General features: G+C 43.5%; 6 protein-coding genes and 1 non-coding gene across 9 annotated transcripts; 1 reads left to right on the top strand and 6 right to left on the bottom strand.

Annotated features, from left to right (window-relative positions):
* Window positions 1-11,304: 11,304 nt before the first annotated feature.
* On the bottom strand, window positions 11,305-25,419 carry LOC142185488 (vomeronasal type-2 receptor 26-like). The gene is made up of 7 exons (XM_075260919.1): window positions 25,292-25,419; window positions 24,571-24,859; window positions 16,508-17,311; window positions 14,264-14,485; window positions 13,664-13,801; window positions 12,611-12,737; window positions 11,305-12,206 (listed from the first exon to the last, which is right to left on the bottom strand). Exons 1-7 carry the CDS (start codon window positions 25,417-25,419, stop codon window positions 11,305-11,307), a joined length of 2,610 nt encoding a protein of 869 aa, XP_075117020.1.
* An 8,524-nt stretch (window positions 25,420-33,943) lies between these two features.
* On the bottom strand, window positions 33,944-55,424 carry LOC142185487 (vomeronasal type-2 receptor 26-like). Its single transcript, XM_075260918.1, has 6 exons — window positions 54,772-55,424; window positions 43,627-43,918; window positions 39,122-39,919; window positions 36,484-36,693; window positions 34,952-35,078; window positions 33,944-34,863 (listed from the first exon to the last, which is right to left on the bottom strand). The coding sequence occupies exons 1-6, from the start codon at window positions 55,422-55,424 to the stop codon at window positions 33,944-33,946; spliced, it is 3,000 nt and encodes a 999-aa protein (XP_075117019.1).
* Window positions 55,425-56,761: 1,337 nt separating this feature from the next.
* On the bottom strand, window positions 56,762-60,318 carry LOC142185296 (3-galactosyl-N-acetylglucosaminide 4-alpha-L-fucosyltransferase FUT3-like). Its single transcript, XM_075260634.1, has 2 exons — window positions 60,185-60,318; window positions 56,762-57,863 (listed from the first exon to the last, which is right to left on the bottom strand). The coding sequence occupies exons 1-2, from the start codon at window positions 60,316-60,318 to the stop codon at window positions 56,762-56,764; spliced, it is 1,236 nt and encodes a 411-aa protein (XP_075116735.1).
* A 4,247-nt stretch (window positions 60,319-64,565) lies between these two features.
* RSPH6A (radial spoke head 6 homolog A) lies at window positions 64,566-71,074 on the top strand. The gene is made up of 7 exons (XM_075260644.1): window positions 64,566-64,779; window positions 65,832-66,066; window positions 66,695-67,153; window positions 67,239-67,526; window positions 67,616-67,760; window positions 68,947-69,064; window positions 70,840-71,074. Exons 1-7 carry the CDS (start codon window positions 64,679-64,681, stop codon window positions 71,072-71,074), a joined length of 1,581 nt encoding a protein of 526 aa, XP_075116745.1. The 5' UTR covers window positions 64,566-64,678.
* Window positions 71,075-78,894: 7,820 nt separating this feature from the next.
* DMPK (DM1 protein kinase) lies at window positions 78,895-102,566 on the bottom strand. Of its 3 annotated transcripts, none has more exons than XM_075258897.1 (15): window positions 102,031-102,566; window positions 96,942-97,033; window positions 86,301-86,384; window positions 86,090-86,185; window positions 85,526-85,674; window positions 85,343-85,436; window positions 85,057-85,257; window positions 84,196-84,459; window positions 83,833-83,909; window positions 83,646-83,748; window positions 83,387-83,511; window positions 82,136-82,245; window positions 81,652-81,722; window positions 80,986-81,060; window positions 78,895-79,026 (listed from the first exon to the last, which is right to left on the bottom strand). In XM_075258897.1, exons 1-15 carry the CDS (start codon window positions 102,161-102,163, stop codon window positions 78,940-78,942), a joined length of 1,761 nt encoding a protein of 586 aa, XP_075114998.1. In that variant the 5' UTR covers window positions 102,164-102,566; the 3' UTR covers window positions 78,895-78,939. The 3 variants fall into 3 exon arrangements, with proteins under 3 accessions (XP_075114998.1, XP_075115000.1, XP_075115001.1); XM_075258899.1 differs by having other exon boundaries at window positions 78,961-79,026; window positions 80,986-81,056; XM_075258900.1 differs by lacking the exons at window positions 78,895-79,026; window positions 81,652-81,722 and having other exon boundaries at window positions 80,985-81,060.
* A 7,962-nt stretch (window positions 102,567-110,528) lies between these two features.
* CCDC61 (coiled-coil domain containing 61) lies at window positions 110,529-121,734 on the bottom strand. The gene is made up of 13 exons (XM_075260512.1): window positions 121,587-121,734; window positions 120,084-120,166; window positions 118,928-119,088; window positions 118,696-118,848; window positions 118,245-118,455; window positions 116,508-116,590; window positions 116,220-116,419; window positions 114,530-114,608; window positions 112,652-112,710; window positions 112,237-112,312; window positions 112,052-112,121; window positions 111,867-111,939; window positions 110,529-111,080 (listed from the first exon to the last, which is right to left on the bottom strand). Exons 1-13 carry the CDS (start codon window positions 121,732-121,734, stop codon window positions 110,986-110,988), a joined length of 1,491 nt encoding a protein of 496 aa, XP_075116613.1. The 3' UTR covers window positions 110,529-110,985.
* A 19,722-nt stretch (window positions 121,735-141,456) lies between these two features.
* On the bottom strand, window positions 141,457-141,566 carry TRNAL-CAA (transfer RNA leucine (anticodon CAA)). The gene is made up of 2 exons: window positions 141,529-141,566; window positions 141,457-141,502 (listed from the first exon to the last, which is right to left on the bottom strand). It is a non-coding gene; the product is annotated as a tRNA-Leu (tRNA).
* Between the last annotated feature and the right edge of the window lie 2,613 nt (window positions 141,567-144,179).

Here is a 144,179-nt window from a genome sequence, read left to right as displayed (position 1 = left end):
GGAAAAAGGCTTTACATTCACTGCCGGAATCTACCATGATGGTGCCGGTACCTTGACGAGGAGTTGACAAGGGGGAAGGCTGACAGCGCTGCAGATACAGATCGCATTGATATTCGTTACACTACCATATCTAAATCATTCCTCCAAAGGGCACTGGCATCAGCCCTTAGTCCGGTGATATCACAACTAGCCAAAATAAAGTCAGAGATTCAAAATGTAGGCCTCAGAGTCTCAGGACTAGAGTCAGCCATACACAGCCCTCCAAGCACATTCTTCGGTGATAGTTAGCCACCTCTCACCCATGCATGGGTATGCATACAAGCGGTGGCCTCACTATGCTGCTGTGAACCAGGAATACACAAGATGTCGGTCTACCTGAGCTTGATGAACAGCCCATACAATAGCAGATGTATTGACAGACACATCTTCTCCATGACTAGTTGTGACATTTCCAACACCAACAGGGGTAAGTCTCTTCTTACTGCTAATAACCCAGTTAACCAGATCATACACAGGAGAAGCATGTATAGGCAATAGGTGAGTGGACATTAGTCCACCAGCTGATATGTTAAATCCAGATAATCCCTACGATAGAGACCTGAGGCGCATCAGGAGGTATTAGGATAAACAGATTATTGTAATTAAAACTGCATTTCCCGGAGCCCTGATGGTGGCCTCTGGTACTCAGTGAGAATGAAATTGTAGGGGGTGAGATGTGTTGAGGTTTTTAAGGGGATGGTCGTCAGTGGACTGATTTACTTCTTGGTCATTTGTTCCCGAAATAGGTTAATATATGAATATCAATAGCCCCTTCCCTTGCAAGTACTAGCTCCATGGTCTGCATGGGACTAGTTGGGTGGTTCACTGGCCATTTATTAACTAACTGTGGTCCTAATATCTGAACTTACATATGATCAGCTGGTAAACTAAAAATTACTAATAACCCAGATAACAGAACCCATTGAACTATATAGGGGACCATCATTGTCTTGGAAAGAAAATACCGTAGCTATGTGCACCGCTATTTGTGTTGCCAAATGTGGTAGAATTGCCAACAAGGGATTTGAACAATGGTGACAGATTTATTATGCCTTGTACGCCAGCTATGAGCTGGTCTACATTTCTCATCTTAGCGGTGAATGTTCCGACTGCTCTGTGCACCGCACCAGTCCATCAATGCCTATCCCATATTTGTTCCTACCATTTATTACAGATGTTCGTCAACAAGCATATCTCTACAAGGTCAGTGCCATACTGTTCTGTATGGCTATCTTCCACCACCTAGTAATTACTACTGTACGCTGCGCTGTGTTCTTTCTGTTCTCTCTACCCCTGTACCATGGCAGTAGAAGGACTTCAGTGACCAACCTGTGGGTATCCGTATATTCCAAATGTATTTGCCACCAGACACGAAAGACCTGAGGATGCAAACAGCACCATAGCAAGCAAATCTCCTTGACTTGTACATTTATAATTGGGAGTTTGGAAGCCCCATCCACTTAATATTCTTATATACAGTCCTATGAAAAAGTTTGGGCACCCCTATTAATCTTAATCATTTTTAGTTCTAAATATTTTGGTGTTTGCAACAGCCATTTCAGTTTGATATATCTAATAACTGATGGACACAGTAATATTTCAGGATTGAAATGAGGTTTATTGTACTAACAGAAAATGCGCAATATGCATTAAACCAAAATTTGACCGGTGCAAAAATATGGGCACCTCAACAGAAAAGTGACATTAATATTTAGTAGATCCTCCTTTTGCAAAGATAACAGCCTCTAGTCGCGTCCTGTAGCTTTTAATCAGTTCCTGGATCCTGGATGAAGGGATTTTGGACCATTTCTTTCTACAAAACAATTCAAGTTCAGTTAAGTTTGATGGTCGCCGAATATGGACAGCCCGCTCTCAAATGATCTGAAAACAAAGATTGTTCAACATAGTTGTTCAGGGGAAGGATACAAAACGTTGTCTCAGAGATTTAACCTGTCAGTTTCCACTGTGAGGAACATAGTAAGGAAATGGAAGACCACAGGGACAGTTCTTGTTAAGCCCAGAAGTGGCAGGCCAAGAAAAATATCAGAAAGGCAGAGAAGAAGAATGGTGAGAACAGTCAAGGACAATCCACAGACCCAGTGGCGTAACTAGGAATGGCGGGGCCCCGTGGCGAACTTTTGACATGGGGCCCCCCCTGACACCAAAGATCTCGACTGAGTCCCTCCTACGCATTCCTGCACACAGTATTATGTCCCATAGTGTCCCCTGCACACAGTATTATGTCCCATAGTGGCCCCTGCACACAGTATTATGTCCCTTAGTGGCCCCTACAGGACTAAATACTGTCACCGCTGACCGCTATACCAGGACAAATTGTGGATAAAAAAAAATCTGGCCCTGTGCATTACAATTTAGTAACTCCATGTGCCTCATATTAATAGCAGTTAACCCCATCATCTCCCTCACATTAACCCCTGTCTGCCTCACCATAAGAGTTACTGATATGTGAGAGACATGGAGGTAATAATAAAGTATCTTCATTACTATTACCCCCATATGTCTCACATATCAGTAACTCTTATGGTGAGGCAAACAGGGGTTAATGTGAGGGAGATGATGGGGTTAACTGCTATTAATATGAGGCACATGGAGTCACTAAAACACAAGTAATCCCCCCATATGCCTGATAGTAATAAGTATAGTAACCCCAGTACGTACCTGTGTAGCTTCAGTTTCATTTTCCTGGAGCAGCTTCTTCCTCTTCTCTTCTGTGCTGGACGGCAGGGATAAGCCCCGCCTCCTCCTCTCATTGGTGGGCAGAGGACAGCAGAGAAAGGGAGGGGGGAGAGAGGGGGGGAATGTCCTGCAGCACTGACAGGAGCCAGACCTGAAGCTCCTGTGTCTCAGCCGTTGCTGCAGCTTCGGGGCCCCCTGTTGGTGGAAAGTATTCCACCAACAGGGGGCCCCGATCATTATACTCGGGGGTCCGAAAAGACCTCCGAGCATAATGATAGCAGCGGTAGCAGCTGTCACCGGGCCCCTAATGTCCCGGGCCCTGTGGCAGCTGCTACCGCTGCTATGGTGGTAGTTACGCCACTGCACAGACCATCTCCAAAGAGCTGCAGCATCATCTTGCTGCAGATGGTGTCACTGTGCATCGGTAACTATACAGCGCACTTTGCACAAATAGAAGCTGTATGGGAGAGTGATGAGAAAGAAGCCATTTCTGCACGCACGCCACAAACAGAGTCGCCTGAGGTATGCAAAAGCACATTTGGAGAAGCCAACTTCATTTTGGAAACAAAGATTGAGTTGTTTGGTTATAAAAAAAGGCGTTATGTATGGCGTCCAAAAAGAAATAGCATTCCAAGAAAAACACTTGCTACCCACTGTAAAATTTGGTGGAGGTTCCATCATGCTTCGGGGCTGTGTGGCCAATGCCAGCACCGGGAATCTTGGTAAAGTTGAGGGTCGCATGGATTCCACTCAGTATCAGCAGATTCTTGAGAATAATGTTCAAGAATCAGTGACGAAGTTGAAGTTACGCCGGGGATGGATATTTCAGCAAGACAATGATCCAAAACTCCGCTCCAAATCAACTCAGGCATTCATGCAGAGGAACAATTACAATGTTCTGGAATGGCCATCCCAGTCCCCAGACCTGAATATCATTGAACATCTGTGGGATGATTTGAAGCGGGCTGTCCATGCTCGGCGACCATCTAACTTAACTGAACTTGAATTGTTTGTCCAAAATACCTTTATCCAGGATCCAGGAACTGAAGCTACAGGAAGCGACTAGAGGCTGTTATCTTTGCAAAAGGAGGATCTACTAAATATTAATGTCACTTTTCTGTTGAGGTGCCCATACTTTTGCACCGGTCAAATTTTGGTTTAATGCATATTGCACATTTTCTGTTAGTACAATAAACCTCATTTCAATCCTGAAATATTACTGTGTCCATCAGTTATTAGATATATCAAACTGAAATGGCTGTTGCAAATACCAAAATATTTAGAACTAAAAATGATTAAGATTAATAGGGGTGCCCAAACTTTTTCATAGGACTGTACGTTTTCAGTGTCATGGCTTCACTCAAGAAGGATTCAAAGAGGTGAAATCCCAAAGTGATGTTTGGTAGAAGATCTTCATTCCTATTAATTTCTTCAATGGCAAATAATACAGTGAGAGCAGTCTGATATTTTTCGTGATAGACTATATATGTATAGGGACAATGGGATAGATCAGCATGAAGAAATATGTTATATCTACAGTATATGTACGTTATATATACAGTATAAGTGTATTAGGATCAATGGCAGAATCTGGGTCAACCCAAATGCATGTTCTGAAGACTCGGATCTACCCAAGGTTAAAAAATCCCCATGACTACTCCATGGAAAACCAACAAGACACCTTGACATCTACACCTAGGCCAGTGACAATGACAAGAGGACATCTTCTACACCTAGGCTGGTGACAGTGATAAGGGGATATCGTCTATACCTAGGCCAATGACAATGACAAGAGGACGTCCTCTTCACCTAAAGGAAAGAATAAATATTTCACACATAAAATAAATGGGGACTCTTTACTATAAAAGCAGTGAGACTATGGATGTGGAGATGGTGGATTCATGTTCATGATCGATGTTCATTGCTTGCTCATGTAGATATTTCCACATGGGTATATTAATCCATACAGGACACTACATTCTGACTCTTACATATAAAAAACACCTTTAATCCCAATCTTTTGGCCAGACGACAGGTGACAGATACCATCGCCTCTAATTATACAGGTTAGCATATGCTCCATTTATCTTAGTACAAAGGAACATCTGCTTAGACATGTTACCAGACTATATACGGTATCTGCTTGAATCAATTTATCAGAGGTTTTTCTTTTTTCTATACACAAATCTGAGGTTTTTTAACCTGCAAAATACTCCCAAAATTTTGGATCACCTTGTAACAAACATGATGACTTTCATATCACAGAAGATACGGTAGAATTTCAAAGTCCAAATAAAGAATAAGTGTAAGTGTACAGCTATCAGAATAAAAGCTATACTGTCACCGGGCAACAAAGACTGTGTTTCTAGAAGACATCAATAAATCTCAGATCCATCTAGCTGTTTCTACTTACAATATTACATTATTTTCCATTGGCATCTCTCTGATTTTGATGTCAGGCAATAGCCCATTAACAGATATAATGGCGCCGATGATCACGTCCCCGGGATGGTATAGCCCATGTTCTGCCATTATCTTGCCAAATAAAGAATAAAATACATGATAATATGTATACAAAGTACATAATGAATCCAGATCTTGATGTCAAACATCAGAATACAGAGAAAGACTCTTCTATTGTTTTCTTAGGATATTAGCTGAGAATATATCTATAGGATAGATATCTACAGTGTTGGCCAAAAGTATTGTCACCCCTGCAATTCTGTCAGATAATACTCATTTTCTTCCAGAAAATGATTGCAATCACAAATTCTTTGGTATTAATATCTTCATTTAATTTGTCTTCAATGGAAAACCACAAAAAGAATTGTCAAAAAGCCAAATTGGATATAATTCCACACCAAACATAAAAAGGGGGTGGACAAAAGTATTGGCACTGTTTGAAAAATCATGTGATGCTTCTCTAATTTGTGTAATTAACAGCACCTGTTACTTACATGAGGCACCTAACAGGTGGTGGCAATAACTAAATCACACTTGCAGCCAGTTGAAATGGATTAAAGTTGACTCAACCTCTGTCCTATGTCCTTGTGTGACCACATTGAGCATGGAGAAAAGAAAGAAGACCAAAGAACTGCCTGAGGACTTGAGAAGCAAAATTGTGAGATAGCATGAGCAATCTCAAGGCTGCAAGTCCATCTCCAAAGACCTGAATGTTCCTGTGTCTACCGTGCGCAGTGTCATCAAGAAGTGTAAAGCCCATGGCACTGTGGCTAACCTCCCTAGATGTGGACGGAAAAGAAAAAATGATGAAAGATTTCAACGCAAGATTGTGCGGATGGTGGAAAAAGAACCTTAACTAACATCCAAACAAGTTCAAGCTGCCCTGCAGTCCGAGGGTACAACAGTGTCACCCCGTACTATCCGTCGGCGTCTGAATGAAAAGGGACTGTATGGTAGGAGACCCAGGAAGACCCCACTTCTTACCCAGAGACATAAAAAAGTCAGGCTGGAGTTTGCCAAAACTTACCTGAGAAAGCCAAAAACGTTTTGGAAGAATGTTCTCTGGTCAGATGAGACAAAAGTAGGAAAAGGCATCAACATAGAGTTTACAGGGGAAAAAAAAGAGGCCTTCAAAGAAAAGAACATGGTCCCTACAGTCAAACATGGCGGAGGTTCCCTGATGTTTTGGGGTTGCTTTGCTGCCTCTGGCACTGGACTGCTTGACCGTGTGCATGGCATTATGAAGTCTGAAGACGACCAACACATTGTGCAACATAATGTAGGGCCCAGTGTGAGAAAGCTGGGTCTCCCTCAGAGGTCAGGGGTCTTCCAGCAGGATAATGACCCAAAACACACTTCAGGTCAGCACTAGAAAATGGTTTGAGAGAAAGCACTGGAGACTTGTAAAGTGGCAGCAAGTCCAGACCTGAATCCCATAGAACACCTGTGGGGGAGAGATCTCTTGGTGGCAGTTTGGAGAAGGCCCCCTTCACATCTCAGGGGGGACCTGGAGCAGTTTGCCAAAGAAGAAGGGTCTAAAATTCCAGCAGAGCCTTGTAAGAAACTCATTGCTGGTTACCGGAAGCGGTTGTGCGCAGTTATTTTGTCTAAAGGTTGTGCTACCAAGTATTAGGCTGAGGGCGCCAATATTTTTATCCGGCCCATTTTTGGAGTTTTGTGTAAAATGATCAATGATTTGACTATTTTTTTCATTCTCTTTTGTGTTTTTTCATTGCAAGCAAAATAAATGAAGATATTACCAAAGAGTTTGTGCTTGCAATCATTTTCTGGAAGAAACTGAGTATTATCTGACAGAATTGCAGGGGTGCCAATACTTTTGGCCAACACTGTAATCTGTATACACACTTTGTCAAAACATGTAGGTAGAGCACTGCAACTGCCAGCTGCCCATGTACCCAGATGGCCTCTGATGTAAACTAAGCCAAAAAATAGGAGGTGTAAAGTTATACTAGTCAGTCTAAGAATATAACAAATTCATCAAAGAGCATCAGACACTTAAATAAGTCTGGCACAGTTTAAGACTGTCTAGTCTAAGTTTGCACTGCCTATCTTTTAGAGAGTACTGATAAATCTGCTCCATTATGTGTAACAATACAGACAGGCAGAGTTGCACTAAAATCTGTTGATATAGTGATTACTAAACAGGACCAGCCATAACAATCCTATTATCATTACTTACAATAGAGCAGTATTATCCCTTGGCATCTCTCTGAATGTCGGCTTTTGATCATCATGCACCAACCCATTCACTGATATAATGGCGCCGATGATCATGTCTCCGGGATGGTATAGCCCATGTTCTGCCATGTTATATTCTGCACTGGATGTTTGCAGAATGAATAATAAAATGAGTATAAATAGTACAAGTAAAGGTAAATGGGAATCACATACAGAATGCATTATACATCCAACTCCTGATATCAAATATCAGAATTAAAACAAAGACTCTTCTGCGCTTTCTCTTCTGGATATTGGTTGTGGATATGTATACGAGAGGCCCCATAAGCTGCATACACAGAGATGTGATGACTGGTGTCATTGGTGTCTGTATTACATGCAGGGCAGGGACCAGACATTTATAAGCCCAGATCTTTTCTTCTGTAACTTGCTCCAGTTATTGTAAGGACAGGTTGATATTATCTCTTCTATATTCAGTTACAGTAAATTTTATGTTAGTCACAATGTGAGCACCAACATCCCTCCCATCTGAGCGCCCGAGAATTGTCTGGATTGTGATAAATACGATGATTATATTGTTTGTCTCCCACAACATCTGCACTCTCTAGGTGGACCGGCTGTATATATCATTTAGACAAAGTGACATTGTTGGGCTGATGGTACACTTCCATAGCCTTGTATTGTCAGAGGGACATTCCTCGTAGCCCAGCAATGCTGTTAAGCTGTAAGGCTGACCCTTCTCACAGTGCAAGAATATCAGTACCAATATCTCTGGCACCAGTACTCTACACTATGTTTTATAGATAGGTTCCTAGGAATCCTGACAGTGTCATACACAATGTTTAATAAATAGGTTCCTAGGAGCCCTGACAGTATTCTACACTATGTTTTATAGATAGGATCCTAGGAGCCCTGACAGTATTCTACACTATGTTTTATAGATAGGATCCTAGGAGCCCTGACAGTGTTCTACACTATGTTTTATAGATAGGTTCCTAGGAATCCTGACAGTGTCATACACTATGTTTTATAAATAGGTTCCTAGGAGTCCTGACAGTATTCTACACTATATTTTATAGATAGGTTCCTAGGAATCCTGACAGTGTTATACACTATGTTTTATAGATAGGCACCTAGGAATCCTGACAGTGTCATACACTATGTTTTATAGATAGGTTCCTAGGAATCCTGACAGTATTCTACACTATGTTTTATAGATAGGATCCTAGGAGCCCTGACAGTATTCTACACTATGTTTTATAAATAGGTTCCTAGGAGTCCTGACAGTATTCTACACTATATTTTATAGATAGGTTCCTAGGAATCCTGACAGTGTCATACACTATGTTTTATAGATAGGTTCCTAGTAGCCCTGACAGTGTTCTACACTATGTTTTATAGATAGGTTCCTAGGAATCCTGACAGTGTTATACACTATGTTTTATAGATAGGTTCCTAGGAGCCCTGACAGTGTTCTACACTATGTATTATAGATAGGTTCCTAGGAGCCCTGACAGTATTCTACACTATGTTTTATAGATAGGTTCCTAGGAGCCCTGACAGTATTCTACACTATGTTTTATAGATAGGTTCCTAGGAGCCCTGACAGTGTTCTACACTATGTTTTATAGATAGGTTCCTAGGAGCCCTGACAGTGTTCTACACTATGTTTTATAGATAGGTTCCTAGGAGCCCTGACAGTATTCTACACTATGTTTTATAGATAGGTTCCTAGGAGCCCTGACAGTATTCTACACTATGTTTTATAGATAGGTTCCTTGGAGCCATAACAGTGTTCTACACTATGTTTTATAGATAGGTTCCTAGGAATCCTGACAGTGTTATACACTATGTTTTATAGATAGGTTCCTAGGAGCCCTGACAGTATTCTACACTATGTTTTATAGATAGGTTCCTAGGAGCCCTGACAGTATTCTACACTATGTTTTATAGATAACAAATCAAATCAAATCTTGGACCCGAGCCACCAAAGTGAAACAAATTGAAACCTGAGAAGTTCTCCCTGGGATCTGGGTTTCAAACCACTACATATCACATACTGATGGCCTATACTTTGAGGGCCACACAATCCCTTTCATTGTGCAGTAGATAACAATAAACAATGTAATTCCCTGTATCTGATTCTAGTTTACTTCACAAGAGACACATCAAGTAATTGAGTTACTTTACACAGATTCAACTATTTATCACCTACCACTCACCCTCCAGAGTTCTGTTCATTCCCTTTCCCTGGATTATGGCTCCCAAACCCATTCACAAAGTTTAAGTCTGTACCATAACATTATACTTCTGCATGTGAATCATCTGTACTCTCACCTGTTTGTTCCAAACCTCAATTTATTCTGAGCATCTTTATTCCTTATAGGGGAGAAGGAACCCTCTATTTGAGTCTTGTATTGGCAGCTCTGTGTTAGCTAGGGGTGCAAATTTCTGCAAGGAAGGCAAGTGTAATGCTGGGATGTATAATCAGAGGTATAACCAGTACAATATTGGGCTGTGTAGCTAGAGGAATTACCAGTAGGATGTTGGGCTGTATGCTAGAGGTATTACCAGAAGGATGTTCAGCTGTATAGCTAGATGTATAACCAGTAGGATGTTGGGCTGTATAGCTAGGTGTATAACCAGTAGGTCTCTTACCTTTAGATGTGATCTCCACCGCGCCATTCCTTAGAAATACTGTATTTTACCGGTATGTAAATTAATTCTCTGTCAGCGATGGGGGTGTCCCCACTGCTGCTCGAGAACACGATCCTGTGACGCCTCTATCTTCGGCTGGATCCTCCCCTTCTCTGTCGTCTTCCTCTTGCGTCACCTCCGACGCATGTGCAGTTGGCTCTGCCAGTGAGACACCAGCAGAGCCGAGTGCGAATGCCGGCCGGCGGCCATTTTTGGGAGGCCGCTCCTGCATTGAACTTCAAGAGCAAGAGCGGCCTCCCAAAAATGGCCGCCGGCCTGATCGCTGCCAGAGAACTAATTTACATACCGGTAAAAACCGGTATTTCTAAGGAACGGCGCGGCAGAGATCACATCTAAAGGTAAGAGACGAATAGCCTTTCTAAAGGCTATTCCAACATCTTATCCACAAAAAAGAGGTTTTAATGGTAGAATTGCAGCTAGTGTGATGAAATCCGGTAACAGGTCCTCGATAAGGACCCAGCATTCGTTTTGTTTTTTTCATCCCCACATTATAAGACCCATTATTACTTTTTTTATCTACATTTATGAGGACTTGTGTTTTGCAGGACAAATTGTATACTTCAATGGCAGAATTTGAGGTTCAAATTTTTTATTGGTATTGTAGGAGGGAATAAAATGGGAAATCTTTCTGATATTTATATTAGATATTAGATCACAATTATATTAGAAACTAAAGCAGGTTTAAAATTCATATCTTATTATTGTAAATATACTGCATTTGGTGTCATATACACCTTTTATCTGTGAACGGATACAGCCATTTTGGGGTTTTATTCAAATAATACTAGAAATGGACCCAGGAAGGAGACGTCATTCCTATATATGTTCCATTACTTATAAATCCTCACTAAACTTAGGCTAGAGTCACATCTGCGTTCGTGGAGCCCCCCGGATGGAAACCTTTAGGAAGCCCACAGACTCCATGGACTATAATGGAGTCTGTGTGGTTTCCACATGAAACATGCGTAGAAAAAAGTGCTGCTTGGAGTGCTTTTCTTTCCGCATTTTTCATGCTCAGAAGGGAATGGAATCCCCAAACACAGATGTGAACCAAGCCTTAGGCTGGAAACATTGCATAACAATGGCGTTTTTCTAAAACATGCTGTGTGTGAATTGACTCTAAACAAAGATTTTTGTCTTTATTTATCCTACTCATTTTAGACAGATAAATGATCTTTAACTAGCACATTATGTAAATCGCATTGGAGACTTTCTCCCTCCCATCTTCTTCTTTCCTGCTGTATGTAAGATTATGAAACATTTGGGAAGGAAAATACAGCCCAGTACCCCAGCAGCTGATACCAGGATGGCAAATACTTCTACGGCTACTGTGTACTTCCCTTTGGTGCTCAGGTACCCTGGTATGAAGGGAATCCAGGCACTGAAGAAGACCAACATGCTGAATGTAATGAACTTTGCTTCATTGTATCTGTCAGGTAGATTCCGAGCAGGAAAAGCTATGACCAAACATCCCATTGCAAGACAACCAATGTATGACAGCATTACATAGAAGCCAACGTGCTCATCACATTCAATGACTATCAGTCCAGGCTGTGAGTGGATGTCCAAAATTGGGGTAGGAGGACATGTTCCCAACCACACGACGCAGAAGAGAACCTGAACAGAAGAGCTGAAACTTACAATGAAGCATGGAACCTTCTTCCCCATGAATCTTCTCAACCGGCTTGCAGGTTTGGTAGCTCGAAAGGCCAGAACAACAAGTATAGTTTTTGCCAGCATGGAGGACACTGAGCCTGTGAAAAACACTCCAAAAATTGTTTGACGTAGTAAACATGTTATCTGCCCTGGATGGCCAATGAAGAGTAGACAGCTGCCGAATGTAAACGTGAGGGACAAAAGAAGGAGGAAACTTAGGTATCTGTTGGTGGCCTTAATGACTGGAGAGTTCCAGTAATGGACGAAGATGGCAAGGGTTACCAGAGAAGCTATCAGAAGCACTATGGCACTGCAGGCAAGGGTTGTACCCAATGTTTCTTCATAGGACAGATAGGTGACTTGTTTTTGAATACATTCATCTTTCTTCTCATTTGGCCATAGGTCATCTGGGCATTGCCAGCAGCTGATCATGTCTGCAGGAAAGAATTGAGGACACTGTTAAGCTGGCCATGGCCTTTAAATAGTTGTCAACAATTCCTAACAAACTCGCCATGCACATGCTTGATTACGGCAAGTGTGAATATGTTTTTAATGGTAAGTGAGGAATAGGTCACCCTTTTACACTTCCGGTAACTTATCTCCCTTAAGAGCAAAGGACTAGGCATGTTGAGTTTCAATATGCCCAATCCTTATTTCTTATAACACTTCATTATACAATTATTCATTATAATTCATTATAATATTTGCAGAGCAAACCTTGGCTAGGCATTTTCTACACAACAATTCTGTGGAAGCTACATAGCAGGTTTGGCCAACCTAGACCTATCGTATATGGGTGCCATATACTGTATATTATGAGGGTGCCATCTCTTCTTACCAGTGTCATTGGTAAATTCTCCTCTGGGACAGGTGACACAGTCATAGCAGCAGGGTGGCTTTCCTTTCAGTATCACCTTCCTGGATCCTGGTGGACAGCTGTCACTGCAGACTGAACGTGGAGGCTTCTAGAAGAGGAACAGAAATGTGTGGGCATGGACCAAAGTCCATTCTTGAATATCCTTTAACAGAACCCAAATTGTTAAGTGATAATTGAGCCAAGAGGCAGTCGCGTAAATACTGCAGACCCTGGATTATAGTGATCAGAGACCCAGGCAAGGCGAGGAACATAAAAAAAACCTGTTACTTACCTCTCCTGTGCTCCGGCAGTCTTTGATAACAAGAATAATAATAATCTTTATTTATGTAGCGCCAACATATTCCGTAGTACTTTACAAATCAGAGGACAATATGAGACATTACGATGTGACCTATTTGGTGACATTCCAGACATCACGTGTGCCAGGCTGACATCATTATGTGTAGCAACGCCGATCTGGCTCACGTGATGTCTGTACCAACATTGAAGTGGGCTGAAAGCAGCAGCAAGTGTGCCTGTGCCCGGAAAAGATAAGTAATGGTGGTTTTTATGTTTATCACCTACCCTGGATCTCTGAAAAGACCCCAGAGTATAATAATTGTTCATGGGTGGTCTACTATGGGGCATAATACCGTGTAGGGGCCACTATGGGACATAATACTGTGTGAAAATTCGACTATGGGGCATAATACTGTGTGCAGGGGCCACTATGGGACATAATACTGTGTGCAGCGGCCACTATGGGACATAATACTGTGTGCAGGGGCCACTATGGGACATAATACTGTGTGCAGGGGCCACTATGGGGCATAATACCGTGTAGGGGCCTCTATGGGGCATAATACTGTGTTCAGGGGCCACTATGGGGCATAATACTGTGTACAGGGGCAATTATGACCGACTTTTTTTGGTCCCCCTTTTTTTACCTCCCCCCATACAGCATATCATCTCCTATTTATGGCCCCAACACAGTTTCTTCCCCACACAGAGTAGCAGCTGATAATATTTACTCACCTGTCCACGCTCCTGTCCACGCCGCCCTCCACTGCCACCAAGGACGTGCTTCAGCGGATGCTGACGAGCGCTGGGACACTGTACATCACGTCCTGGCATTCTCCAGCATTGTGACATGAGATAGCAGTAGAGCGCAACCTGGACAGGTGAGTAAAAATTGTTGGCTGATACCTATTGCCATAACACAATAAATAGCAGCCAATTTTTAAAAAATGCCGCCCCCCAGATGATTCCATGAGGCGCCGCCTGAAGCCATTACCTCATAGAATATGCGCTTCTAGAATTGCATATTAACTTCATCTCTTTTTTTTACCGTTTTTCTGCTTTTCTATTTCTTTGGCTCATGTAAAATGGATGCCACATAGATGTTATTTGTTGTTCTACACAGACCCAGAGACTTTCATTGGCGTGATACATCCATGTGAAAAAAAAGAATATCTAACAAAATTGTATAATGTATGTGAATTGCAGGTGTGTGAATAAGGTCTTAGATATCAGGCAGTCATTGGCCATTTTGGTCATTTTACAGCGGTGGGCTACTAAAGTAAAGACAGGCCTCACTGTTGCCATGAAGCAGGAATACACAAGATGTTGGCCTACCTGCGCTTGATGAACGGCCCATACAATAGCAGATGTATTGACAGACACATCTTCTCCACGACTAGATGTGACATTTCCAACACTAACAGGGGTAAGTCTCTTCTTACTGCTAATAACCCAGTTAACCAGATCATACACAGGAGCAGCATCTCCATGTCCGTCCAAGTACACGTCCTCTCCAACCGTATTAGTGAAATGTACTCTCCGTAGATATGGATGAAGCTGCAGAAGAAGAGACAATATTTAGTGAGGAACGACAGTCACTAGTGATATTACTGTGAGTGGTTATAAACAATCTGAGGGGATTAACTCCTTTAACCCCTTCCCACTCTGCACCGTACTATTACGTCATCCTGAGCAAACGGTTAAAGGAATTCTATCATTAAGAAAACGTTATTTATCTCTTGGCTTTATTATGAAGGTCCGTGCCGCCATCTTTGAATTTTGTCTTCTTTCTTCATTATGGTAATTCTGCTCGGAAAGCACATGCGGCACTCTTCTCCGTTCCAGTGCCACCTCAGTCTCCTGTCTCCTCCTCTTCACTCCTCTTCTTACCACAAACTGGCCGACGAACGTGCAACAGACAAAATTCAAAAACAGCGGCACGGACCTTCAAAATAAAGTTAAGAGATGAATAGCATTTGTATAAGTTTGCACTATCCTAAAATAGTGGTTTTTTTATCTCGTATGGTGAATGCCATTTTGGTTCAGGCGTTCCTAATCTATCAATCTGTCAGGCTAGGTTCATGTGCTGATTTCTGTACTTTGTATGTTAATTAGAAATGAGCGAATCGAAGCTGATGAAGTGGAATTCTATCCGAATTTCAGGAAATATTCGATTCGCAACGAATCCAGATTTCCTCACGCTTCGTGGTAACGAATCGTATTTTTTTATAAAATGGCTGCTGCACATCTTAGGACATGGGCAAGGAACTCTAGGAACAGAGATCACCCACAGTGTCATACATACAGCCAATCAGCATCCAGCCCTGTGATGTCACAGCGCTTTAACCCCCTCGCGACTGCCCATGGCATCAGGAGCGGATGTTAGCTGTAACTGACAGCTAACACCCTGCTCCATAACTACCGTAATAACCCCTTGGATGCCGGAATCAAACATGACCGCGGCATCTAAGGGGTTCCGCCACGCTACATGTCCCCTTCATCACCCCCTTTGGCGAGATCGGAGGGTGCCGATATGCATCATCTGCAGCCCGGGGTCTGGCCAGTGACACCAGGCAGCTAGTAGCCCCCAGTACCTGGTTGAACCTGCCAAGAAGGGAGGAAGTCAGCCTATGTGTATGCATAGGCAGACTTCCTCTGTAGACTGGCGATACCATATTTATATTGGATTTATTATGTTTTACTGCTTTTACTAATAAAATGTCACTTTTTGAAAATGAATGTCTTTCCTGGGGTCACCGTATTCTGACGCCTGTAACTTTTTAACTGTTTTGTTGATGGAGATATCCAAGGGCTTTTTATTTGTGGGACAAGTTGTAGTTTTTATTGTTACCAATTTTTGGTATGTTTGATTTCTTGATCACTTTTTATTGGTATTTTTTCGGGAGAAGCAAAGTGACCAAAATATGTTAATTTACTTCATGGGAGCAATAATATTTCTCTCACTGCTCCAAAGGACTCATTTGCATATTAACAATAATTACGATATCTGCAACAAAATATAGGTTGACATCTGCCGTTGGACTTCGAACCCCACAAATGGAAACCTAATCTGCACAAAAATAAAATAAATAAAAGTTGTAAATCCCTCCTTTCCCTAGAATGCATATAAAAGTAGAAAATGACTGGGAAACACATACACATTAGGTATCCCTGTGTCTGACAGTGCCCGGTCTACTGAATATAGGGGATCTACAGTGCTCCTGTTCCGTCAGGAAGGGGTTAATAGGAGCACTGCAGATACCCTATATTCAGCCAGGCTGAATTCCAAGTGGGGGAAAAAAACTCAGTTCTCAAGCTCAGGAAAGGGGCAGACAGACAACCAAAACACCCCCTCCCCTTCCCCAGCACCCAGCAACTACCGAACCCAAAAACTCCGACCATTTTAATTTTGAAATTTTCCAGTAGCTGCTGCATTTCCCCCCCTCGGCTTATACACGAGTCAATAAGTTTTCCCAGTTTTTTGTTTTAAAATAGGGGCCTCGGCTTATATTCGGGTCGGCTTATACTCGAGTATATACGGTATCTGTTATGGTGTATGATAAAGGTCATTCAAGTCACCTTCCATGGAAGTCGGTAAGATGGTGCTGTTCTCTCTCTGTGCAATTCTTTCCAGGACTTAGAGACCATAAACATATGAAGAGCGTGAGCCAAGGCATATATGGCGTTATACACCTGATAGCTGTCCACCACAGTCTCTAATCCCATCATCATCTTTTTCCTTGCCATGTTATGTTTGCATGTACGATAGAGAACACTACCGTTGACATTTTCACAATCATACATGACAAACTTAAAAAAATAAGTAAACTTGCAAACTGTGTATTGGTCCAGTGTGACGTTCCAGAGAAAAGGCATGAGTCCGGGAATTTCCAATTTTTTTATCTGAATTCCAACGTTCCCATGAAATTGATTGAGGTCCTTAGTGTCTGTAAGTGGGATCTGAAGATAGTCCAGGTCCGTAAGGAAGATCCAGACTTTCTTTGTACTTGTCAATTTCTTAAGTAATCGGTATAATTTAAAAGTAAACTCCAGATCAGCCCAGAAGACAATAACAGTTGCTGAGGATTTAGAAATAACGTTGGCCATTTGTAGGTGTTCAATAGACTCGTGATTGGTGGAGCTGAGGAACTTTTCGGTGAACTCAATACATCCCCCTCCTCTCATAATGGAAGATTTTAACTTCTGGATTGAATCTTCATTGCTGTCAACATCTGAATAAATAATTCCAACCCAAGTCCAACCAAAATGCTTCAGCACCAAATTCAGTGCATTGTGTAGATGGACGGAGCTGGGGACCGTGCGGTAGAAATATGGAAACATCAACTTGTTACTTAGAAGAGGGTCAGTGGCACCATAGCTGATCTGTAATAGAGAAGAAGACATCTACAAGTCTGACTTATGTGTCACCACCATACATGACATATAACGTCAAATACATTGGATTGGATATTACTAATCCAAAATTAAGAAGATTTGGTGGATTCCAAGTTGACAAATGAGGACAACTCAAGATCTGTTCACTTTTGTTTTGTGGCTTCCCCCCATAAGGGGGTTGTCCAGTTACAGACAAATATTGAGAGACAAATTCTATTGTTTGTATAATGCAAAGTTATCCAGTAGGGTTGAGCCGATCTTAACTTTTCAGGATCAATTTTTAAATCCGATTTCCGATCATTTTTCATTCGAACCCGATCTCGATCCCAATTCCGATCCCAATGCAAGTCAATGGGATTTTTTTTACTAATCAGAGATCGGATTTTAAAAACAATCCTATTCACTATACAGCATAGAATCTAAGAAATGAACGCTTTAATTGTTAGAATCCACGCTGTGTAGTGATTTTTTTAAATCAGTAAGTAGCCAGAGGATTTTTTTTTTAATCCTCTGGCTACTTAGTCCCCCTGGTGTCCACTTACCTGCAGAGATGGCTGGTCCAGTGCCCAGTGTTCTCCTTCTTCGCCTCGCTGCCCCCGCCTCCCAGGTAAGGAGAGTGTGGGCGGGTACAGGGCTGGGAGACGTGATGTTTCCCCTCCCAGTACTCACCCACACTCTCCTAAGCCACAAGCCCTGCCTTCTTCCTAGCTCTTTAACACTAACCTGGGAGGTGGGGTCAGCGAGGCAAATAATAACAGCGAGCACCGGACCAGCCATCTCTGCAGCTAAGTAGCTAATAGAGATGTTAGCTAGTTTACCATTAGAATAAATGGACGCAGCCGGCGCACAGGGGGTTAAGGCTGTGTGCCGGCTGCTTCCATTCATTCCTATGGAACCGCAGCGGAGCCTTCACAGTGAGTATACACTCTGCTCAGAATGAGCGGAGCGTATACTCAATGTGAAGGCTTACATTGTTAGCTTTTACCACAATGCTTGGCCAGTAGCAAAGCTTTGTGGGAAATAATCACCGATCTCGATCCCACCTAAAAACATCGTGTTCGGAATTCCGATCGCGATCGTGAAATTTTTTCGATCGCTGATCGGAATCCGATCTTTTCCTAATACGATTGCTCAACCCTATTATCCAGTTTACCAATATACTTTCTGTATCAATTGCTAACATTTGTCTAGATCTCTGCTTGCTGTCATTCATTCTGCTTACCAGTGTTCGGGAAAATACTTTGGGAAAGTATTTTAAATACAAATATTAAATACTACTTCAAAAGTATTTGAAAAATACTAAAATACTTGAAAAATGTAAACAAAAAATTTAATAAAAACAAAAAAAGGAACAATTTAACATAGGCTAAAAGAAGCTAATTTACAGTATTTCATGACACAATCATACAGTAATATATTCCCGATCGGATACTTTAAAAAAAAACAAAAAAAAAAAAAAACAACAACAGCATATAATACGTTAAAAATGTAGAAATTGTTCGTTTTTATCATTAAAAAATTAACAAGTTAACACAGCGTGGGCGAGATTCTCATCAATTCTCGGGACACATGAGAAAATTCTTTGAACGTATTTTACATGTTTTAAAAAAGGATATTAATTTAGTTTTTTTATATTTGATATAATTATATTCAATTTTTAATTTGAAATCAGCTTTTTATTTTAATTTTTAATAGCGTGGTAAGAAAAACGTAAACCGTACGTCCGATTTTAAAAATTTGCCTCGGTGTTGGGGATTGTAAAATAAAAACTAAACCATGATGTAATTAAATAACTTACTCTTAAGTGCTTAAGGAAGTTGGACATTGAGTTTATTTGACCCGTGATTACAGGCCTTGCAGTAAGCAGACACTTTCTGTCTTCTGCTGCTTCGGATTAGTCTTGTTAATTTTCAAAAAAGTTCCATCCAAAATTGCAGGGAGATGTAAGTCTTCGAGATCTGAATCATTGTCGGTTGCGTCCCCTTCACTGGTATTATGATTTTCCTCCATTTTTGAATTCATTTTACGGAATGGATTACGCGATCGGGATGATTAAAAACTAAAAATAAATCACGCTTCACTACAAGGCGGACTTGCGTTGCTGGAACGCGCTGGAATTTTCCCTCTTCTCGTCACACCTCGCACGAGATACAAGAAACTAGAGTGATGACGTGACTCGCAGTGTTGGGGTTTTTTTTAAGTGCGGTGAGGCGGGTTATTTAAATTACAACATTTGTTTTGAATTTAGACAGTAATTAAAATACGTAAAATACTTCCTAAGGCTAAGGCCCCACGGGCCGTATCTGCAGTACTAAAGTGCTGCGGGAAGAACCGCTGCATGAATGCATTGCGCTTTTAAAAGAAAGTTCACAGAGTTTTCCTCTGCGGACTTTCTCTTAACATTATATCTAAGGGAAAGCCTCCGGTGTTTCCGTAGATATAATTAACATGCTGCAATTTGCAAAGCCGCAACGGCTTTGCAAATCGCAACGTGTCCGCGCTGCGATCTTTTCCGCAAAGTGGGGATGGGATTCGCATGAATCCCATCCACTTTGCCTGCACTGTATGACGCCGCGATTTTTCCTGCAGCATCTCCACTGCGGGCAAATCGCAGCGTTTCCGGTCCGTGGGGCCCCAGCCTAAAAGTATTTTAATTACAAATACAAAATACTGAAAAAAAAAGTATTTTAATTACAAAATACAAATACCTGACAAGTATTTTAAATACTCCCGAACACTGCTGCTTACATTCAGTGGATAGAAATCAATCCATGGTCATGTGATGGACACACAGCTGCATAGTTCGTTACAATCATAGGTTAGTAATCAGTCATCTGCTTGGTAACGAGCTTTGCACCCGTATGTCTATACAGGTGCACAATACAATACAATGGAAACCCATCAACAATGCCCCAAATCAGTGTCCCAACTGATAACAGGTATTATTTCCCTCTATGACTTGATTTAAGCTAACCATGGCGCCATTTCCCCTGTGTTGCATTGGTGCCGCCAGTTTGGGGTGGATCACTGGCCACCAGATTGAGGTCTGAGGCCAGCGATACAATGCCATGACAGCCGGGAGCCTATTGAAGGCTACCAGGTTAATCTGTCACTAAATTCTATTTCAGGTTGTTCTGTGCAGCCTGTAATAGAAGAGCCACAACTTTGCAATACATTGTATTAGTTCAAGACCTATAGGGAGTCAAAAATATTAAGAATAGAAAGAATTAAATATTCAGTTCAAGCCCCTTCCCCTAGAATACATATAAAAGTACAGAAATAAAGTGGAACACATTATGTATCCTGTGTCCGAAAGCACAATTTTTATTTTTTTTTAAGATAGGATAATCCTTTAATAGTCCCACCATGGGGAAATTCAGTGTGTTACAGCAGCATGGATAAGACAGTAATAATACAAAATACAAGAGCTCCAAGGTAGAGGCATTACAGCGACAGTAGGTACAGATAAACAGGTAAGGGTAAAATAGTAGAAGGGATATCACAAACTTAAGGATCTTTCAGTTCTCTGTATGGAATGATCTCCGCTTAGCTCTGTGTTGGTTGTAAAGCCAAAGACTTCTGATAGCGCTCCTTCTCCTTCTCACACTTGGGGTGAAGCAGTCAGTCACTGACAATACTGCCCAGTGCAGCAGGGGCAACATGGTAACTCAGTGGTTAGCACTGCAGCCTTGCAGTGCTGGAGTCATGGGTTCAGATCCCACCAGGAGCAACATCTGCAAGGAGTTTGTATGTTCTCCCCATGTTTGTGTGGATTTCCCCCCTTTCTACAAAGACATACTTAAAGAGGACCTTTCATCAGATCGGGCACATGCAGTTCTATATACTGCTGGAAAGCTGACAGTCTTTCCCGATCTGTGCCCGATGTAAAGTGCTATCGGTCCCGGTACCGTAGCGCTTTACAGTCAGAAGGGTGTTTCTGACACTTAGCCAGAGACGCCCTTCTCGCCAGCAGCGCCTATCGTGCTGTACTGTGGAGTGGGGAGGAACGCCCCCTCCTGCTCCTGATAATACTCGTCTATGGATGAGCTGTGTGAGCAGAGGGAGGAGGCGTTCCTCCCCGCTCCACAGTACAGCGCGATAGGCGCTGCTGGGGAGAAGGGTGTCCCTGGCTAAGTGTCAGAAACGCCCTTCTGACTGTAAAGCGCTACTTTACCGGGACCGATAGCACTTTACACCGGGCACAGATCGGGAAAGCCGATAGTGCGCTGAATTCAGCGCACTGTCAGCTTTCCAGCAGTATATAAAACTGCATGTGCCCGATCTGATGAAAGGTCCTCTTTAAATGAATGAAAAAAAATAAAGTACATTGTGATCCCAAAATGGGGCTCACAATCTACATTTAAAAAAAAAAAAAATACTGCCCAGTGCTGTCACAGTCTCATGCATGGGATGTGAGTTGTTCTCCACCATGGAGGTCACCACGGACGGTATCCTTCTGTCACCCACCACTTGTACTGGGTCCAGGGGGCTGCCCAGGACAGAGCTGGCCCTTCTAACCAGCCTGTCAAGTCTATTCCTATCCCTGGTTGATATGCTAATCCCCAGCAGGTCACTCCGAAGAAGATGGCTGATGCCACTACAGAGTTTAAAAAGGTCCTAAGAAATTCCCCCTGGACTCCAAAGGCCCTCAGCCTCCTGAGCAAGTAGAGTCTTCTGTGACCCTTTCTGTGCAGCACCTCCAGGTGATCGGCCCAGTCCAGCTTATTATTGAGGTGCACACCCAGGTACTTATAGGTGTTGACTATCTCAATGCCTGTCCCCTGGATGTCCACTGGTTTTGGAGCATAACTCCGTTTGTGAAAGTCCACCACAATCTAATTGATTTTCCCAGCATTAATCCTAAAGTGGTTCCGCTGGCACCAATCCAAAAAATCCCGGTTCACTTCACTGTACTTCCTGTCATCTTCATCTGTATTGAGGCCTATTATTGCAGAGTCATCAGAATACTCCTGTAAGGAGCAACTAGATGAGTTGCACCTAAAGTCAGCAGTGTACAGCGTGAAGAGGAAAGGGGCAATTAACTGTACCAAGTGGTGCCCCCGTACTACAGATCACAGTGTCAGACACACAGCCCCAGGCTCTCACATACTGAGGGCGGTTTGTCAGGTAGACTAGGATCCATTTGGAACGGTGTTGGTCCACTGCAACAAGGACCAGCTTGTCCCTCAGTAGCACTAGCTATAGGGCGTTAAAAGCAAAAGAGAAATCAAAGAACATTATTCTCACAGTGTTCCCTGGCTTCTCCAGGTGTGAAAGAGCTCTGTGTAAAATACAGGTGACACTTCATTTTGTCTGCACAGTAAAAACAAAGTCTGTAAGAAAATTTGCAGAAACATATTTTTTCTCCAATTCCACCCCATCTTGAATTTTTTTTTCCAGCCTTCCAGTACATCATACAGTTTATTAAATGGTACCATTACAAAGTACAATTTGTCCAGCAAGAATTAAACCCTCATACAACTCTATGAATGGCAAAAAAAAAGTTATGGCTTTTGGAAAGGAGTCAAGAATGAACCTGCAGAAGGAAGGGGCTCAATCTGTTATAAATGGAAGCCATATTTTCTAATGTCACCATTTACTATTCTGTGCAATCTACTGGGAAGCTGGAGAAAAAAATCATAGTGGGGTGGAATTGGGGAAAATAAATGTAGCTGCTCCATATTCTTATGGGATTTGGTTTTACGGCGCTCACTGGCCAGTAAAAATTACATGCTGCTCTTATACTGCAAGTAGTACAAAAATGACAATTATATAATCTGACAACATATTTTTTTTTATATTTTTACGTACAGAAGTATGTATGGGGTATTTATATTTGCAGGTTCTATCACATGAATAAATGCCAATGTGGAACCAGACCCCAGAGGTCTTCGCCAGAGCTCCTGATGGTGGAAATGGACTGGTAAATTCTGGGACCCAGAACCGCAGCCACCCAGAGAGTGTCACATACACAGCGCACCCCAAGTTACGGTGGAACCAGAAAACCACTCACCTAGGTGGGTGAGGAACAGACAAAGATGGACAGCATGGTTGAGTGCAGTAACGGATGATTGCCAGAAGATGGCAGAAGCACCGTAGAGTAGTCATACAGGCCTGGTCGGTACACAGGAGGTCACGCAGTATCTAGGGATAGTCAGGACGTAGTCGAAAAAGCCATACACTGGAGGTCACGAGGTAACAGAGGGTACAGCAGAAGAGTAATCAGACAGGCCAGGTCATATACTGGAGGACACGAGGAACCAAGTCCATAGAGTTCAAGGAGAGATGGCCTTCTGGCAAGCCGGGTTAAACAATGGAGGTCACGAGGTATCAGAATCGCAGGTCAAGAGGAGGTGGTCTAGGAGGCAAGCAGGGTCATACACAAAGGCCAGATAACAGGAACACAATAGGAGGCAGGGAAAGGCAGGACAGGCACGGACAGGAGCGCAGGGTGAGCTGATCCCCAGGAGAACTAAATAGCCAGTGGCAGGCCAAAGCAAGAATGAGGCTTAAATAGCCTCCAGCCCGCCGCTGACCCTCTGAAGTTCCAGGAGGAGAACAACAACCACCACAGACTACTGCAGAGGTTCCGGTCCTCCCCGTGCAGGTGCCGGACATGGCGCAGAAAGCAGAGCAGGCCAGCAGCTTCCGTGCATCGCAGCGGAGGCTTCGGCCTGGGACCTAACACCCACAAGGGATGCTGTGACAAAGCCCAGAAGTGGTGAATAAGAGGGTTTGTTATGTTTAGGGACCTACCCTGGTCTTCTGTCTGAAGAGATCCCAAAGTAAAATAATTCGGCCAAATCTGAAACTGGTTACAGACTTGTTCGCTTATTCCTAAAATGAATGTTTCTATACAAAGGTCATAGACAGCTAGGGAGCCACGTTGCACCCTGTGTTCCTATGGTTTTATACAGAATAAAGAATTTTGTATAGGACAAGACTGTTTGCATCTAGGACAACCACTATATGGCAATTATAGAGGGGTGCCTCTCCTGGGGACTATTAGTCGATGCTAATAGTGACTTTTGCTCTGGTTGGACCAGGACCGTCTATGTATTACATGGTCAGCCATTTATTTGAATCCTCAATGTGTTGTAGTACAAGGTAAATGTATAGTCGGATAACACTGCCCGTGGAGATAGCAACTACAGTATCAGAAGCTGAACCCAGAGTGATCACTCTGAGATCACCAGCCTCGATTTCTACCCCTGTACCATGGCAATAGAAGGACTTCAGTGACCTACCTGTGGGTATCCGTACATCCCAAATGTATTTGCCACCAAATACGAAAGACCTGAAGATGCAAACCCCACCATAGCAAGCAAATCTTGACTCGTACATCTATAATTGGGAATTTGGAAGCCCCGTCCACTTAATATTTCCATGTAAGCTTTCAATGTCATGGCTTCATTCATGAAGGACTCAAAGAGGTGAAATCCCAAAGTGATGTTTGGTAGAAGATCTTCATTCCTATTAATTTCTTCAATGGCAAATAGTACGGTGAGAGCCGTCTGATATTTTTCCTGATAGATTCTATAAGAATAGGGACAATGAGCATGAAGCAATATGTTCTATCTACAGTATATAATATATGTATCTGTCATATGTGTGCTAGGATCAATGGCACTAGAGTCGTTTCGGAAACTGAATCCCCCCCACCATGTATATGTGCTGATGACTTGGATCTACTCTATTGTATTTTTTGTTGTTTTCAGTATGGTTGCACTATTAGAAATTTATGTTTTCCATGTTGGTCTGCAACCATCTTTTCTTGAATAGGAACCTTTGAGAACCCCGAGCTACATGGGGTTTATGGGCTGTCACTGTGACATAGACTTAGTAGAAGTCTCCGTCCATGTAAAACAGAACCACAAAGCAACCAATCAGAATACAGATATGTAGAAAGCTAGGCTGTGATTGGACAATCCAGTCTGTGTTTCCATCCACACTCATAAATCTACTTACAATGCTCGATGATCTTTCATGGGCAATTCTCTGAATGTCGGCTTTTGATCCTCATACATCAAACCATTTACTGATATGATGGCGCCGATGATCATGTCTCCAGGATGGTAAAGCCCGTGTTCTAGCATGTTAATATCCACAGAACATGACGCTTGCCAAATAAAGAATAAAAGATAGAATAGTACAAGTAAATGTGTGTCAGATACAAAGTACATTATACATCCAGCTCTGGAAACCAAGGATGAGAATAAATCATCAATGTGATGAGCCGTCTCCTTGATGTCGGTGATACGTGCAGGCAGGGACCAGACATTTATAAGCCCCAGATGTGTGAGGCCGATGTGGAAGATCTTTTTTTCTGTAACTCACCTGATTATTGAAATGACAGGTTGATGTTATTTTTCTATATTCAGTTTCTGCAAATTGTATCCTGGAGAATTGTCTGGAATATGAAAAGTAAGAAAATTATATTGTTTGTCACCCAGTATATCTGTACTCTCTAGGTGAACAAGCTTTATATGGCACAAAGACAAAGTTGAAGTTTAAAAACTTTGCAGATCTGGGTCTTATATGACATTATGTAGTTTCTGCTTATGACAACTCAGTTAAAGTGGTAATGCTACGAATAGCCCAGGGGTCCCAGTGTGGGACCACTAACAATCACTAGAACAGGGGACCTGTTGCAACAATAACACATTTTATTTATAAAACTACTTATAGACTTATGTATTCTTACTGGTGCATAATGTAGGACTGAACGAAGGTATACAGCCCTGTCTTGAGGAATATCTCTCTTAGCACTTGGAGTGTTGTCTCTCCTGGGAAAAAGGCTCTTCCCTACTGGTCAGGGAAGACACAGATAACTAAATAATAAGACCGCTATGGAGATATTCACCTATTACACTGGCAGAGACAGCAGAGGAAAAGGATTGCTCTAAAGTTGTAGAACTATGACTTAAAGTCACAGTTTCACTGTTATCAACATCTTGTTGTGAATAAGATGGTGAATGAATCATATACTCTGCAATTTTGGACGGTTTGTACCGTGTACCAGGAAAGATAACTTCAGTGCACTTTTGGATTTCTAGCAGTATACTGTATAATACTGCCACAGAAAGTGAGTGGTCCTCTATAAGGGAGCATGTCAGGCAAGGTGGGAAGAAATTGTGTCACGAATAACATTGGACCTATGAGCTCTACACTGTCTACTAGAGATGAGCGAACAGTGTTCTATCGAACACATGTTCGATCGGATATCAGGGTGTTCGCCATGTTCGAATCGAATCGAACACCACGTGGTAAAGTGCGCCAAAATTCGATTCCCCTCCCACCTTCCCTGGCGCCTTTTTTGCACCAATAACAGCGCAGGGGAGGTGGGACAGGAACTACGACACCGGGGGCATTGAAAAAAATTGGAAAAAGTCATTGGCTGCCGAAATCAGGTGACCTCCATTTTAGACGAATAGTGGATTTCAAATCCGGGTCATATGAGAATGTGAACTTTGTGACTATGAGACAGGGATAGCTGTACAGGCAGGGATAGCTAGGGATAACCTTTATTTAGGGGGGAATGTTATTAAAAATAACTTTTTGGGGCTCTATCGGGTGTGTAATTGTGATTTTTGTGAGATAAACTTTTTCCCATAGGGATGCATTGGCCAGCGCTGATTGGCCGAATTCCGTACTCTGGCCAATTAGTGCTGGCCAATGCATTCTATTAGCTTGATGAAGCAGAGTGTGCACAAGGGTTCAAGCGCACCCTCGGCTCTGATGTAGCAGAGCCGAGGCTGCACAAGGGTTCAAACGCACCCTCGGCTCTGATGTAGGAGAGCCGAGGGTGCACTTGAACCCTTGTGCACCCTCAGCTCTGCTACATCAGAGCCGAGGGTGTGCTTGAACCCTTGTGCACACTCTGCTTCATCAAGCTAATAGAATGCATTGGCCAGCGCTGATTGGCCAATGTATTCTATTAGCCTGATGAAGTAGAGCTGAATGTGTGTGCTAAGCACACACATTCAGCTCTACTTCATCGGGCTAATAGAATGCATTGGCCAGCGCTGATTGGCCAGAGTACGGAACTCGACCAATCAGCGCTGGCTCTGCTGGAGGAGGCGGAGTCTAAGATCGCTCCACACCAGTCTCCATTCAGGTCCGACCTTAGACTCCGCCTCCTCCGGCAGAGCCAGCGCTGATTGGCCGAAGGCTGGCCAATGCATTCCTATGCGAATGCAGAGACTTAGCAGTGCTGAGTCAGTTTTGCTCAACTACACATCTGATGCACACTCGGCACTGCTACATCAGATGTAGCAATCTGATGTAGCAGAGCCGAGGGTGCACTAGAACCCCTGTGCAAACTCAGTTCACGCTAATAGAATGCATTGGCCAGCGCTGATTGGCCAATGCATTCTATTAGCCCGATGAAGTAGAGCTGAATGTGTGTGCTAAGCACACACATTCAGCACTGCTTCATCACGCCAATACAATGCATTAGCCAGTGCTGATTGGCCAGAGTACGGAATTCGGCCAATCAGCGCTGGCTCTGCTGGAGGAGGCGGAGTCTAAGGTCGGACCTGAATGGAGACTGGTGTGGAGCGATCTTAGACTCTGCCTCCTCCAGCAGAGCCAGCGCTGATTGGTCGAGTTCCGTACTCTGGCCAATCAGCGCTGGCCAATGCATTCTATTAGCCCGATGAAGTAGAGCTGAATGTGTGTGCTTAGCACACACATTCAGCTCTACTTCATCAGGCTAATAGAATACATTGGCCAATCAGCGCTGGCCAATGCATTCTATTAGCTTGATGAAGCAGAGTGTGCACAAGGGTTCAAGCGCACCCTCGGCTCTGATGTAGCAGAGCTGAGGGTGCACAAGGGTTCAAGTGCACCCTCGGCTCTCCTACATCAGAGCCGAGGGTGCGCTTGAACCCTTGTGCAGCCTCGGCTCTGCTACATCAGAGCCGAGGGTGCGCTTGAACCCTTGTGCACACTCTGCTTCATCAAGCTAATAGAATGCATTGGCCAGCACTGATTGGCCAGAGTACGGAATTCGGCCAATCAGCGCTGGCCAATGCATTCTATTAGCCCGATGAAGTAGAGCTGAATGTGTGTGCTAAGCACACACATTCAGCACTGCTTCATCACGCCAATACAATGCATTAGCCAGTGCTGATTGGCCAGAGTACGGAATTCGGCCAATCAGCGCTGGCTCTGCTGGAGGAGGCGGAGTCTAAGATCGCTCCACACCAGTCTCCATTCAGGTCCGACCTTAGACTCCGCCTCCTCCAGCAGAGCCAGCGCTGATTGGCCGAATTCCGTACTCTGGCCAATCAGCACTGGCTAATGCATTGTATTGGCGTGATGAAGCAGTGCTGAATGTGTGTGCTTAGCACACACATTCAGCTCTACTTCATCGGGCTAATAGAATGCATTGGCCAATCAGCGCTGGCCAATGCATTCTATTAGCGTGAACTGAGTTTGCACAGGGGTTCTAGTGCACCCTCGGCTCTGCTACATCAGATTGCTACATCTGATGTAGCAGTGCCGAGTGTGCATCAGATGTGTAGTTGAGCAAAACTGACTCAGCACTGCTAAGTCTACATTCGCATAGGAATGCATTGGCCAGCCTTCGGCCAATCAGCGCTGGCTCTGCCGGAGGAGGCGGAGTCTAAGGTCGGACCTGAATGGAGACTGGTGTGGAGCGATCTTAGACTCCGCCTCCTCCAGCAGAGCCAGCGCTGATTGGTCGAGTTCCGTACTCTGGCCAATCAGCACTGGCCAATGCATTTCTATGGGGAAAAGTTAGCTTGCGAAAATCGCAAACTGACAGGGATTTCCATGAAATAAAGTGACTTTTATGCCCCCAGACATGCTTCCCCTGCTGTCCCAGTGTCATTCCAGGGTGTTGGTATCATTTCCTGGGGTGTCATAGTGGACTTGGTGACCCTCCAGACACGAATTTGGGTTTCCCCCTTAACGAGTTTATGTTCCCCATAGACTATAATGGGGTTCGAAACCCATTCGAACACTCGAACAGTGAGCGGCTGTTCGAATCGAATTTCGAACCTCGAACATTTTAGTGTTCGCTCATCTCTACTGTCTACCAATAAGTATTTGGACCCATGCAAATGCAGATGAAGATCTCTGCGGTCGTGATGTACGTCACGCTTTCGGATGTTAAATATCGTGTAGGAAACAGCATTGGCATTAGTAACATGCAAGACGCCACGAATTGCAGAGTTGTCCGATTTCGAGAAAGGGGTAATTGTGTGATACCACAGAAATGGTCGATCCTTAAGGGACATAGCAAGCAAACTGAATTACCCAAAATCGACAGTGGCCTATGTGATTACGAAGTGGAAGGTGAACGGTGATTGTCGGAGTGTACCCCGATTCTGCAGACCCCTGAAACTGCAGCCGTCCAAAATCAGTGAAAGAACTTACCTGTCTTCTCCAAGCAAAATGGAATAAAATACCACTAGCTGTCATACAAGGACATGTGGAAAGCATGCCCCAATGTTAGGATCGGGTCTCGCAGGTATCTGTCCCGGCGCACAGCGCCACCTGCGGGGCAGTCCGACTCCTGCCCTCAGCCTCATGCAGTGAGGCGACTGGAGTCTAAGTCCAGTTTTCCCAGACATTTTCGAGCCGCTCAGAGGTGAAGTCCCATTTTGGCCATACTGAGCATGACCGGTGAGGTCATGGCTACCGCCCCTGCTGAGTGGGGACTTCCCTTTATATAGTGTGAGACGACGCCCGCCGGGTGCTCACACTTTCACTGGGAATTCGTTAGTGACAGTAGTTCAGGGCTGGGATCCTGAACTCAGCCCTACACCAAGGCTAGGCGCAGTGGTCTCTGTTCCAGCCTGTGGCACTGACCACAGGTTTGGTCTCTTAGTTAGCCTATTGAACTGTCTATTCCCTTTGTACTCCTAGCTGTTGCAGGAGCATGTTTTTGTTGCTGACCAGGGGTGAGGGTTAACCCTTGGCAACCTTGCTGTGTCAGGTGTATACAGGTGCTCCTTTCCAGTGAGGTCAACTAGCGAGGTTTGGTTGCACTCTGTTCACATTGAGTGCCGCGCCACATCACTGCCAGTGCAGTTTAACTGGTAGTGCGCTGTTCAGACATACAGCCGCCCATTTGGGCCTGTGGACCTCGCTTCAGTATCTTGCAGACTAGTGGTTCTGTCATTTAAAATATTATTTTTATATATTTACACAGAACCGTAACACCCGGAGGGTTGAGGCTTTAATTGCCGTTCGTGGAGACTCTACCAACTATTGAATATTCATATATGCATCAGGCCTGACGTGACCTGTACATATGCACTTGATAAAGAGCTTTTAGTTGGCCAGAAACACATCACAATAAAAGTTTACTGTTCACTTGGATTTGTTGACCCAATCTTCCTTCTGGCTACCAGTGAGCGCAGACTCCCGGTTGTGGTCCTAGGTCCACATTGTTGCTTTCCATTGTTTACTCCTCCTTCAGAGTTAACAGGTTGAACCGCTGCCACCCCTGCCTTGGTATCTATATGCTATATATGGTGTTGTGGCTGACACAACCCTACAAGGTGAGAGGCCATCTGGCACCACAGTCACTATCTAGATACCTCTACATCTCTAACCACATTACTGCACTTAGTGCGCTCGGTGTCTCTCTTCTCTCTCTTTGGTACAATGAGAAGAATGGTGACACCCTCGTTGCAACAAACAGCTCTGGCTCAGCTCTCAGCATTGGTATATCAAGATAAATGCTAATATGGTATGTTTCGATACAAATCCTTGGTATGGCCACGCATAGACTATTGGGTGCACTTTTGGGCCAAAGTGTACAAAAAGGACGTAACTGAATTAGAGAGAGTGCAGAGAAGGATGACCATGATTATTATGGGAATTGGGGGATTGGAGGACAGAGACAGATTATCAACACAGATTACAATCTGATTATCCTGTTAATGGGTCATCATTATGAAAAATCAATTTGGGGCTGGACATCTTTTTAAGGCTTTAAAGTAAAAAATAAAGCAACTAATCAAAGACCAAAAAATGACTTCAAAATTCCACTCATCATGAATGTGTCCCATTGTGCCCCTAAAAAGTGATGGAAGCGATAATATTTTGGGACTGAATTATTAAGACCGCTGCTTTGTTCTCCATTCTTAATCACTTTCGTGCACTGGTGGAAGGTGCGTCAGAAATGTTAAGAGTCTCTCTGCTCTCTTCTCATCGCAGGAAGACCCATGCACTAGAAATTAAAAATATGCAAGGCAGGGACTGGCCTAGATTTCTGATATCTCACAACAGTTGTTAATTTTTGCACAGGCAAATGCAACTAAAATTGTGATTTATCAAGCCTGGCATACAAGGCATTATGAGTCAACCCCTATGTGTGTCATTGCACTTGCAGCTCTTCATAGTATGTCAGAACTTTTTGAATTTTTGGAAATTTTGTTTGTACAATTGTCTTGTTTTTTATAAGGCGTATCCCTCAACAATCCCATGTTCTAGACGACTATTTACAGTAAAACACATAAAATGATGGGAAACACTTATGGAGCCTCAATGTAAGACCTCAGGTTAACTTAGCAATTTAGGAACCACTTCAATTTCTGTTTGCGACACCATTTGACATCACACAGCTACATGAATATTATGTGTTCTAACACTGGCTTGGTGCAAGTAAATCCATCAAGTTGTTTCTCCTTACAATAATATTTTTTTTCCCACTGGATTCTCTCCAAATGTGAGCTTTTCAACGTCACACAACAATCCATTGACTGATATAATGGTGCCAATGATTAAGTCTCTGGGATGGTATAGCCCATGTTCTGCCATGTTCTTATTCACAGAGAATTGTGTGGTCACAGGAGGCAGAATAAGAGTTTTTGACAAACAATATGTTTGTTGTTCAGGGTGAGCCTCAGGTTTGTGTGGGCCCTTGGGCGACAGAACTCAATGGACCCCTTTTGGAGAAACTCATGTGCACACGTGAACCAATATTGGGTGTTTTACTTCCCCCTTCCTTGACCGGCTCATGGAGGATGGGTGGATGCAGAATATCAGCATTCTGTTGTAGTTTTCCACTGCTGATAAGGCCCTAAGAGTCCACTGCATAGAACAGACTGTGACTGGTCAGATAGGCTAGGTGGCTGGTGGGTGGGTTTAGCTTATGAATACAACTGGACTCAGGAGATCTGTCAGTCTGTAGCAGGACTCATAAAGTACTTATTTCAATATCAGGATTATACGTCCTGATGATCGCCCAGTCTTTGACTCCTCTACGTTTTCCTTAGTACACATCTCCTGGGAACCTTAAGTGGAGAATCTAACTGGAAAATCCATATCTCTTTATAGAAACAATAAGGCGTTTCCTCAGATTTAACACCCCTGTGCAGCCTTCAGATCTAGTTTTCTGGTGAGATCAGAAGTGTCTTTATAGGAAGAGGAGATAGATTTGGTGAACATGTATTCTCCAGTGCCTATGTATAAGTCACCTGGTTTGTTACTTGCCCTGTTCAGGCGATTAATAATTTGTCTTCTAGTTCTTCGCCAGTGTTGGCTTTGCTTCCTAGACTAGTTTATTTCTGTCTACAACTTAATATTCAGTTTACAACTAGGCATAGGAGAAAAATCTCATGGCTGATTCTTGTTCTTGTCTCCGTTTTCCTTACTCAAGAGGTTACACCCTGGTGCAGGAGTTGGGGACCCTTGTCTGAAACGTGTGGGATGTAGTTGGGAACAGTTAAATCATTTGCAAGCCCCATTATCCTGTAGATGTGGTGCAAAGGGGTGATCCATGCACTTTTCATATGCCGATCATGAGATGTCTGTGCGCCGATCACGTGTTGATCATGTGCTGATCATTTGTTAATCCATGTGCTGCCCATGCAATGGTCATGTGCTGTTCATGTACCGATCATGTGATTTCTGTGTGCTGATCATGTGTTGATTCATGTGATTGCCCATACAGTGGCCTCTTCACTGGTGCCCCATACTGTATACATGAGGACCATTATATTGGGTGGGGGAAGTGATGGGGCTAATATTTGAGAACATTGTGAAGAAATTCTAAGTATTCCATTTGCAATAAAAAAAATATATAAAATAGTTCATTTGAATTTAATCATTAAATGTAAATTAACTATTTTATTACATTTTTTGCATTTTTTTTTGTTGTTTGAGTTTAGCTTGGAAATACAACTGGACTCATGAGGTCTGTCAAATCTATAGCAAGACTCATAAAATACTTATTTTAATATCAGGATTATAAAGACTCTGGCATGGACTCTTCAAGTAAGTCCTCTAGTCTTATCAGGTCTGTGAGATCTCTTTCATATTATAAGCAGTCCGTATTTACGGGCCAGGAATTATTTTCCAAATTTTCAACCTCGTATTTCAGATGCATTGGGTTTTTTTTATTATTATTTAGAAATGTAGCTGGAAGGAGACTTGTTTTTTTAGCAAACTTTAATAGCGCAATTTGGGGTGTATATAATTCATGATTAGCTTTTATGTAGGCATAGATGTAATGGGAACTCTCCCACCGTACCAAGCACTGCAGTGACTTTTTTCCCCAAAGAATGCTACGTGTGAGATCGCACTAATAAAACTTTATTGTATTTAGTCACACTTTATATTTGCATCTTTTACAAGCAGCTAAAATGGTCTTTGTCTACCACACCTTGATGATAGCCCTGGACGTTTTCTTCCTGATATCTTTTGTGGTGTACATATAATTGTGAAAAACTTAGGAAGGAAAATACAGCCCAGTACCCCAGCAGCTGATACCAGGATGGCAAATACTTCTACGGCTACTGTGTACTTCCCTTTGGTGCTCAGGTACCCTGGTATGAAGGGAATCCAGGCACTGAAGAAGACCAACATGCTGAATGTAATGAACTTTGCTTCATTGTATCTGTCAGGTAGATTCCGAGCAGGAAAAGCTATGACCAAACATCCCATTGCAAGACAACCAATGTATGACAGCATTACATAGAAGCCAACGTGCTCGTCACATTCAATGACTATCAGTCCAGGCTGTGAGTGGATATCAAAAAGTGAGGTAGGAGGACATGTTCCCAACCACAAGGTACAGATAACAGCCTGAACAGAGGAGCAGAAACTAACAATGATCCATGGAAACTTCTTTCCCATGAATCTTCTCAGCCGGCTTCCAGGTTTGGTAGCTCGAAAGGCCAGAACAACAAGTATAGTTTTTGCCAGCATGGAGGACACTGAGACTGTAAAACACATTCCAAAAATTGTTTGACGTAGTAAACATGTTATCTGCCCTGGATGGCCAATGAAGAGTAGACAGCTGCCGAATGTAAAAGTGAGGGACAAAAGAAGAAGGAAACTTAGGTATCTGTTGGTGGCCTTAATGACTGGAGAGTTCTGATAATGGACGAAGATGGCAAGGGTTACCAGAGAAGCTATCAAAAGCACTATGGCACTGCAGGCAAGGGTTGTACCCAATATTTCGGCATAGGACAGATAGGTGACTTGTTTTTTAATGCATTTGTCTATCTTCTCATTTGGCCATAGGTCATCTGGACATTGCCAACAGCTGATCATGTCTGCAGGAAAACAATCAAGTGCACTGTAAGATAGTAACTAATAAGTGCTTGCGCCATATACTGAGAAGTATAGAGGCGCCCGCCTTACCAGTGTGGTTGGTAATGTGTCCTCTCGGACAGGCGACACAGTCATAGCAGCAGGGTGGCTTTCCTTGCAGTATCACTTTCCTGGATCCTGGTGGACAGCTGTCACTGCAGACTGAACGTGGAGGCTTCTAGAAGAGGAACAGAAATGTGTGGGCATGGACAGAAGTCAGTTCTTAACTCCTTCCCAACATCCACCATAATAGTATGGCGGGTATTTAAATATGGCAGCCACCAATAGCTGACGGGTCCTACAGGTCTGAGGCTCTTAATTAGTCCTGCAAGTCATGTGCTGGGTGAGGAATGACTTAAGACTGGTGTAAGTATCACAAGTAGGGTTGATCCGATCTTGACTTTTCAGGATCGATTTTGAAATCCGATTTCCAATCATTTTTCATTCGAACCCGATCTCGATCCCAATTCCGATCCCAATGCAAGTCAATGGGATTTTTTTTACTAATCGGAGATCGGATTTTTAAAACGATCCTATCCACTATACAGTATGGAATCTAAAAATTGAACACTTTAATTGTTAGAATCCGTGGTGTGTATTAATTTTTTTTAATCACTAAGTAGTCAGAGGATTTTTTTTTTTTTAAATCCTCTGGCTACTTAGTCCCCCCTGGTGTTCACTTACCTGCAGAGATTGCTGGTCCGGTGCCCAGTGTTCTCGGTCCTCTTCGCCTCGCTGCCCCCGTCCCCCAGTTTAGTGTTACAGACCTAGGAAGAAGGCGGGGCTTGTGACTTAGGAGAGTGTGGGCGGGTACAGGGCGGGAAGACGTCACGTCTCCTAGGTCTGTAACACTAACCTGTGAGGCGGGGGGCAGCGAGGCGAAGAAGACCGAGAACAGCGGGGACCGGACCAGCGGTCTATGCAGGTAAGTAGCTACTAGAGATGTTAGCTAGTCTCCCATTAGAATGAAAGGACGCAGCCGGCGCGCAGGGGGTTAAGGCTGTGTGCTGGCTGCATCCATTTATTCCTATGGGACATAGCTAACATTGTTAGCTTTTCCCACAATGCTTGGCCAGTAGCAAAGCATTGTGGGAAATAATCTCCGATCTCAATCCCACCTAAAAAGATCGTGTTCGGAATTCCGATCACGATCGTGAAATTTACTCGATCGCCGATCGGAATCCGATCTTTTCCGAACACGATCGCTCAACCCTAATCACAAGTCTTAATAAATTTCCCCTATGTGTTTTGAGAAACAACATATGTTCTATGTCACAAAATGAATTTAGTGGTTATAGAAGTGAATTTGTCAGCACATAATTGACTTTAGGGATCACAGAATCCATATTGTTTTGTATGCACACAAATCCGATGTACTTTAGTTTGCATCACAGAATGTTTGGGGGGGTTTAGCAAAGCCGAATGTTATTTTGTCACACTGATTTTTGCACGGAATGTTACTTTGTGACCCATAATGCTAATATGTAACACAGAAATGTATTCTATAAGACATAACGCATTTTGTGAAGGAAAAATATAGCCTCTACTTCAATTAGATACAAATACACAAGATGTCGGTCTACCTGAGCATGATGAACGGCCCATACAATAGCAGATGTATTAACAGACAGACTAGATGTGATTTTTCCAACAGTAACACTAGTAAGTCTCTGCTCACTGCTAGTAACCCAGTTAACCAGATCGTATGTAGGAGCAAAGTGCACATGTCCATCCAAGTACACGTCCTCTCCAGCCGTATTAGTGAAATGTACTCTCCGTAGATATGGATGAAGCTGCAGAAGAAGGGACAATATTTAGTGAGGAACTACTGTCACAAGTAACATTCCCATCAGTAACAGTAGTAGTGAACATCTCTAGAGGTTATGGTGATCTCCGATTGGTTCAGATGGTTTTTATTATCTTTTTTTTATTTTGTTATCAAAGGTTCCTTTTTGTGTCTTTTTAGTTTTATTATTGACTTTATTAGTAGATCCACTTGCAGTAATAGTAGGGGCAGATTATATTTAGGCCATGTGAGACGTAGACAGTTCTTCTTGGTTCTACCAATCTGGCTGTAAAAATACGACCAGATTGCCGAACCAAAGAGGAGAAGATACTTGACCCAGTGCTGAAACTTGTAGGGGAAGTCATAGGCTTCCTGACCTACCATTTTTTGACTTGTAGGTTGTAGGCCATGCTAGGCCTGTGGCCTACAAGCTGTGGGCAGCCAGAGGTAAGTGTGAGAGCAGTATTTACCTCTATGGTTCTCAGCCATTCCCACTTCTTCCTGCTCCAGACATACAGTTTGCCTGTTAAAGGGGGCTTGACTTAAAAACTTTTTGAGGCTACCCCTTCCTCCTCCCACCCCAATACAACACCCCTGTCTCCCCCCAAAAACTGTTGGTAAAGAGGACCTTTTACCACCTCTATAAATTCTAGTTCTTTTAATAGTCGCTGTTCCACTGATTCCAACGCAGTTGGAATTTTCTATCTAGCCCCCTCCATTCATGAGTAACAAGTGCAGTTAGTTTTGGTGCCTGATGTGATATTTAAAGGGGCTCTATCAGTAAAATCATGCTGATAGAGCCCCACATATGCGTGAATAGCCTTTAAAAAGGCTATTCAGGCACCGCTAAAGTTATATTAAAGTACCCCCCAGTTTTAAAATAAAACCCTAAAACAGAATATGATCAACTTACCCATCGTGCACAGTGGGCGAGCATTCAGGGTCCGCCGTATTCTTCAGCCACGCCTCCTCTTTCAGTGAAGTCCTCGGGTCCCGTCTAACTCGCGAACTGACATTGATAAAAAAAATGGCGTGAGCGCATGCGCAGTAGCTGTAGCAGAAGCAGCATGCTACTGCGCATGCACCCGCGCCATTTTTTAACAATGTCAGTTCGCGAGTTAGACGGGACCCGAGAACATCGCTGGAAGAGGAGCTGTGGCTGAAGAAGACAGCGCACCCTGAATGCCCGCCCACCGTGCAAGATGGGTAAGTTTATTACATTCTGTTTTAGGATTTTATTTTAAAACTGGGGGGTAGTTTAATATAACATTTACGGTGCCTGAATAGCCTTTTCAAAAGGCTATTCATGCATATGTGGGGCTCTATCAGCATGATTTTGCTGACAGAGCCCCTTTAAGCTCTGTAATGTCAGGTAGACGGTGTCAGGCAGGGGATGGGGGGTGGGATTCAGAGGCAGCCAGTGTAAGAACCCAGTATCACACCCCTTATCTTCTCCTGCCTGACACCACCCTCCTGACAGCACAGAGTCGAAATAGTATATCAGGCACCAAAATTAACAGCATTGATTGCTCAGGGATGGTGGGGGCTAAAGGAAAAATTCCAACTGTGCCAGAATCAGTAGAGTAGTGCCTATTAACGTATGCTAAGAACTGGAGTTCATGGTGGTGGTGACAGGTCCTCTTTAAAAATCTTTATATCCCAACAAATTATTCAGGTATTTTATTCACAACTATTGCTACACGTCTATAAAATGTAGCACCCAGCCATGTAGTCTGTCTTGCAAATATTCTTGAAAGAATGGGTCATTCTAAAGAGCTTACAAAATTTCAGCATGACATTGTATTAAGAACCGCTGCTGCTACAAGTCAGTTTGGAACATTTTTCCCTCCTAGATATTCCACGACCAACTGTAAGTGGAATTAATGAAAGTGTGAGGTGGATTGCTTGCAGTAAGTTTATCTTGAGACATTTAAACCACCATGTTAAATACATATGGACCCATATCCTACATGGCCACCTCTAAGTCCTGGTTCGCATCTGCGTTTGATAATCTGTTTGGGGAGTCCACATGGGGACTCCCCTGAATGGATTACCGAATGCATTGGCAAGCGGTGTGCAGTGAAAGCACATGGACCCCATACAGTATAATGCCCACATGGACAGTAAAGTAAAGTACTATTTCTCTGTCTGCATGATTCGTGCAGGCAGCGCGCGGAAAGCACACAGACCCCATTACAATCTATGGGGTCTGTTCGGTAGTCCGATCAGGGGAGTCCCCATGAGGACTCTTCAAACGGATTACCGAACACAGATGTGAACCAGGCCTAAGGTAAGATGCTTAACTTCCTTAATGGATGGATCAGCCCTGCTTGGGTCTGTAAACAATAATGTATTAAATTGTGGGCATTCACTTTAGGGATAAGTAGTTGCCATTGGCTATGGCATATGAAGTTAATTCATGCCTCTTAAGTCACCTTCCATGGAAGTTGGTAAGATATAGCTGCTCCTTCTCGGTGCAACACCTTCCATGACTTGGATGCCATTAACCTCTGAAGGGCATGAGCCAAGGCATATATGGCATTATATACTTGATAGCTGTCTACTAGTGTTTCTAAACCCATCAACATCTTCTTTGCCATATCGTTTTGACAGGTGTGATAGAGCACACTACCATTGACTACTTCACATTCGCACATAGACATCATATAGTACAAAATAAAATTGCAGAAGCCATATTGGTCCAGTGTAATGTTCCAGAGAAATGGCATAAGTCCAGGAATTTCTGATTTTTTCATCTGAATTGCTAAGTTTCCATTGAAGAAACTGATGTCCAGGTTTATGGTCAGAATAAGAAGATGATCCATGTCTGTAAGGAAGATCCAGACTTTCTTTGTTTTTGTCAATTCATAAAGTAATCGGTATAATTTAAAAGTGAACTCAAGATCAGCCCAGAAGATGACAATGGTGGCTGAGGAGTCAGAGATGACTTTGGCCACTTGTACATATTCATTAGACATGTAGTTGGTGGAACTGAGGAGCTTTTCTGTGAACTCAATACACCCTCCTCCTCTCATAATGGAAAATTTTAACTTCTGGATGGCATCTTCATTGCTCTCAACATCTGTATAAATAATTCCAACCCAAGTCCAACCAAAATGCTTCAGCACTGAATTCAATGCATTGTGTAGATGGACGGAGCTGGGGACCGTGCGGTAGAAATATGGAAACATCAACTTGTTACTTAGAAGAGGCTCTGTGGCACCATAGCTGATCTGTAATGGAAATGAAGCCATATGTGAAGGCGCCAAACCTCCATCTTACATAACAGACAGGATCAGTGAGAAGACTGCACATGTTGTACATATTGTATAGTTTTACCTAGTATGGGTGTCCCATGGAATTTTTTTTTTTTTTTTTTATCAGGCTGCACTAATTCTGAAAAGGTTGGGAAACACTTGTTAGGGGATTGCTATTGTAGTATTATTTGTTTTCACTATATTACTATGATGTCGTTGTTCTAAGATGTATTTATGAGTACCGTATGTCTTTCCAAGGAGTGAGCAGTCAATAGCCAAGGCCACATGGTTTGCAGTTGGTCCCCTGTACTGACAGACAAGACCTAGGCCAAAGGAATGTCTAACAACGTGGAAACTTTAGAGGAGTCTGAAACCGATGATGTGGCTTGCGGGGGACTAGGGTTGAACGATCGGGATCGGCTGGAAAATGATCAAAAATCAGATTTTAAAAACGATCCTGAAATCTCAAGATCGGCTCAACCCTACTCCATAAACATAAAGTAACTAGGGTTGAGTGATCGGGATTGGAAAAGATCGGATTCCGATTGGCGATTGAGTAAATTTCACGATCGCAATCGGGATCGGATGGAAAATGATCGGAAATTGGATTTTAAAATCGATCCTGAAATCTCAAAATCGGCTCAACCCTATGGGGGACATAACAAAGATGAAGAGATTGCAGAAGATTCTTATCTGAGCATCTGAATTGGAGGAAAGTTGATTGCCCAGAAGTAGAGTCATAGAGACATCAACCTGTAGAATCCTGTCACTGAGTGAATCCCGAATGGCAGGTGACAGCAGAAGCAGGAGTATCAAGGGACATGACCAGTATAATAGCCCCCCATATAACAATATCAAACCCCAAGTCAAATAATTGGACCATTTTTATTTACACCATTTACCAATCAGTCTAACTATTGTGTTGCTTTTATTGTATGGTTTATAGCGGTTACAGCGACACCATAAATGTCTATTTATTTACTATGTTTTATGAATGGTCTGTAATTATATAAGTAAATGGGTTTATTGTAATTTACTAAGCTAAAGTTTTAGTAAAAACTTTTTTACAAAAAAAAATATATACATTGTAAATGATGAGATCATTGATATATTTAAAGAGGACCTTTCATGGTTTGGGGCACAGGCAGTTCTATATACTGCTGGAAAGCTGACAGTGCGCTGAATTCAGAACATTGTCGGTTTTCCCGATCTGTGCCACGGGTGAAGAGCGAGCGGTGTCGGTACCGTAGCGCTTTACAGTCAGAAGGGCGTTTCTGACAGTCAGTCAGGTACGTCCTTCTCCACAGCAGCGCCTATCACGCTGTACAGTGTGAGCGGGGAGGAACGCCCCTTCCCCTCCTGATAATACTCGTCTATGGACGAGCATTTTCACTTTTTTACCCACCATTGTGACCGGTAAGCTACAAACTCTACCACACACCATCCTTAAAGAGGAACATCATTGGGGAAGTGGCAACTAGAGATGAGCGAGTACTGTTCGGATCAGCCGATCCGAACAGCACGCACGCATTGAAATGAATGGAAGCACCTGGTACTTCCGCTTTGACGCCGGCCGGCTGCTTAACCCCCCGCGTGTCGGCTACGTCCATTCATTTCAATGCGTGCGTACAGTACTCACTCATCTCTAGTGGCAACAGATCTGTCTGATTCATACGGTCAGATTTTTTTTTTTCTATAGCAACTTCGTAGAAAAAGACAACTTTGGCCCTGTTCACATGTGCAGGGCCGGCTCCAGGTTTTTATGGGCCCTTGGGCGACAGAGCCTCAGTGGGCCCTCTTGTAAAGGAGGTGGGGGGAGTCGAGACACTGTGCGTCGCAGATGAAGCGAGTGACGTCATGCAGGAGGGTGGCGTCACCAATGCCATACCTCCCAATCTTTTAAAGAGTAGAAAGAGGGGCAAAATGTGCGGCGCGCTCTGCGCGCCGCGGCAAATTTAGCTCCACCCACTTTTATGTTGATTGCACCCATTCTCATTCATTTATTATGTGCTCCCACACAGTATAATCCTCCTACAGTCACCTGTAAATTATATGCCCCCCTCCATCTCTCCCCCAGTTTCATATACACCCTTCCTCTGCCCCCAGTTTCATGTCCCCCCTCCATCTCTGTCCCCAGTTTCATCACGTTCTCCCCCTTCATTTGCCCACAGTTTCATGTCCCCCATCTCTGCCCCAGTGTCATGCCGTTCCCCCCCTCCCCTTCATTTGCCCCTTCAGTTTCATTGGGCCCCCTCCATCTCTGTCCCCAGTTTCATGCTGTTCTCTCCCCACCCCCTTCCCCAGTGTCATGCCGTTCCCCCCCCCTTCATTTGCCCCCTCAGTTTCATTGGGCCCCCTCCATCTCTGTCCCCAGTTCCATGCTGTTCTCCCCCCCTCCATCTGCCCCAGTGTCATGCTGTTCCCCCCCCTCCATCTGCCCCAGTGTCATGCTGTTCCCCCCTCCCCTTCATTTGCCCCCCCAGTTTCTTTGGGCCCCCTCCATCTCTGTCCCCAGATTCATGCCGTTCTCTCCCCACCCCCTTCATCTTCTCCAGTGTCATGCCGTTCCCCCCCTCCCCTTCATTTGCCCCCCAGTTTCATGGGCCCCCTTCATTATGTTTCACCTTAATATGTAATACAAAACAAACACATCACTCACCTTCCCTCGTTCCCCCGACGCTCCTCTCTCTCTCCCTCCAATCACATACGCGATGCAGGAGCTGTGAGATCAGCTCCTGCTTAGCTCCGGACCGGCTTGCGTGTGTAGGCGTGATGCGATGACGTCATCGCGCCTACACACGCAAGCGGGGGCCGGAGCTTTAAAGCAGGAGCTGATCTCACAGCTCCTGCATCGCGTATGTATTTCAGCTCATCGGCGGACGGACGCCGATGAGCTGAAATTGTGACAGGCAAGTGCCGGGGGGCCCCCAGAGGCTCTGTGGGCCCCGGCACTTGCCCGACTATGCCGTGCGCTGACGCCGGCCCTGCACATGTGCATAGTATAACATGCAACAGAGCACTAACAGTACAGATCAAGTCTCTGGTCATGTATCAGCATTTAAATGCAGTCAATGTATATGTTCGGAAAACTTAAAGGAGTTGTCTAGGTTCCGTGACATTTTTGATACTGGTTAGGTCGTCAGTATCTGAGTGGTTGGCTCCAGTAACTGGACCTTGCACCAATCATCCGTACTGGCCAGCCTCTGGGTGCAGGATGTTATATAGTTGACGGAGCCGGGAGAAGGAGTCGCTGTCCATTTGTCCATTGTATAGTGAAGGGTTGAAGAACTGAAGCCCCCCTCCTATTTACTTCAATAGGGGCATAGTTGCACTACCCCGAGCCCAATATACAGTGGACAGCACCTTCTGCTTCCAGCTCTGATCAGTTCTACCAGCGTCAGTCTCTGGTGCCAGAGGTTGAGAGAGCAGATCACTGATGGGTCCAGATGTTGGATCAATCACTGATCTGATACTGATGACTTATCCTAAGGGTAGTTCATTATTGTCAAAACCAAGCCATATTTGTGCACCCTATTTCACTTTTTAGAACATAACGGCAATTATAGAGTTGATTCTTCCTTCTGGAGTCTCTGAGACAAAGCTTGTAGTGACTCTTCCACTGGTGGGCAAGGTCCTCTGAGGTATTGAATGTTTACATTAAGAGAGATCAAGCATTGACCTACCTGTGGGTATCCGTACATTCCAAATGTATCTCCTACCAAATGAGAAAGACCTGAGGATGCAAACCCCACCATAGCAAGCAAATCTCCTTGACTTGTGCATCTATAATTGGGAATTTGGAAGCCCCATCCACTTAATATTTCCATGTAGGCTCTCAGTGTCATGGCTTCATTCAAGAAGGACTCAAAGAGGTGAAATCCCAAAGTGATGTTTGGTAGAAGATCTTCATTCCTATTAATTTCTTCAATGGCAAATAGTACGGTGAGAGCCGTCTGATATTTTTCATAATAGAGACTATATAAATAGTGATAGTGAGATAAATTAGCATAAGTGAACATGTTATATTCCATGTATATTGTGGTTGTGTCAGGATTGGTGGACATCCATCTATAGGTATGGCTCTCGTTCTAACTCATAGATAAAGTCCCAAGTGGTGAAACCCTCTCTAAGATGTCTAAATGCCATAGAAGAGGGTATGGGCAGGGGTTGACCCTTGTCTATATGCTCTACTAGAGCATATTAAAGGTACAGACCATGAGACTACCCTTATTAGCCACAGTGGTCAGCTACTACAAAGGAACTCTTTGGAGCAACACCAATACCCTTGACCTGCCACTGCCTAGATACCATGATGATCTCTACCAACACAGAAGAAATCAGCAATTATTGGACTGAGACCTATACATGATTTTATGTTGTCACAGCTGCAGAAATTCAAGCTGTATTGTTTTGGGGTTTTTTTTTTTTGTTTTTGTTTTTTTTTTTTGGGGGGGGGGGTAATGTATTTTATCCTGTACAGTATTGTGCAAATTGAAGGCAGGTGTGAAAAAAATGCTGCAAAGTAAGAATCCTTTACAATATTTAAATAATGATCTAAGGAGGAATCTAAATAAAATCAATATTTGGTATGACCTTTGTCCTTTGGAGGAGGAGTCCTGGAAGAGATGATCCGGCCCCCGCAGAGCCCTGATCTCACCATCGTCCAGTCTGTCTGGGATGACTTGAAGAAACAGAAGCCTATGTCCACATAAGATCTGTGCTTATTTCTCCCTGCCCGAGTCCCTTCAAAAGCTATCTGCAAGTGTACCGAGAAGAATTGATGGGAGGCAATGGGCAAAGGTCACACCCAATATTCCAGAAATGTATATTTCTTTTTTCTTCATTCAGTTTATTTGACAAAAATAAAATTCACTTCTATTTTTGGAAGCATTCTTATTTGCCAACATATTTCCACGTGTGCTTCAAAGTTCTGCACAGTACTGTATATTCCTTAAATTAATTTTGGGGTAAAAACAGGCAAGGATCGGAGTTTCCTGCAATCCCAGCTGTTACGATAGGAGCACAGCTCTTATGCTCATACAGTATCAGGACATACCTTTATATCACATTGAGTCTAGAACATAACAATTGGAGATTTTTAGGAGTTAGGGGGGTTGGCTGACCAATAATGTTACATTTGTCAAAAATTTCCAGAAATACCCCCATGAAGCAACAGAACCAGAGATACAATAATTGCATATTTATTGCTTATGTTATTTTTGAGGATTATGAGCACTTAAAAAAAAAATGAACCTATTTACTCCATGGAAACCAATGTTATTTATCCAACGGTCAAGGACCATTCCATGAGCAATTATAGAAAACATTCAGTAAGAGATAAACAGAATGCTTATTATACTTTGTACTTAGTTTGTCCCCGAAGAAACCAATATAGCAAACCCAAGAGTGGTTTTGTTGAGTAGTTTTACCTTGATATGCTTATTATGTTCTTTTCCCTTGTTATTGTATGCAAACGCTTTTATACAAGTACTGTGTGTACAGTACAGTACAGTACTACCCTAGATTCCATACATCTTCAAGGTAGCTGGCTTGCAAGTTGACATCCTTCATTGACGGTGGAACCACAAACCATAGTGGAAACTTGTCGGAACAGCATTCTACGTATGCCTATTACATGGTGTGAAAGGAGGAACCTCCCATAGAAAGATTAGTTTGGTACTAGAGTTCGTCAAAGTCAAAAAGCTACATTGATCCTATACTTGTATACTTGTGGCCATATAGACTCTCTATACGCACCTGCTCCTATCTGTGACAATAGCAAAGTGTCAGACTGATCCTTCGGAGTACCAGAGTATGTCCTGGTGGCCCATTAATAAAAAGGTCCCAAAGTCTGTTTCACATGGGTTAATTCACAAGTGATTCATTACCTCTCAACGTGATGTGTCTTGTGTGTGCAATGATAGCAACAAAAATTACAATGGAATTAAAAGTGGGTCACGGTCTGGGTCGATCCCACAACCATTTCTTCTAATGGACACAAAGGGTTGTAGCCTGACACTGAAAGCGCGCCATGCCGATCGATAACAATCTCTTTGGACTGAATTTCTTTAAAGTATGGAAGACATTGGGGAAGATTTATCAAGCAAAATGTGCCAAAATTTTGGTGTAATTTGTGCCAAAAGTAACTATTTATCAAATGACACCTTTTAGAAACCTTTATGACTTGTACGACAAAGGGACAAGAATTTGCAAAAAGGGGAGTAGGTTTGTGGAAAGGGGACGTGATGTAATTTATGATGCCATGGTGCAAAAATGCGGTAAAATTTTGGCACATTTTTCCCGATGTAAACTAAGCTAACAAAAAAGAGGTGTAAACTTAATACTTTGTTCCGAAACGCGTAGCCACAGCCACAATATGTTGGTACATCCTCGTTCTATCTTGACTACCACAATGTAATTACTTTTTAATAAGAAGAATACAAGTTATGTTTTATTGTACTCCTTGGTTGACGCTGGATTTTTTTCGAAGTTGTAAAGTTATACTAGTCAGTCTAAGAATACGACAAATTTATCAAACAGCGCCAGACACTTTCATAGATCTGGTGCCTTGTACTCCATGGGTCTAATCTAAGTTTGCACTAATTTTTAGAGAATACTCATGAACACATAGGCAATGCTGCACTAAAATCTGATAATATGGTGATTGCCAAACAGGACCAGCCACAATAACCCTATTATCATTACTTACAATACAGCAGTATTATCCCTGGGCATCTCTCTGAATGTCGGCTTTTGATCATCATGCACCAACCCATTCACTGATATAATGGCGCCGATGATCATGTCTCCGGGATGGTATAGCCCATGTTCTGCCATGTTATTTTCTGCACTGGATGTTTGCAGAATAAATAAGAAAATGAGTATAAATAGTACAAGTAAAGGTAAATGGGAATCACATACAGAATGCATTATACATCCAACTCCTGATATCAAACATCAGAATTAAAACAAAGACTCTTCTGCGCTTTCTCTTCTGGATATTGGTTGTGGATATGTATATGAAAGGCCCCATAAGCGGCATACACAGAGATGTGATGACTGGTGTCATTGGTGTCTGTATTACATGCAGGGCAGGGACCAGACATTTATAAGCCCAGATCTTTTCTTCTGTAACTTGCTCCAGTTATTGTAATGACAGGTTGATATGATCTCTTCTATATTCAGTTACAGTAAATTTTATGTTAGTCACAGTGTGAGCACCAACATCCCTCCCATCTGAGCGCCCGAGAATTGTCTGGATTGTGACAAATACGATGATTATATTGTTTGTCACCCAGAACATCTGCACTCTCTAGGTGGACCGGCTGTATATAACTGTTAGACAGGTGCAAATTCCCCAAGTGGGTTGTCCATTTTGGTCTTATTTGGCACCGTATAGTTGTGCTTAGCTGGGTTAGGGTCTATGTGGGCACCCTCCTTTATTTTTGGAAAGAAAGAGTGGCTAAAGAATACCCTATAGAGTTCCTAAATAATATTGCTATGCCTATGAAATCCACCATATAGAACCCACATAATATTACCATAAAGCGCCAACAAAAAGTTAGTAATGGTAATAATAATGCTACAGTATAAAGAGGTCAAACAAGAAAGTGTCCAAACAGAGGTCTGTATAATATAGTACCCAAGTAAAGATATGAAAAGGTGCCAAGTTAAAGGGGTTGTCCAAGGTTAAGGTTTTCATGGCCTATACTTTGGGCCTAAGAGCCGACCCCGCACTGATAAGATGTACAAAGCAACCTTCTTTACCTGCTGGAAGCCAAAACCACCATCTATCTACTCTATTGCATCTGATACTGAATAATAATAATAATACATTGTATTTATATAGTGCCAACATATTCCACAGCACTGTACAATTTGTAGGCTTCAAATACAGACAAGGAAAATACATTACAAAGAAATAGTCACTTCACACAATGGGACTGAGGGCCCTGCTCGCAAGAGCTTACAATCTATGAGGTAGAGGGGGTGACACAAGAGGTAGCAGGGGCAACATCGGAGGTAGTATTGCTTATACAGGGGTCAGACAATATTGTAATAAAGGTGACTGTCATTACACAAACATAAGCTATATGAGCCGTCACTAGTGGTGTCCTTTAACATGCAGATGGTGCCTGAACATATAAAGTTAGTCTGAAATGGCATCATATCATGTAGGGTAATGTGGGAGCGGGAACAGAGGGTTCATTTTAGGGATACTAATTGCAGTATGGATGGGTTTACATTAGACATTGTGATAGGCCTGTCTGAAGAGATGTGTCTGTAGTTTGCGCTTGAAACTGTAGAAATTGGGAGTTAATCTGATTGTCCGGGATAGAGCATTCCAGAGAAGTGGTGCAGCTCGGGAGAAGTCTTGTATACGAGCATGGGAGGTTCTGATAATAGAGGATGTAAGTGTTAGATCATTGAGTGAGCGGAGAGCACGGGTTGGGCGGTAGACAGAGATGAGGGAGGAAATGTAGGGAGGTGCGGCATTATGGAGAGCCTTGTAGATGAGGGGGAGAACTTTATATTGTATTCTGTATTGAATAGGCAGCCAATGTAGCGACTGGCACAGACCAGAGGCATCGCTGTAGCATCTAGACTGATAGATGAGCCTGGCCGCTGCATTCAGAATAGATTGTAGAGGGGAGAGCCTAGTAAGGGGATGTCCTGAGACCTTAGCACTGGTATACACAGTACCTGTAGAAAGCTGACAGTGTGCTAAATGCTACAGCAAGGACAGGTATCATTCGCTTTATTATTTTTAATCAGTTCTTGCCCTAACATATAAGGACTCGAAAAACTCCTTTAATTAATAATAAGTAAATCTAATTATATTCCTACTGTATCTAAGCAGGCCAAGCTCACCTATAACTTCTGCCTGCTAATACCTACCGACAATCCGGTTACTTTGAACAGTCTCCTGTTTTACCTGTACAGCCGGTTTACATGGTTATTAACCCTTTGGGAGGTCCGCCTTATTCATACACTAATTATACCGTTTCATCTATTACATGTGACAGCCAGCTGTCAGTTTGTCGTAGCCTCACCCAGTAGGAACAATTTATGGATTAAAGCATAAGGGCACATTTCTGTAAATTCCTTGACTAAGGGACCATCAGAACAGACAGAAAAGGTCGAAGAGTCATATCATATTATTCTATTCGTATAGGCCTTGCCTATGCAACCCATGTAGTACTTATACTGTGTTACCTATAGGCAGTATTGAACTAAGATTTCTTGCCCACCCTCCAACAACCCCTAGGAACAGACCATAGTACCCCCATTATTATGTTAGAATCTGGGACCACTGGAGTCCTTTTTGGTGGGCCAGTCCAACACTGCCTGCAGGGGCGCAGACAGAGCTTTTCTGGCACAGTTGGTATTTTTTCTGTAGCCCCCCACTGTTCCTGAGTAGTCGGAGCTGTTAACTTTAGCAGCCAGTATTATAAGGCTGTCAGGTAGGTGGTCCCATACATCTGCTCTAGCCCAGGACCACCCATCTGACAGTATAGAGCCTAAATAGTTTCAGAACCCAATATGCAAAATTTACCAATTGCTAAAGAATAATTGGGGGCTAGAAACAAAATACCAACTGGCCCAGGTTGAATGGTGCAACTTCTATTAAAGGATGTAAAGAGTTAGGGAGCGTTCACACTACCGTTGGTGTCCGACAGGTAGTGTCCGCTCCTAGTGTCCGCTCAAAATCTGGCACGGACATTAGGAGCGGACACTAGCTGTGTCCGTGACACCTGTCATTTATTTAAATGGGCATCGGGTGCGTTCTTTTGCACTCCGTGCCTGTCCTTCCCTGTCCACAAGTGAAGATGTCCGACTTCTCAAGCAGACAGAAAAACCTGACATGCAGGGTTCTTCAGACAACTACACAGTCCAGTCACAGTAAGAGCGGACCGCTGCGAGACGTGCAGGAAGAGAGGGGATGTTGAACCATGTCAACTCCAGTGCCGTGGCCAGCTGCGCTAGGATGAGCATCCATGAGGCGAACAACCCGATTGAGGTGGTCCCACAGATTCTCGATTGGGTTCAAGTCCGGGGAATTTTCTGGCCAACAACAGTGTATCATAACTACATGGCCAGAATGGGGGGAATTTATTAACCCTTCTACAGCAGTTTTCTGGCCTATGTAGATGTGTGGCACATTTTTCTTCCAGCAAAGATGTATTGTATTGTTGGTTCTGTGTTTTAATGTTTACATGCCACCGCCGCTCACTCACAATGTGCAGCCATAGCGTTAGGCATTGCATCAGAGTTTCATTGTAGTCTATGAGACAACACTAAAGTACCTAAACTTACCGCTACATAGTGAGCAGTCTATGACCACCCTGACCGTGTGGCGAATTGTATTGTAGTCTATGGAAGATGCAATCAAAAGATTGCAGCTTCAAGTTCCCTAAGGGAGGCGAGGCTAATAACATAGTTTAAAAAAAAATTAAAAAAAGTTTTTAAAAATGTATTTAAAAAAAATTAAATTCCCACTATCCCTAGATTTGATATAAAAATAGACAAAAACAAACATTAATAAAGAGCATATAAAAAATATTCTCCCCATACAGCAAATGCCATAGAGGAAAAAATAAATAAAAAGAGCCAAACTAACTGCTCTTTTACATCCCATAAAAATTTTAAGAAAAAATTATCAAAACATCAAACATTTTCCAAAATGGTGTAACGTCTGTTCAGATCACGGCGCCACCCTCTGCTTGTATGCTGCGGTGCAGAAGGCGTGTGCAGTTTGGTTCCTTACTTAGAGTTTTTGGTTGAACTGTGTGAACACGGCTCTAGTTCTTGTAATTGAATTTCCACTACACCCGTCTTCTGCCCTTGTTTGCTTCTGTTCATGAAGTGGTTAAGTCTAGCCATGCCCTGTGATTGACAGCCTGTCCACCTATCAACTCCAGGGCGGGTTCTTCCTCCCTATTTATTCTTGGCTCACATTCAGATTAGTGCTTGCTATTGCCTTGTGTGTGCTGGCTTTTCTCTTGCTGTTCATTCTTGTATTCTGATTCTTCACCTCCAACTTTCCCTATTGACTACTCTTTTGGATATCGATTTTGACACTGCATTGCTCGACTGTTACTGACCCCTGGCTAGCTGACCTCCCTTGTTGTTGTTTGTCTTGTCCGCGTTTTGTGTCTCACGTATTTAGGAAGAGTTTTATTGTACAGTTGTCGCCTATTACCTAGGATAGGACCGGCAAGCAGGAAGGGACAGTGGGGGGTTTCAGACCAGGACTCACTGTCTCTTGTCCCCCTTCCTCCAGGGTTCATCTACAGCGCTAGAGAACTGCTGTCTGGCACTCCCCTAACAAATGGTATATAAAAAAAGGATATCTAGTCCCACATGGAAATATATAAAAAAAAAAGTTAGTAGTGTCAGAAAATGGCAACTCCAAGAAATTTAATTTTTTTTACAAAGTTTTGGATTTTTTTAAGAGCTTAAAATGTAAAAAAAAAAATTATACATTTGGTATCCCTGGAGTCATACTGACTCATAGAGTACAGGTGACAAGTCATTTTGAATACAGTAAAAACAAAGCCCATATGGAAATTGCATAAACTCAATTTTTCTCCAATTCCACCCCATTCTGATTTTTTTTCCAGATTCCCAGTACGTGGTACAGAATATTAAATGGTACCATTATAAAGTACAATTTGTCCTGCAAAAATCAAGTGCTCATATGGTACTGTGAGTGGAAAAATAAAAAAAAAGCTATGACACTTGGAGTCAAACACGAAAATCTAAAAATGGCTGCAATGGAAAGGCATTAATAATTCAGGCACACCTCACAGCAATGAATTAATTTTACATGTGCATGGTGTATACTTGCTAATAATAAAATTATTATATCATTATTATATTTGCCTATTTGTCTCTTTTATATAGCCCTATTGTTGCATTATTATTGTCTATTGTATAGTATGGTCTATTATTATTGATCCCACACACAACATATAAGGTATATAGCAGTGATGGCGAACCTATGGCACGCGTGTCAGAGAGGGCACACAGAGCCCTCTATGCTGGCATGCGTGCGGTCGCCCGGATCGCTCATTAACGGAGAATCCGGTACAGGATTCCCCGTTAGTGAGCGATCGCTGCTTTCAGCTGAATGTACTGAAAGCTGTCAGTGTAGGCCGCGCTGTACACACGGCCTACATTAACTATACAGAGTGTGACCTCTGCACCAGCGCGGACGTGATGACATAAGTCATCAGCACCCGCAGTGAATAGGAGACAGAGGACGCCCGGTGGCCCTTTAGGTAAGTATATTTGTGTATGTGTGTTGTCTGGGGAGGGGGCTACTGTAGACCATTTTGTGCTATTTGGGAAAGGGGAACTACTGTGGAATATTTCATGCTGTGTGGGGAAGGGGCTACTATGTAGTATACAGGTATAATCCTTTGGGGGGGCCACTGCGGGACAGATTGTACTGTGTGTGGGGGGGCCATTGCAGGGCAGATTGTAGTGTGTGTGGGGGCAGATTGTAGTGTGTGTGGGGGCCACTGCGGGGCAGATTGTACTGTGTGTGTGTGTGCCACTGCAGGGCAGATTGTGGTGTGTGTGTGGGGGCCACTGCAGGGCAGATTGTAGTGTGTGTGTGAGGGCCACTGCAGGGCAGATTGTAGTGTGTGTAGGGGCCACTGCGGGGCAGATTGTACTGTGTACAGACCTTTCATGGAATATTTCATGCTGTGTGGGGAAAGGGCTACTGTGTAGTATACAGGTATAATCCTTTGGGGGGGGCACTGTGGGACAGATTGTACTGTGTGTGGGGGGGGGGGGCACTGCAGGGCAGATTGTACTGTGTGTGTGGGGGCCACTGCAGGGCAGATTGTAGTGTGTGTGGGGGCAGATTGTAGTGTGTGTGGGGGCAGATTGTAGTGTGTGTGGGGGCAGATTGTAGTGTGCGTGGGGTCCACTGCGGGGCAGATTGTACTGTGTGTGTGTGTGCCACTGCAGGGCAGATTGTAGTGTGTGTGTGGGGGCCACTGCAGGGCAGATTGTAGTGTGTGTGTGAGGGCCACTGCAGGGCAGATTGTAGTGTGTGTAGGGGCCACTGCGGGGCAGATTGTACTGTGTACAGACCTTTCATGGAATATTTCATGCTGTGTGGTGAAAGGGCTACTGTGTAGTATACAGGTATAATCCTTTGGGGGGGGGGGGCACTGTGGGACAGATTGTACTGTGTGTGGGGGGGGCCACTGCAGGGCAGATTGTAGTGTGTGTGGGGGCCACTGCGGGGCAGATTTTACTGTTGTGGGGGCCACTGCGGGGCAGATTGTACTGTGTGTGTGGGCCACTGCGGGGCAGATTGTATTGTGTGTGGGGGCCACTGTGGGGCAGATTGTACTGTGTATGGGGGCCACTGCTGAGCAGATTGTACTGTGTGTGGGGGCCACTGCAGGGCAGATTGTAATGTGTACAGACCTTTCAGTACAAGCTCTGTAAAGCTCCATTCACACGACTGTAATTTGTGGATCCGCAATTATGGATCCAAAGAGTTTTAAGGTTATATTGGCGTGTTGGCACTCCGCGATAATTTATTGGGTTTTGGCTTACAGTTTGGGCACTCGGTCTCAAAAAGGTTCGCCATCACTGGTATATAGCATTACTTAGACATTGTAGGGTCGATGGCCAATTGTAGGTTGGTGCTAATGGAGGGAATTCCACCTGTGAGAGACCCACCAATCCTATGTATGGCATAAAGAACCATAAATGTAGTAATAGCAGTGAATAATACAAGAGCTATTGTAATATAGATAGAAAAAAGGGGGAAAAGGAATTATACTCAGCCCTCCTGCAGTAGTCCGTCTTAGATTTTTCTTTTTATCTCCATTTGGCTTTTAAATTCTTGCGACACCTTGCCCGGATGAGGAGCTCCCTCGGCATGGAGTGAAATAACCAAAATAGAATACAAAGAATCATCCAGCAACGAGATAAGAAAGTCCAATATAAGTCTTCTTTATTTCTTGTTATCGCAATGTAAATAAAACAGCACGCAATGCACAGGAAAAGCCTGCGTCAGACAGACGCGTTTCAGATAACAATCCTTCCTCAGGATTCCTCAGGGTCGATGGCCAATTGTAGGTTGGTGCTAATGGAGGGAATTCCACCTGTGAGAGACCCACCAATCCTATGTATGGCATAAAGAACCATAAATGTAGTAATAGCAGTGAATAATACAAGAGCTATTGGTGTACAATTATTTAGTATGATCCTTAAACTCGGCATTTGTATATTTGGTCCTATAAAATTGATATACCCTTGATATATTTCTCTACATATTTAGTCCCGTGCTTTATTATAGTATGCCGTACAAGTTTATACTCTGTCTTTAGTTTTGCTCCCCTAGGAAATGTCAGATTATCGGAGTACCCTAAGGATTTTTTTATTGGTTACCGTCTCAGGAGTCAGGTCACGTTTTGGAAATAACCTTTTCACAATAATATTATGATTGATCCTCTTCAGCCCCTGTAATTATATAATAGCTATAATTATGAGTTGCTCTTTTTAGGATAAAACGGAAAAGTAATTTTCTACGACAACTGCTCTTCGGTGATTTGTATTTTTTTATAGCAATGAAATTTCAATATTACACAGGGACACCTAAATATACTTACTGGATGATTGTTTCAATTTAGTTTAGTTAGAAAGAATGGGCTGATTTACATTAAGATTGATAAATTATAAAAATGAAGAAAAGTAATGGGTTAAGTCCGTAAAGTTCACCGGTGCCCCAACTCATTGGCATACATCACTAACACTGGCTGATTAAGATAAAAAAAAATAATTATAAAGCTCACAGAGTAGACAAATCCTGAAAGATCCTTTCCAATCCATTGAACTCAATGGACACCTGCTGGTGAGACCCTTTGTACACATACTGTGAGACACAATAGACACCTTCTGGTGAGACACAATAGACACCTTCTGGTGAGACACAATAGACACTTTCTGGTGAGACACAATTGACACCTACTGGTGGGACACAATAGACACCTTCTGGTGAGACACAATAGACACCTTCTGGTGAGATACAATAGACACCTACTGGTGAAACACAATAGACACCTACTGGTGAGACACAATAGACACCTTCTGGTGAGACACAATTGACACCTACTGGTGGGACACAATAGACACCTTCTGGTGAGACACAATTGACACCTACTGGTGGGACACAATAGACACCTTCTGGTGAGACACAATAGACACCTACTGGTGAGACACAATAGACACCTTCTGGTGAGACACAATAGACACCTACTGGTGAGACACAATAGACACCTTCTGGTGAGACACAATAGACACCTTCTGGTGAGACACAATAGACACCTTCTGGTGAGACACATTGAACACCTACTGGTGAGACACAATAGACACCTTCTGGTGAAACATCTTGAACACCTACTGGTGAGACACAATAGACACTACTGGTGAGACACAATGAACACATACTAGTGAGACACAATGGACACCCTCTGGTGAGACATATTGAACACCTACCTACACAATAGACACCTACTGGTGAGAGACAATGAACCCCTACTGGTGAGACAAGGTGAGCACCTAGTGATGAGAAACAATGGACACCTATTGGTGAGACACAATGAACACGTACTGGTGAGACACAATGGACATCTACTGGTGAGACAATATGAACATGTACTGATGGGAAACAATGGACAGTTACTGGTCGGGCACCATGGACACCTACTGGTGAAACACAATGGATACCTACTGGTGAGCTTTGGCCTAACGTCCCATAAACTAACAGCCTCTTCAAGTTCTCATCACCTACATAATAACTGCTTCATAATAATCACTTCAATTACAACAGATTATTACTACAAATATAGCCATGTTCAGATCTTCTCCTTGGCCAACTAGCATGGTTATTGTAATAGAAGGACACATTTGAGGTTATCAGCTTTACATTTTCTAATATACAGTATTTAGCGGAAGGAAAGACAAAATTATGTGAAGGTCCAGGAAGGCGCCGACATTCTCTAATTTTCCCATTTGCCAAAAATTCATGCAGTGATTAAACTGCATAATGGAGCTAGCAAGACTCCACGGACATTGATGGCAAAAGTTTTGTACCACCAGTTACTTTTCCTTAAAGTGTAACTAAACTTTTATAATAAATCTGATAAATTAAAAATACAATATTACAATTAACATACATATATAAATTTGCAATATATAGCTTCTTTCTTCTGTTATGTCCACGCTCTGCCCACAGCTTAGAGTTCAGCCCACTGAAGTCGAGGGAAAGGAGAGGGGACAAGCAGATAGATAGTGAAGAGATGACAAGACATGGCTAAAGCTTCTAGTGAAGGTTTTATCTCACAACAAAGCTAGATTATCAGTTGTCTCTCTGGTCTTTGTCTTTTCATCTTTCTTCACCCCTTTCTATTTTCTCTAGACTTTAAAAGGTGGTACAGGGCTTCGAATACATGTCTGCTTTCTTCTCAGGAAGTCACATCACGTCCGTTGGTCACATAGCCATGCTGCGTCTCAGTCTAAGGAATGGAGATATGCCATTGTCATGTGACCAACATACATGATGTCATTTCCTGAGAAAAAGAAAGCGGCCATGTTATCAACCTCTTTAATATGTAAACAGACTGCTAAGTATGAATATGAACAATGACTTCAGAAACAGTGATCAGTGCAGGAGAACAAGCTAAAAGAGAAGTTTCCTTCATAAAATACATAACAATTGACTATTATCATCTGCACTATCGATTTATGAAATTTGTGTTACATTGTAGAGTTTGGCCATTAAGCCTATACGTCCTTCAAAAACCACTTTTCCACACTAGGGATAACTTGGTAATCTGGAGCCTGTTGAAGAGCCCTACAAGCCTTGCAGTAATGGTTGTCCCATCCAGTCTCTCTTCTCACACGGTAGTGAGATCTCCAGTAAAAATACTTTTTATATCTCTCATCATCCTTATCTAATTCAAAAAGATAAGAAGCTAATTCTTTTGGGCTTGAGAAATCATCTACATGGATGAAGGCCTCTCCGGGGATGAAACGCTCATAGTTTTTGCGAGTTGTCCCTAACACAACAGGAACAGCCCATGAATCGAAAGCATTGGACCACATCTTTTCAGTGATGTAATCCTTATAGATTGAATTCTCAAATGCTAAGTAAAACTTGTACTTGGAGATAGTTTGATAAAAGTCATCCCAAGACAGTCTCATGTGTTTCTTCCCATAGACATCAATTGGAAGGTATCTTTTAAGTTCCTCATAATAAATATTTCGTTTGACACCTGGATACCATTGGCTAACCACCCAAGCAACAAATTTAGTCTTGGCAGGGATTGAGAAGCTCTGAGGTTCCTTCAAAGCTTCAATTCGACCATAAGGTCTATAGACATCAGAGTCTTGGCGGAATGTCATAGTCATATTAAATAGGTTATCCAAGAAATGAAGATTTTTGATAATCAGTGGTGGTTCCATGTTAAACCATACCCAACGTTGATATAGAGGCCGTGGTTCTTGTGGTAAGGACTTTTTATCATACATGATGTCTACATGGTGTATAACAACAGCATCAGCAATGCCATACAAGCTCCTGTTTGCCGTTAGCTTACATCCAGGGATACCATATACACTCTGGCAAGTGTTTAAAGCGAAGGGTTCTCCAAAAGGCCAAACCCAAACAAGAACAAGAAGTTCCTTCTCTATCTTTTGCGGAGCACTTATGGAAGTCTTCAGAGACTGATCTGTGGTTTTCTGAACAATCCCTCTTTGTTCACATTCTAAGTCGATCGAGAGGCTCAGTCTTCCCCAGGTCCAGGAAAAAAGAATCAAAATTAAAAAAACAGGAACAATGACCAAGATACTTTGATGGTTGAAGAGTTTCAAGACTGCATTAAACCTGTAAAAATATGGACATAAACTTAGTGAAGATTTTTACATCAATAAAAGGACAATTTTTATTGCCCTGCTTACAATCACCAGGTAGAGCCAGCTGCTACATTTGACTGAAGTGGAACGTTGCTGCAATGGCAAGAGGCCTGAGAGTTGTAGGCCTTTGACAGGAGTGACTCAGATCTGTGTGTGAGAGCCATCCACCATTGGCACTTGCCAACTCAAATTGTTTTGGATCTAAGGGGTCTGCCGAGTGGATAGTTATTCATGGAAAAAATAAGACATCCTCTGAAAATAAGCCCTAAGCCATCTTTCAGAGAAAAATTAATATACGACCCTGTGTTAATTTAGGTGAAACACAGGTATTTAAATCGACGTCTCGATAAAAATTTTTATCTAATACATGCCTAAAGTTCATGGTGCCGTCATTTTGAATGTTTCTACCCAAAATCTCCTACTTCCAGGTCCCCACCTCCAAGGATTGCCAAGTTCTACACTGTGCTTAGGTAGTCTGAAAAACTCCCCCTGCCCTTGGACTAGCCAGCAGATAAATTTAGGTGACTGCAGAGAGCACCAGTTGCACACAAAGGAGGGCACCAAGTATTTTAAGTGTACATTTCCCCCTTAGCTGAAAAATTTTATCTGGAACTGGAGGATCAGTTTACGGTGGAGCCAAAAGGATACCTGTCTAAGGCTCTATTCAGAACACGTTTTTACATCTGTTTCACAAATGCAAAAAATCGATGCAAATTGAGGGCCCCTTCACATGGCATAAGCACACCGCTCATTTAGACCCATACACGCGAACGCTTCAAAACACATCCCATTCACTTCAATGGGAGCGCGCGTGAAGCCGGCTTTACGTGCGCTCCCATTGAAGTGAATGGGATGTGTTTTGCAGCGCTCGCGTGTACGGGTCTAAATGAGCGGCGCGCTTACGCCCTGTGAAGGGGCCCTGAAGAAAACGGATGGCTGTCGCTTACATAGACATCACTATTAAAAAACAGATCTGTTTCTGTTTGGTTTTTTTTGATAGACATGAAAGTATTGGAATACTAACTTTTTCTGTCCTTCAAAAAAATGGATCTATTTTTTGTAACCTTGATGTCTTTGTAAGCGGAAGGCCATCCAATTCCTCCTATTTTTTGCAGCCGTGGTAAAGAGATGGGAAAAACATGATCTGAATAGAGACTAAAGTGTTTTTAAAACATAGTTAAAAAGAACCTTTCATCAGATCGGGCACATGCAGTGTTATATACTGCTGGAAAGCTGACAGTGCGCTGAATTCAGCGCACTATCGGCTTTCCCGATCTGTGCCCGGTGTAAAGCGCTATCGGTCCCTGGCACTTAGCCAGGAACGTCCTTCTGCCCAGCAGCGCCTATCGCGCTGTACTGTGTGAGCGAGGAGGAACTCCCCCCTCTCTCTGCTCACACAGCTCGTCCATAGACGAGTATTATCAGGAGGGGAGGGGGCGTTCCTCCCCGCTCATTCTGTACAGCGCGATAGGCGCTGCTGGGCAGAAGGACGTTCCTGGCTAAGTGTCAGAAACGCCCTTCTGACTGTAAAGCGCTACAGTACCGGGACCGATAGCGCTTTACACCGGGCACAGATCGGGAAAGCCGATAGTGCGCTGAATTCAGCGCACTGTCAGCTTTCCACCAGTATATAACACTGCCTGTGCCCATTCTGATGAAAGGTCCTCTTTAAAGATTTTATTGCAGTAAATATTAAATTCAAGGTCTATAGCTGGAAAACACCAAAACGCTAAGGTCCCACCTTGTGGAAATGCAGTTTTTTATGTTGCAGAAGATATAAGAACTATATAAGAACTTCCTATATATTTCCCAATCCCTTTGTAGTCATTCTTGGTTTTGGCTTAAAAAAAAAAAAAAAAAACGCAACAGAATTTGCAACAAAAAAAAGCTGCACCTATGCAGGGGACGTAACCAGAAGAATTCCTGATCAGCGGTATAATGTCTGTGCCAAGTAATGAGGCTCTGAAGTCATTCTAGTGACTAGTAGTTGCACCATTGCTATACCAGAGATGGAGCCTTCTGCTTCCCAGGGATATGGGATCAGTATCAAAAATTTCTCCCAGCCTATCAAAGAGCAAAGTATCTCCAAACACGTTAATGAGTTTCCCGTGACCATGGACTGTTAGTAAGTAAAAATTTTAGATTTTAGGAAAAACTCAAAAGCAAAGCACAACAATAACTCACCTAGACCAACGTTGTAAATATGAGAATGACTAAATTCATAATTAAAAGTAAATTTAACTAAATCCAATTATGTTTCTTATCCAATACATGAAACGTGTTGATACTCACATTTTCTGGAAAATCTTTTTGAGAATAAGGGATGTAGCCAGGGATGTAGCCATAGTGTGATCTTCAAAAACCCTGGAATAAGAAGCATCTTCCGCATCAGGGTCCGTAGACTCTCTTCTTCCGAGCCACTTCATTCTGAAATACGTTCATATAGCTCTGGATTTAAGGCTAGACCTTTCTTTGTAAGAACTTGGCGTTAAGTACAGCATTATTAGAAGACAGGATTAAGAACGCAGTCATCAAAGTTTGTGGAGTGACACAGCAGCATTCATCTTCAATCGTATAAATGTACAACAAAGTCCCAACCTTCCCACCCACACTACATGACATTTAATGATATTTTTTTCCCGGCTAGTGAATTATCATTGGGTGATTCAGGACAATCTTCTATAGAAGTCACAATTAGAGATGTTTATGTCTACAGGCTCCACCATGACAACTTCAATGAGAAGAGGGGAGTCAGCCATGGCCAGAGACTTTGGGTAGTGGTTTATTTCCCGTGGGAACAAATAATTGGGCATCTTAAGGATCTTTTCATACGAGTGGCAATTGACAATATAACATGCCAAATAGGGGTAACCATTAACCAACATTTGCTACCAGGCCTTGGACCCTGTCAGGTTTCTAAAGGTCCCTCTGTAATATAAAATACACCACTATTCTAGGCGGCACAAGGAAGCTAGGGGCCCTGTTACAGATTTGCACTGGGGCCCAGGATCTTCAAGTTCCTCCAGTGCTAACCACTGTGCACATACAGCAGTCATAGTTAGTATAATAACCATTAAAGGGGTTGTCTCAGAAAGTAAAGTAAGGAGGGCCTTTCTCAACCAGGCTGAATGTAGGAGGGACTGGAGTGCCAGAGATAGCCAAAGTACAGCATCCCAATTGAAGTGAATGGGAGCGACAACCGTCACCAGTTCCACCTACATTCAGCCTGACTGCGATCAGGTTGAATGTGGGCATGGGAAAGGTCCTTCTTACTTTATTTTGTGGGATAACCTCTTTAAAGAGGAGCTTTCATCAGATTGGGCACAGGCGGTTCTATATACTGCTGGAAAGCCGACAGTGCGCTCACACTGTACAGCGCGATAGGCGCTGCTGGGCAGAAGGACGTATCTGACTGATTGTAGGAACACCCTTCTGACTGTAAAGAGCTACAGTACCGAAACCGAAAGCTCTTTACCCGGGGCACAGATCGGGAAAGCCGACAGTGCGCTGAATTCAGTGCACTGTCAGCTTTCCAGCAGTATATAGAACTGCCTGTGCCCAAATCGGTGAAAGGTCCTTTTTAATAAGATTGTTTATCCGAATACAGTTTCTAATTGTAGGCAGCATATGTTCTGTCTTCACAGAAGATATCCTACCGGCCATCAAGAATTTTTATTCCCACATCAGTGATGCAATCACCTGACAAAGAAGGAGATTGGTGCCCCGTTACGTACATAAGTGAAAAATAACCCATGTTACCGCAGTCTCCAATGTGGTCACTGTAAACGTAACTTGGCTAGATAAAGCCCGTATCCTGCAAGGCCCACCACTGAGCATTAAGGGCTGCTTTTCTACATATAAGGGGTTAAATGAGCCTACACCTGATAGCTTTGATTTGATGCATGATCCGTCTTTAAACATGGTTGGGGTCTTTTTTCATCACTGTGCCTTCAAACCCTTTAAGGACTTTGCCTATTTTGGTCTTTAGGATGCTGCTTTTTTTTTTGTACCAGCCAAGCTGTCATATGATAGCTTGATTTTTGATATTTTCGTATTTTGGGTGTGAGATATTAGTAATTATAGTAATTAGTAATTATGCACTTTTTCAGTCGTGCATTGGGTGCCATTTTTGTGATGTTCACTGAGTGGTCTAAGGCTAAGGCCCCACGGGACCCTATGCATCGCGGTTCTTCCCGCAGCGCTTTGAACAGAAAGTTCGTGGAGTTTTCCTCTGTGGACTTTCTGTTACCATTATATCTACGGGAAAGCCGCTGGCGTTTTCATAGATACAATTGACGTGCTGCGGTTTCCAAAACCGCTCCAATTTTGGAAATCGTAGCCTGTCTGCACTGCAGTTTTTACTGCAAAGTGGGCATGGGATTCACATAAATCCCATCCACTTTGCAACTACTATAAAACGCCGTGATTTTTCCCACGGCGTTTCCGCCGAAGGCAAATCCCAATGTTTCCAGCCCATGGGGCCCCGGCCTAAATGATATGTCAAAGTGGTTGTCCAGGCTCATCAACTAATAACCTATCAATTGAAGGTGACCTAACAACACCCCCAGCTCCCATTGGTTCGCCGTTTGAACAGACTACAGCATTCAGCCTCCATACCACCATGATTATCCTCATTCACTTCAATGGGACTGAGCTGCGAACTCATGTGACAAACTCTGCAAGGCGTGTGGCTGGATTGCTGCTCCGTGAAGGCCAGATGAGCAGGACAATGGCCACTGAAAACTATGCCACTGGAAGAAAACAGAAGGGCGCCATATTGTGCACTGTCTCACTGATGACCGGAATGAAGAAGGCACCGATACAGCCTGACAGACACCGCCAGCAATCATCGGACCCCAAAGATTCTGCAATGGTGTCCTTTGTTTTGATTAGAAAAGAATCACAGAAATGCTTAGTGGACATGAGCACAGCCTTAGCTTAGGGTCCATTGAAGGTCCCTCATTTTGATGAGAGGAATAACCCAATTGTCCTTATGTCAACTCTGATGCAGTGTGGTCACTGTCTGTGCAAATATTGTGGTGATCATAATGGGGGCGCTCAGACTAGTTAATCTATGTGGATGAATTTTGCCTATTAAAGGAGTTGAACACGGTTAGAAAAACATCCCCACTGTCTTCCAAAAACAGCGCCACAACTGTCCACAGGTTATGTGAGGTATTGCAGGTCATGCCCATTCACTTTAATTAGAGATGAGTGAACACTGTTCGGATCAGCCGATTCAAACAGCACGCACCTATAGAACTGAATGGAAGCACCTGTGACGCTGACTTTGCCGGCGGCTGGCCGATGTCACAGGTGCTTCCATTCATTTCTATGGGTGCGTGCTGTTCGGATCGGCTGATCCGAACAGTGTTCGCTCATCTCTAACTTTAATGGAGCAGGACTGCATTACCAGAAACAACCCACTAACAGGTGTGGTGCTGGTTTTGGTTGAAAGCAACCACCATTTTCTAATCCTAGACAAACCCTATAACCCTTTCCCAACATCTCCCATACCATTATCGGGGATGTTGGTTGTTCAAACATGGCAGCCAAGTGGCAATACCCATCATCATGGGAATTGACCCTACTAATGCCATGTTCAAAACTTACCACGGTAACATTTTACCATTAGCGTATGGGCGCCGCCATCTTCCTGTGATCACCATTCCCTGGATGCAGTGATTCATTACTATGTAACCCTGTATCCGGAGCTATAAAAAATATATACATCTGGTCCTGCAAAAAAAGACGCCTTATACAGCTCTGTATGCAGAAATATATAAAAAAAGTTACAGGTATCAGAATACGGTGTCAGTAAAAACCGAAGTCCGTAAGAAAGACGCACAAATGCACTTTTTCTCTAATTCTACACCTTTTGCATTTTTGCCAGCTTCCAGTACATTGTATGGAATAATAAATGACACCATTACAAAGTACAATTTGTCCCGCAAAAATTAAGCCTTGAATTGGAAAATAAAAAAAGTTATGGCTTTTGGAAAATCAAAAAATGGCTGCATTGGGAAAGGGTTACACCTAGCAAGCAATGTTAAGGGCTAGTTCACACGTGGGCAAAGGGGAGTTTTTTGACAGCGGATTTCGCTTCAAAATCAGCCCCTTTACAATGGAGCCCTATGTGAACAGCTAGCTTTTTTTTTCCACTAGCTTTTTTTTTCTGCTATTTTTCAGCTAGCAGAAAAAAGAAGCGACATGACCTTTCTTCAGGCGTTTTCCGCCTGAAGAAAGCAATAGAAGTGAATGGGAGGCAAAAACCGCGCGTTTTTTTGCAAAAATAAGCGACGCGGTTTTTTGCAAAAAAAACGCGCGGAAAAAAAAACGCTTGCGGTTTTTTCAGCCATTCACTCATATGGGAGGGGAAAACAGCCTGGCTTTTTTTGGAAGCGGTTTTTACAAAAAAAAAAAGCTCCAAAAAAAGCTTGGCAATGTCAAAAAAAAGCTTCCTAATTAGGAAGTGTTTTTTTTTCAGGACCAAAATAAGCCAGGAGGTTTTTATGTGTGAACTAGCCCTAACAGCTGCAGTCCCAGATATCAGCCCTGTGTAATACAGTCCAATAGTGTGGTCTAGGTCATGTACAAGGCTCAGCATAGTAAACTACAATCCCCGGCATGCAATGCGCAGCTTTGATCACATGATCCGGAAGTTTTAGCAGGGCGCCTAGCAATGGAAGACAGCATCAGCGGCTGTCCTGACAACGGGAGACGCAGAAGCGGCAGCTGCTCGGGTCGCGTCCATTACTGAGGTCTCCTGTCCGGGCCGCTGTGAAGATGTCGGAGAACCCGCCTGAGGTGGCGCCAGATCCCCGCCAGCTGCAGATTACATATGCCAAGGCCTATTTACTACAAGCGGGGCCTGCCGGGGTCAGCCTGTAAGTGCTCACCTCACTGACTGTACTACACTACGGTCTATGGCAGAGATATAGGCTACTATACACTGCCATGTGTCATGCTGGGAGTTCTGGTACCACAACCATAGGAAGAAGTGCTGACCAGGGGAACCAATAAGATTGCGGCTTTATTTCTTCAAACGGTCTCTGAAAAATTGAAAGCTGCAATGTGATTGGCTGCCATAGACAACTTATAAGACATAAGGGGAATCCGTGTGACAACCAGGACAGTGTATGCGCCCCTATGTGGGTTGTCAGTTCTTCCTAGTTATTCAGTTGTATCTCTTGCTCCCAACCAGCCAGTAAGATTAACCATTCAGGAGTCAAGGAAAGCTGGATGATAAAAAGGCTGTATTATAATAGACCATGAGTATTATTCCTGCAGTTTATGGGCCCAGTGATCTGTGGGTGTCCCGGGTGTTGGACCCTAGATATAATATTGATGATCTATCCTAAGTATATGCCATCAATGTTAGAAACCGGATTGACTCTTTAAAAGGTGATGCCAGTAACTGTCTGTACACCAGGACTTCCGTAGACCTGAAAAGTAAGGGGGCAGCGACACCGATTCAGTACTACAGCCCCCGACTATACTTCCCTGTGACGCTGCGCTCCAGACCACCCAGCTGTACAGAGATATTAGGGGTATCCGTCACCTCATTGGGGCCCTACACCGTGAAATTGGGCTCCTGTGAAGGAAAAGACAATGTAAGAGGTCATAGAAATTCTGCCAGGGCCTAATAGGTTTACCTTTGCCAACGTTAGTGTTGTGGCTGCAATGAAAGGCCGTCAGCGTTCCACAATCATACAGTAGGGGGCGATGGGGTGACAGAAGGAGCCCCTTTCTTCTACTAAGACGCAATGATTTGTAATCAGGGCACGTCTTGGATTGGAGTTCTCTTTTGGCTGCGCTCCTGATATGTACAGTATATATGTATCCATCACAGAAGGACAAGAAGGCCTCGTTTATGACAGATATATATATCACATAAAGTGAAGGGGTATTTATTTATTTCCCTGTATTTATTTCACAGCTATGAACACCTCTCCGCCCTTCTGTCGCGGATCCTGTCAGAGCGCCCCCCTAATGCCCTGGAGACCCTGGAGCAGATGAGCACAGAGCTGCATTGGTCTAGACTGAACAAAGGACTTGACTCGCTGCGCCCCCTGCCTGAAGACCCCCCCACTTTCACTAAGGCAGAATCTCAACGTGCGCTGTTCACTCGCGGTGCAGGAGAAGCTGATGAGACCGAAGGAGATGGAGAAATGGTGAGGAATAAGAGCCTGGTATGGAAGGGTGACGGGGGTGTCATTATGTGTAGCGGGGATGAGATTGTCCTCTGGCTCATGACCAACGCAAACTAACAAAGTGACATTAGAAAGAAATCTTATACATTACCGGGCCAAGCCTAAAACCCCTCCAGAAGAAAGAGGGAACCATCTATAGGAACTGTTTGGGGGTTCTTGCCCATAGCTAGTACAGAGTAGGTTGAGGATCCTTAGACGCAGCTGAAGGCAAATGATTAATTGCACCAGTCATGTGCACATGGATGGCATGTCATCCCAGACAACCCCTTTAAGATGGTGTTCTGTAATACTACATATCCCTTGAAATGGTCGCTCCAGAGCAAACTGCTTATGACTAGGGTTTGAGTTGCCAGACCCATGACTATTGCCAGCACTAGCAGCACCTCATTTAGAAGAACATGGTAGGACAGCCCATCTTCAGGATAAATAACCACCTTGACATGTCACCAAGACATACCTCAAGATGTTTTTTTTTATAAGGAGACCTCCACCAATATACTGTTTGCTACATAAAATATATATCTGCTTCTCAGTGGGATCTTAAGCAATAGTTGCTTTCTAATATGTACCTCTTTATTGTCTTTCTTAGACAGACTCGCCTCTTCCTAACCTCTATGACCTTGCTCATCTTCTCCAACAAGGAGGAGTGAACTTAGGGCAAGATGAGACAGTACGGATAGCCCTTGCCATGAAACGACTCACTGACACCCGTCCACTCCAGTATTGCCGCTTCTGGGGCAAGATCTTTGGTACGGGGGGTAGCTATTTGGTGGCGGAAGTTCAGTTTCGTGAAGGTGAAGATGAGGAGGCAGAGGAGGAGGCAGAAGATGAAGAGAAAACAACGGCTGAGGAAGAGGAAGATGAGGAGGAAAGAGAAGAGGCAGAAGACTTGCCTCCTAAATCTACTTACCGTCCTCCCCCTGTGGTGCCCCGAGAGGAGAATGGTACAGGAACCAATAAATACGTGTACTTTGTGTGCACTGAAGCTGGGGCAGAATGGATCAGGCTTCCACCGGTGACGCCGGCGCAGATCACAGCCGCACGAAAGGTATCTGCTCGTCTCCATGTCTTGTCAGCTTCAGTAATGTCCCATCTTATATCTGTGTCTGATATTCTTCCATCCTTGGCAATAGATCAGACGTCTCTTCACTGGAAATCTTGATGCTCCAGTCATCACCTACCCACCATTCCCAGGAACAGAAGCTAACCTTCTACGTGTACAGATTGCCCGGATCTCTGCAGGAACCCATGTCAGTCCCCTGGGCTACTACCAGTTTGGAGAAGAGGAAGGTGAAGAAGAAGAGGAAGGAGCAACAAGGGACACCTATGAGGAGAACCCAGAATTTGAGGGCATCCCTGTGGCTGACCTGGTGGAGAACCTGTCTAGTTGGGTTCATCACGTGCAGCATATTCTGCCACAAGTGAGAATACCGCGGGCCATATGTATACCGTATTCGGAGACATGGGGTCTTCCTTCGTCTTGTCTTTACATTTGTTTCCTTTCCATCAGGGACGTTGTGTCTGGCTTAATACAGCTGTGAAATCTGAGGAGGAAATGGAAGAAGAGGAAGGAGAGGAGGAAGAGAAGGAGGATGAAGAGGAGCCAGAACCCGAAGTGGGGCCGCCACTCCTCACCCCCCTCTCAGAAGATGCAGGTACCAGGCCTGCACACAGAATTGGACAAACTGCAATACTCTGCACCGCCCCTACTACATAGCTTTCTAACAACTAATCACTGGGGGATGGTAAAAGTCGGACCCCCACCAATCTGATATTGATGACCCATGCTAATGATAGGTCATTGATATTCTCAACCCCACTAAATGTTGTGCGTCTAGATAGAGATGATAGACATTGGCACCTAGCTGTATGTTGTCTTCACAGAATAGTGAACTGGTAAAATTCACATTTCTGGGCCTGGTACCAACCCATGAGGCAGATTTTGCATTGAAATTCTGAAAAATGGGCAACCATGATGAAGGATTATGGTCTTAGGCTGTCCTAAGGCTGGTTTCAGACCACCATGTTCAGTCTAGATAACTCAGTCCATTTGATGGTCACATTTCCTAGACTGACCAAGGTCTTGCTGAATTGGACTCGCGGCATCTTAGTGATCTGCAGTGTTAAGAGTTAAGTTCAGCTGAGCCAGAGTCGATCTGGGAATTGAGGCCGTCAAACAGACCATGTATGAAACTGGCCTTAAAGGGGTTGTCCAGACCAACATGGAGAGACAAATGTCATTGTTTGTATAATAAGCAGTTGTACAATTTTCCAATATGTTTTCTGCATCTATTCCTCAGGGTCATGTAAGGAACACACAAGTGCAATAATAATTGTCTCTCTATATCTGGTCTGAAACTGGACAACCCCTTTAACCAGAGTAGACAGAAAGCCGCTTCGGGGCCATATTTGCATTCTTAGAATTTATAGAAAATGGACAGACATGAAAGAGGAAAGTCTGGAGCAAAGTCTAGTCTTGTGTCTGGCCAGGTCACCATGTTCGCCATCTGTCATCACGTTTCTACTACATTAGATATTCCTTGTGCTGGTTACTTATCACAGAGCCCATCACCTCCCCTCCAGATTAAGGATGTATTCACATGACGAGGTTAAATCTGCATAAAGAAGGCTTGTACTTGCAGTTGTGGTTTTTACAGGTGAATAACAATTAGTTCACGTTTCACCTGCCTTACAGAAAAGGGTCTCAGGTGGGGGGGGGGATCCATAACCCTGCTCATCTACTTGACCGCTCCATCCACTCCTACTCTGTGTAACCTCCTATAATGTCCCCTCTGCCTGTATAATGACTTCTCAATACTTGCCATGTCTTCTTTTTCCCAGAGATAAACAACACCCCTCCATGGACGGCTTACCTCTCCTCCCAGCACATTCCTCAGTACGCTCTTGCTGTTCTTCGCTCTAATCTGTGGCCTGGAGCCTACACCATTGCAAGTTCTAAGTATGTATTTGATCTCTCCACTTCCGTAAGGAGAAACCATTTTCATTTTTAGATTTCTTATTCTGTTTGCTTAGCTGTCACTGCCATGATGCCTCAGCACAGCGGCACACAGGCAGCTAGAGCCAGTGCCATCTTTACCTGCTGGGAGACTGTGCATGCCTATTCCTCTTTTCTTCTTAACCACTTCCGGACCGCCCATAGACTATATACGTCCTGATAGTGGTTGTCTAGTTCTGCCAGGACGTACCTGTACGTCCAAGTCAGAACACAGCAGCTGCACAAGATTGTGCAGCTGCTTTCACTAGGAGCCGGCTGTAACTTCAGCCGGAGCTCCCAGAGAGATAGCAGGGCAGATTTATTACCTCCCCTGCCTTCTCGATCGGGGTGTATACAGCGCTCAATGAGCACTGTATACACGGCTATGGACGCAGCCATAAATCAGCTGCCCTCTGACCCGGCAGACACGTGATCTGCTGGGAGCAGTGTCCTGCCAGAGCTGCTGGGTCCTACAGGACTCAGATCAGCTCTGCATACTGTATATACAGTGTGCAGGAGTCTGTATTTCTCCTGTAACTGAGGTTAAATGTACCAGCCTCAGTTATAGGAGAAATCAGCCTCAAGTACAAAAAAAAAAGTGATCAGATGTCCCCAAAGGTCTCTTATCACCTTATGGGGACACAATGTGGAAAAAAAAATAAAATAAAAATATAATAAAAAAAGTTTAAAAAAAATGTAAATAAAATTATAATAAAAAATAAATAAATAATACGCTAATAAAACACCGTTATTAAAGGTTATAGCCCCACCCCCAACGACACCATACAAAATAAAAATTACCGTAACGGAGAGGAAAAACTATATTATAAAGTTTTTCAGTGACACTTTGTGTTATTAAATAAAAAAAAAATATATTAATTGAAAATCAGACACAATTTCCCTCCTATTTTGTTTATATTTTCCTGGATATAAAAAAAATTAAAACACATTTGAAAATAAAAATAACATAAAAATAAAGCCCTATGTGCCCCCGAAAAAAGACGCAAAAATTAGTTGACTAAGACATACGAGAAAAATTTTACAGACCTCAAAACCGCACATACAAAATATACCTAAAATGTGTCTGGTCCTGGACCACAAATTGGCCCGGTACTGAAGTGGTTAAATATAATCTATAAGACTATAAGTATACAGTGAGTGAGGCTGTGCTGTGATCCCACCATTGTAACTGTGTGACAGGAGGTGTCTAGTCATCAGCAGTTTAATAGGAGCAGGAACACACCTATGTGGCCAAAAAGCAGTGCAGATAAACCTGTTTTCCGTCACGTCCCTCATGATGGCATTTACTCACCACTGTAGCCATGACGGGGGACTAATGGAAACAGAATTACCGGTAAGTCTAATTCCAGCTTTTATGAATATACAAATGAGCTTGAAAGTGCAGCAGGGGCGGAGCCTGATTTGCCAGTTTTACCTACAGACAAAAAAATTAGGGAATGAAAATGTCAATGATATCTAATAGGAGACACCAATCACGCAGGAGAGCCGAAGAATTCGCAACGGTCTGTAGAAAAATCAGGCCCCGCCCCCAGTGCACTTGCAGGCTGATTTCATATCCATATAAAGATGATTCTCTCTGTATTGTTTCTGCGGCTTCTTTCTGCTCCTAATACAGGCCCTACATGGCACAATTATTGGTTTGGCAGACCCCCTTTAAGGGGCTTATGTTATATTGTTTAGTTGCATTTTTCACTTCCATGTCCGACCTCCCTTCACAGGAAATTTGAAAACATTTACTTTGGTTGGGGCACAAAGTACAGTCCTGAAGGATACAGCCCCCCTGCACCTCCTCCACCCCAACCTGAGTACCCAAGTGGGCCAGAAATTAGTGAGGGAGTAGACCCCACGGTAGAGGAGGAACAAGCTCTGAAGGCCGCCCAGGAAGAAGCCGCTGCTGCTGCGGAAGAGGCAGAGGAGGAGGAAGAGGAGGAGGAAGAAGAGGACGATGATTAGGAAATGAATCTCTTTGGATTTCTGTCACTTCCAAACATTAAAGTTGTTATTTTCACAGTTGAAAGTGTCTTTATTATACCAAAGGGTTATGTAATGCTGCCATACATGCTATATTAGTAATATATACACCCGCATTGTATATACTGTACATTACATTATTATGTACTGATCAGGAGATGCCAACTGTATTATACTCCAGAGCTGCATTCATAATTCTGCTGGATGACATTGGGAGGAATTGACAAGTTAACTGGTTGAATTTGACCCGAAATAAATCAGGGGCCTGAGATGCTGGCTATGAAGCAGCAGATTCTGCCACAGATTTCGGGGTAGAATCCGTGACAAATTCCTCCACGTACCCTTAAGCTTCTGCTGATACTTTTTTCTATCTACGGATGCCAAGGGGAAACATGACGGTACATCTGGTTCGATTATTATGAAACTTTGCAATAAATTGATAAAAATATTGATTATCGTCTACCTGCTTAGTCTTGTGCTTTTAGCCTATGAAGCTGTCATTATCATTTCTGACCACTAGGTGGTGCTGTTGCACTACACTGAATTAATATCCCCAGAACAGGTGATAATATTCAAGCATAGATTTTGGGTTTGATGTGTTGTATATGTTAGAATGGAGGGGGTAAAATCAGCTGCTGCCTGGTATGCCGGAGATCCAGTAAGTGGCGCTGCCCCTTTTACTGTTAGGCTACATGTAAACAACTGTAGTGGTTTTTACTTTCCACAAATACTGATCCGCAAATAAAACATGTCAGTATGTCATCTGCAATCACGGATCTGAAAAAAGATTTATATGATCCCTTACAATTGTGTTTTCCGTAAATGCGAACAAGAATAGGACGTCTTTAAAATCTTCAGCTCTTGAATACAGCTAAAAATAAAGTCATGTGTATGAGCCTATAGAAATGAATGGGTCCGTATTTTTATCTGCCGTCTTCCACTTGAGCTATGCAACACCTGCCAATGCCGAGGCTCCAGGGGTGTTAGCTATGATGGGCTGCCAGGTGGGCACAGCCAACACTCCCGGCAGTGGTGTAACTTAAATCATGTGGGCCCCGTTGTCATTTTTTGTCCGGGGCCCCCTACCTCATCCTTACAGAGAATTCTTGATAGTGATGGTTACGGGTGATAAGGAGTTTAATCCACCTTAGTGTGGTTAGGGTCACCTGTGCATCTCCTTGGCTTATGGGTCAGATAGAAGCAGCAATCTCAATACTGATGCCAGTGCTTATGGGCCCCCCTAAGGCTCTTGGGCCCCAGTGTTACTACACCCCTGACTCTTGAAGCTGAGACAGGGCCACCTACTGGATCCATGACACAACTGATTCAAACCAATTCATTCTAGACATATGAAATTTATCATCCAACGACACAGGAAAATCAGTATCAGGTTCTACATCTTACAATTAGCCAATCTCAAAGACAACAAATCTGTCAATGTCAGGGCGGATCTGTGTGCTCATCTATATCTGTGCCAGCTAGAAGATCAATCTGTCATCAGCTTGACATCTGTGATATGTACGTGCAATAACTTACCAAACCATACACATATATAACATACACGCCTATGTTTACAGAACATGGGTCAGAAGGGGTAATGTCTCTCATTTGGGATAGACGGGTACAGAGACTTATAGGACCATGCATGCGCTGCAAATAAGACCTCAATGACGCAAAGAGAAACTTGGTCCTAGTGCCACCTATTGGAAGGTAGATCCCTATAGATTAATACTTGGTTATCAAAGAAACCTAAGGACATAATCTGGAGATAATAATCAGGAGTTATTCTGGTTTGGTTATTATCCCCAGATTACGCCTTTAGGCCAAGGCCCCACGTGGCGAAATGCGGCAAAATACCTTGAAACCAGGTACAGTTTACCAATCTACCTTCCAATAGGTGGCGCTAAGAGAACATTCCTCTTTATCACCAATGAGGTCTTCTTTCCTTACCCAGAATTCTTAGCACATGCATGATAAGTCTCTCCCTAATGAGACACCTTACCCCTTCTGACCCTTGTTCTGTAAACATAGGCGTGTACGCTGCATATTATACATGTGTATAGTGTGATAAGTGGTTATTACACTTACAGATCACAGACGTCAAGCTGATGACAGATTGATCTTATCTGCATAGATTCTGTCTAGCTCACCGCACCACCTACTGTTAACATACGGAACTACAGTACCTTTAATTTCAACGTATATCCACTCCTTTAAGCAGTGAGGATGGGGGAAAAAAAGAAGGACACACTTGTGAATTAATATGTTTTTTCATCTTTATTCACCACGTAAATTCACACAATATATATATAAATATAAACACTCAGACATTGATCTTCACTGTACACACAAATGTTGGCTTCCTTCCATATATACAGTCATATATACAATAGGCATATATACATAACCTTGATAGTAACAAAACATAAATAAAATATATTACATCTGAATTTCCTATATCTATATATATCTATATATAAACAGGTATATATACATTTATATAGATATAAAAATAAAACACTATCGTGTGCATAGATATTACCCAACATGGTAGAAGTCCATTCAGATATCATGTAAACTAAATTCTCAGGGATTGCTTTTGGTGATTTGGAACGTGGGACTTACATTCACAGGTACGATATATGGCAGCATGCAGTGAGGAAACTCAATGCGTCTCTGAGTAAGCAAGGAAACATACAGTGCGTCATAAATCTAGATTTATATTAAAAAAAATCCAAGACGTGAATGAAAAGGTTAAGAGATAAAAGTATCCCCGGCTCTATAGGCAAACGTATGCCTTCCATTTAAAGGGGAACTCCAGTGCTTCCGCTTCCTAATATACATTCTTTAAAAGTACATAAAAATCCATTGTGGATCTTGTTGCAAATTCCAAATAGAATTTACAGGAAAATCGACTTTTTTGTTACATATGGATTCTGCCATGCCTGTATTACACTACATCCACCTGGATGGAGAATAAGCAGTATGCCTAGGTGTAGGCTATAAAGGAGACCAGGGTTGCTTACACCTTGTAGGGTTAGGGTTAGATGTCCATCATGGTCAGAACAAATTATCATCGGATAGATTTCCCAGCCCAAACTCAGTCTGGAGATCCGAACTCTCTGCGTCATTGTGATCTCTGATACCAGGAGTCCCTGCAGCCCCATGACTCCACTGTCCTGTACTCTATACTGCAGGGACTCCCGACATCATAAAGGGTGTATAGATCTCTGGATCAAGTTCAGGCCAGGAAATCCAACTGATGTAAAACTGGATTTTCTAACCTGGATTACTTAGTGCACATCTACAGTATATGTTTCTACAAATCTGTAAAGAATCTGTATATTGCATGGAGATTTGGCACAGATTTTACTGCAAAACAGATTTTTTCCCCAATGTGCAGATTGGGTTTGGAAGCCTTATAGCCCCATGATTTTTTGTGCAGCGTTTCCACAAAGTGCAGCCTTAGACTTAGGCCTCATCTACACGACATGTGCAAGACATGTGAGGATAGGCCTTCAATTGTAGACAGTGGGTGTCCCCTTTAAGCAATGGTATTTGCACATATAACCCATCTGCAGTACATGGTTATATATATAGATTTTTTCCTCGGCCTTTGGAGATATAGACTATACATGAAACAGGCAGAATGAATATTACAGTGGACTGTTATTGTCTATGGATATTCCTTGGTTGCTACGTTTCGGTTAAGTATCCGTATACACTTTGCCTGAATATCACTGGAAAGACAGAAACACCTCGTGGAATCTGGGCCTCCTGCCACCACTTATTCTATTTAAAAGTTCTCTGGAACAAGCTAAAGCCACGTCTGGTCCTTGTAATGAATCCATAAGCAAGACAGATCACTGGGAAGCAGCCAGAAAGGGCCTAGAGAAGTATACCCACTGTATATGCAAGTGTGGGCAAATACAGCAAGTGCCTCCACCCCAATGCATACTGTATACACCATATAGGTAGATAATGTGCCTGCTATAGGGCCCTTGAAGATGGGAGCAAAGTTCAGGCTGACCCTAACCCCTGTGCTTATGGATGATGAGAATCTGTGCACAGCTCCTCCCCAGAGGAGCCATATTGTTGGCAAACCATGAGTGTGAAGTTGTGTACATCAGTGCCTCCACACCAATGCCTACTGTAGACAATGTGACTGCTATAAGTCCTTTGAAAATTGGAACAAAGTTTTGGTTAGTCCCAACCCCTTTCCTTCTGAATGATGAGGCTCCTCCCCCGAGGAACCATATTGTTAGCAAATTATGAATGTGGAGTTGGTCTAAGTGGCATGGGAAGGACAGGGCAGTGGAAACAAACAGCAGATATTTTGATCTTTGCTGAGGGGTCTGCTTTATTCTAAGTACATGAACTACATGTGGATAGTCCTGCTGATGTATATTTGCCAGCTATGACCAGACATCATGGGGAAACCCCACAAAATTTATAAGTTGCTGACCCTAGGCATAACTTTAAGCTGCCAATGTAAAATCTCTAGCAGGGCCCCAAGTGGCCATATTCTGTGGTAGATGGGTCTTTAGGTCACCAAAAGGACAAGGATCCAGGTATGACTCCTACCTATGTAAACCCCCCCATGCTATGTCTTAAGAGTGGACATTGTCACCTCCGCCCATAACTGGATATACTGTACAAACATACCCTTCTGTGACAGAGGAGCAGGGGGCAGATTCTGCCTCACAAAGTCTTATTAAAATGTATCAAAGGTTGCACAATTTGTCAGAAATTTGGCACGTCTAAAGCCGGGGGGTACTACACTTTCAATTTCCTCGGCTGTGGCAGATTTGACCATTTCGGCCAACAAACAGTCTGAATTAGACATGATAAGGAGAATCCCTGAACAGTCTTTCACAGATTTTAGTATACCGATAACAGATCGGCCATGCTAGATATCTTCAGTCGTTTCGGTGGCTCATCGGTCAACCTACGCAGACTCACAACCTGAGAGGTGCCAAAGGAGTGAACTTTTGGCTTCCATCGGGGCAGTATGGGTGGCCATACAGTTTCTTGATCTTTATAGCTAAGCACAGAAGACTTTCCTATACCACATACCGTATACTTGTGACTTTACAATGGGCCTGGCATCGGTCACATGGCGTGCGTATACATCCATATCTCCCACAGAAGCCTTGGCCGCAGTGCAGACAGCGCTGAACTTGTTCTCAATCTGAATTAAACCAGGTTCAATTAATGAGTTGTTGAAAAGGAGCCTTTTATGGAGGCCGCATCAGAGCGCTGAAATGTGTGGGAAACACCAGCCAAAAACAAACGCTTCCCTGCTGAAATGGGTCATGTTTGTGTATCCGCATTCCTGGCTGGCAAGGCAGGTCCTATAAATAGCTAATTATCATAATTACCAATAAAATGCCATCGCCAGCTGCAGCTAATAATAAAGTATGGAAAAGGCACAGTGACGGGCCTGGGAAGGGCTCCTGCCGGGCCGCAATGCTATAAGAGCAAAGACACATAGTGACGGGCCGAGAGGAATCCTGATGGGCCGCTATAAGAGTAAAGACATATAGTGACGGGCCGGGAGGAATCCTGCCGGGCCGCTATAAGAGCAAAGACACATAGTGATGGGCCGGGAGGAATCCTGACGGGCCGCTATAAGAGTAAAGACACATACTGACGGGCCGGGGAGGACTCCTGACGGGCCGTAATGCTATAAGACTAAAGACACATAGTGACGGGCCGGGAGGAATCCTGCCGGGCCACTATAAGAGCAAAGACACATAGTGATGGGCCGGGAGGAATCCTGCCGGGCCGCTATAAGAGTAAAGACACATACTGACGGGCCGGGGAGGACTCCTGACGGGCCGTAATGCTATAAGACTAAAGACACATAGTGACGGGCCGGGAGGAATCCTGCCGGGCCACTATAAGAGTAAAGACACGTAGTGATGGGCCGGGAGGACTCCTGCAGGGCCACGATGCTATAAGAGTAAAGAAACGTAGTGACGGGCCGGGAGGATTCCTTTCAGGCTATGCTGCTATAAGAGTAAAGACACACGCTCAGGTTTTTAGATGCAGTTTTTGAACCCAAAATAAAGAATGAATTGAAAGAAAAGGAGAAGTATCATCTGTTATCACCCTTTATGATCCACACCTGCTAAATCTTAAACTGTGTCCTTACTCTTAAAGGGATTGACCGGGTTAAGAATAACATACCTGCTTTATTTTTTTAAAAAAAATCTGCCACCCTTGTCCTCAGGTTGTGTGTGGTATTGCAGCTAAGCTTCAGTCATCTAATTGGAATAAATTGCATTACCAGACACAACCACTGAAAAAAAAACTAAAAACTAGTGCAAATATGAACATTGCTGTTTCCTGTAGCAACTAACAAAATTATCATATATATGTTCTAATTAGTGCTACTTAAGACCTAGGGCAGTCTCATGTGATGTCTATCTGTGTGTGTGTGTATTCCTGTGTGTCTGTGCATTTGTGTTAAGACTGTGACAGTGCAACAAATCACACGTCGTGCAGTTCTGCATACAAGGATTCTGGATCATCACCTTATACGCAGACTATGAACTACAACTCCCAGCTGTCTGCTACCGTAGTAATGTAAGACCTATCTTTGCTTCCTCCTTAATGTCTCCCCCAAAGCTCCTTCTCAGTCCATGACATAACTTATTAGCCTTGTTTTATAAGGTACAATCTATGGTGCAGATTTTTCATGTTTCCTGTTGTGTGGGAGGGGCTTAAAACAAGTCTGTGGAGCACAAAGAGGAAGTCTCCTATACAGCAGGAAGAAGTACTGGAGCTACACGGTGGTCGCCCAGACAAGAGACTGCAGAATCCCAAAGCCCAGAGAGGATGGGGAAGCTAGAAGACAATTAAGTATGTTCTAATAAGTTATGTATATGAACACTGTCATGGTGGCGGAGCTAGGCTATATGGGCTTTCTTACAGGTCCTTTTAGAACAGTTATTGTTCCTTAATCTTGTATATACAAATTCAGGATCCTCTAGTGGGCCCACAGTAACAGTAAAGGGCCCAAAGGTCCAGCAGAAGGACAGAAAAAGGATTCTGGCACAATAATATGGCCAAATACTATTTTGGTTATGGCTGCTGCCCGGAGTGCCATCCAATGGTTGGAGGAAGGTCCACCAAGGGCCAAAACATCACACAAATAGATTTATTTCTTCAGTAATCCTTTTTTGTATTGGTGTGGACGGAATAGGATTCTATCCGGGCATCTACGCTGAGCTTAAGGTACCGTGCTACCTCTTCAACGGCCCATTTGGAGCTGACTTTGGAGTCAATCACTGGCCACTAGGGTCTCGTTCATTCATAAATTCAACTTACTTATGATGTAAGACGTCAGAAGTTATGATCGGTGTTGAGAACCCCACTGGTCGCTAAAATGAAGGGGCAGAGGCGCTCCATTTCTGTATGGCTGCAGATAGGTTCAAGATTTACCCATTAAAACTTCTGACATGTTAGAACCCATACAGAACCCATATTCTATAAGGATGGAAAGAGACAGTGGTAAACATCGCCCACCCAAGAAACCCGTCCAACAATGCACAGCTGTCAGTTACATCAACCATCTCTGGTAGGAGGCATGGCCTCCAAAACTATTATATAACCAAATAACAACCAGCTTGGAAATGACTAGGACAGATATTTTGGTTTCAGTAATGTCAGCCGCCAACAGGTAACACAGAACCCTTTGCAACCCATTTTGTTCAACTTGGCAAGCCAACAGGCACAATGGTAGATGTGGACACAGTGCCAAGGTCTTCAGATGTTCTAAGACGTGTCTTTTTTTTTTCTTATTCCTCCTCTCTTTGAAACTGGAATCTCAAAGAAGTCACTCAGAGGACTGGAGGCACCATCCACTTCAAGGACCACATGCTGAGGTGCAGGAGATATCCTACCCAGCCAGAGTTAGGCTTAGGAACCTATTGGGGACAGGGACAAAAGTCAGTTGTTGAAGGATTGGCGATCATAAAAGTGGGGGTAAAAACGGGGCATAACTGGAAAGATTAGAAATATAGCTGTTAGTTTTGTCATGACCTGTCCAGAAGATGTGTTAGTATAAACTGGAACTTTACATCTGTGTATATTAGAGATCTGCCTATCTAGGACTTGTGGTGGATCATTGTTGAGTTCTATTACCCTATGGTATGGTGTCTCCAGAATTTCAGATAAAAACAGAACTAGGCTCCCAAAAAAGGAGATGTTAAAATGGATATAGTATGTATATACTCATTGGATGAGCTGTAAGAATTTGGACAGTCCCCTACACCATGTCTGTTATACAGCACTGGGGGGCCAGGGTAGTTTCCATTAGGAGAGACCACCGTAATTCCTCCATTTTCCTTACTGCCCCCGACTTCTTCAGTTACAGACTACACATAACATCCTGACACCGAACAGCATCAGGACCCAATGTGGCGGTGCACAGAGTCAAAGAGAACCCAACCGAGAAGGGAGGAGTGGTAAGTAAGTGTAGGGGTCTGGAGTGTATTTCATTTGGGGTCTGGTCTGGGCCCTGAAATAATTTTGCAGTTTCTTTGTGGTTCTGGATTTAATCCGGAGTGCATTAATTTTGCAGTCTGGTCTAGGACCTGGATTACATTTGGAATATGTCTTGGGTTTGGGGGAAAAAGGAAAATGTTTGTTCTCGTACTGTGTTAGCCAGTGGGTAGGAAATATAAAAAAACAAAAAACCTGATATTCTTCAGTAGTTGATACCTTTTTAATGGCTAACTAATAATGATGACAGATTACAACGTTTCGGAACTCTAGGGTCCTTTCTCAAGTAAGAATAAAATTGGGTTTGGGGCTACATTTGAGATCTGAATTAATTTAGGGGTCTGAAATTTTGCAAAAATTCTGTAGCTGATATTAGAAAGAAGCTATTTAAAGGGATCGTATCATTTAAACTTAATTTTTTGTCCCTATCATGTCGGAATAGCCTTAGGAAAGGCTATTCGTCTCCTACCTTTAGATGTTTTCTCCACGCCGCAGTTCCGCAGAAATACCTGTTTTTTTCAGTATGCAAATGAGTTCTCTCGCAGCACTGGGGGCTTACTGTGTAAGCGGCCATTTTTCTTGTGGCTGTGGGCATGTGCAGTCGGTTAGGCCCAAGGCCTACAAGTTTCACCGCCTGCGCCGGAAGAAGACGCATGAAGAGGATGTTCCTGAAGAAGATGGAGGTGGTGCTGGAGATTTCTCTCACAGCATTGGGGACGCCCCCAGTGCTGTTTGAGCGCTGGGGCCCACCCCCAGTGCTGCGAGAGAACTCATTTGCATACCGGTGAAAACTGGTATTTCTACAGAACGGCGGCGCAGAGATGACATCTAAAGGTAGAATAGACTTTCTTAAGGCTATTCCAACGTGTGATCTACAAAAAATTAAGTTTAAATGATAACATTCCTTGATCCCTTTAATCCGTGCACATTATTGTATTATGGAGATATTTACCATCTCAATATGAAGTTGGCGACATACAGAGATACAGCAGAGCTCTAGAGACTGCTAGGTGAGGCATATTACAGCCCTACATGTATAAATATATGTATATACCCTACATCATGATATGTGCTTCTTTGAGGTTTGGACCAGAACACATTTGACCCTACAAAGAACCATTGTAAGTCCATATAGGTTTTCTAATTCATACAAGAAACAAATGATGATACTGGTTTAACACAGAGAGACAACAGAGAGGTACAAGACACTAAATTCTGCCCTAGACACACATAATCATATATATGTTCCCACCTCCCACACACACAGGGACGACATAGACATAGAAAACCAATCTATTGCCACAAAGACATACAAAGGCTTCAGATGAGAGTCAACCCTCTCCAGACAGGACAACACAATAGGTGACATGCATGTGACATACCCGTGAGAAGAGCAGCATGTGACGGTGAACTGGTGTCACTAAGGGGTGGCAATAGGAAGGTATACAGCTATCTAGCTGAGAGAGAAGACAGACAAAGGTTCGGAGTCAGGTCTGGGGCTTTCAAGAATCCAAGGGCTAAATTATTCCTATATATGTCTGCATTGCGCCTGTCCAACCCAACAACCAGTCCACCACCAGTTTCTCGCCACAAAGGAGGCCCAAAAAGATATATAATACTTGGCCCATGCAGAGTTATAAGGTCCACCCTTGTCTCTTAGTCTCAGGTACACAAAGTCTTCCAACTGGCCCAAGGTAACAATTCCCTTTTGGACTTATTCTGCCCAGGAACAAGCTGTGATACTGACCCTCCTTCCAACATCTAGTCCTACATCAGTGTGAGAGCCAGTAGATAAAATAATTCTGGGGGCCCACCTACCAACAACCCCTAGGAAATAGACCATAGTACCCTTCCAATTTGGATGTCTTCTACTGGACCGTTATGTTGTTAGAGCCTTGGCCCACCATAGGATCCTCCATTACTCTGGTGGGCGAGTCCGACACTGTCCTAAATACATTGTCACCATTCCCTTCTACCTTCCATCATCCCCTAATATGAAAACACACACCAACTTGACTCCCCATTTCCAATGCCTACAAGAATCTCACTTGTCTAATCCTAGAGGTAGGTTCAGATTCCTGTTTGCAGGTTTCACATCTTCGGGGTAGGAAATGTTTTTCTGTAAGAGTTTGGATGACAGATATCAGAAGCTTGTTGTGGAAGGCAGCTATATACAAAGATACGCACAGAGGACAGGTATATGGAGTCTGAAAGTTGGATCGAGAGACTGAGCGAAATACGTTAGGAATAGTCAACATAGCAGAGTGTCAGTGTTGTACAAAGAAGGTAAAGAGAATCAAGCATGTAGACAGTATTAGACTGCATGGTGGCCAAGGCTGGACTGCTTGTTGCCATTGATCGCTATGGGAGAAGCATCCTAAGTGCTGGGTCTGGATCATATCCACCGCACCGGAGCATGCTTACCATAGCAATGACTGAAAGATGTCCTAGCGGTGTTCACCACAGAATGCTTGGATTATACCTAATGTGTACAAACCTTTAGTTCTCAAATACGCTGGTTCCCTTCCTCACCTCTCTGCTCTTCTTCTTCTCCACGACTCTCTCTATCCTTTAGCTGCTGTTCCAATGAGCGAATTTTGCTCTGAAGTTCAGAGTTCAGCTGGTCAGCTTCATATAGGCGACTGTGAAGACAGATATTTTATCAATATATTTTGCTTACTTTTATATTGCTTAGCACTCTACAGATATTGTCGGTCACTGTCCCATATAGGACTCAAAATATAAATGAACCATATGCCTTTGTAGTGTGGAGGGAAATCGGGGTGCGGGGAGGAAACCCATGAGCTCAATGAGATAAGTGTAGACAGTAACATACCAAATCCATGTTGGTGCTGATCAATGGTCTTCCAAAGGAAGGCAAAATCAAAGTAATGGGAAATAGACATAGGGAAGATGATAAATGTTAGATTTGCAGGGGTCTGACCACCGAACTGGAGACCTCTATCCCTCATCTCGGTCTGACAACATATCCACGGAGAGGAGTCTTATTTTATTTATTTCTTTACCACCATCATATTCTGTATTGCTTTACAAACAATCAATACTGTCCCATATATCACAATCTACATTCCCTATCAGTACGTCTTTGGAATGTCGGAGGAAACCCTCGCAAACATGGGAAGAACATACAAACTCCTTGCAGTTGTCCTTGGTTGGATTCAAACCCAGGACTCCAGCGTTAACCACTGAGCCACCGTGCTTGCACGCATGCTGTTACCCCATACATCTCTATGGTAATTGGGAAGGAATTTTTCCCCCTGAAATAGGGCAATTGGCATGAGACTCATGGGGCTATTTTGCCTTCCACTGGATCAACACTGTAGGGGATTGTAGGGTTATTGGTTGGACTTGATGGACTGATGTCTTCATCCAACTTCATCTACTATGTAATTATGGAAATAGGTCTGAAGTCTCATAATCTAGTGATGAGCGGGAATCCATCGGTCACAGCTTGTTTCACAAAGAACATCAATATGGAATATTGGGATGAAAAATGTAACACAACAAAATTATAGAATTATAGATAAAGTGCTTACACGTTTGCCTCCTTAGTCTGGGTTACAAGGACACTCTTCGTATGGCCAAAAATCACCCTGCCTACATGGTAGGTATCAAAGTAAACAGGCGGCATTACTAGCCACAGGTTGCCGCAACTGCGTTGCGAGTCGCAACAAACTGGCATTAAATTTCAGGCAGGGTATGCCATGTAGCCAAAGTCATCATGTAGACATAAATGTACAGATCTTCTTCATTTGACCTCACCTTGCCAGGCTTTGATTGGCGGCTTGTAGTAGGCTGATTTCAGAAGACAGCGCCTCCCTGGCCTCGACCTCACTCTGCAGAGCATGGCGCAGCTCAGACAACAACGAGGGATCCAAATGTGATTCCTGCATACAGGAGGTATACGTTCTATTATCATGGCTCAATCAGATATATCATCCATGAGAAAGTTTTTAATAAAACATAGTCATGCCAAACCAAACATAGAATTTACTAACTATAAGGGGATGATATTACTCACCAAGTTCTCCCCATGGCTCATTTTTTGCACATCTGGATATGATCCTAATTTACATGCACATGCGTTTCTCAAGTTTCCCCAAACATGATCCCTGCCATCCTCCCTAATAGGATACATAAAAAACATGATTTATAGTACAGTGATAGACGCTTATTCATATCATACAGAAACATCTTACTACCCTTACCTGAATGTGTATGAGTAGCCAACAAAGGGAAGGTTGACCCCAAGCGGAGAGCTGTCCCCAACATCCGTTATGGTTTCCTAAGTAGAATGTATAGTTAACCCTCATTGGAGGCTCTATAGTTTAGCATAATGTTGCAACAAGTGTACAGTTACCCTGCAGTGCCTCCGCAGGAGAAAAGAAGTATTGCACCGTTTAAATGAACTTTAAGTGTAATGCATAAACGCACTGGGAAAGAGAAAGAGACGATCTTCATAGCTAGGGATCCATATTAACATAGCATTAAAATGAAATAACATAAGCCTTGCCAGATAGTAAAAAGGAAAATCCAGCAATACTTAACCAATGATGTTTGAAGATACTTACTCCTCCCCCGGTGACCATTTCTGATAGATGATCTTCCACAACGTCAAAATTGGAAGTGTCTGTGGCACCCATTGCCTCAGGAACAAAAGGTGGAGTGCATTCCCGCAATCTTTCCCAGTCAATTTCAACAAACAGTGGATGGGATTGGAAATCCTGGAGTCCACCAATGCCCAGGCGGGTCTCACGATCACAGATTAGGGATGAGATGAAGTCTAATGCCTCTGGTGGTAGGTCCGTCACTGAGGGAGGGAGATTAAAGTGCTCCTGGAAAAATAAAGGAAATTAAAGAGTTAACTGGACCTGCTTTATGGCCTTTTATTGTAAAAGGCCAAGGCAGGAAATTAAATATAACCTATTATTTTGGCTAAGGCTTCCAATAACCGGAAATAGACATAGGAGCAGAATGGTGTATGGCGATAATGTTTATAAAGGGCATCCCATATGGAAATAGGTTATCCTAACATGCCTGTATAAGTTCAATGTATTCAGGTCACATATCGTCATCTAGGTTAGAAAAATAGAGCCATGTCTAGATAGGAAGAGCTTTACGTACAGGGCTCAAAGATGGAAGACTGGTTTAAACTTCCACTAAGTCCAGCTCTTTACATCATTTAGTAGCTACTGCTCCACTGATCCTGGCACTGTTGGAATGTTTTCTCTAGCCCCCACCCTTCCTGAGTAATCAATGCTCTTAGATTGGGCTGATTTGCTGTTTAGACTGTGTACTGTCAGGCAGGAGCAGACAAGGGCGGTGATTCTGAGCTCTGACACTGGCTGGACTGCATGAGTTTTTAGACTGAACAACCCTTTCAAAGAGTAGTTTTACAAAGCCTACTCTATTAGCAGACGGAGTTCCCTTACTTTATAGTGAAGAATCTTTCCATATGTCTCCACAACAGATTCAGCATAAAAGGGAGGGTGTCCAAAGAACATCTCATAGGCACAGGCCCCTATAGACCACCAATCACATTCAACCCCATAGGACAAGGTATGGTCTTCAAGGGCCAGAAGAATTTCTGGAGATAGGTAGTCAGGAGTTCCAACAGCAACAGAGCAGGACACCTTCAAGAAAAAGTCAGAAGTCATTAGTCAGACCGAGTGTATTAGTGTGAATGGGCAGCAGGTATACAATCAAGGTTGAACGCACTGTGCCATCTTGACGTAGTTTCAAACAAGACCCAAAATCACCAAGATGGATATGTCCTGACCGGTTTAACAGCATGTTGTCTGGCTTTATATCTCTGGAGAAGAAGGATGAAAAAGTTTAGCAACAAATGATGAGTTCCATGGATTATGGCCCAAAACTGTGAACGATTCGCACATTTCTCACCTGTGTATGTAGCCCAGAGAGTGGACGGAATGAACAGCCATGATCATCTCAGCCAGGTAGAAGATGGCCATTTGTGGAGGAAAGCCATCTGGGAACTTACTGAGCAGGGATAGAAGGTCGCCTCCCACGTAATAATCCATCACCAGGTACTAGGAAAAGGAAATCATACTAGTCCTCAGTCAGTAATGGTAAAGCGATCAGATAGATAATAGTTTGTGGGTCTTCCTTTAATCCACCCAAAGCTCAAAAACTCACACATGACTTCAACCCTTCCATCTTCATTAACTCCTACAAGCAGGGACCAGAAAGCTGAAATATAGGGTGCTCTTCTGTAGAGTTAGCTACTTCCAAGGGGTCATGCCATCTCATCTGCCCTGCCAGTCAAGTCTAAAGCCATGGTGCCATTCACTTGAGTGACCATGAGCTTCAATACTAACACAGCTATGGACAGGTTTAGTGCTGTTTTTGGAAAAGGACAAACTTATTTTTCTAATTCTGCACAAATGTTGTCTGCATTCTTTTAAGGAACCAGGACTCAGTACCCTAATGTGACATAAAACTTACCAGATAGTTCTCATCCTGAAAGGCAAAGTGCAACTGTGTTATCCATCTCTTGTCTCCGCTCACCAGAACTTCCCGCTCTTCTCTAAAGCAGGCAACCTAGATATAGAAAATGGAGATGAAGAACATGTGACCTCCTCAGTTTTTGTCCTTGGTCTGTTCTCTGTCCCACTACTCCCCACACACCATCCCTCTATATGTCCTCTCCTCTCACATCTGATCTTTTTAGAAGGTCCCACTTGTTCATGATCTTCAGGGCGTAAACTTGAGCATTACTTTTCTTCCGCACAACTGCGACCTGAGATGAAGAGAAGACAGAACCATCATGAGAATGGAGATTTAGTATATCCTCTAGCTACAATCTCCATATTAATATTTACATGCATAAATATAATCCTACAGAAGCCTACTGTATAGTCAACCACAACAGAGCAGGTGTCAGACATTAAAGGAGTTGTCTAAGGGTAGATATTGGTGGCCCATCCTTAGTATAGGTCATCGATGACAAATCATGGAGGCCCTATACCTGTAGCACAGCCACTACATAGTGTATGGAGCTACCTCCTTCTGATGCCATATACTGTGCAGTAGAGATGAGCGAACAATAATATGTTCGATATTTGTTTCGAGTAGCCCCTCAATATTCCACTACTCGAATTGAATATCGAATCCTATTATACTCTATGGGGGGAAAATGCTCGTTTCAGGGGTAGGCAACATTCGATCAAATAGAACTTACCAAGTAAACGAGTGAGGGTCGGGCTGGATCCTCCGAGAAGTCTCCGTGCAGCGTCCCCGTAGCGTCTTCCGGCTCTGAATTCAATCTGACAGGCATCGGGCCTGGGCACTACAAGCGGACATGCACAGTCGGCTCTGCCCAGGTCCGATGCCTGGCAGAGTGAATGAAGAGCCGGAAGACGCCACGGGGACGCTGCACGGAGAAGACTTCTAAAAGTAGGAGAAGAACCAGCGTTGATTGGCCGACTGTATAGCATTCGGCCAATCAACACTGGTTCTGCATCAAATTTTTCCATTTGAATAGCGAGTAGTATTCGATCGAGTACGAGTATTTCGAATACCATAGTATTTGATCGAATACCTACTCGATCGAATACTACTTGCTCATCTCTACTGTGCAGATCTGATCACTGTCATAGTGGCTGATCGGTCAGAGTGCCCAGTGTTGGACCCCCACTGATCTGATTTTGATGACCTGTGCTAAGGATAGGCCAGCAATCTCAACCCTTGGCAACTCTTTAATATGCAGAAATAAGCTTGTATAAAGCATTCAGATTTCAGTTTTTGTATATAGTGGTCATTGGCATAGCTATAGGTGGTTCAAAAGAAGCAACCAGCATGTTACAACGGGGGCGGCCTAAACATCTCAGTGCAATATAAGTGAGCAGATCTATCTTACTATAGAAGTGAATACTTCTGCGCCTATCTATCTATGTATTCATCTGCTCACTACATTATGTGATGGCATCTCTTCTGTAGACTTTAAGCTGATGCCCGTTATTTGGGGTTTCAGCTGTAATGATTGACTAAGACAGATATTAAACAAATGGTCAATGAAAGGTCAGTTTAGAACAAATCATGCCCCTAACCTCAAGTAGATAAGTGGATAATTTACAGGTCATTCGTTTCTGAAATCCTCATTTAAGAGTAACCTTGTAAGTCAATGGTTTACCAAGTCTCCTCAACCAGGATTTGACATAAAATTCTCTCTACCGTAGTTCATAGTTTTTAGGAAAGGATCCCTGGGATCATGTATGTTGTCCAGATGAAACACATTAATGATTCTGCCTCCAGAGAAGCTGGGTGGTTTGAGGGTCTGAGGTGTAGAAGTGCCCCAAGAGTGTGGACCCTGGGCTACATGAAATCAGTGGGATTGGAATTCCACTTTGTTTTCCTCTATCTCGATTTGAATGGGTCTTCTTGCAGAAGAAATATCAAGGAATTTTCATAATTCAGTTACCCTGGTCGTCACGATTTATGTACTTTTAGGCTGTGTCTTTATCCCAATGATGTTCTTGGATGCAGTGCTCTCCTGAACGTCTAAGTGAGATGAAGGGTGGACATTCTGTTTCTTAATTCCTGCAACCCTATGACCCTTTCTGGTGGTAGCCAAATCTAGACTTAGAACTATAAGAGATCCTTGACTAGCAACCTAGAAAGATGCTGGAGCACAGACTGGTCTCCACAAGTTTCTGTTACCCCAAACCCCTTCTGGTGACAGCCAAACCTAAGGAGCTGTAAGGAAGATGTGGTGGCAGTCTAGAAAGATGATCTAGCACAGATGGGTCTCCGCTTCTGCAAGGGAACATTATTTGTTCCTAGATCTGAAGGTAGTAGAAAGGTCTTGCAAAAAAATTACATGGTTGTGCACTTTTCTATTTTTGCATTTGAGAAGCAAAAAGCACCAAGTCAAGCTCCAGAGGTCACCAAGTAGAAGTTCATTCATAGAACAGGAGTGGTTTATTTGAACAGCTCTGTAGAAATGTTCCTGAGATTAGGTTGACGGAACTTTTTCCTTCTAATGTAACTCACAGTATTAGGTGATCGGACTGAGGAAAATATTCCTTAAATGCTCTGTGACACATAGTGAAAGATCACAAGAAGTGTTAATAGGATATGTAGTCAATGCAGAAAAACTAGAACTCGTTCCTATTCCACCCTTTTGTTTGGTCAGCTGGCAAACAATAGTCCAGGAGTCGATAGCTGCACAACAAGAACAAACTGAGGACACATCTGGGATTTCACATGCTTGAACACTACAAATCCAGGGATTCCTCAAGTTACAATGGCCTCAGGATACAATATTTTTAGCATATAATGACCTTTTGTGGACCATTGGAACTTAAAACCAGAGGCAATATACAATGCTTGACTGGAGGGTCCAATATATCAGTATGGTAATTAACTGGTAATCCCTTGTATTAGTCCCGGCTGACCAGTAGCGCCGCTCTACAGTATTGAGTATAGGTTATCTTATTTTTCAGGGGTTTTTTGGTGACATTGTGGGGTGCCACCTCTCTTAGAGCACCTCTACATTCATTGAGGGAGGATATGAAACGGGGATGTTCTTATGAGCGTGCTTTTAAAAGGGTTTTCCAGCCACATAAAACTGATGGTGAGTCCTATGAATATTACATCAGCCAATGTCCAACTCTCTGCACAATCAGTTGCTTGAAAGTGCTCACACATCGAACCCTGAACAATACAAAACTGACTAAGGATAGGCCATCAGTTCTATCTTGCTGGGAGACCCTCTTAAGTTATGGCTTTGTCTATCAATGTCTGATCAGGAAAAACGACCCCATGCATTAGGGGTGGGGTTGAGCGATCGGGATCGGAAAAGATCGGATTCTGATCCCGATATTTTTTGGCGGGATCGAGGTCTCACATTAGTTCCCACAATGCTTGGCTTCTGCCCAATCATTGTGGGAAAAGCTAACAATGTTGTTAGCTTTTCCCACAATGATTGGCCAGTAGCCAAACATTGTGGGAACTAACGTAAGATCTCGATCCCGCCAAAAAATATCGGGATCAGAATCCGATCTTTTCCGATCCCGATCACTCAACCCTAATTAGGGGCTGTGAATCCCTTTAAGTTTTTCTCCTATTCTTGCATGGGCTGTGGTTTAGAATTTGGCAAACTTATGGCTGGCACTATGGGGGACCTGGTAATCATGCTAGGAACACTTTGGCTGGCCCTATTATGGAGGCACGGTGGCAGGAACTACTATGGCAAGATTTAGGACATATTATATAGACCTCCTGACAGTCTGTCCATAGTGCTATACTGTCAGAGGAGGCGTTCCTTACCACCCATCGATGATGCTCAGCAGTTAGGAATGCCCCCCCTTCTGACAGTACTCGTCCATAGATTAGTATTGGGGGGGCATTCCTCACCACTCAGCAACATCGATGGGTGATAAGGGATGCGCCCACTGACAGTATAGCGCTATGGACAGACTGTCAGGAGGGGCATTCCCAGTTAAACTGTCAGGAACGCCCTTCTGACAGTGAAGAGATATCGGTAACGGCACCGATAGCTCTTCACCAGGGGAACACAACGGGAAAGCCGATTGAATTCAGCGCACTGTCGGCTTTCTAGCCATATATAAAACCACAGGTGCCCGAGGATATGAAAGGTCCTCTTTAAGCAGGTGTTATAAGTAGTTATTAACCCTTTCTTAATAACCAACTCAACAACTTCCCCAAGATGTCTCACTGGTGAGAAGTACTTGATGTACAATGGCTGCCTTTGTACAACTTCATCGCTTACCATAAAATAAAAATATACTTCTGGCCAGAGAATATACGACAAACAAGAAGTGTCATTTTAAGGACAAATCCAGCATGTAGCAGTGGTAATGCCACTGAAATGCTTGGCACACTGCACTTCCGAGATATTTCTAGTGCCCACAATAGGCCCGCTTCCTCTGTGAGGTTATTTAAGTGTTCCCCACAAATATGTAATGAATTCGCCATTTGTGTCTTGAATTGAAAGCCATAAAAATTAGACAAAAAAAGTCAACCACATATGATGTTTTTGGCAGGCTTGGTCAATGATCTCATGTGTATGGGGGTGTCCCAGATTGTTCCCAATGGCTCTTATAGGAGGAACGAAGGATCAGGCATGTTGGATTTCAACATGACAGTTTCTTGGTACCCATGGGAGATATAAGCCGGTGCCAGCAATTTATTCTCTACCTCCCACTAAAGTAATGGCGATATCTCAGCAACGGTGGCACCGACTCATAAGAATATGATTTAGGTGACAATAACCTACCGATCTGCTGGCTGGGTTGATATGTTGAGTTCCCTACCCAGACCAGTCAAAGTGGAATTCCAGCCCAACAGAGACCTTCCACCTGGAGTTCTGCAAGTACCTCCTCCATGTCAATCGCAGAAACTCCAACATGGGATGCCAGGCAGAGCTAGGCAGACTCCCCCTATGGCTCACCATGTAGAAGAGGGCGTTATCATTCTGGACACACATACAGGGCAGCAGCCCCGGCTCTTACCACCACCAAGCCTGGCTGAGCCATAGAGCCCTGAGCAAACCCGACACCCCCCAACCAAGCATCAGCCATCTGCCAAGCCAAAACCCCCAACATGCCCTGAACAAGGCTCAAATAAAAGGAGCCATTGAGAGAGACAGAGAGCGGTACATCAAGGAATGGAGAAGCGCAATAAATAACTCCAAGAAACTCACCGTGTACCAGTCACTGCAAAGGGACTACACCATGGCCACCTTCCTGGAGAGAATACTCCACCCAAACACAGACAGACCCTGAGCCGGTACAGACTGAGCGCCCACAACCTGGAGATGGAGACTGGGCGAGACAGGCAGATGTACAAGCCACGGGAGAACAAACTGTGCCAGCACTGTGACCAGGGGGCCCTAGAAGACGAGGCCCATTACCTGCTACACTGCACCAAATATTCAGCTTTGAGGGCCACCTACTTCCAAAGACTCTCTGCCCACATCCCAGAATTCACATCTGTAGATGAGAAGAGGAAACTCTACATCCTACTGGGAGAAGAAGAGGCCACTGTGGAGATCGCTGCCCAATACGTGTCCAGCTGTCACCAAACAAGAGGAAGATGAGACTGCACGGACTGTTATACCCCAAACCACCCACCCCACCACACCCATACAGCCGTCACCAACTAAGAGGAAGATGAGACCCCACGGACTGTTATACCCCAAATCACCCCCCCCCCCATACCCACCACTCTCCCACCCAACCCCAACTGGTTCACATCTGCACTTGGTACTTTGTTCGGGTAATCCATTTGGATACCCCCCATCTGAACGCAATACTGAACGCTTTAAAAAGCAGTGAGCAATGAAAGCACATGGACCCCATAGACTATAATGGGGTGCATGTGTTTTCTGCGCGGTGTTAGCACAAGTCATGCAGAGAGAAAAGTACTTCAACAACTACTTTTCTCTCCACATGATTTGTGCGGAAACCGTGCAAAAAACACACGGACCCCATTATATGCTTTCGGTATTCCATTCAGAGGGTCCCCAAGCGGTCTCCCCTAATGGAATGCTGAATGCAGATGTGAGTCAGGCCTTAAACACAGGAAAAAAAAGCAATCTATGAGTACAGTCAATGAAGCTGCTTTCTGCCTGAGAATAATAATCCATCTGTAATTATACAAGTACATATAAGACTTTTTTCTTATACTGTAAACTGTGATATTTTTCCTTGTTGTCCTTTGCACAGGGCTACAGTTTACAGATGTATGTGAAGGCTGTGAGGAGAATCAACCTCTCCCATCTACATTCACTGTGTAAAGAACCTCCCACCTCTGCTCATTGTCTTTCTGTCCTGTTTATCTAAGTATCTATGGACAGACTTGGCTAGCAACAGGGAGTGAACTGTAAATTAGTTTGAAGCGAGACACCTAGTGGCAGGAACTTTATAGGTTTTTTTTCAGGCAGAAAGCAACAAATGTAATTAAAGTGGTCCAGAATCACATGATGGATAAAATGAGACTAAGTTGTCTGAACAGTTAGTGACCATTTAAGACTTACATAAAAGTTGCAATCATCATAACCATTCATAAGATCACTTGTGTATTTGATCATCAGCCTATGTAAAAGAACCTTCAGTCCTGTACAGCACATGCCATTATCAAGTATGCACGGTTTTAGTTTTACTCTGTTTTTCAGGTTATTATGTATGCTGACTAATATTGTAATTTTTATGCCAAGCCAAAATTAGCATCTTCAACTAAACAAAGTCTATGTAAGAAATTGCCTTGTAAAGACTTGTCGTTCTATTTCTGACTTCATAAGGAGATTTTTTTTACATGGCTTTGACATGTGAAGTGAATGGAAGTCATGCAGTTTCTAAAAAAAAAAAAAAAAGTTGCAAAATCTACCTGATGCTGCAAATTACAGCAGTGGCAAAAAGCAAGCAGTATAGCACATACAAGTACCCAAATAGTCTCCAAATATATTGTTTGTTTGTGACCTGTTATTTTTTCAGGGTGCTGTTACAGCTAAGGTGCATGTATAGAGGTGCTGGGCATCTACTAGTACGGGTCTGACCAATAGGCTGTTCTCTGGCACTGTTCACCTCATGTTACCATGTGACAGCACCTTGTATAAGTTTTATCTGTGTGCATTTGAAATGCTGGCACCCACCTCCCTCATAGTTTTTCGGTGTATGGTGGGTGCTATATCAGTACCTGGGCTGTTTCTATCATATACTGTATAAGACCTGTCTGTCCTGCATAGAGCCATTTTTTATTTGGCAAGTGTGACCTTTTTTCATGTGATGTTATTTGTCCTTTTTTCTATCATCAGTGTCCATTTAGTTTATGATAGGTGCTCGTTTTTTGTTTTTTTTCTAATGGAGCCGGTCACGGACGTCCAACAGTAGTGTGAACCTACACTACAATGCTACTTTTTGGGGTTATTTGGCCAATATTTCTAGGGACTCTTCCCTGACAGTTCCATTCTACAGACAGGAAAAATCATTATGTTCCTATTTACCACTGGACACCTTGTTATATCTTCTTTATGCCCCTGACATTAAGGACTCAATTGCTCCCCCTTCTCTCCGGATGTTCTTAAAGTGTAGATCAGCTTATGGGCACCAGATACCGTTTCAGTTGTGCCGCTCTGGGCAGAAGGGCAGTATCCATCATATGGCATGAATTTTTGGATGCTACATATTCCTTTTAAGGATGGCTTGGCTATAAAATACCTTACAAGTCAAAATAAAAAATTAAAAAATCCAATTGTAGTATAGCTAAAGAGAAACCAAAGCCAATGTAAAGAAGAGGCTAGATCCTTAGTTGAGTAACAGCAAAAATTTCACAGGACTCAGACCAGTGGACCAGACAAGGCCTGAATACAGGGTGCTTTAATCATAGAGCAAACAAGTGCATCTGCACCAGGCCCTGTGGTAGTGGGGCCCCTCCCCCTTCTGCATTTCAGGTCCTTTCCCACTGCTCCGAGTGGCAAGTAGTGGTTTCAACTCTATCTGTGTCCTTAGGACACAGATAAAGTTGCACACAATGGTGGAGCAGGAAGCTGGGGGCCCACTAATGTGTTAAAACGGTCTTATCTCCATTAGCCCTGCTATTTCTTGAAATTATTGCAATTGCGTCCATAAGCCTTTCACACCGAGAAAATACAAACTGTGCCGATTGTGAAAACTGCATAAAACAGTTGCCCCATAGAGGTAAGTCGCTACACCGTTTTTGCTCCAAAAAGATCATTTGCATATTGACAACAATAGCCAATTCTTTGCAACAGAAGCACCAATTCACAAGGGGAAAACAACCAGGGATCAGCACAATGGACAGCATGAACAGTAGTGTGAACTTGGTGGGCCTTAGAAACATAGAAAGCTATAACTCAGCTCTTGACAACAGAAGACAAAATATAATTATCTAAATAGATTTACGTTGGTTGAAGTGATTCTTGTGCCAAGAAAAAGCGACATACCGAAAGGTCATTACATTCCGTATCACCGTACACAAATGTCATTATTACTACGTGGTTACTGTGTAGTCTCCAGCATCAACTGAAGACTAGCAGGGGTCTGACACTTGGGATCCTTGGTGGGTGTCCAACTGCTGGAACCCTCTGGAACTCCCTCGAATCAGTGATTCAGCTAGAATTAATGGACTACCCAACCTGCCACTCTATATAGACTTAACAGCAAAGCACCCCAGTTTCCAGCATTTAGACACCCCCCCCCCCCCCCATTGATCATCAAGTTACCCCCTGTGCTTTACCGGAGGTTACCAAAATACCCTTTAATTACCGGAGTTTCTCAGCCCAATCCTGACCATACAATGTCTATACATAAAGCTATTGCACAATACACAGTCACTCATATTACTACTCATACAGATGAGTCAACTAGAAAAAATCCAAATATCCTCATATTAATCCTCTAAAACGGACAATGAGAACATGACATATACTTAAGGGTCATGGGAAAATCTGCGCTGACCTAGATCTGGAAACTAATCGTACCTGTCAAGCGACCCGTGGAAATCTGTATATTATAAAACAGGGCAAACAATAGGACTTTAGTCTTTAAAACCAGGTTTCATTCTTCTATAATACGATAATCCGTTAGGTCATGAGCCAACGTGCCATAAAAGGTACAGGTTGGCAAAGACTGCTTGGACTTCCAGTTCCTCAAACAGCCTACCTACGTCTCTGCTCTCTCAGCCGTAACATATTCCTGGCCATACATGTTTAGATGGAACCTTCCTAGACTTCTCTACCAGCGGGGGGTAAGACTGATACACTGCCAAGCATCCCAAGCAATATCCTGCTGTCGTGGAATAAAGTTATCCATCATTCCCACCCAGGCATTAGTCAGAGCGAACAGCGGGCACAAAGACCCCTACAAGTACCTGTACAAAGACCTGGCACGATTGGGCTTTCCATTTATTTACAGAGTTAGCCCCATAATCTGCACAGATATTACTAAGAGTTTTTGGAGCGGTGTGCTCGGCAAAAAAAACTCTATAAACTGTTTCAGAAACCTCTAAAAAAAGTGTCAAAATCTGTTTCAAAAACCTGAAGCAGATTCTTTCTGCCTGAGAAATAAGTCCACGTGAGCATTCCCTAAGACATGTCAAGGACTCAAGTTAGAGGGACATGCCTATTAAGATAAATGCCACTGACAACATGGCGGCTCAGAAGTTGACCCTGTTACCCAGTAGTCCTAGGGACCTGGGTTGGAAAACGATCAAGGGCAACATCTACTATACATGGAGTTTGTATGTGCCATCCAATGTTGGGTTTCCTACACTCCAAAAACATACTGAGAAGCTAGTATGGCCCTCACATTGTCAGCACCAGTGTGGACAGTCACCAATGTGAGCAATGGCAATATTTGTATAGTACTGCAAAATATGTTGATGCCAGGGGTGTCGTGGTAGCCGCAACTACTGGGCCCTGGACACTGAGGGGATCCAAAGGTTCCTCTGCCCCATAGAATATAATATTGGACTAAATATCACATGGTAGGTTTGGGCCCCATTACAGGTTTTGCATTGGAAGCTTCAAGTTAGGCCTCTGGTTGGCGCTATATAAATGAACTAATAGTAGCTTTACATTTAGGATATAATAAATCGGTAGTGGCCTGACCCACTAGGTGTTCATAGCATCGAAACCCAGCAATAGGGCTGATGAGGTCCAGCAATGGATGACCCAGAGGTGTACTTAAGGTTAACTTTACCCAAGTCTTAGTTTGGTACCCTAGTCCTGCCATTAGATACCCAACTGAGGCAGATAGGCTTGCCGGCATCTCCATGGCTTCCAGGGAACATGCACTAGGTGCCCTTAGGGCAACCCAATATAACGCTGACAGTAGTAGAGGTCACATAGTGTCAGACTTAAGTTCCTTGGGCCCACTCTCCAACAACACCTAGGAGATAGGCCATAGCACTCTTCATATTTGGCTGTCTACTGCTGGACTATTGTGTTAGAATCTGGGCCCACCAGACATCACACATGAATATTTCAAGAGGGGATTTCACAAGGAACTGCATTATTAGTCCATTTCCTCTGGTGGACCCCAACATATCTCAGTCTACAATGAAGAGCCATGCAAAGTTCCCCCATCCATCTGCAACTAGTATACAAGCAGCTCACAGTCCAGGAGGCCGATTTACAAAGCAGAAATGTCAATAAGGCCAGAAATAACTTAGTCAATTTCTACATTTAATGCTTAAATCTGGAGTGGCATTTCCAGAACATTCTTTACATGCCAACGTTACCCATTAGACACAGATTAGTCATTACACAGAAAGCAAAGATCTACATATACAGTATGAGAAGTGCAGCTCTTACCTCACTGAACGCTCCCCGGCCAATCACTTTAATGATGTCAAAGTCGCTTCTCTTCATCCTCTGCTCTCGTATGTTCTGGACTAAAGGCTCGGCTGCCAACCAAGAAATGTGTATGTTATATGTCAGACTCCGGAACATATCATCTCTCATATATACATATAATGGTAGAACTGATAGGACATACTCTCTACTATACAATATAGGAATATTACACATTACCAAGGAGTCCTGGGGCCATAGAGAGCCATGTGGCCCCAGGCATAGAGTTACAGTCCTATGAAAAAGTTTGGGCACCCCTATTAATCTTAATCATTTTTAGTTCTAAATATTTTGGTATTTGCAACAGCCATTTCAGTTTGATATATCTAATAACTGATGGACACAGTAATATTTCAGGATTGAAATGAGGTTTATTGTACTAACAGAAAATGTGCAATATGCATTAAACCAAAATTTGACCGGTGCAAAAGTATGGGCACCTCAACAGAAAAGTGACATTAATATTTAGTAGATCCTCCTTTTGCAAAGATAACAGCCTCTAGTCGCTTCCTGTAGCTTTTAATCAGTTCCTGGATCCTGGATAAAGGTATTTTGGACAAACAATTCAAGTTCAGTTAAGTTAGATGGTCGCCGAGCATGGACAGCCCGCTTCAAATCATCCCACAGATGTTCAATGATATTCAGGTCTGGGGACTGGGATGGCCATTCCAGAACATTGTAATTGTTCCTCTGCATGAATGCCTGAGGATTTGGAGCGGTGTTTTGGATCATTGTCTTGCTGAAATATCCATCCCCGGCGTAACTTCAACTTCGTCACTGATTCTTGAACATTATTCTCAAGAATCTGCTGATACTGAGTGGAATCCATGCGACCCTCAACTTTAACAAGATTCCCGGTGCCGGCATTGGCCACACAGCCCCAAAGCATGATGGAACCTCCACCAAATTTTACAGTGGGTAGCATGTGTTTTTCTTGGAATGCTGTTTCTTTTTGGACGCCATGCATAACGCCTTTTTTTATAACCAAACAACTCAATTTTTGTTTCCAAAATGAAGCTGCCTTGTCCAAATGTGCTTTTTCATACCTCAGGCAACTCTATTTGTGGCGTACGTGCAGAAACGGCTTCTTTCTCATCACTCTCCCATACAGCTTCTATTTGTGCAAAGTGCGCTGTATAGTTGACCGATGCACAGTGACACCATCTGCAGCAAGATGATGCTGCAGCTCTTTGGAGGTGGTCTGTGGATTGTCCTTGACTGTTCTCACCATTCTTCTTCTCTGCCTTTCTGATATTTTTCTTGGCCTGCCACTTCTGGGCTTAACAAGAACTGTCCCTGTGGTCTTCCATTTCCTTACTATGTTCCTCACAGTGGAAACTGACAGGTTAAATCTCTGAGACAACGTTTTGTATCCTTCCCCTGAACAACTATGTTGAACAATCTTTGTTTTCAGATCATTTGAGAGCGGGCTGTCCATATTCGGCGACCATCAAACTTAACTGAACTTGAATTGTTTTGTAGAAAGAAATGGTCCAAAATACCTTCATCCAGGATCCAGGAACTGATTAAAAGCTACAGGAAGCGACTAGAGGCTGTTATCTTTGCAAAAGGAGGATGTACTAAATATTAATGTCACTTTTCTGTTGAGGTGCCCATATTTTTGCACCGGTCAAATTTTGGTTTAATGCATATTGCGCATTTTCTGTTAGTACAATAAACCTCATTTCAATCCTGAAATATTACTGTGTCCATCAGTTATTAGATATATCAAACTGAAATGGCTGTTGCAAACACCAAAATATTTAGAACTAAAAATGATTAAGATTAATAGGGGTGCCCAAACTTTTTCATAGGACTGTATTATAGATGTCAACGAACTCCAAGGTTCATGGTGAGAGACACCTCCATATGTCAATAACGTAGACTCTACCAGGACCACATGATCTTCCTCCCATCTAGAGTTGGAAGAGTCAGAGATCTAAGTCTTTTCCAATGTGGTAGCCAAGTTGTTGACTCTTAAGGTGGCCATACACACAGCTACTACTCCTAAGTGTCTCATACACAAGCATGCTCTGCCTGGAAGGGTTGCAGATGTTCTAAATAGGAGGAAGGGAATACGCCATGTCAGACTTCTCTGTCAGCAGAGATCCCTAAGAAAGATGACCGAAAGTTCAGATTCAACATGCCCGATCCTTCCTTCACTGGAACCATCTGTCAGGGATCATGAAGACACCACATGTCTTAGATGGTTGGCAGTCCAGTGTATTTTGCTTTAATATGTATGTTGGCTTTTACATAGGTCTTGTAAAGTAACATCCATTTGCCTTACTGCGCCAAGGTTGCCCATTTGTCTGGCAAATAATGAAAGGGGTCCAAATCTAGACAAAGGGAACAATCGGCCAGGAAATTAATACAAATTTTACCATAGTAAATCCTTTAATATTTCCTAGCTGACATATTCTCCAGTATAGTAAATGTAACCGAAAAAGTCCTATTTACACCATCTTAACCTTGGATTCTCCTGGACAATGGACCTACCGGGACCAAAGCGATAAGCAATGAAAGTGCTGAGGCTTATCTGGAAACTTTCTATAGGCATGAGACTCATGAGTATGATAAGTGTAAGGGTGTTTAGTTCGTCCTTGCGTGTAATCTGGAAAAAAAATTGCAGATAGAGTTTGACCCATCTGAAATTCATGGGACGTAAGACAAGAGTTCTGGGTCATTTTAAGTTCTATGTCACCAAGACATCTCAAGGAGAGATGACATACTAGGTAGGATGTTTTGTCACTCCATCTGTATACCAAAAATGTATACAGTAACATAGTTGTGGACTGTATAAATGTATACCGCAACGTGATGAGGACTGGACCATACCAAGTGCAATGGGGGAGTAAATGGAGAATACTGAACAGAGTGTGGGGAAAACTGTAAAGTGATGAGAAGTAATGAAGTAAAGAGGAGACATTATAGAGGGAATTCAACAGATGAAGAGGAACAAGACAGGGTACTTGCTATCATAATGGTGGGCCAATATACGCACAACATTGGGCCTTAGACTGGTTTCATACATTATGGGAGTGTGTCGTGTGGGCAACAAGTAGGCAACAAAACCACACAAAATTTACCCCAAATTTAGTTTCCATTACAGGTGACAACCCAACCCAAAGGCAGATGAAAGAAAGGCCAAGTTGTAAGGTTTTACCACTTACTGCCCCAATACAAGGATCTAGTTCTTTCCGTTCCTAAGTGCCAGGCACGTTCTGTGGTCCTACCTAATGTCACATATAACCACCCCAGGAGCCCAGTGCCAGGTCTTCTCATAGGAGATAGTGATGAATGGCATGAAACTACTGCTGCCAAGTTATTTTCCCCTAGTCTGCGAAGTGTCAAACCATCCTTGTCATGGCTGATATTCTGCTTGTTAGGGATAAAACTTCCTAACGACCACTATCTTTTTAATTGGTTTGGCATTAAGCATGTCCATCACCTTTGGTCAGTAAAGCCTTGGACAGTCTTGAGTACTGCTAAACAATTATTTCAACCTAGGGGCTGAATAAGTTCGATATAAGCTTTCGACACACCTCAAGATCACGTTCGAAGAAGAGATTGTTCTCAAGAAATTGAATTTTCAAGCACGCTGATCTTAAAACGTGTTGACAACTTAAAGTGTAGACTCATACGGAGCATCTTAATGTGAAAGACAAGTGCTCAGATCATGACCACCTGTGAGCCTGAGCACTCAATGATCTCGGTAGACCACCCATCGATAGGACTATGCACACCCAACGGCCTCTTCATACTTAGGTGAGTGTTGAGATTTACAGCCTGCAAATGAAGTGTGCAATTGGAGGATAAGTGTTCTAGGCAATGAACATGGTGACAGAACGAGATAACAATGTACATCTAAAGATATAGAGAGTGCATGTACAGACTAAGTGAACCAGATGTTGGTGGTGGGGCACAGTACTCATTATAGGAATACTAAGATTGGGGGTCAGGTATGCAGCTATAAGTGGGACTGGGGCAAGGGGCAATATGCCCAGGAGCAATGAAGGCTCACTGGGTGTGGGGACAGCGGTATGAGCACTTAGTCCAGGGGGGAGAAGTGTAAGACCTCTTCCTTATATGGACTGTGTCAGTCTGTGCTCTTACAGACTCCACATATGGTTAATGTAATAGTGTTACCTCCCCGTCGGAGAAATTAACTCATTCCCACTCTGTTGGAGACAGAGACGACATGACCACCTCTATCTGGGGACCTATACATATAGTCCTTAAGGTAGGGAATAGGGGAGATGGGTTTACGTATTGGAAAGACTCTTGTCATTGTCACATTGCAACGAACAACTTGCTGCTTTGGTTGACCATATTCCGGATAGAATGGGCTGTTTTAGGTGGAGGTACTCTCTGGCACTCTTTGGCCTCCTGTCATAGTACAGGGACCAACTCCCAACAGGCATCTGGCACTGGAACAACACTCCAAAGTAGTGTCTAACAATGCCAACCTGCAGAACATGTAGACCACCCTGTTCTCGTGGAAGGTGTGCCAAGGTGTGATTGAGAATCCTACACTATAACAGTATGCTCAGATATTGCCGACAGTTCCCCTGTTATATTGGGGAAGGTGCTCGGGTTGTGTCAATCCATGCGGCAGCCAGACATGTATCTATAATTACAGGGCGTTATGCGGCAGACACCGGCACTCCCTGTGTTATGAACCAACCCTTCCAGTCAGACTAGTGTACGTACAAACACATACAGTATGTATAATATACCGTACATATCTACCGTATTCAAAGAGGTTACAAAAACACCTTATACATACAATACAGTGAGGGTGAAGACAATTGCAAAAAAAAATTGTTGCACATCTACAATCTTTTAACGATTATACATGAAGAAAAACGTGAATTTAGGCGAGTCGTCATCCACCAAAGTGAATCGCAACCGCTCAAAACCACAATTGTCTCTTTGGCGAGACAGCTACCGATACGTAAGTATGTTCCGATTGCTTTTTATTCTGGACAATACTTCGGTATATCAAAGCTGCCATAAAGACGGAAATCAGATAATACAAGGCACTCACCCCAGTGCAGGAAATCCGCTATATGGGTCTCACTGACCAATGGCGAAGTGACCAACTCATGACACACGCAGAGCATGAGATCCAGCAGAGCATCTTGACTCAGGAGAGCTGGTGGTAGGAGTGAGTGCTCCATCCTGTGAGTACTGGTACTCGAAGTTCAAGGCCACCTGTCCATGTCACTGCTGATGCCTCATCTTATGCCCATGAATGTTGAAGATCTGAAACTAAATATTGTAGGAGACCATCATCGCTGTGCGTTGTGAACTTCTGCCTCTGGTTCCTCCTGGTTGTCTTCTGTCTATCTCTATAAAACACTAATAGACAGCCTAATTTCTTCTTCTCATGGCCACAAGCGAATACTTCTGACTATAGCGGTGAGCATTATAAGGGAGAGGTGCAAATCTTCTAAGTTATGGAATGTTCTCGCCAGTTCTACTTCAGACACTTCACACCTCTTGCCCTTTTCTGCTCTTCTGATCTGGCAGGTTCTCTCCCACCTTATTCCTTTACTTGGCAATCCTCATGCTCCGCTTCTCTCTCCCTATCCTCTAAATTCTGTTTTGTGTCCCACCCTTTTTCTCCCTCCTTCCTGTCACTATCCAACCCCCCTTCTCCACCTCCCTTGTCCCTTTAACTCCTACAAGCTTGAATTACTCACTTCTTTTTCTCGAAGTCAACTCATTCTCTCTCCAGTTCATTCCTGTCTGGCCCAATCAGGTTTTTCCAGTCATCTATTATCCCGTCTTCTCTCTCGCTGCGGCATCCTTCTCCTTGGCTTTCGTTACCCTCGTCTTATGTCTTACTGTATCGCAGCCCTAATGTTCTTCCTCTGCCCTCGCAACTTTTCTGTTGTGGCCGTTTACTTAAAAGGGAGCTCCACTGTAGACAACCCCTTAGATCATAAACTATACTTGGCGGGGTCATGTTATTCATGGGGAAACTTTCCACTTGGGGAAATTTACTAATGTCTTAAAGGGGTTTCCAGGCCAAAAATGTCAATAAAATAACTCACTAATATCAGACTGGTGGGATATGACTCCCACCAATTACCTGCTGTCACTAGCTGATACCCAGAGAATGGAGCAGGAAGCAGACAGCGCTGTTCTCTTTATAGTGGTCAGCCCAGGTAACGCAGATCAGCTCCCATTCACTTGAATGGGACAAAGCTGTAGTAGTCCTCTGGAGTCAGAGACAACTGATCTCCAGTCAGGTCTAAATAGGAGGTCCTCGTTTCCTAAACTGGAACGCAAATTTTTGCAACTTCATGTTTTTTTTCCCACAATATATATTTATTTATTTTCACCACTCTCCCTTATTTTTGCAAAATCAGTCCCAGAGCTCCCTTATTATTATATGCCTTAAGAACAAGCCTTGGGGACCCCTTAGGCTCTAGAAACTGGGGGCAACTCCCAATTCTGCACCCACTATAGTTTTGGCCCCTTGCTCCTACAGGGAAACGCTCAACAAACATGAAACAACTGAGCACTCACTCGGATACACTCACATCTGGAGTTACAACATTCACATCTCCGTTCGCATTTATGTACGCCATTAGAGAATTTTAATAGAGTGAGATCAGATCTGGTAGGTGACGTCCAATGGGACGCGGAGTGAGGATGGAACGCAAGCCTTGTTTATTCCTGACATTTTGCTGGAGCTTGTACCGGGGGAACGTTCTTCCTCTGACACTCCACCCTGAACCTCGTCTCTTGGCCAGGCTGGACAGCAGTTACAAAAAGTAGTCACTCGCCCCTGTAGACCTGGATAGACAACCCAGTGATTTAAATTGGCAAGGTGTAGTGCTTAATTCCACCTGCGATGGCGATTTACCACCAGGTGTTTCCTATGTCATCAGCCTGATGTCTGTGCTGCAAATGGGGGCAAAAATAGGGCGTGCTTCATAATTTGTGGTCCTTGTATAGCCACACAAATGTTGTAGCTGGGCCTATAGAAATGCACGTGTTCGTAGTTTGATCCATAACTGTAGATAAAAAGTACAGTTCAGCAAAGGAAGCCTTTGGCTCCATTTACGCTACGCTTTATTGCTGCAGTTTGAGGTTACAGGTATGAATTCAGCCTTAAAGGGGTTGTCCAGTTATGGACCACTTATGTCTTATCCCTTATCCACAGGACAGGGGATAAGTGTACAATTGCTGGGTCCCTTGTGTGCTTATGTGCTTGGTGCTGCACTTACTTCTATAGGACCATAGGTACATGACAGCCCCAGCAGCCCCATAGAAGTGAATGGAGCACCGGTCACAAGTGCACTGAGCTCTATTCACAAGGAGGCCTTATGTCTGGTTCACATCTACATTCGGTATTTCGTTCGGGGAGTCTGCATGGGGACATCCCCAAACGAATACCAAACGCATTGACAAGCGGTTAGCTTATGAAAGCACATGGACCCCATAGACTATAACGGGGTCCTTGTGTTTTCCGCAGAAGTCATGCGTAGAGAAAAGTACTTCATGAACTACTTTCCACTCGTATGACTCGTGCGGAGACCACAAGGAAAACACATGGACGCCATTATAGTCTATGGGGTCCATGTGCTTTCATAAGCTCACCGCTTGTCAATGCGTTTGGTATTCTGTTCAGGGGGGCCCCCATGCGGACTCCCCGAAAGGAATACCGAACGCAGATGTGAGCCAGGCCTAAGGGGGACTTTTAGTCCACTGTCCTCCTGATCATAGGGGGGCCGGCAATTGGACACTTATTCCCCGTCCTGTGGATAAGAGATAAGTGTCCATAATGGGACAAACCCTTTAGGCCAGGGGTAGGGAACCTTCGGCTCTCCAGCTGCTGTGAAACTGCAACTCCCAGCATGCTCCATTCACTTCCATGGGAGTTCCAAGAACAGCAGAGCAAGTATGCATGCTGGGAGTTGTAGTTTTGTAACAGCTGGAGAGCCGTACGTTCCCCACCCCTGCTTTAGGCTAAGGCCCCACATAGGTCCAATCGGGGCGTTCACCCTACATGGGGCCCCGGGCTTAATCTGCAATTAATCACAAAGTTATTGATAACTACAGAACTATACCAGCTCTAGTACATCATGTTCCCCACCCCACCCCATCCCGTACCCCCCCCCCCCACCACCTATATACTTTCTATACTCTGCCTTCACCTCTTAAATCTTACTTATACATATCCATATAAATGTGTCAGCACTAAAAATGTTTATCCCTTTTCTTTAAAAGCCCATAAAACCTACAGTCTGCAGCTTATAAAACGTGCAGAGATATGGCCAAGGTAAGCAGAACTGGAGATGTAGGAGATAAATGTAGACGTCCAACAATTCCTTCGAAAAACGCTATATCCCTCTCCCCTGGCTGATAACTGGGAACAATAGCTTGCATATAGGGCAGTCTGAGGTGCACCTGTACCTGCAGCCGAATACTGCGGTGCAGGTGCTAGAAGGGGATTTGCAGCCAGCCAGGCAAATAACCGGGCAGATAGATGTGCAGATATAGATAGAAATCTCATTCTTTCCATGTCTCTCTCCCTATTCATAAGTTCCACATGCTCTAAATATAAACATCCGATAACTCTCCGCACAGGAATGTAACCAAACATAGTGCAGATCAGCGCACATCATTTAACCCTCCCTGCCAGGCACAAACCAACGCTGGACAACGCAGACGCAGCTGGCAGAACGTTTAACCCTTGCCTGCCCGCCAGCCAGTATTGGCCCCGGCTATTGGCAGGGCAGATAACACCGCCTTAACAAAAGCAAACGATTAAGCCCTTGCCAGAGACATGCACAGCATCAGTGTCATGCCCACAGAGAACAGGCGGCGTGCCAGGGAACAGAATTGGATCAGACCTAGCCCATGTAATATGAAGATCCTTCCTGATGATCGTACAGAATAGTCATTTGTCTGACAATGACTTCTCAGGCTAGAATGAACATCATACGGCCAACCAATCTGTGCCCGGCGCCCATAATCTGCGCACAGAAGGGGTCACTCATTGGATATCGCTGGTCTGATTTCTATATATATTCATGCTTGATCCAGAAGACTCTGCAGAGTATCCACCCGGCTCCTGCAGAACATTGCACTCATGACAGGAGCCTGCAGGGATAGAAGGGTTTCATCTTAAAGATCTGCATTTATTGAAAGATGTTAAAACAAGATATTGTAAGAACTCCATCAGCGCTTACGCAAGTCACCGCCACATGCTGGATCTTGAACATATAAAGTAAACTCAGTGTCAGTGTGCTGCAGTAAAGGGTTCATATAGTTTTAACACAAATCTATGGGCGGATTGAATAATCCTAATTTTTTTTTAGACAGTGTAAAATTAGACTAGAGAGTCTAAATATGTGCCAGATTTACCGTAGTGGCCCCTGCTGGAGGATCTGGGGCAGCTTTAGACACTTTTGTCTAACTTTATACCACCTATTGGGTAACAGGATAGCATACTTCCCAAAAGACAAAGTGGGATAGTCTGGAATCTTCAGGTGCGGTAATGAGTGATGTCATCATATTGTGCCTAAGGTTCCCAGAGGCAGTGGTGAAGCAGAGAGCAGATGCCTCCTGCTTCACCATTTTGTTCACCTCATCTGCATCCAAGCCTTGGGTTCCGACTCAGGGTAACGTGATTGGAACCAGCACCCACAACCAGAGTCAATCCATGTCCTCCCTCCTCTCCCATATTCACTGGTATTACCTGTACTATGAAGATGGCTTTACTATTACAATGATCTAGTCCAATGGTCTCAAATACGCAACCCCTGAGGCTGTCATCTTCTGTCTTCTTCCTGTAGGTAGAACTGGGGAGAAAAGAACCCCAACCCAGTTCTAAAGCTTTCCAAGCATATAGGCACCGCCGCTCTCTTCGCCTGGAGCATGAAAAGAGAGCATGCCCAGAAGCAAAGAGGTAAGTACTGGCTGCAGGCCATTGGGGGACAATGAACTATGTAGGGTCACTACTAGGGGAATCTTAAACTGTACGGGGCCACTGCTGGCACTCTTTAACAATAGACTTGTATAGAATCTGAAGTGTGGTCTATCAATTTCTAAATTTTTATATGTGCAGCCCATTTGACCGGCCAAGTTTGAGTCCCCAGACCTAGTCAGTCAGTCCAGGTAGATAGTGGTGATCACAAGAGAAGGTGGATTGACTTCTGGTTCCAAAAAAACGTGCCTCGGGGAACCAGGGTCTAGTTTGTGTCACAGGAATTTAATTTAATAAACCAGAGGAGCTTTGCAGCTTCTGCCTGACCTTGGCTGTCAGCCACTTATAAAGGAGTCAGGCTGTGGAAAAAGATGCGATAGTGGCTGTCTTAAAGAGGACCGTTCCTGACTGTCAGGAACGTCCTTCTGACTGTAAAGCGCTACGGTACCGGGACCGAAAGCTCTTTACCCGGGGCACAAATCGGGAAAGCCAACAGTGCGCTGAATTCAGTGCACTATCAGCTTTCCAGCAGTATATAGAACTACCTGTGCCCAAATCGGTGAAAGGTCCTCTTTAACTATATGGGACAGTGACTGACAATACCTGTAAAGCGCTGCGGAATATGATGGCGCTATATAAGCAAAATAATATACTGGAAAGACTATGTACTGTCCAGCCATATATTTGTACATTGTCAGCCCTTAGGGTTTGTTCACACGGAGGAATTTGGCGCTAAATTTCAGGCAGGATGTGCTGAAACCAGACTCCATTCATTTCAGGAAGAGTCAGGTGTCAATTTTACAACATCAGCATCCTGCACAATCTCTAGGTAGATTCCACCTGATTAACGTCAATGGGATTTAAGGGATTGTCCAGGTACAACTTTTAAAAGTTTAAATAAGCTGAGGGCAGTGGAGGAGAAAAAAAACAAAAAAAAAAAACCCAAAACACTCACCTGTTGCTCCAGTGTCATCTGCTTTCATGAATTTCTTATGGCATTTTGCTGAAGGCACTGATTGGCTTCCGTGGTCACGTGACCGCTGAGGTCATTCGGCGGCCTCAGAAAAGGGATCCATGATGTCATAGGTAGTGACATTCAGGCCCTTCGCTCATTGGCCTCAGCGGTCATGTGATAAATGAGGTCAATCAGCAACTTCAGGATGACACCAGAAGACGCCGCTGGAGCAGATGAACCAGGAGGACCCCGGAGCAACGGGGACAGGCGAGTATTTTTTTTTATTTTTTTTCACTTGTGCCAGCTTATTTAAACTTTAAAAGGGATGTCCATTTTTTTTGCCTGGACAACCCCTTTAAATGGAAGCAGAAAACACCGCCTGGCAGGAGCGGATTTTGATGCAGATTTTGGATAAGCAGAAAATTAAACTTCAAAATCCTGAAGCTAAATTTTTCAGCTAGGAAAATTTCTTTTGTGTAAACTGCCATGTAGGGTGCAATGACATGGCGGAAAATGGTGCTGAATTTGATGTGGAATCCGTGTCACATTCAGCGCTTAAAAAAAAAAAAAAAAAAAAAAAAAAAAAAAAGCCTCCCATTGACATCAATGGGTTCCTTTTTATAAAAAGGAAACTATTGAAGTCAATGGGAGGATTTTTTTCAGCACTGAAATTCCTCACCACTTTCCTCCGTGTGAACTGCCAGTTAGGTTCACAAGAGGAATTTCTCTTCACTTTCCACTGCCATTTTGCGGCCACGACATCGGCATTCGGTCGCTTTTTTCCACCGCTGGTCAGGTCTAGATGAATGAGCCTAAGCAGGGAGTCCCGAGTCGCAGCCAGATGGAGAAGGATGCTTTTTTTTTTTATTTTATTTTTTTCAGCATTTTGCTGCGATCTCAGTTTGAAACAGAATCTGGGTGGAATCTGCCATGGAGTTGGGAGCAGAATCCCCCCCCAAATCAGTATGAAAATCCTGCATGTGAACGGCTCCTTACACGTCATTTTTCCCAAACTGAACCCCAAGTTTGCAGACTTCTATATTACAACTAAAATAAAGTAAACTTTACAAAGCTACTATGAAGAGCTATTATAAAGTTTGACAGGCGTGCGGAGCCCCTCCCCCCATTCACAGCAGCGCAAAATAAAGACAATTTAGTATTTCGGATTATATACAAATATATTTTAAAACATTTCACATTCAGAACATTAAAATCCAAGTCAAATAAATAAAATCTCTCACATTTAAAAAAAAAAAAAAAAAAAAACCCATCCACCCACCAAACAACAAAATGCTGCGACTAGTCAGAAAAGAGGCTCGATGTACAGCAACACTCGCAGCGCAGATTCATCTCATCTCTACTGCACACTGGGGAATGTGTAAAAAAATACCACCATGAATGGCGGTAGTATAACCAGATCCTGCACGATATGCCATGGACAGAGGATCGGTCACTTCTCCATATAGATCAGATTTAGAAAATACTTGTGTCGTTCCTCTGTTATTCTTCCTGGAAATACATGACATAAACCACCAACTCTGTGTAACACCTAATTGTCAATATATTCAGAAATTTCTAGGAAGAGCAAGAGAGGAACAGCACAAAGTTCTAAGAAAAGGTGCCCAAGAATTGTGCAATGATTGTGTATGGAGGGAATCCTCTGCCATAGATACTAGATCATAGTTATCTGTAGGAATATTGAGCACGTAACACGGCTGCAATATGTACAGTCCTGGAATGGTCTTCATCTGTAGGAATCACAAAAAATAAAAAATCTGCAAAAGGGTAAATTCACGCGTGAAATTTTTGCAGCAGGATCCAGTGCAAAAATTCTGCCTATTCATTTCAATGGGATGCAGAGGGATCCTGCCCAATCTTTGAGCAAATTCCACCCAGGCCTCCCATTGAAGTGAATGAGCGAAGGAGAGCTGCACCATTTTCGCCATAGATTTAGCATTCTGGGCCCTGCCGCAAAATCCACCACTTTTATATATCAAACAGCTGATAAAAGTATCTTCAGACACTTGAGCAAATGATTCCCTGTATGGGTAGTCGATGCCCAGGTGAGCGCCTAGTCATTACTAAGCACTGCTCAGTGTATTCTGTATTGGCTGTGATTAGTAGTGCAGGTCAGGCCCATTCACTGGAACTACAATGTCAGATATAGTCACTACACAATGATGACTGCGCCTGGTCCATGACGGAAACCCCTTTCAGATTCCCATTGTTGGTCCTAGTGCGCGCCCTCTATTTTTGCTGGCACGGTGCACTGTGTAATGCCATCCAGGATCATAACTCAATGGGGGGTCCTGTAGAATGGATCCAGTCTAGTGGTCATTGCTCTGATAAAAATGGAAGCCATGAAGTTAGTGTGACCAGAGCCTCAGCGTTCAAGCTGAACTGAAGCATCATGGGTATTATGGCCAGCTTACTAAAGGGAACCTGTGACATGGAAAATGCAGCATGTTATAGAGCAGGAGATATGTAGGTTTAGTATAACCTGTCATTTATCGGTTGAGGAGTCCAGTGGGCGGTCCTATCTCTGTACGTAGTCATGGAGGGGAGTCTGTCACTCACTGAACTCAGCACAGAACAAAGATTTCAATGGTTAAATAAGTTATATTAAATCTTTTCCAACAAAACTGCATCGATCTGCTCTGTAACATGCCGAATACAGAGTGAACAGGTTTCCTTGAATGCGCCTTCCATATGCTGCTGCCATCATACACACATAAATACATATACGCACATCTATAAAACATGACCTGGAATATCAGACTTGCAGGATCTGCCATGAGCTTGTATCACTGAAGGCAGAGGGCGAGAGAAAACCTTATTGCGATGACATCACAGTTCACTTTAGAGAGTCGTTTCAGCTGCTGACCCCGCAGTTCGACACTATTGGGGCAGGAAGGAAACGCTTCACGTAAACTGGACCTCAAATTTCCCTGATTATGTAGAATTTAGCAAAGAAAAAGAAAAAAAAATCACATGTAATATGCATTTAGTTCCTGAAATCCATAGGCACAGCCTGACACTTTCACTGTGGGGTCATGGAAGATTGTCGGAACTGATTCATTCGCCACTTCAGAGCTGCCATCTTAGATGCGGGTGTCCAGATTTCTCATGTAATCTTGTAATGCTTGCAGTCGGGCATCAATATCTGAGAGGTCAGAGAGAGGGTCAAAGTGGTTTTCTGGATTTGGAGAAAGACATGAACATTGAAGTCAGGTGAGACGGGTGCGGTTTTACACTGGTTACTGCAAGATTGTAATGTGCAAAAGTTTTAGGCAGGTGTGGAAGACAATCCTGCAAAGTGCAAAAGCTTTCAGAAACAGAAGTATTGTAAGTTTATTTCTGTCAATGAACAAAAACGCAAAGTGAACGAACAAAAGAGAAATCTAAATCCCATCAATATTTATTGGGATAAACGTCATGGGGGAAAATCTCTATTAGACCGAAAAGAACGCTACTAACAGATTTATCTGACCACATTAATAGTAGCGTACACTTCACCTCCATTAGAGGGATTTTCCAGGACTTGCATATCGATCTATTTTTCAGACAGGTCATCAATATGTGATCGATGGGAGTCCCAACACCCACAACCCCACAGTTCAGCTTAATAGGCCACAGAATTTGAATGAACAATATGGCTTCTTAGGGAGCCTTCACACGGAGTTTACACTCACTTATTCTGAACGTAAAACTCGTTTAGAATGAGCGTAAAAAACAGCTCCTATTGACTTGAATAGGTGCCGACATACGTGCATATTACATTGAAGGCAATAGGTAAAAAAACAAAAAACCTCCCATTGATTTCATTAGGGAGCGTACGTATGCCGGCACCCATTCACATCAATGGGATCTGTTTTTTTACGCTGCTCACTCTGAACGAGTTTTACGTTCAGAATGAGTAAGAAATGGATTCGGAGAAATGAACCTGAAAGGTGTGAAATATTTTAGCAACTTCTGCACGTACCCTTCTCGGTTTTCCGATCATATGTCGGGGTGCTGGAAAGTCTCTTCTTTGCTGGTAATCGATCTTTCTTGCCCTGCAAAATAGGGGTGACAAAAAGAGGAATTTACTAAATTCGTGGCCATGTATCAGGCTAACAAGAGGAAGCCTGGGATTGCTTAGCTAGTTGCGGTAGACCGAAAACTTACGCCGTTGCGACTGTTCCAGGATGAATGAGTGAAGGGTTTCCTGCCACGTGTTGCTGGTTTTCTTTCACCGCTGTAACATGGCAAGTGCAGATCATGAATAACATGGAATCTTCCATACACAGGTAGTGAGGTCTGACAAGTCAGGCTGTGGGGTATATAGTATATAGCAATGGAGCGTCCATTACCTGCTGCGGAGAGGCTGAGCATAGTCCATTTCATCCCCAGAGCTTTGATATGAGCAACGACTTCTAACACTTTCAACTGTAAGACATTAGATATAATGGGACACATCTATCAAAAACCTCAAACTTTGGAGCCAGATACAACTCTTATATAGAGAAGCAAGCAAAAGAATGAAAGAATGCAGGATTTCACAGAAAGGAACCAAAATTGGTTAATTTGGTCAAAAGTTTAGATACGCTTTAAGTTTTTTCACTTCGTATGGAATCATAATGGGTCTGGCAGGTTTCGGTGGCATCATGACACTCAGCTATTCTGAACGGTATGACATGTGGAGTCTAAAAGCTCATACAGGGATAGTCCTCACTCATGTCCATGGAGAAAGACCTACGTGCAGACATGCCGCCTTTTATGGCTCACCTGATGAGCTGCGCCTCTGGTCTCTTATACTGGAGGGAGAGCCGGAAACCCGTCGACATCTAAATACATAAAAAGTATCATATATAAGACATGGCGGTGGTGGAACTGCTGGTATAATACAGACTGTTAGGGCTAGCTCACACGGGGGGGGGGGGGGGGATTTTGGCACCCAGACTGACGTGGGGAGCTGCGTCACTCTTGGGTCAAAACCCGCCTGCCACGACTGTCGTGGTTTCCCATGAATGGGCCTAGTCCAGAGGTTTCTGCCGCCAGGCGGAATCTGCCTGAAGAAAGGGCAGCCCGCTCCTTTTTTCTGCTAGCGGTCTCCATAGACCACCATTGTGAGGGGGCGGATTATGACGTGGATTACGCGCCATAATCCGCCCCCTCTGTGCCCGTGCCCTTACAAAGGCTTCAAGTCCTTTCATTTTATTGTACTACATAGAAGTGCCAGAACCCAATACAAAGATCATTTTACACTTTGGCCATATTGAGGGAGATTTATCAAGCGAAACAGAATTTTAGCGTAATTTGTGCCAAAAAAAGAAAAAGGCTAAAATGCTGCGCACCGCATATATCAAGGGTTTTAGACCCTTTTACAACTTGCGTGACAAAACTGGGCATGGCTTCGTGTAAAGGGGTGTGGCCTAAGAGGAAGAGCCACGGTGCAAAAATGCACCACAATTTTGCCACATTTTTCTGGCACAAACTAAGCCAACTAATAGGAGGTGTAACGTTAGACGAGGCAGTCTAAGAATACGACAGATACGTCAAACACTTTGATAAATGTGCCACGCTTTAAGGCCAGGGCCCCACGTGGTCTAAACGCTGCGGGAAAAAGTGCAGCATTTTACAGGCTCTGCAATGTGGATGGGATTGTAGAGAATCCCGTCCAGTCATTGCATAAAAATATATACAGCAAAAACTGTGCGATTTCCAAAACTGCCACATTGTTGGAAATTGCAGCATGTCAATTATACCTATGGAAACGCCGGTGGTTTCCCTATAGATTTAATGGATGCAGAAAGTCCTCAGAAGAAAACACTGTGGGCTTTCTGTGATTTTTCGCTGTACCACGCTACATGGGGCCTTAGCCTCAGACTGTCTAGTCCGAGTTTGCACTGTCTAACTTTTAGACAGGGTTGATAAATCTGCCCCAGTGTTAAGATTTCCAACATCAGGAAATACTATTGTGTCTGTATGCTGGTGGTGCCACTGCTGAGACTTCCAGTGATCGGAGACCCCATATACTCCTTCTCAGTTTAAATTCAGTGTTGGTTGCACATAGAAGCTGAATTTACTGTATGGGGCCGTTCAGACAGCAGAAAATGAAGAGGAAATCCTCTTTATTTCAATGCCGCCGGCATTCTGTCACAGCTTTCCGCTGCGGATTAGGCCCAAGTGAAAGGATCAGTAATAAGTCTTGAGACACGGACCTCGGCTAAAATTGGCCAGGGCATCTGCAGCAAGATCAAGCAGGAAACATTTTTTTTTTTTTTTTAGCATGCTACTGTGATCTCTGCCCCCCATTGAAAACAATGGGAAGAAGAATTCGCCTCTGATTTGGGGGCAGAACATCCCCTTATGGGACTAACAGATAGCTGGGCACTGTACTTGGCTTCTCTTCCACAGTCCCATAGATAGGATTGAAGGAACAGAATACATTTACAACTATGACTCCTTTCAGAGGTACATGGGACCCCGTTCTCCTTGTTGTTGGGGGTCCCTGCACCTTTGCAAATGAACTGAAACTCTGATCGCTCTGTAAGGAAAACATTTACCAAACATTGGTCACTTCTCTAATAGGATGCCAGATTTATTTTTCAGGTGCAAAACCCCTATGCACTTACCCATTTAGGAGGGTGAAGGTTCACTTACTTTTTTAAGTCCATCTCTTTCTGCTTACGTTCCTTGTCTCTGACATAGGCCGTTGGATCAAATCGAGGAGGTCGGATGGCTAAGAGGAAAGATTTTTAATAAAATGTAAAATTGGAAAGATAGGAACAAAGTAGTTCTGCAAAAAATGTTCTTAAACTTTTTGAGTACAAGTAAGATTTTTCGGTTTTTATTATGACTGTAATGCAGCATTCATAGATTGTGTGTCCATCTACAAGAAGCCCATTGTTTTTATAAGGGCTCCCTTAAGTCCTAAATCTTGTTTCCCGGTCAGCAGATGCAGGACATGACAACATTGCTCTATGAAAGCAGCGCACACACTGTCATAATGTAAGAGAGAACAAAGCAGCCATTATGGCTCCTTCCCCTGACCAATCATCATATACCGTCATCTGTTTAGTACAAGGCAAACATCCAACTGGTTGCTAAGACATTCATTCAGCTCATAGACTTATTGACAATAAGCAAGATGCGCCCAGACAGAAATGTCAGATTGCTGCAAAATTCACCATGCAGTTATATCTCAGGCAGATCTGCAAATGAATACAGGTATGATCTGATTAGATACTGGGGCTTGCCACAAGAGGGCATAAAAGTGCTTCTACTGCTGCCCTATAAAATGGCTCTCAGAGGCTACTTTTGGGTAGTGTACCTCTAGGTGAAAGATTGCTGATATCTAGACATGATCATGATCTACTTTCCTGTCCGCAAGACTTGTGTGGAGACTGCGAAGAAAGCACACGGACCCCATTAGAGTCTAGGAGTTCTGTGTGCTTTCATAAGCTCACCGCTTGTCAGTGCATTCGGTAGTCCCCATGAGGACTCCCCGAATGGATTACCGCAGATGTGAAACAGGCCTCAAAGACATTTTGCCAAGATGGCAGACTTGGACTGAGGGAAGCCAGACAGCGGTTTTGATGAATGGTCCACTATCTAGGCCATTCTGACCTAGGTTATAAGATGTATATGCACACATGAGGAACAGGTTCTGAAAAGCTCAGACAGATCCCTACTAGAGAGGATCAGTTGATCTTCCAACAAACCTGGACCGCTACTGACTGGAACCAGTGATAAATCCAGGTTCTGTGGGATCAACAGTTAAGTTTGAGTATGAAGGCCTGGTGGTGAGTGAGACACTGCCCCCTGCTGGAGTGATGATCTGTAAAAGCCATTCCATGCCACAGTCCATCATTCTTAGTAGTGACACTGCCACCAAATGTGTTGTCTCTCATGACAGGGATTCCTACTGACTTTTTCAGCAGGATAATAGTCATACTCACAGCATGGGTTCCCTAGGAATGTCTCATTGGATTACAACACTTCCTTTGCCTGCGCGGTCGCCAGATTTATCGGCAATCAAGCATTTAAACGACCAGGTGGGACACAGCTTCAGCAACCTACAAGTGGGCAGGACCTACAGGCCCAACAGCAACATCTGTGGACAAGTGGGTCACAGGATACCGTACAGAACCTGTATACCTCCATGCCCAACAATATATTCTCTTTTATTCAGGTTTCAAGCGGTGTACTAGAGCCTCCGCTCTGCTTCTCCTTCACTCTAATATTAGAATCAGGGGAGTCAGAAAGAATGGCTGTCGGCCAAAAAAGGTCATAGTTGAAGATGCCAGAACTGATGTCCCATGTGCATTATAGGTCTAGAAACATTACTTACCCACAGGGGATGGGGATAATCTTGGCTGCCTAGTGAGACTCCTTCCCTCTCGGGAACTAGTTCCACTTCTCTCCCTATCTCGTGATGTGGACCTCTCTCTTCTTGCAGAAGTCTCTCCCCTGGACGAGCTACGATGAATAGGACCCCGACCTGCCGAGCCGGAGCGACTCTGTGGGGATGGGCCTGTAGGCGTCACTCGCCTGTAAAACGAATGAATGACAAATATTAAATAATAAAATTATATATATATGCTGCAAATAACAGACCACTCCTTCTCCCTCGACTCACCCTCTTTTATACATTGCCAGTTCTGTACTTAGACTTTTCACCTTCAGACGAAGGGTCCTCTCCGCCGTTCGCAGTTCTTCTAGCTGAATTGAAACAAAGTAAAGAAATAAAGGAGTGTCAGATATTTTGGGACTAGATAATCATAAAGTTGCTTTAGGTTTTCTACTTTTTCTGCAACAGGCCATATAACCAGTGAGGCCCTGTCATCGAACATTAGTGCCTGCCCTCAAAACTATTCATATGGGTAATTGGGTTCAAACCCCTCAGGCATACACCAAAACTTTGTGAAGAGTCTTTTAGGAAAAGAGGGATCAATTTTAGCCAGAAAAGAATAAAGGCTTATTTATACAGCCGTGCAAGTCCACAGACAGGACTTATTAAGGCGGCAGTGAATAAAGAGCCATCACAGGAACATTATAGAAACCATGTATGGAAATGAGTGTATTCACAAGGCTCTATGTACGTTTTGTCAGGAAAACGGACAGCATGTCAGTTTTATGTCCATGTCGTTAACAAAATGGCCAAGCGAACAGACACAGTTACGTGACTTCAACGTGTTCTCGAAACAGCTGTGTGACAGATGTCACATGGCTGTTTTTCACTGTTGTGTGAATAAGCCTTAAAGGGGTCCTATCATTGGATTCCCTTTTTTTTTTCTCCCCAACACGTAGGTATAGCCTTAAGAAAGGCTAGTCTCCTACTTTTAGATGTCTTCTCCGCACCGCCATTTATTAGAAATCTGAATATTCTTCGGTATGCAAATGACTCCTCTCGCAACACTGGGGGCGTCTCCAATGCTGTGAGAGAACTCTCCAGCGCTGCTCCATTTTCTTCTGAAACGGCCTCTCCGTGTCTTTCTCCATCCGGGGTTTCAATTTTCTAGGCCTCGGGCAGAGCCAACTGTGCATGCCCAGACCACAAGAAAATGGCCGCTTGCCATTAAGCGGTCATTTTCTTGTGGCCCAGGCATGCGCAGTTGGCTCTGCCTGAGGCCCGAGGCCTAGAAGAAACCCAGGACGGAAGAAGATGCAGGGAGAGGGTGTTCCAGAAGAAGATAGAGGCGGCGCTGGAGAGTTCTCTCGCAGCATTGGGGATGTCCCCCGTGCTGTTTGAACGCTGGGGACTGCCCCCAGTGCTGCAAGAGAACTCATCTGCATATCGAAGAAAACCCAGATTTCTACCGAACGGCAGCGCGGAGAACACATCTAAAGGTAGGAGAAGAATGGCCTTTCCTAAGGCTATTCCTACGTGTTAGGGAGAAAAAACCAAAAAAAAAAAAAAAAGTTTTATATTTCATATTCGCTTGTATAAAATCAATGATAAAAGAAAATGTAAGACTTTCCCGCTCCCCCTCCCTGCTTAATTGCTCAATTCACTGTCAGATCTGTCATCAGTGAAGACAGGTTAGTAGATTACAGTTAGATCAGATTAGATACAGGTCTATAGAGAGGGGAGGGGAAAGGAGGAGCAGAGCGAGAGAGAACAAACAGAAACATGCTGCTACAGATAACATTAAGTGTTTTAGCTGATTTTTTAGCAATTTTCCAAAAGTAATAAACTCCATCTTTTGTGAAATGACACTTCCCAGCACGCACACTAGCTCCTCTATTCTTAGTATTCCTACAGAAGTGAATGGAGCATGCTGGAGTGCTGAAGGTTGCAGGCCCGTGCTATGGAGTTTGCCCAAACTGGTGTAAATAGACTGATCAATCTGCTCCAGTTTCTAGAATGTTTTACCTCCTCTGCTAACCGCCTACATTCCTCCTTCTTCTTGCTCGCCAGTCGCTGACTTCTGCTCCTCTCTTTCTGAAGCTCTAGCTCTAAAGTCTGCACCGCTCTCTTCAGGATACGGATATGGCTGGCTTCTTTGCCATTAGGAATTTCCACATCCTGCAGCCTCTGTAACGCAAGATCTGCCTCCTGTTTTTCCTGCGTCATCCGTTGGAGCCTAGTAAATGAGGAACACACCAAGCAAAAGTTTTAATATTTCATGTCAGAGGAAGAAGTCAATGGAAACAATGAAGTGTTCATTAAAGGGGCTGTCCAGTGGGATAAAAGTGTTCAGAAAAGGGACCGACTAAATGTCAGAACAGCAGTGGCAAGGGAGGATAGTGATGAATATATATTTTTTTTTTTCTAAAATACCGTTACAACCCCTTTAAAACCCTGGAATTATGTTTATACTGACTCTTCTCTCAGTCGCCGGATCTCAGTCTCCCTGCTTTCCTCACTTGGTGCTAGTTTCAGCGCAGCCAGTTCATCTTTCAATCCTCGAATCACTTGTCTTAAGTAGACAGGGTCTGGTTTACCAATGTAGGGAAGCGGGAGGGGATAATGTATCCTGCAAAAATATACTGACATCAGCAAAAGAGAAGATAGCAAGTGAACACTTATACATGAGAGGCGTGAAGAAGATTCACCTGTCAAATTCCACTGAGTAGATAAGTATCAAGTATCGCTTGGATGTAAGCGACGAGCTTCGGGCCGGGGGAGCCGGACGCTGCGCTCCTCCAGCTTTCCTATGGCGAAGCAACTCCAGGTCAGCGTATGTCAAGAGGTCTAGGGTTACAGATTCGCTGCACTAGGAAGAAGATACAAAATCATTAGATGATTTTAGGGAATCTACAGTAACTAGTACATAAAGAACTAGCGCTTACTCTGAGCAATTCTCTACATGCAGGTGCAAATTATAGGGGTTGTCCCACTGTAGACCCTTATCCTCTGTTCAAAGGATACGGCCATAAGAGTCTGATCTCTGAGGTTTCGACCACCAGGACTCCCAGCAAACAGGAGAACTGAGGTCCGCAAAGGCCGGGTACCCCATGTGAATGGAGTGATGGTGCGCATGCGTGGCCACAGTTTCTTCTATTTCTATGTGACTTCCTGGACAATGATCTCCAGCAGTCCCATAGAAGTGAGTGAAGCAAAGGCCATGCATGCAAACCATGGGAGCTGAATACTGAAGACCCATTCAATATCTGACTGGTGGAAGTTATGACATCCAGGACACCCACAGGTCATTTGCTCAAATAGCAGAACTTTGTTTCTGATTAAAGGGGCTCTATCAGCAAAATCATGCTGCTAGAGCCCCACATATGCGTGAATAGCCTTTAAAAAGGCTATTCAGACACCGGTAAAGTTATATTACACTACCCCCCTTTTTAAAGGCTATTCACACATGTGGGGCTCTAGCAGCATGATTTTGCTGATAGAGCCCCTTTAATAGAAAAAGTAACGACACGCAGCTCAGTCCCATACTAGGGACTTGAGCTGGTTTGTAATACCAAACACAGCCACAAACCAGAATACGTTGCTGTGTTTGGCATTCAGTGAAGAGATACAGCACCCACCCAAACACTGCAAACAGCTGATCAGTGCCAGGTGTCAAATCCCCAATGATCTGGTACCGATCAGATTATCAATACCCCTTTATTCTTTGATAGTTCACATTATGTAACTCTTTGCATGAAACACACTTCCTGGATGACGTTATTAAAAGAAGGTCATTGTACTCGCAGAACCTTTGCTTTCACATAACCACAACACTTACTGGTTACTTATGATGAGAAAAGATACCTGGGTAAGAGCGGAGTGCAGCATATTGCAGAAGATGGAATACTGCTTAAAGTTTCCTGTCTTGTGAGTGAGATCTTCTATAACTGGCAAGAGATACAGATCAGAATAACATTAGACATAATCCAGATAAGGATACCAATTACAAAGCTTTTTACTGCACATATGTAGGAAGCCCATGTATGTTTTCTCCATGTTTGGCGGGTTCTCTCATGGATTCCAGTTTCCTCCCATGACACTGGTCCGAGTTTCAGGCAGGGAAGTTAGGTAGAAAGTCCCACTGAAGACCAGGACCGCAGAATATGTTACTGTTATAGTAGCCACAGAAATAAACCACTTGCACACACTAATAGGAATAGCAAAAGTCCCTTATTTAGTATGATTGAAAAATTCAGTCTTCTACAGGTTGGAGCCGTCTGAAAACAGAACACGGCAGCAGCCTATCATCTGCGAACTGCATGTAGATTAAAGGGGTTGTCCAGTCTCAGACCAATATTGAGAGACCAATGTAATTGTTTGTATAATGAACAGTGCTACAATTTCCTAATATACTTTCTGTATCAATTGCTCACAGCTTTCTAGATCTCTGCTTGCTGTCATTCATGCTACTTACTTCTAGTGGATAAAACCAGTCCATGGTCATGTGATGTACAGTCCATGGTCATGTGATGGACACAGGTGCACAGCTCGTTACAATCACAGCCCAGTAATCTACTGGTAACGAGCTGTGCACCTGTGTGTCCATCACATGACCACGGACTGATTTTTATCCACTGGAAGTTCAACTAGGTTTACACTAGCGCTGGGCCCCCACCAGATCTGAACAACAGAGAGCTAGTTACACCTAAGCCCAGCAGACCCCACTGACAATAATGGGGTGCGTTGGAGTGTCTGATGTTTTGAAACTGAAAGCAGCAGAGAAAAAATTAATTTGCTGATATTCAGCGATCTCTGCAATGGAATCTCTGAACAAGATCTCTGATGCAGATGTGAACCCAGCATAAGCAGAATGAAGAAGATTGCAATGGTTACCCACTGGTGAACTTGTAGCGGCTAACCTGTTGTGATCTCTGTGTGTCGTCAGCCCAGTTACTGGACAACTCACAAAGGAAGCTGCAACATAAAAAAATAAATCATACTCACCTGTCCCCAGCGCCACTGTTGTCTGTTCAGTGTGCCTTCACCTGTGGAAATCGTGCACTACATGCAACCACTGAGGCCAATCTGTGGCTGGCTGGAAAGGACCCTTTGACAAACTCACAAACATCACTTGGTCCTTCCCTGCCGCACAGGACTTCCGGAGGTGAAGGCAAGTCGTCCGCCTGCAACTGTGGTGGAGGACACTGGAATATGGTTTCCGTTTTTAATATTAAACCTTCCCTGGCTGCCTCAAGGACTTGTCCAACTCCAAAACAACCCCTTCAAAGGGGCTCTGTCCATTCTGCAGCAGGCTGGACACATTGTGCATGTATAGATTGAGTGTATATACATAAAGGCTATACTCACATTCAGCATCAAACTCTGCCCTCCACTGGTCCGTAGTGACAGCATCCTCAACCTCCACCTCCAGCCGGTCTCCCGTGTCACGGATACGTAGAATGTGTTCTATGCCTCTGAATACACAGCGCGCTTCAGCTACCTCCGTGTCCTCCATAATGGATCCTGAGCAAATAAAAAATGTTGCCGAAGCAAAAAGATAAATAACCAGGTACTGAATACACATTAAAAGAGAACGACTTGTGCACTCTTTACCGTGCCCGGAAATTCAAGGGAACTTGTGCATGATGATTTAAAGGGTCATTCACGCGATTTTTCAACCATACTAGGTTTGGTATACTGACACACGCTTCTAATCCGGGGATCGCGTCTACGTCACTTTAATCTTCTGTTCCATAGGACCAGACATTAAACCGGATCCGTCCAGTGATTGACAACGGCAGACCCTGGAGTCTCCCATTAACTATAATGGCATCTGTGCGGGGGTATCTGTTATTTTTGCTCACTTGTGTTTACACAACTTTCACGCTGCAAATGTGAACATCGCCCTAGTGATGCTTTTAGATATCTACATCAGTCACCTTTCCAATGCTAAGCAACATTAAGAAATGTGAAGGTCTGACCAATGGAAAACTCTTCTATCGTATAACACATACCAGCATTCTTACACCTGACATGACAGGGGTCTTCATCTAATAATAACACTTAAAGGAACTGTCCATTAAAGGGTTTTTGCCACTATATAAACATATTTCCTATATAGAAGATAGGTGGTCGCTATTACGGGGGCGCCTGAGTTTGCAGTGTGAGGGCAGATGTGCGACCACCACTGATGGGGCGCTGTACTCACTCATCTCCATTGGACGCCATTCACACAGGGCATTTGGGGGACACCTGTTCTCATGATCACTGAGGTCTCAGCAATCGGCTAGGGTGTAATGCTATGAGTTGGAGCCCCCCTTTAAGGACAGTTCCTTTCCAGTGGTCTCTGCTGTCATAGAGGAGACCTGAGCTGGGAGAGAAGCTGCAAAGCCAGGAAAGAGGAAACGCAATGCAATAAACAGAAGCCATGTATTACTATAGCATTACACAGGACACATGACTGGCCGGAGCCCGCACAGGCCGCGCACTGCAGGACACATATGACTGTCCGGAGCCCGCACAGGCCGCGCACTGCAGGACACATGACTGTCCGGAGCCCGCACAGACCGCGCACTCTCCCACACTTACCTCCTCTCTTCCCCTTCCTTCAGCAGTTGCCCCCTCTGTCAGTTAAACCGCCGGGCTCCCCTACAACACCGCCCTGCTTTCCCATTGGTTCCTGCACGCATTAGACGCTCTCCTATTGGTTCTATCTCACGTTCGTCAGCCGTAAGCCTGCCCCTTTCCCATGCTATGTTTCTATTGGTCGAACGTTGGGGTCATGTGGTCTTCTAAGCAGCCCTTTGGAGCGTCAGCGCGTTAGTCAGGTGTCGGAAGTGTTACTAGGACAACCGCCGGGCCCTGGTCACGTGACTAATCCCCGGCACAGACGAGGCACTGGGAAGCTGGAAACGCTGTGTGGATAAACTGCAGGTCCCATGAGGCCGTGTAAATTAGGTCCTAGGGAGATGGCGGGTTATTACTGTAATCAGGCTGTCTCCATAAATGCTATTTATATATATACAGATACAGCTGCTGAGGTCTGTGCTACAGACAGGGAATCCTTGTTAAGGCTATATTCACACCATGGTTGTACAGATCAAACGTCCGTTTTTCTTGGCCATTTTGAATGTTTTTTATTGATTGCTAATATACTTGAGTCCATTGACTTATAATGTGAAAATGGACAAAAATAATAAATCCTGTTTTTTTACAATGTGTTATCTGGTTTCTACTATTTAGGGCCTATCCTAAGGATCAGTATTAGGGCCTGTTCACACCACGTTTACACGATCAGTTTTGCAGATACTAAAAACTGATGAACAACGATTTAGGGCGCCAGAACTCAGTTTTCAGGTTTCCATCTTCTGCCGACAGAAAACGGAAACCTGGCAGACTATGAGCGCCACTGACGCTAGGTTCACACCTGCGTTCTGGTCTCCGTTCTATGGTTTCCGTCTTCTGCATGCCAGAAGACGGAAAGCACAGACCGGGTGCGGCGGTGAGCGTTTTATGCTCTCCGCCGCGAAACCGAATTTTTTTATCCGGACACAGAGTACTGCATGTCCGACTCTGTGTCTGGATTATAAAACCCGGTTTCGCGGCGGAGAGTGCAAAACGCTCACAGCCGGACAGCTTTCTCACCCATTCAAATGAACGGGTGAGAGAGACTCCTGCAGGTTTCTGTCTCCTGCCTCTGTTTTAGGCAGGAAACGGAAACCTCAAGTACGGAGTGCTGGGCGCAGATGTGAACGAGCCCTGAGCGTTTTGTGAAACCGTTTTTTTTTTTTTTTTACCAGACACAGAGTACTACATGTCCGACTTTGTGTCCAGTTTAAAAAAAACGGTTTCGCCGCGGAGAGCACAAAACGCTCACCACAGGACACTTTTCAAACCCATTCAAATGCCGGCAGGTTTCCGTCTCCTGTCCAGTTTTGGGCAGGAAACGGAAACCTGCAAAACGGAGACCGGGGCGCAGATGTGAACCCACCTTTCCAAAGCATCAATGTAAGGTAAAAACGGATCTGTTTCTGTTCCGTCTTTTGTGGTTTGTCCTGCTGTTCTGTCGTACAGTAACTGATCCGTTTTTATGTCACACTGACTCCATATAAACGGATGATCATCAGTTCCCATCCATTTTCCCATCAGTTTTTTTTGTCCGCAAAACTAATCCGTTATCTTGATGATCAAAATTCACTGTAGGGATGAGGTAGGGGGACCTAAGACAAAAGATGGCACCGGGGCCCACAAGACTTTAGTTACGCCACTTGTACACAGTCAAGGTAAACATTGAAGATGCTGTATTGCCCATATGAATGCTGGCGGCTTCTTGTAACGCCTACAGGTTCAGCCATTTTCCTTGTTGTCTTTCCTTTATTCACTTCCTGCCTTCCTAAGGCCATAAACTATAACTTCTTTTTATTTTTCAAGTGTCATACCCGCTACTATTTATTTTATTTTTTACTTTTGAACTTCCATGTCATAGAAAACAGGCAACCCCAGCAACCTTCTAACTGAGCTGTTACCAGGAAAATCCATACACATTTGTATTGCTATTGTATTGTATGTCTAATACAAATATGTCCGTATTATCCAATTTCTACTATTGATGGCCTGTCAATAGAGGGGCAGCGCTGCAGTACATAAAGCCGTTGGTACAGCTTGTACGGTGAGTAAGCAGCATGGCACCCAGAATGGAAACATTACCTAGAGCCATGCTGTCCTGATACAGCTCCTATGTGGGGGTCCTAGGTGTTGGACCCTCACAGATAATATTGATCCTTAGGATAGGCCGTGAATAGTAGAAATCAGATAACTCCCCTGTCAAAAAATAGGACATGTCTCAATTTTGTCCATTTTCATGGATAAGTTAGACTTAGGGATCCATGAAATCAGTTGCCTGATGCAAAATGGCCACGAAAAATGTGCGGTTCCATTGTTTAGTCTTGAGACTATAGTCTTTAAAAAGTTAAACTGTCTATACAACACACCATACTAGTACTAGCTATAGAATAACATGAGATATCACCAGTTAAAAACACAATGAGGAATTTAAGCTTTATATTCAGTCTAGGGAAAGAGGGGGAATTGAATTTGGGTCCCCGCTGTGTAAGACAAGCTTTACCACCTGCTCAGCGCTTCTCCTCCACATGACCCAGGGCATGCATGTACATCCTGGTGCACATAGGCGTTACAGAGTTAATTGGTGACATCAGGAGTCAGACCGCCACTGACCTGATATTACTGGCCTATATTATAGTGATATACTATCAATATTCTGATCCTGGAAAACCCCTGTAAGTTAATGCCTCACACAGCAGGTCCGCTGCAGGTATCTTGTAGCTAGAGGTTGGTTTACCCTGCAAGTTGGCTGTTTTTTAACCTTTGGCATTTGTCATCATAGCTGCTATGCCAATGTCAAACGTCTGCTGACAGGTCATGTGCTTTAATATTCTTCCTTCTATTCTCTGCTTTTTTTCAGGAATCTTTTCTGAGCTGTGCTGAAGCCATGCTAAGAAGTAATAATAACAATTCAAGCTTGGTTGCAACCAAGGATAGAAAGTAAGGAAACCATTGTGGTGGAAATGTTTTGCATCACCAAATTGTGTCATTGCATGTCGCCTGTGAATGGAAAACCAACCCCATGTCAAAACAATGGTGGACTTAGAGCAGGTTGCGGGTGCAATGGAATGTAGACAGGTAACTAGTAAACTGGAACTCGGTGAGGTTAATACATGTGATGGCCGGTCATGTGATCAAACTGCTTTAACTCATTTTTAATGTCTCCAAGCAAAGAGGTAAGTAAAAGTAAACAGCGGCCATCCACTTCACTTGACAAGGTGTTAAAGGAACACCCCTCCCCCCAACATCTAATGTGTCAGCTCTGCTATTTGCCAACCTAGTCCTTCTTCTACTATGTGCCAGGCCAGTCATTCTTCACTTTTCTTCAGTGTCATGCCTGTCTTTCATCACCTTTATTAGATGCCAGACTGCAACTTTCTCGTTTCTCATGAGTCTCAGGCCAATCCCTCTTCACTTGTATAACGTGCTAGACCACTCATTCCTCAAGTCTACAAATTCCAGACCAAGTTCCCTCACCTCTCCTAGGAGTCAGACCAGTCTTCTCTTAGCGTTCGTGAGTACCAGACCAATCAATCTTCAGGTTTCCTAAGTGTCAGTCAAGAAATTGTAGACCTATCTTGCCTTAGCTTTTATGGGTGCTATACCAACCCTTCTGCTCTCCGAGGTGTCATGGGTATCAGACCAGTTCCTTATCAGCTCTGCTGGGTGCCAGATGTGTCTCTTCACTGGTCTTATGGGCAACAGCCCAATCTTTGGAATGAATGTATCACGAGTACCAGACAATCCCTCATCAACTCTCCTAGTTGTCAGACCAAACCTTCCATAGCTGGACCAGGTGACCAAGTAATTCCTTCTAAATTAACATGGGTGGCAAACCAATCCTTCCTGAGCTCTCCTGGGTGGTAGAACAATCCTTCTTAAGCTCTCCTAGTTACCAGACTAATCCTTCTTTAACTCTCATAGTCTGACACCTACATCTCGCGTGTCATAGGTGTCAAACCAATCTTCCTCAGTTCCTTTTTTAGCTCTTCTAGGTGTCAAAACAACCCCATCTTCTGAGCTACCATGAATAGCAGACCAATCCCATCTTAGCTCTCATAAGTCTCATATCTATCCTTCTCTAGCTCTTTCGGGTGCCAAACCAATATCTCAGTTTTCTTAAGTGTTAGATCAACCAATCCTTTCTCGGATCTCCTAGGTGCTACATCAGTCCTTCCTGAGCTTTCCTAGTTGTTAGACTAATCCTTCCTTAACTCTCGTAGCCTGACACCTATGTCTCATGTGTCGTAGGTGTGAGACCAATTCTTCCTCGGCTCTCCTAGGTGTTAGATCAATTGTTCCTCGGCTTTCCTAGTTGCCAGGTCAATGAACTCTCAGTTTTCTTAGATGCTAGAGTCACCTTTCCTCATTTCTCTTAGATACCAGACCATTTCTTCCTTAGCGCTTCCTTAACACTCATGTCTTAACTATCATGAGTAGAGATAACAATCCCACCTAAACTGTACTAGGTGCCAGACCTATCCTTCCTTATCTATAATGGGTGTCTAAATAAAATATTTCTCAGCTCTACTAGGTGTCAGACCAATCTTTCTACAATTATACCAGGTGATAAACTAATTCCTTTACAGTTATCATGGGTGACAAACTAATCCTTTCTACGTTGCATTAGGTGCTAGATCTTCCAGAGCTTTCCTAATTTCCAATCCTTCTTCAGCTCTCCTAGATGCCAGACCATTCATGTCACAGACGTTATAGGTACCAGACCAATCCTTCCCTGGCTCCAACAAAAATTCCAAGACCAATCTTTTCTCACCTCTCCTATTTCCCAGACCAATTCCCCCCCCCCCCCCGTTCCTCTGTGTGTTACACCCATCACTTGTCTTCTGTGTGCCAGATCACTGCTTCAGCTTTCCAGAGATGGTCTTAACTCTTGGGTGTGCCCGATGACTTCTTTCCTTGTATGAGCCAGGCCACTTCTTCTTTGACAGATCATTTCACTAGAGATAGATCAAGAATATTATTATAGGTTCTTCCTTATTGTCTTTAGTAGGTGTTTGGGGCATTTTGTCACTACACATGCCTATACAATTGCCTGTCAACCAGTTTGGGTTGGGGACCCACTTTTGGTACTAAAGTGCTGTGGCACAGACCATATGATATCTCTCAGCCAACCATTTCTGTACAGTGCGTAGTTCAAAACATTTCCCAAAATGGGAATAACACCCTCTGATGTGGATTAGAAAAGGCAGCACTTTCAGAGACATCTATCCAATAACAGATTTATTTTCACCTCTTCTTTGATTCATCTCTCTTCATCCTCCTATGTGCAGAGCCGTCCTTCCCTATCTCTCCCATAGTGTTCTTTTTACCATCTGGTAACACGAGGACCTAGGACAGGTTCCAGAGGGTGATATACCACAAAATAAACCTTCAATCTCTCCTTGATGCATTGTGGAAGATGGAAAACTGTCTCAAATTCCTCTCCAAATTAGACCTAATGCAAACTATGTACTTTGTCAGTCTACTAGCCATGATTTACGCAGCTAGTACACTGACCCATTCATTTCAAAGGCCCTATACTGTATACCCCATGTACGAAGCTTTGAGCCTGGGGCAACACTTTGGACAAGTTGTATTCCCGTGTGTATGATGGCCCGGGTTCACTGACACTAGGGGATATGTTTTCCTTTGGTTTGTTGGGTTTTTTTTTACAGTGAATCAGCCGTTTCATCATCCAGGGACATTAATATTTGATCAATGACTTATTTATTTATTATGCTTACTTATATAGCGCCATTATATTCCGCAGCGCTTTACAGACATTGACAGTCACTGTCCCATATAGGGCTCACAATCTACATTCCCTGTCAGTATGTCTTTGGAGTGTGGGAGGAAACCAGAGGAAACCCACACAAACACGGGGAGAACATACAAACTCCTTGCAGATGTTGTCCTTGGTGGGATTTGAACCCAGGACTCCAGCTCTGCAAGACTGCAGTGCTAACCACTGAGCCACCGTGCTTCAGGACGTCATTCTGTAGATCGGTCAGAACCAAAAAGCTTGGTGCGTTTTACAGACTTTGTCTGATTACATGTGGCCAATTGACAGATTGGCATTATTATGCTGGGATATCTGAAATCCCCTTAAGCTCTGGGGGCTTCTCATGACTAAGACAATTGTATCTCTAGACAAGTGCTTAATGATAGTAAGAGCTAGACAGTTCTTGGTGGCCAAAAACCAGAGATATTAGGCCAATTTAGACCCTGCTCTGCTGACCTTTACCTCCTCCTTTTTAAAAAAAATAAAAAAATAGATAGATAGGAGATAGATAGAAGATAGATAGATAGATAGATAGATAGGAGATAGATAGATAGGAGATAGAGAGATAGATAGATAGATAGATAGATAGATAGATAGATAGATAGATAGATAGATAGATAGGAGATAGATAGATGATAGATAGATAGATAGATAGATAGATAGATAGATAGATAGAAGATAGATAGATAGATAGATAGATAGATAGATAGATAGATAGATAGGAGATAGATAGATAGATAGATAGATAGATAGGAGATAGATAGATAGATAGATAGATAGATAGATAGATAGATAGGAGATAGATAGATAGGAGATAGAGAGATAGATAGATAGATAGATAGATAGGAGATAGATAGATGATAGATAGATAGATAGATAGATAGATAGATAGATAGATAGATAGAAGATAGATAGATAGATAGATAGATAGATAGATGGGAGATAGATAGATAGATAGATAGATAGATAGGAGATAGATAGATAGATTTGATTGAATGTGACTGGTGACAACTGATCACAGATATCTATCAAAAAGTTGATCTGCCATGTTGGATATTTTGGGTTGTTACCAAGTGCTGAAGTTAAAAATCCATTAATATCATGTGACAGATCAGTAGAAACCCAGGCCACGGATAACAACATAAGTTGTTTTGTCTGAATGTCTGTGGTCATTGTTGTTAGCTTTTTTTGAGACTGCCAGGGCTTTTCTCTAGGTGGGCTTACCAGTGTCAAATACTACATTTCCCATGAGTCTTCTCTTTCTCTCTCTTTACCAGGGACTGCATGGGAGACTGGCTTACAGAGGAATCTAACACTAGATTCACACTAGCGTTGGTCTCTTTGTCTTCCCATTGACTATAATGAGCTCCACTGGGTGTCCATTGTGTGTCTGCTGTTTCAATACTGAGAAAAGATCTCTATGCAAGATTTTTCTCTCAAGATTTTCGGTGGTTTCTTGAACGGAGACTCTGGCACAGATGTGAACCCAGCCTTACCAACAGGCAGTATGGAAGTAAGGAGAAAACTGTGTGCGGTGCCACATTGTCATGCAAAATGAAGCCCTCTCACAAACCAACGTTAAATCAAAACGTGGCAATAAATCCACTACTGTACACCAGTACTAGGGTTATGGCTGAGATTTATGTGTATTATATCCCTGTACATGAAAATACCTTTTTACTTATACATTAAAAAATTACCCACAATTGAGCACACAGTAATAGATCCCAAACTGTGCTTTTTTTATTTTAACACCATAACACCAGTGTATGTAATATATGAAATTTAGGACAGGTTGTGTAAGTCTTATGATTATGATTTAATAACACGGATGCCATTTTAGACCGCTTGGTCCAGGAAGGGTGAATAATAGCAAGAAGCTCTATAACCCCTAAAGTGAAGTACCAGAAAGGAATTACTATATTACTACATTGACTCCATGGCTATTGGGATTTGCTTTACCCAAGATTTATACTCGTGTCTGTCAAAATTGTATGTTGAGCTACTTAAAGAAAACAAAACATTTGCTAGAAAATAACATTTTATTTAACCAATTCTCAAAAATTTTTTAACAGCATAACTATTTTTGTAAACTAAGAAGCCAACATAACTTGACAAATGAAACTTTATTCTCTTTTGTCCCAAGGGCCGGGATGTGAAATTTTCACAAATCAAAGTCCGTTTCTGTGAACATAAAGGTGACGTCTCGTCATGATCCAGGTACAGTCAACTGAGATTGTAAAGGCTTTTCTTGACATACACTACAATGATAAAATAAAAGCATTGGGCAACTCCCATACATGAAATTAAATACTGAGTCCTGCCCTGAATCTTTATTTTCAGTACAAATCCTTTTGAGAAAAAAAAAATCGGCCCCAGAGATGTAAAGACAGAACTTGTGGCTTCATCGGAACATAAGGATTGCTTCTTAGTGCTTCATCCTGTGCCCAGCAGAGTTGCGTTCAGTCTTTCGCTGGCGGATATCCTTGTTCTTGTTGAGTGGGCAGTATTTCCTAGTGTGTGATGACTCTCCAGTTGCCCCACACAATGAACAGGTATACATCCTGAGAACAGGGCAGATGACTTTGCCCCGTTCATCCTTCAGGTTGTGGTCAGAGTATACATGGGGGGCCTCTCCGTTGTGCTTACAGAAATGGCATATGGCGTTCTTTAATTGGCCTTTGCGCTTAGTTGGAGAGGAGGAGGCTGGAGGAACTTGGGAGGTCTTAGCAAGCACACCCGGTTCAATGTTAAAGTTGTTATCAAGAGTTTTCGGTGGATATTGATAAGTGCGATGCTTGTTCGGGTTCAAGTTGGGAGCTGAAGTAAGTCCATCTTCATAGGAGGAGTCAGGTGGTGTGGAGATGACTGGAGGTTCTTCCTCAAAAGGCATTAGACAAGTTGCAGCTCCATAGTTGGCCTCTTCCCCTTTATCCTGGCGTTGTTCTAGTGCAGCACGGTTTATCTGGAAAGGTTTGGGAGGCTGTGGTTTGCCAGTATTGATACGGGCCATCTCTTTGACCAAAGAGGACAGCTGGAAGTAGTCTTTCCAAGGCTGAAATTCCATGGTGATATCTTTGGAGAGGTTTCTGTCATGATGTACCATCTAAGCTACAGGGTATATATACTTTTTCAAGGTAAATGGGTGGGATTCAAACATTAGTCCCCTCCCTAGCAAAAACCACTTCCTACTCCCACTTCCTACTCCCACTTCCTTCCCTTAGGTATTGCAGGGTCCTTTGCTAAAAACAGAGCATTTGTCTATTTCACCTTTGTGATACCCAACATACAGAAAATTAAAGTGGTTATGCCACAAAAAGTATTTATTGGCTATCCTATAAATACCTGATAGGTGGGGGTCTGACTTCTGAGAGAGCGGCTTTCCTACTATAGTTACTTATCCCCTATACATGGAATAGGTGTAAAGTATCCAATTGCTGTGGGTCTGACTATTTGGACCCTTGGCGATCTGGAAAACAGGTGTCTGCAAGTGCCTCAGAGTGCACCATGTGAATGAAGCTCTGTGTGCATGCTCAGCCAGTGCACCATTCACTTTTATAGCATTAAGGGGCGAAGGTATCGGCCAGTCCCATAGAAGTGATTAGATCTGCACTTGCCATGTCTGTCATTCTGGCATACTTTGGAGAAAATCTTTTCGTTATCTAGAATCCATCGTTGGGTATAATCATTATTTCTTGATAGTGAGCAAGTTGCAGGGTGACCGCCTTGTTTCCTTGGTGTTCTGTGACATCTGAAGCAGCGCTCTAATGAAAGATGTGTGAGGAGCACTTGATATCTCAGCTTCTTGAAAAACCTGTCTTAGGAAAGTAGGAGTATATGGATGTAGACGTAACGTCAAACTAAAATTTGTGGTTGGGCATGATAATATATGCACCAATAACATTCAACCTACCTAATGTTGGGTAGGTTCCCCACATGACCCATTAAGATATAACCATCACAAGACCTCTGAAGGCTCATGTTGTATATGACACTAAGATGTCTGCAGCAGATCCTTGAAGTTGTAAGGTGCGACCTCCGTGGATTTATTTTTTCAGAACATCCCACAGACATTCAATTTGGATTGAGATTTGAGGGCCAAGTCAACACCTTGAACCCCTTATCATGTTTCTCAAACTGCGCTTGAATTTTTGTAGTGTGGCAGGGTGACACGGTCTTCTAATCTTGATGCTTGCTCAGATCCTTATAGTTTCCCATTATTCCTGCTTCCAACACATCGGCAAAGAACTTGCTTACTGATAATCTCTATCTTAGACAAATGTCATTGTCACAACATGACCAATGTTATTCCTTTCACCTTCAGCAATTTTAATCTTCTGCCAGCATAGAGTTCCTGTGCCCTTCCATGGATTTCTGTATGGATTTGCGTAGTCCCACACTCTAAAACTGTACTGAAAATGTCTTCTTAAGAAATGATCTTCATCCCAATTTGGCTTCACGCTAGGTTGTCAGTAAGCTGGCCATATACATTAGCTAAAAGTTGTCTATGATCAGCCAATGGGCTCATGTCTGGGGAGACTCCGAGCCGTCCCCCAAATGTAGGTGCCGTCGGGTATAACAGATTCCATACAAAAAATTCTTTCCTTTCCTGATCATCATCTCTTGATATCAAACAGTTTGACCAATTACACATTTGTTGTGATATTTCGTAGTTTCAGTGTATACAGGGTCGTCAATGCTCAGAGGATAAAGAATACCCCGTTTGCAGGCAAGTCACATTATGCAGTCTTTTGGATAATAGAAGAAGCAGAGTGTGATGTCCTTTGATATTCCAAAAAGACTCCTTGCAGTTACATATGCAGAACAGTATCTTGGTTTCATGTGACCCATTATATTCAGGCCAAGCATCGCATTTGCATTTGAGATGAATGCAGAGGCGCATGTGCTAATCCTGCTTCCCAACTGCTTAAAGGGGCTCTATCACTAGGAAAAGTCATTTTTAACTAATCACACCTTTGCATAGCCCTTAGAAAGTCTATTTCACACCTACCTTTTGTATGTAGATTGCCTCAGTGGTTTCTGAATAAGTCTGTTTATATTCATGTGCTAATTAGACTGGTGCACGGTAGATGGTGCACACCTCTCCCTGCTGTTTTCTATGGGAGGCTGCTGCTGGGGCTGCTGATGATTCAGCTTCCTGTTTGTTTTTACACACATAGAAGATAATGGGATAATATAATAATAAGGCTGCTGGGAACTTCCTGAGCTGGCTGGAGGCTCATTAGCATATCAATAAAAATGGACTTATTCAGACACCACTGAGGCAATCTACATACAAAAGGTAAGTGTGGAATAGACTTTCTAAAGCCTATGCAAGGATGTGATTAGTTAAAAATGGCTTTTCCCAGTGATAGAGCCCCTTTAAACCAGCCCCCTCGCATAATAACACAAGACACATAGGGTTTGGTAAAAGCTTTGTTCAGCACAATTTTATTTTGTACCTTATAAACAGACACCAGGACCTGTTCCAATATGCAACACCATACCTCCCAACTTTTAAAGAACCGAAAGAGGGATAAAATGTGCGGCCGTGTGCAAATTTAGTCCCGCCCACTTTTGTGTTGACTCCGCCCACTCGTTAATTTTTCATGTGCCCGCACACAGTATAATCCTCCTACAGTCACCCATAAATTATATGTCCCCCCTCTATCTCTCCCCCAGTTTCATATACACCCTTCATCTGCCCCCAGTTTCATGTCCCCTTCCATCTCTGCCCCCAGATTCATGTCCCCATATCTCTGCCTCCAGTTTCATGTCCCCTCCATCTCTGCCCCCAGATTCATGTCCCCATATCTCTGCCCCCAGTTTCATGTCCCCTCCATCTCTTCCCCCAGATTCATGTCCCTCCATCTCTGCCCCCAGATTCATGTCCCCCAAGATTCATGTCCCCCCTCCATCTCTGCCCCCAGATTCATGTCCCCCATCTCTGCCCCCAGATTCATGTCCCTCCATCTCTGCCCCAGATTCATGTCCCCCCTCCATCTCTGCCCCCAGATTCATGTCCCCCATCTCTGCCCCCAGATTCATGTCCCCCCATCTCTGCCCCCAGATTCATGTCTCCCCATCTCTGCCCCCAGATTCATGTCCCCTCCATCTTTGCCCCCAGATTCATGTCCCTCCATCTCTGCCCCCAGATTCATGTCCCCCCATCTCTGCCCCCAGATTCATGTCCCTCCATCTCTGCCCCCAGATTAATGTCCCTCCATCTCTGCCCCCAGATTCATGTCCCCCCATCTCTGCCCCCAGTGTCATGCTGTCCTCTCCATCTCTGCCCCCAGATTCACTTTCCACCTCCACATTAAACTTACCTTCTCCTCCGCTCCCTCGCCGCTCTCTGCGCGCCTCTCTCGCTGACACATGCGGCTGAAGGAAGGAGCTGACACAAATCAGCTCCTCGCTTCGCCGCTGCGTGTGTCTCTCTCGCTGACACATGTGGCTGAAGGAAGGAGCTGACACAGGTCAGCTCCTCGCTTCGCCGCTGCGTGTCTCTCTCGCTGGCTGAAGCAAGGAGCTGACCTGTGTCAGCTCCTCGCTTCGCCGCTGCAGCCGGCTCCTGGCTAGACGTGCCAGGAGCCGGCTGCAGCGGCGAAGCGAGGAGCTGACACAGGTCAGCTCCTCGCTTCAGCCGCATATGTGTCAGCGAGAGAGACACGCAGCGGCGAAGCGAGGAGCTGACCTGTGTCAGCTCCTTGCTTCAGCCGCATATGTGTTCAACTCAGATCTGCGTCCTCTGGACGCAGATCTGAGTTGAAATCGGGACATACCTCCCTCCAACCGGGACCGCGGGACATGTCACCCAAATCGTGACTGTCCCGCGGAAATCGGGACGGTTGGGAGGTATGTGCAACACCACCCGCTCTATGTAGGCAGCCAGGTCGTGCTTTCACCCAGCTTTTCCTGGGTCCTTGTCAGTTGTGTAATACAGCTATCCCTTGCTCACTGACGGTCAGCCACACAACCATATCAGTCGTGCCATGAGCCCATCAATCATCGTGTCCTTAATCAAAACTTGTTCCTAAAATCCACTAACCTGACCCCGTCTTTAGGACACAAGGCCTCACTAACACCTACATTCTCAGCCAGCATCTTAGACTAGTGATCATTATTATCTTCTATTCTGTAAGGAGAAGGTGCCTCACTAACCACCTTATGGCTCCTTGTCCCAAATGCCTGGATCCTGGGATATAGTTGCAAAATGTATGGAAGCAGAGACAAGTAATGGGAACATCTTATATGGCATGTGCAGTTTTATAATGCTGTGCCTAGGAATGCCCTCTTAATACAGGGACTGCCACTACACGCCAACAAATGTGTAGGATAAGACCCAGACTGCCAAATGGTAAAGGATTTTATAGCTATTTTTTCATTACTTTTAGATCATTATTTTCTATTAAAATGGAGCAGTTTCCCACACAAAACCATCCATTTGCATCTTTCATTTTGCAAAAGTCCTTCAAGTGATTGGATACTTTTACAGCCTCCATTTTTCCCCCAACCCGTTTATAATGAAACCATCAGATTGACACAGAACTGTCCTATACGCCCTGCTGGTCTAATGCGCTATTTACACATTAATGGTGATCATGTAATAAGTAGCTGTGCCGACTACGAGCCAGCCAGAGCAAAAAAAACGCTTTATGTTATTGTCTCTCTTTTAGTAGATGTCCATATGGGAAATGATTTGTCTTATCAAGACAACCCCATTTAACATTCATGCTATATCTAGTAATTGGCTCCATTGCTAAGCAAGTTAAGGTCATTTTTTACTTTATACACTATGTGATCAAAAGTATCCGGACACCTGGCTAAAAGTGACTTACAAGTTCGTGGCGCCCTCCATCAGTTATGCTGGAATTCAATATGGTGTTGGCCCACCCTTAGCCTTGATGACGGCTTCCACTCTTGCAGGCATACGTTCAATCAGGTGCTGGAAGGTTTCTTCGGGAATGGCAGCCCATTCTTCACGGAGTGCTGTACTGAGGAAAGGTATCGATGTAGGTCGGTGAGGCCTGGCACGAAGTCGGCGTTCCAAAACATCCCAAAGGTTTTTTATAGGATTCAAGTCAGGACTCTGTGCCGGCCAGTCCATTACAGAGATGTTATTGTCGTGTAACCACTCCGCCACAGGCCGTGCCGTATGAACAGGTGCTCGATCGTGCTGTAAGATGCAATCGCCATCCCCGAATTGCTCTTCAACAGTGGGAAGCAAGAAGGTGTTTAAAACATCAATGTAGGCCTGTGCTGTGATAGTGCCACGCAAAACAACAAGGGGTGCAAGCCCCCTCCATGAAAAACACCACCACACCATAACACCACCGCCACCGAATTTTACTGTTGGCACTACACACGCTGGCAGATGACGTTCACCGGGCATTCTCCATACCCACACACTGCCATCGGATCGCCACATTGTGTACCGTGATCCGTCAGTCCACACAACGTTTTTCCACTGTTCAATCGTCCAATGTTTACGCTCTTTACACCAAGTGAGGCGTCGTTTGGCATTGACCTGTGTGATGTGTGGCACCCAATCACCTGACCACGTTTCAAGTCCGTGAGTTCCGCGGAGCGCCCCATTCTGCTCTCTCACGATGTCTAATGTCTACTGAGGTCGCTGATATGAAGTACCTGGCAGTAGGTGGCAGCACAATGCACCTAATATGAAAAACTTATGTTTTTTGGGGTGTCTGGATACTTTTGATCACGTAGTGTATGTTATGTGGGTTAACAAGAAGATATCAGGCTCTGTATACATCTATAGTTTGCCATTGAGTAACTTTAGGGGTCCCAGTGGCAATCCTATTCCCCCTACTACATAAAGCTTTTTTATGGACCCATCATACAATATTTGCTTTGGATCACAGAACATAACAAGCACCAAGGCTGGCTGGTGTCAGGACCTGTGTGCAAGAACCTGGAGACAAGCGAAACCAGGTGCACAGAGGGGACAGCAAATGCCTTTGTTTGCTTTAGTGTCTGAGTTCAAGATCTTACTTAAGGGAGGATCTGCAGGCATACAGTGGCTACCACACTAATGGACTCCCATTGTGATGGAAAACATACGCCATGTTGTATAATTTTTTTTCACTGTATAGCTTGGTCTGGAATAGCTCCATATTGCAAAAATATATATATCACTGACATATACCGGCCTGGTAGAAGCCAAAGGAATACTTTATTAGCATAAACCAAGTGAATTAGTTTATTCTGAATATATTCATAGTATATGCCAGGATCTTCTGCATGTGCAGAACATAAAGGCCTGTTCAAATCACATTTTGTTCCCGTCGGCATGAAGATGACCTCTGATACCTCACGTCACCCCGCGTGGACCCACTGTGTGTATGTAATGCCTGGTTTGCTTTGTCTGCTCACGTCTTTGCTGTTGTCTAGACAGATGTTACTATTGTAGCCAATTCCTTGCTTGTCAGGATGTCCAGGTTACATTTTGGGTACTGTCTAGTTTGGGTGAGTTGCAGAGGTGAAGTTATGGGTAGAGACTGCAAGCTACCATGACTGCATAGAGACTGCTGAAGAAAATTACAAGGTCCTCTGCTGATCCTATTCCCTGCCATTTCCACCATCTTTGTCACTGTAGAAGTCCCAGAGGAACTTGTCTGATTTCTCAGTGTCAGGCTCTATTCAGATCATGTTTGTTACATCCATAATAATGGGTGCAAACATATGGCCATCCATTTACATAGACATCAGTGTTAAAATAAGAATGGATCCATTACTGTTTATTTTTTTGTAGGACATAAAAACATAGTATACCAAAAAAATGGACAGCAACGGATCCGTCTGAATAAATCACTTAGTAGAATCACTTAGCCCTTAGTGGCCATGTTGGGCAACACAATGGCGGCTCTCTGTGGTCCATTGTAGTGGACCATTGCATGATGGTATGGAGGTACAGTATAGACCCAAAGATTTCCATTTATATAAGGGTCTATAGTGGGAAAAGCCCCTATAGCTAACATCAGTAGTCGCCCACAATTATTCCTTCACCTCATGCATGTCACCTGTATCAATGGGCAATGTAAATACAATATGGCTGATAAAAGCAGGCAGTAGCATACAGTGTAAATGACTGAAAGTAGATCAATTCAATGCCACAAAACCCACCCAGGTATGGAGGAATCTATTTAATTACCTGGCTATAATGTCACAGATGGGCTCACTGGACATCTACTAAGTGGTTGGTATACGGCTATATAACTTTAGCGTAGCATGCATCACATTCATGATAATGGCTCATAGAACTGCAAGACGATAGAAGATCTGGACCTTGCATAGGTGGCATAAAGAAATGTCTGCCACTTGCACCATTTTTAATGCATCCAACATTGTTATTTTTTTCCTTATTATTAGATGGCTACTCAACTTTCCTAGGAAACAAAGTCATGCAACCCAAGGAGGAGAATCTGGAGGCTGAGCTGGACATCTGAGGGCAGATCCAGAACAGGCACTTGTATCAGTAAGTGGTCCATGGTCAAACCTCTCCCCTGCCCATAGTGATGGTCACTGAAATTTAGTGCACTCGTACTAGAAATCATATGGTTGGTACATAATGCAAGCCCCTGCCATGCTAAACCTTACACCAGCACCAAGACATAAGAACCAGCATCAAAAATAAATGTTAGATGCAAAGATTAACCTGTCTATATATCTATCTACACTCAGTATACACATGGATGGACGGATAGACGATAGATAGATAGATAGATAGATAGATAGATAGATAGATAGACAGATAGATGATAGATAGATAGATAGATAGATAGATAGATAGATAGATATGGGATAGATAGATAGATAGATAGATAGATAGATAGATAGATATGGGATAGATAGATAGATAGACAGATAGATAGATAGATAGATAATGAATAGACAGATAGATAGATGATAGATAGATAGATAGATAGATAGATAGATAGATAGAAGATAGATAGATAGATAGATATGGGATAGATAGATAGATAGATAGATAGATAGATAGATAGATAGATAGATATGGGATAGATAGATAGATAGATAGATAATGAATAGACAGATAGATAGATGATAGATAGATAGATAGATAGATAGATAGATAGATAGATAGAAGATAGATAGATAGATAGATAGATAGATATGGGATAGATAGATATGGGATAGATAGATAGATAGATAGATAGATAGATAGATAGATAGATAGACCTTTTCTGTAGCTAGCCTTCTGCAGGTGGCCATGTGTATTGCTGCCTTCTCCAGCTAATCCTCGGTGTTGTGTTACAAGCCCCATTCTCCATCATCTTCAGTTCTCAGGGGGTTGATGCAATTTATACCAAGTATCGGACTTTGGGAGTTCCCTTGCAGTGAGGCTCCACCTCCTCATAGCTGGGATATCTATTAGCAGGGTCCTGTGGTTTATCACCAATAGAGGGTAGAAGGTGATTCTCAAATTGTTGCTAATCTACAACTCCTGACAGCAGACAGTTACTACAGTATGCTGGGTGTTGTAGTTCTGCCATAGACTGGAAACCAATTATGACCTTGATAAACAAGGTGGACAGTTCATGGTGAGCAGTTCTCTACTCTGGCCAATAGAGAGTGTCCTGAGTGTAACTCCCCTCTATTACTGTATGCCCATATATCACATATATAGGGCTAAGGACACGGGGGATAGTCTGCTACACTGCAATATGTCCACTACACATATCCCAGAGCGGACAGCTTTAGGCTGCAATTTCAGGATGGCTGTCTCTGCATTGCAAAGGTTAAAAACTGCAGCAAACACGCATTCATAGTTGACATGCCATGGGTTCAAAGCCTGCAGTGCAAAGGGTATTTCCAGAAGCATGTGGATGTTTTGTTTTGTTTTTTTGTAAATTTTGTACATTGGAGTAGGGTGGCCATCATTGATTTTGCAGTGACTAGCCCACTGCTGTTCTGTTTGTGCCCCTCTTACCAATGGGGGCACTTATTAAGAATGTAATTTCCTTGCCTGTCTTCATAAAGTCCCCAACTGGCATAAGGTGCGCCTGAATTATTAAAAGTCTACAGCTTCTTAATAAGTCAGTCACACTGCATTTCTCCAGAATAGATTTCCTATGCAAAGTTGTAATAGATAAATCAGACAATGGCGTTCCCAGCCCACCCACCTCCCATCCTGCTCCACCATCTTTTGCAAAAACTGGCAAGCTCGGTGCAGGACGAGGGATGTGCTAAAGCTTTGGCACCAGATGCCACATGCCCCATAGATATGGCACATTTACATCTTTCCATTCCTGAAAACTGGTGTAGGTGGGCTAAGAAATCCTCCCTTCCCCACAGTTTTTTTATGAAAAATAAAGCCGCAGCTGTTTTTCATGCAGTTTTTTGAGCCAAAGAAGTGGATTATAATGGATTTGGGAATATACAGGACAGACTTATACTTCTCCTTCCTGCTCAATGTGAAACCAGCCCAATAGAAATCGTTTACCAAAATGGGACAATTTTCTCTATAGAAATCAATCTTATTGTTGTAGATATTTTGCAATGTATTGTCCAGCATTTAGTGAATATAGAGTAGGTTGCTTATTAGATATATGCCATATTAAGGGCAGGAGCTGTGCTGGAAAAAATGGCAACCACTGGAGAGTGTGTGGATTATTTCTAAACCTCTAAACCATAAATTTGTCTGGTTTAGCTAACCATGTTAAACTTGATTTTTTTTTAACCTATCCTGAGGCCGTTCTATAGTTCTCAAAGGATCAACATATGATTATTAAAGGGAATCTGTCAACAGAAACCAGAGCCAAGTAAGAGTTTCCAAGGTCAAAAGCTAACTGTCAATAGTGGGATTTGAACCCACGCCTCCATTTCGAGACCAGAACACCCAATGCTGATGAAGAAGTTACTCTTGAGTCTGGCGCCTTAGACCACTCGGCCATCCTGACAAAGCTCTCTTGCTCCCGCCTCCAATGCCTTTCCCACTCGGTTAAAGGGAGTCTCTGACCCAAACCCAGCATATCAACCCAGCCCGGAAGATAGATAGGTTAGGGTCACCTGAATCAAACAGTGTGTTCCCCTTGTGAATCGGTGCCTCCGTTGCGGAGATATGGCTGTTTATGTCAATAGGCAAAGGAGCTCTTTGGAGCAACGAGGGCGTCGCCGTTACTCCAAAGAGGTAAGCCGCAAAGCTCTCGTTGCTCCAAAGAGCTCCTTTACATATTGACAAAACCGGCGATATGTCGGCACGATTCACAAAGGGAAAACAATCTTGGATTCAGAGCACCCTATTGCTTCTCGGCTGGAATGATATGCTGGGTTCTGGTGACAGACTCCCTTTAATGCCCCCACAGTTTAGGATTTGCTCTGGGTACTGTGACTTTAAGAGTAGGATTCTCTGAAGCAGTTTTCTTAGAGGACAGAGGTTGAGGTACACACCTAAAATGAGGCCCAGCCGTGGTGCAGACAGATGTTTGTCTGCAGGAGGTCACCCTGTCTATATTTTACTTCCAGTTGTTACATCTTGAAATATTTTGTCTGGGGAGGAGGCAGCTCATGGCTTGCATTTTGCAGAGCAATCATTTGCCATACAGTCTCTTCGAATACCCCTATTGTTTTAGAAGATGACCGTCTCTGTATTGGTCTTTGAAGTCCAGGTTACACAGCAAAATATGACGATAAATGCATATTCGTGTTCACATTATAAGGCCACATTCATGTTATAGAGAGGAGACGTAGTTGGCAGAGCTGGAAGGAGAGCAGCTTTTGAAATCTTAAAGGGGCTCTATCATTGGGAAAAGTCATTTTTAGCTAAGCACATCCTTGCATAGCCTTTAGAAAGGTTATTCCACACCTACCTTTTGTATGTAAATCGCATCAGAATTTTTTGAATGAGCCCGTATTCATATGCTAATTAGCCTGCACCGTGCACCCTGGAAGTGTCTATGAGCACCGTCTGCTATTCCCTATGTGTGTGAGAGCAGAGAGAGTCATTATCAGCAGCAGCCTCTCTGCTCTCACACTCATAGGGAATAGCAGACAGTGCTCATAGACACTTCCAGGGTGCACGTTGGAGGCAAATTAGCATATGAATACGGTCTCATTCAAAAACTACTGATGCGATTTACATACAAAAGGTAGGTGTGGAATAACCTTTCTAAAGGCTGCAGAACTGCTGGAAGTACCTACTTGTAAGTGAGATCACAATGTTATTAAAAGGCATTTAAATAAGGCCTATCACTTTAAATTGATAATCCTTATAAGCAGAGCACTTGGTCTATACAGTGTATATAATAGTTGTACATTGGTCAGATTGTCCCTCTTTGTGTCTGTGCAGGACGGCTTGTCTCTGATATTTTATAGGGTTTTCTGGGGGGAGGGGGGAATTAATGATAGCAGGGAATAGTGTATAATAAAGTCATGCTTATCTAATTTTTTTTCTGCCGTTCCAGCAGTCGGCTCTAGTTCTCTGCACTGGTGTCTGCTTCAGTGACCGCTCACAATCCGGTCATTGGCTACAGATCCGTGACCAGAGGCTGGTGGAAAAGACCAGAGCCCCATCACCGGAGTGACAAAAGGAGGAAGAGGTGAGTAGCAGCTTTTTAACTATAACAATTGCCTGCTGACCTCAGATTTTGGAATTTTTTTTCTTTTACCCTGGCTGGTTTTTTGGTAAAAAAAAAAAAAAAGATGACAATTCTGCATGTAACACTATCTCCCACATTCTGTGGCTGGGGCTCCTGTGTAGATAAAAGCCTATGAGAAGCGAGTCTGTAAATATGCTTGATTTCGGCAGTCTCCAAGACGTGGCTCTCCAGATGTAGCAAAGATCCAACTCCCAACATGCCAAGTTGTAAATCTACAACAGCTGGAGAGCTACACGGTATGAGACTGCAACTTTAATGAAAGTGGTGTTCCAGGCTTATGGATTGATGATCTATACTTAGGAGATTGAGATTGGTGGGCGGATCTAACACCTGCGTTCAGGGAGTCCGCTTGGGGACCCCCCCCCAAACGGAAATCTATACGCATAATAAAGCGGTCACCTGGGAAACCTGCGGACTCCATCGACTATAATGGGGTCCCTGTGGTTTCCGCACAAAACATGCAGAGAGAAAAGTTCAGCAAACACTTTTTTATCCACATGTGCGAAAACCGAGAAGAAACCACATGGACCTCATTATAGACTATGGGGTCCGCAGGTTTCCTTTTTTATGCATATAGGTTTCCGTTCGGGGGGTCCCCAAGTGGACTCTCTGAACAGAAACCTGAACGCTGATGTGAACCAGGCCTATGACTTATAGAGCAGCTTTGTTTGGTATCGTAGCTGAGCCCCATTCACTTGAATTTAACTGAGCTCTGAACAGACCAAGTGACCATTGAATATGACGTCACATGGCTAGCGTAGTAGAATAGCGCCTCATGTACTGCTGCAACAGATAATCCGTGGGGGTCCTGGGTGTTGGACTATCTCAAGAATAGGTTAATAATTGTATAAACTTAGACACCCCCTTTAGACTAAGGGCACACAAAGCGAAATGTAGCTAAAAAAATGCAGTGGA

The sequence above is a fragment of the Leptodactylus fuscus genome, chromosome 11 (assembly GCF_031893055.1).
Source record: "Leptodactylus fuscus isolate aLepFus1 chromosome 11, aLepFus1.hap2, whole genome shotgun sequence".
Lineage (NCBI taxonomy): Eukaryota > Metazoa > Chordata > Amphibia > Anura > Leptodactylidae > Leptodactylus > Leptodactylus fuscus.
This window is presented reverse-complemented; position numbering and strand designations above follow the sequence as displayed.

Bases quoted from the DNA above. Each gene is read 5' to 3' on its own strand.
- RSPH6A (XM_075260644.1), top strand. From the start codon at position 64,679: ATGTCGGAGAACCCGCCTGAGGTGGCGCCAGATCCCCGCCAGCTGCAG. The intron at 64,780-65,831 runs GTAAGTGCTCAC...TTTATTTCACAG, and splicing joins GGGCCTGCCGGGGTCAGCCT to CTATGAACACCTCTCCGCCC. The intron at 69,065-70,839 runs GTATGTATTTGA...CTCCCTTCACAG, and splicing joins TACACCATTGCAAGTTCTAA to GAAATTTGAAAACATTTACT.
- LOC142185487 (XM_075260918.1), bottom strand. From the start codon at position 55,424: ATGTGTTCATTGTGTCTCACCAGTAGTGTCTATTGTGTCTCACCAGTA. The intron at 39,920-43,626 runs GTAGGTCAATGC...TTTCCATTACAG, and splicing joins GAATGTACGGATACCCACAG to ATCAGCTATGGTGCCACAGA. The intron at 34,864-34,951 runs GTAAGGCGGGCG...GTTTTCCTGCAG, and splicing joins ACACATTACCAACCACACTG to ACATGATCAGCTGTTGGCAA.
- CCDC61 (XM_075260512.1), bottom strand. From the start codon at position 121,734: ATGGAGGACACGGAGGTAGCTGAAGCGCGCTGTGTATTCAGAGGCATA. The intron at 120,167-121,586 runs GTGAGTATAGCC...ATCTCTTGCCAG, and splicing joins GGCAGAGTTTGATGCTGAAT to TTATAGAAGATCTCACTCAC. The intron at 116,420-116,507 runs GTGAGTCGAGGG...TTCGTTTTACAG, and splicing joins CTGGCAATGTATAAAAGAGG to GCGAGTGACGCCTACAGGCC.
- DMPK (XM_075258897.1), bottom strand. From the start codon at position 102,163: ATGGAGCACTCACTCCTACCACCAGCTCTCCTGAGTCAAGATGCTCTG. The intron at 83,910-84,195 runs GTAAGTATCTTC...CATTCTACTTAG, and splicing joins AAATGGTCACCGGGGGAGGA to GAAACCATAACGGATGTTGG. The intron at 82,246-83,386 runs GTGAGGTCAAAT...CTGTCTTCACAG, and splicing joins GCCAATCAAAGCCTGGCAAG to TCGCCTATATGAAGCTGACC.
- LOC142185296 (XM_075260634.1), bottom strand. From the start codon at position 60,318: ATGAAGTGGCTCGGAAGAAGAGAGTCTACGGACCCTGATGCGGAAGAT. The intron at 57,864-60,184 runs GTGAGTATCAAC...ATATTTTTACAG, and splicing joins AAAAAGATTTTCCAGAAAAT to GTTTAATGCAGTCTTGAAAC.
- LOC142185488 (XM_075260919.1), bottom strand. From the start codon at position 25,419: ATGCTAGAACACGGGCTTTACCATCCTGGAGACATGATCATCGGCGCC. The intron at 14,486-16,507 runs GTGACTTGAATG...CTTCTTCTGCAG, and splicing joins CTTACCGACTTCCATGGAAG to CTTCATCCATATCTACGGAG. The intron at 12,738-13,663 runs GTGAGTAAATAT...TTCCTCTTCTAG, and splicing joins GTGGACAGGAGCGTGGACAG to AAGCCTCCACGTTCAGTCTG.